The sequence below is a fragment of the Myodes glareolus genome, chromosome 5, assembly GCF_982192425.1.
Source record: "Myodes glareolus chromosome 5, mMyoGla1.1, whole genome shotgun sequence".
Taxonomy (NCBI): Eukaryota; Metazoa; Chordata; class Mammalia; order Rodentia; family Cricetidae; genus Myodes; species Myodes glareolus.
In genome coordinates this window covers 70,473,761-70,608,846 of record NC_142030.1, presented here as the reverse complement: position 1 = coordinate 70,608,846, position 135,086 = coordinate 70,473,761, and the positions used below count along the sequence as shown (strand labels likewise).

At 45.0% G+C, this 135,086-nt stretch overlaps 4 protein-coding genes and 2 long non-coding RNA genes across 12 annotated transcripts; 4 read left to right on the top strand and 2 right to left on the bottom strand.

Annotated features, from left to right (window-relative positions):
- Window positions 1-2,598: 2,598 nt before the first annotated feature.
- LOC125398346 (uncharacterized) lies at window positions 2,599-4,379 on the bottom strand. Its single transcript, XR_007231366.3, has 2 exons — window positions 3,117-4,379; window positions 2,599-2,834 (listed from the first exon to the last, which is right to left on the bottom strand). It is a non-coding gene; the product is annotated as an uncharacterized LOC125398346 (long non-coding RNA).
- A 14,191-nt stretch (window positions 4,380-18,570) lies between these two features.
- Window positions 18,571-19,425, bottom strand: LOC146894951 (uncharacterized). Its single transcript, XR_015001151.2, has 3 exons — window positions 19,245-19,425; window positions 19,048-19,110; window positions 18,571-18,949 (listed from the first exon to the last, which is right to left on the bottom strand). It is a non-coding gene; the product is annotated as an uncharacterized LOC146894951 (long non-coding RNA).
- Window positions 19,426-39,588: 20,163 nt separating this feature from the next.
- Window positions 39,589-44,544, top strand: Rgs16 (regulator of G protein signaling 16). Its single transcript, XM_048431095.3, has 5 exons — window positions 39,589-39,779; window positions 40,139-40,249; window positions 40,918-40,979; window positions 41,260-41,426; window positions 42,863-44,544. Exons 1-5 carry the CDS (start codon window positions 39,736-39,738, stop codon window positions 43,085-43,087), a joined length of 609 nt encoding a protein of 202 aa, XP_048287052.3. The 5' UTR covers window positions 39,589-39,735; the 3' UTR covers window positions 43,088-44,544.
- A 7,350-nt stretch (window positions 44,545-51,894) lies between these two features.
- On the top strand, window positions 51,895-65,390 carry LOC148122109 (2-5A-dependent ribonuclease-like). Of its 2 annotated transcripts, XM_087906413.1 has the most exons (8): window positions 51,914-52,046; window positions 52,889-53,049; window positions 53,970-55,566; window positions 56,266-56,351; window positions 58,650-58,855; window positions 59,661-59,793; window positions 61,707-61,909; window positions 63,189-65,390. In XM_087906413.1, the coding sequence occupies exons 3-8, from the start codon at window positions 54,096-54,098 to the stop codon at window positions 63,358-63,360; spliced, it is 2,271 nt and encodes a 756-aa protein (XP_087762539.1). In that variant the 5' UTR covers window positions 51,914-52,046; window positions 52,889-53,049; window positions 53,970-54,095; the 3' UTR covers window positions 63,361-65,390. The 2 variants fall into 2 exon arrangements, with proteins under 2 accessions (XP_087762540.1, XP_087762539.1); XM_087906414.1 differs by lacking the exon at window positions 52,889-53,049 and having other exon boundaries at window positions 51,895-52,046.
- A 10,812-nt stretch (window positions 65,391-76,202) lies between these two features.
- Window positions 76,203-89,413, top strand: LOC148122108 (2-5A-dependent ribonuclease-like). 3 transcript variants are annotated; one of them, XM_087906407.1, is made up of 7 exons: window positions 76,203-76,321; window positions 78,289-79,892; window positions 80,595-80,680; window positions 82,887-83,092; window positions 83,897-84,029; window positions 85,777-85,934; window positions 87,210-89,413. In XM_087906407.1, exons 2-7 carry the CDS (start codon window positions 78,416-78,418, stop codon window positions 87,379-87,381), a joined length of 2,232 nt encoding a protein of 743 aa, XP_087762533.1. In that variant the 5' UTR covers window positions 76,203-76,321; window positions 78,289-78,415; the 3' UTR covers window positions 87,382-89,413. The 3 variants fall into 3 exon arrangements, with proteins under 3 accessions (XP_087762533.1, XP_087762534.1, XP_087762532.1); XM_087906408.1 differs by lacking the exon at window positions 76,203-76,321 and adding an exon at window positions 77,228-77,367 and having other exon boundaries at window positions 87,250-89,413; XM_087906406.1 differs by lacking the exon at window positions 76,203-76,321 and adding an exon at window positions 77,228-77,367.
- LOC125391804 (2-5A-dependent ribonuclease) lies at window positions 77,228-125,537 on the top strand. 4 transcript variants are annotated; one of them, XM_087906409.1, is made up of 8 exons: window positions 110,104-110,229; window positions 111,102-111,262; window positions 112,197-113,797; window positions 114,477-114,562; window positions 116,750-116,955; window positions 117,760-117,892; window positions 119,641-119,774; window positions 121,122-125,537. In XM_087906409.1, exons 3-8 carry the CDS (start codon window positions 112,324-112,326, stop codon window positions 121,291-121,293), a joined length of 2,205 nt encoding a protein of 734 aa, XP_087762535.1. In that variant the 5' UTR covers window positions 110,104-110,229; window positions 111,102-111,262; window positions 112,197-112,323; the 3' UTR covers window positions 121,294-125,537. The 4 variants fall into 4 exon arrangements, with proteins under 4 accessions (XP_087762538.1, XP_087762535.1, XP_087762537.1 ...); XM_087906410.1 differs by having other exon boundaries at window positions 110,128-110,229; window positions 110,476-111,262; XM_087906412.1 differs by lacking the exons at window positions 110,104-110,229; window positions 111,102-111,262 and adding an exon at window positions 77,228-77,367.
- The last annotated feature ends 9,549 nt before the right edge of the window (window positions 125,538-135,086 follow it).

Below are 135,086 nucleotides of genomic sequence, written 5' to 3'. Positions count from 1 at the left end.
GCTGGTGATGGAAGTCTGTTCAGCTGGGGCCGTCTAAACGCGCAGTGGGCTCACATTGCTTATGGCTTGGAGCTTGCTTTGTGCAGTGGCGCACAGTGGCGTCCAGAGACGGAGGGTGTGGCATTAGTCACCAACTCTTTGTGCCTGGTGCTCAGGACCTGCTGAGGGGACAGAGGGAGGATGGGACACTGGCTCTGCCGGTAAAGGCTTAATTCTTCAGGTGGGGCGAAAAATGGAGCTACATCAGATTTTAATAATCCAAATAAATTGAAATGAAATTAAGATCAGACCAAAGAGGTCTGGCTTTAGTGGAAAGTTGATTTTTCTTCAGAGGTAAAAACTTTCCGAGCTAAATGACAAAGGGATGATTATGCCAACGGTGCCCTCAAACCCCATTGTGCAGATCAGGAATGATGGCAGGGCTGCTGTAGAGTAGAGCCCTCCCCAGGGGTACATGTGACGGCTTCCTCTTTTTCCTGTTTCCCTTTCTCCTTCTCTTATTGGCAGCTAAGGTCTCCATCTGCTGTCTCCAGGAGAGGGTGGGGGTGGGTGTTGGGGTGGGGGGGCAGAAGAAGAGATAAAGGAGGTAAAGGACAAGGTTCTCATGTCTGGTGTGGCTGCCGTTTAGCCTGGGCTGTGAGCTCTAAGCCCGAATGGACTCTGCTGCGTCCTTCTAGTTCCCTGGTGACCCTGCGTCTCTGGGGACACTCTTTACAGCACCACCAATGAGAGTGACTTCCACTCTAACTGTGCCTGCTTCTTCCTGGGCTATGCCCTGTGCTTTTTGGCCCCCTGCGGTCTGCCTTCTTCCACAGGTCACAGGATGACCCTGTGCTGGCCTTCACGGAAGGTGCTTACAACTGGTCCACTGGGAATACTTAGGCCTGACAAAGCAGGAAGTGGGCTTTGTCTGGCAGCCAGGCTCCTTAATCAGCATGACACAGACATCACTGACTTTCTAGGCTGAAATCAGACCCCCATCTCTGGGCCTCAGGCATCAGGGGCCCTTGCCAGGCTCTTCAAGGGACCATGGGACCTGCTCCCTGCTAGGGGTGAGGAGAGAGCTAGGCACCCTCTTCCTTTCTTCCTCCTCTTCCTTCTGGGGAGGGGCATGGTGGGACTAACAGCTCTCAACAGCTTCCTCCATAAAGCTTCACCGAGTCTCTCCTACCTGTGGTCTTCTGCTCTTTGGACAGGGTCTGGGACTCTCTCACCGGCTTTTCACTCCTTCCCTTAATGGTTACTTGGTTTCGAACGAGCTTTTGAATCTGAGTGCTCTTCTGAACGCTGACAGAAAGCTCTTGCACACATAAGGGACTTGGGGGCAACACCAGAAGTTTCCTAACACATGGTATCCGAGGGAAAAATAAGTCCTACATCTACTAAGTGAGAGTCATTGCCAGAGGCAAAGAAGGCACTTGAGAGAGAAGCTTCTGTGCGAAGCATGCTTAGCTGGGAGTGTTTTAGCCGGTAAACATGGAGCTGCTATAAGAAAACACCACAGGACAATGGACCCGGATGCCTGTTATGCCACCCCCCGTTTGGCCAAGTTCTAGGCCCTACTTCTGAGTTGCAATAGTAGAAAGAAATCATTTTATAAAAAGGCCCAAATCTCACCTGTCTGTGCCTCACCCCATAGCACAGAGCCCACATCCCAGGCCACAGTAGCTAGATGGGAAAGGCCACTTCTAAGAACTGCCTTTGCTAGGGTCACAGCTACATGCTCTTCTGAGGAGTTTGTATTTTGATGCTAAAATATCTGGAATAACAGAGTGGTGGTTCAGCTCTGATCAGTAAGTAATCAGCAGGAGAACAGTGTGGTGCGCAGCAAGCACAGTGTGGTGCGCAGCAAGCACAGTGTGTGTCGGTTAATGGAGCTTTCTCTTAAACAGAAACCATCAGAAATCAAGAATCAGCACTGTTCTCCTTTGCTTCTTGTTTAAATATGAAAGAGAACCAAGGCCAGTTTAGGGGGCAAAGGCAATTGCTGTGCAAACCTGGTGGCGAAGTTCCATCCCCGGAACCTGTATAAAGGTACAAGGAGAAAAACCATCCACAAGGTTGTTCTTTGGCTTCCAAATGCACAGCCTGGCCAGTGTGTCCCCCACACTAATCATGAGTTCTCACAATACGACAGTAATAAGTAACAACGAAAGAAACCCATGGGAAACCAATGCTGTTACAAAATCAATGTGTCATCCCTTCGTTGCTACTACATTAGACTCCCCAAGGGCTGAGACTGTATTCCTCAGTACTTACTCTAGTCCCTCAATGTTTACTGAAAGAGTGTTGAATCCACAGTGCTTAAGGGAGGCACCGCTTCACAGTTTAGATAGTTTAGGGTGGAGGCAAGAACTCGAAGACCTGGAACTCCTTGGCACATACAGGATGTTCCTTCCACTTTACAAGCATTGGCACCTGCCAGATGGATGTTGGTGGCTGCGTATTTACAAACCAGAAAAATAAAAGGAAAGAACTGGGGGTCAGAAGTTTAGCCGCATGGTTTAGATTCTTCTTCTAGCTGGATCCCTGCAATTGTTCTATGAGGCAACAGATTAGTTTGTAGGACTGTTGAAACAAAATACCACGGACAGCATGTCTGAGACAACAGAACTTTATTGTCTCATAATTTTGGAGGTAAAATTTTAAGATCAAGCTGCTTCTAGGCTGGTTTCCACTGAGGCATCCCTCCTGAACTTGCTGAGGGCCATTTGCTTGCTACTGGGAAGATGTACATCCCTGAGCTGCGGGCTTCAGTCATGTCCCTAACCCTCCTTCAGGCACCAGTGCCAGTCTTGTGGGCACCTGCAGGGGCTAGCTCTCTCCAGAGGTAGCTGATGGGCGAGCACAGGGGGTTTGGATCTAGACAATAGGCCAGAGACTCAATGCTGCCCCTGTACAGGCCCCTGGGGAGGGCTCTTGACTTCCAAGCATTGACTTTTATCTGCCATACTTAAAGTATGGAGTTACTTACATTCATCTGTTGCCAATGCTTATGAAGCGGAAAGTCCCCAAGAGCCAAGGAACTCCTGGAGTCCCCCTCCCCCCATCTCACAGTGACAGCTGTCATAATGGATTAGAGATGTGCCCTTGTTACATCACTTTAATGTCATCACCTCTTTAAGAGTCCTGTCTCCAGATTCTGAGGTCCTAGGGGTTAAGCGTCACCATTGTAAATTTAGGAGAAAGCCATTCAGGCCACTATCAGGTAGATGCTGTTGTTAGCCCTGAGAATGAAAGAGAACACGGAAGAACAGATAGGTTATCATAGGATATCCCCAAGATCACACAGGCTAGATTTGGCAGAACTGGGCTTTAGCATTCTGGTACTCGAAATCCAGAGTCAACATCCCAGTGAGAACAGGAGGAGCTGCAGCAAGTACATAGGTCCTGTGGGGAGCCTGGGGTGCTAGAGCTAAGCTGCTCGTGGGATGGGACAGATAAGGCTACACCAGTGTGGACTGACTTCTCTATCTTTTGGTCTCCCAGTGGGAAACAACCATGGTTGAAAGACCTGTTGCAAAGCCTGCCTGCGGGAGGATTGGCCAATTATGTGCCAGGCTGTTCTCTGGCAATGAGGGCAGATGCAGTCATTGAGTTTGTGCCTACCCTGCCCTTTGTACCATCTCCACTAGTCCACCAGCCTGTCTCCCACGGCACATCAAGGGCGCTTTTTAGGGAGGCTGAGTAACAACCCTGTCCACAACCTGAGGACATGCGGCTCATCTCCCTCATCTACTGTGGAAAGGCATGTTTGCAAACTAAAATGCTATTTCCATCTCTCAGGTGTTAATATTAGCCTTGTGGGCACACATAGGGGCTGGCTCTCCCCAGAGGCAGCTGGTGGGAAAGCAGAGAGGATTCTGATCCAGAGAGGCAGGAGACCGAATACTGATACCGTCTAGGACCCTGGGGGAAAGTACTTAGCCTCTCCTGGCCTTGCTTTTCTTATTATCAAAAGGGGGCCCAGTACATTTTCTGGCAGGGTAGCCACAAGAATTACGGGTAATTTCTTGAAATCACCTCGAGCAGGACCAGGTATTGGGGAGGTGCTTATAGAATTATACTTCTGAGTATTGGAGTTCCTGGTCCTTGTGTGCAGACATAGTAAGACTGGACCCCTTACACTTCCCTGGGATCTGAACCTGTCCTGAGGCAGCTGGCAGTTGGTCAGCTGAGGTGGATAATGGAACTGTGCCTGCAGAAAAATGCAGGACCTCTGCCAGCTTGGGACCAAGGCCTCTTCATTTAAGAGGGTACCGTGTTCTGCAAGTAAGGTACGCCGGACTGAACACTCTTCAATCCACCACCCCAAAGGCAAACAGATTAACTGGATGTTTGAGTTGGCAGAGCTAAAGAAAACAGCCTCCTTGCATCAGATCTACTGATCAGGCACGGACAGCATGCTCTTACCTAATGTATCCCAGCAGGAATCGAGCTATACCTTTGACTTGTAGCCTCTGTCTGGGGAACACAGGTGGCTGCCCACACTCTGAGCCCACGGTGTACACTGTTCTGGGATGAATGGGAATGGAGCCCCTTCCGACTCACACTCGCCCTGTGTAGGCTTGCTGGGATGTGAAAGGAAATGATTTCTAAAAATGAACATGTCAGGGGTTTTCCAGTAAGGGTATTGTTAGGCCGTTGGTAACCAGTGAGCAAGGATCATTAAAACCTGGCAACTCCTCAAGGAGTGATTGGTAGCATCTCCCAGGAGATGGCAAGGAAGTGGGGTGAGGGGCTAGGATGTGGGATCTCCAGCGAGGCTTCTGGGAGCTTGTGTATCATGAGCATGTTCACATCCCAGTATATATGGATCACGGAAATCTCTTTCTGCGGAGTTGAGGAGTGGCCCCTGGGGAGGTGACTAAGGCCAAGACTCAGAAGTCAACTTGCTCTCTGCAACCTTGGCCTTCGAGAAAGAGAGAGCGGACAGGCTCAGTGAGGATGCAACCCTGAAGCAATCAAGGGTGAATAGCCTAGCATACTCTCTCTTCAGGGGCTGCCATGTCTGAGATAAAGCAACCTGAAGGAAGAGAGGTGCGCGTGTGGGTATAGCAGAGCTGTGGAACCCTGTTCCTCTCACTGCTAAGCGGCCTTTTGCAGGCAGCTCTGTTGAGGGCCTTGTCTCGGGCAGCAGGAGCATTCTCACACAGAGGGCCTGCAGCCACCGAGACAAGCTCCCTTTGTTGAGGGAGCAGCTGTTGGCCACTTGCGCACTGGCCTGGGCTAATCCCTCTTTTGAGTAGGAGCTGGAAGGCTGGATTCTAAAATAAAGGAGATGGGAGAGGCACCATGCCAAGCTCAGTGCCTCCTATCTTGATCAGTAACTTCTTGAGGTGAGCCCAACGTATGTTTGTGGTATGCTATCTCTTTGCTTCACCTAAAATCCTACGACAGCCACACACGCCACACACGCCACCCACCCCCATCAAACATACCTTCCCTCCCCCTACACCGACTTAGCATTATGACAGCCGTCCATCCCTGAGGGCCTTTTTGTCTCGCTGGCACCTGCCCCTGTTCTCTGCAGTGTTTAGGGACAGAATGGAACATTTCCAGGCTGGAGAGAGGCCAGAGAAGGCATCTCAGACCATTAGATTGCCATCCCTGCCCATTTATAGGACAACAGCCTGTACTTATTGGCAGCTGGGCAAAGCCACCCCTGGGTGCCTGCTTGTGCGCACAGGTTGGGGGTGGTTGGAAGAGTCAGGAGATGTCCTCCGAAGCTGTAGAATTGCCTACACATCTGCCACCCATCCAGAGAGGAGAGAAACAAGTCAGAGGCACAGAAGTAACACTTCCTATAATCCCGTAGAGAGGCCATTGGGGGAGAGGAAGGGGCACGATGTCTCTGGTGTAGGGACACCAGGACAGACAACATCTCATTTAATCTTCTTTGCAACAGTTCTGATGCTTCCCGGGCTCAGAAGTGTTAACCGAGTTCCCTAGTGAGTGGCAGCTGGGATGGCAGACTCTGCCTCCCTGTCGGTGCCCTGGCTCCCAACATAGGCAGAGCCTTCCTGAGGAAAAGGTCCAGGCCTCTCTACAACAGTATTTTCTCTGTAAGAGGGCTGAGCGTGTACTAAAACTTTCAGCCATTGTCACTCTCTCTGCCTGGAGTGTGAAGTCTCTCAGGACCCGAGTCAAGGCTGATACTCCTTGGTTGGCAGTCCTGTTGCTCGGGACCTTGGTAGGTCACACGATTCCCGTTTTAGTTCTCCTGAAGATGAGCAGTAACCCTGGACAACCCTTCCAGCGCAAAGATGAGAGCCCTCACTCTCCGCCCGTGGGACTTGGACACTAGATGAATTTCCAAGCTGACCCTGCACTTTCCCTTCTAATCTTACTTCAAACACCTAACACAGTCGTTCTCAACCTGTGGGTCATGACCCCTGCGTCTGTCCCCCCCCCCCCCAAGACTCTGTCTCTGAAAATATTTACATCATGATTCATAACAGCAGCAAAATTACAGTTAGGAAGCAGCAGCAAAATACTTTTGTGGTTGGGGGTCACCACATTGAGGAACTGTATTAAAGTGTTGCAGCATTAGGAAGTCTGGGAACCTCTGCTCTTGCAAATTCCACTGCTCAGGCTGTGAGCACTGATCCGCCTCTGTCTTGGGAACAAGTGAGGCTCCTGCCTGAGCCTTGGACCTGTCTTGGGAGGGACTGTATAGACTCTGCAGAGACAATATGCGGATCCAGGAAGCCTGCCAGCCACAGAGCAGCAACAGCTGGCCTGCCTAGGGCATATTTGCCTGGTAATTCTAATTTTTATTTGAATGCCCATCTGCCCCAGCCCTGACATCACAGTGCAGCTGTGGTCTTGTTTTCCCTTCCTGTTGCATGCGCCCAGGGCATGGTCTTGCACTCACTTATGGGCAGTTAAATGGCTCTGTGGGTGGCCTCACCCTGGTTAGGCTGTGTATGGGGTAGATGTGGGTTTAATGGGCAAAGCAGGAGCAACCAGGAAGGCTCTGGCTCTGTGTCAAGGTACCTTAGGGGAGGGGCACCTGCCAGGGAAGTGTGGGAGCTTCTCATCTGATCTGAGGGAGGAGGCAATACCCTGGGAGCAGACTGCTCCCCAATCCCAGAGGGGAGTGTTTGGTAAGAAAGGGCTCAGCTCTGCAGATTAAAGGGCCACATGACTCTTCATCAAGACCAAAGCAGGGTTTGCAGGCCCAGTAGAGATCAAGAAGGTACGGTAAGCAGGCGTTCTAAGTGCTCGGCATTACCAGCAAAAATGAGTTCTTAGTTCAGAATAAGACTTGTGTGGGCCAGTCATGATAAGCTAAGTTTAGATAGGTCACCCAAAGGAAGTTCTTTATTTCCAGCCGTTATCACCTGCCAGAATAGAACCCGGCCCTCGATAAATTTAAAGAGGCCTGAATCTCAGTAGTTTACCCTGAGGCAATACCTGGTTGCAGGACCCACTGCCCAAGAACAGACTATTCAAAGGAAAACCCTAACATTCCAACCACTGTAGATAGGATCACCTACCAGCACACATTCACCTGGACACCCCTAGACAAATGTTAGCCAATCAGGGGTCCTGAACCTCAGAAACTCCTCACCCCCACCTTTATTACTATAAAATCCCAATTCTAATTGAGCTCGGGGATCTCCGGTTATTCCAATACTTTGGACATGCGGAGAGACCAAGTTTGCAAACTTGATTAAAATAAAGGCTCTTTGCTTTCACATACGGAACTCAGTTTCCTTGTTGGTTTTTGCGGGGACTTCGTGGATGTGGGCATAACAACTTGGAGGTATGAAGGTCTCCTCATGATTCTGATGGGCGGGGGAGCCAAGTCCCGCCCTCTGTTTTTCCTCTGCTCTTCCAATAGCGGTTTTGAATGGAAATCTTGATTGGGCTGCTTGCTCGCTGTGTGTTATTGAAAACTTCCAGGAATCTTTCTGAGACTCCATTTTCATTTGTTAAGCGGACTTAGTAACTCAGAAGTGTTTTTGTTCATGCTTGCCACCAAATGTCAGCGGCATGGCTGCAAGTAACAAAAGACTGGACATTTTACACCATGGAGCCCTCACGAGAACAACTAAAACCTTTACAGGAATATCACGCAGCTGTAAAAATGGATGCCAGCAATGCTCTATGCCCCTCTAGACGAAGTTTAGAAAGATAATGTATGAAAAAGAGAGAAATTTTCTTAACATTTAAATGCAATGAGACTGTACATACATACATACATATATAATTGGTTTGTTTGCTTTGAGACAAGGTTCCGCGATGTCGCCTGGAACTCAGTATGTAGACCACGCTGACTTCAAATTCACAGAGATCCACTGCTTCTGCCTCTAGGCTATCACGCCCGGCAACAATATAGTTTATGGACTTGATCTATGTGCAACAAACCTAAAGAGGGCAAGAAAATGGCAGGGGCTGGGTAGTGGGAGGCAGGGGAGAGCAGGAGACCAGGAGCTTCTCTCTAATTCCCCTCCACGTTCTAATGCTTGGGCATAGGTTCAAGTCTCTTTATCACATTGTTAAAACAAGTGGCTGAGAGAGAGAGAGAGAGAGAGAGAGAGAGAGAGAAAAGTAATAGTGAAGACTCAAGCATGATTATACGGATAGTATTAGGATAGTATTAAATGAAGCGAGGGTTATGAAGATTCACTCAGTTTTATGCACTGTGATAGTGACTGCAGGATTGCATCATACTACAGAAAATGCCTCCCATCCTCCCACAACAAAAATGCTTCCCATCCTCCTAGGGTCCGGAAGCTGGACAACCAGGAGTTCAAGAAATAACCCACCGGAAGTAGGGACTTTATCTTGGTCCCCACCAAGAAGAGATGGATAGAAAGTGAAGTCCAGATGGCCTTGCACTAAGCCTTACAAATTAGCACTGAACAAAACAAGAAACTAGATGGCAAAGACGAAGCCTAGAAACCCCAAAAGCCACCAGCAAGGGAGCGGTGGCACTCTAGAGTGTCTCTCCAAGGTGACTCAACTCATTGTAATATTAAAATGCATGCCCCTGGGTGGAGATTTAGGATGTTAATGAGATGTGTGATGCATGAAGCCATACCTAGAACTGCACATCGGAGGGCACACACAAGAAAGTCCTGTGCAGTTAAAGTGATTCAGCCATGTGATGTAAATCCTACCCGTGTGCGGCAGGGGCTGTCTGAACCACTAACCTTTTGGTCTCTGCTTTGGCTCGCTTCCCTTCTTAGAAATGTATGCTGTTCTAATAAACTGTCCCTGCTGCTCTCCACCCCTCTCTGCTCGATTTGTCGCTCCTGTGCCCAAGAACTCAGAGCCCCTCAGAGGTGCCCCTGGGACCCTGTTACTGATCAATATCATTATGTAACTGATTCTTCAGGGTAGACTCCCAAGACACTCATTCACATCCATTTCCTTCCTCTCTTGTTCTACTTCTGGCTCCTGAGACCACAGTTTCCTTTCCCACATCATAGAGTTCCATAGAGTGTAGCCGCAGTATCCAGACGCCTTCGGACATTAAGTGTCCCCTTAACTCATTTTCTATTTGCCCTGTGCTCAGCCGGGAGATAGAAAGAAAACATGGCTCTTGAGTCCGGAGATCCTTGAGTCCGTTTGGAAGCCCCTCAGAGGGTCTGGTACTGTCTGCCCCTGTGCAGTAGGAAGAACAGCTGTGTGGATATCCAGGACGCGGACAGAGCAGGTGATCTGAGGTTGCATCTGTGATCTAATGAATCTAAAGGATGACGGGTGAGGTTCTTCCCCGGGTGGCAGAGGAAGTTCCTTAGCTGCATACAGTTCAGACATGACCAGGCAAGCTGGCTGTGCCTCCCCCTCCCACCTGTGTGTCAGATGGATCAACGAGGAAGAGACACCAGAACAGGCCAGGAAGGGAGAAGGAGTCATTGGAAAACAGCTGTGGGAACTCAAGGGATGGGAAGTGGAGGGAGGGGCTTCTAAAACGTGTTACGTGTCAATCTAGGCACAGTGGTTTATACCCGTAGCCCTAGGACTTGGGAGGCAGGAGAAAGGGTTTTGAATTCAAGGACAGTCTCTGGGACTCCACAGTTCCAAGCCATCCTGACGCCTCAAATACCAGAAACAAACAACAATTTGTGCTTGGCTTTAGAAAAGCACCCCCTTTTCCTAAGGAATGACTTTGACCCCGAAACGAGATTCCGGTTAGGCCCGTGAGACAGACAGGAAGCCCGAGTGAACACGGCTAGTTAGTTTCAAAATAGAGATAACCATGAACACACACAACGTGCTGGGTACGGCGCTAAATTTCTGTATACCCAAGGAAAATGTACATTGAATAATACTCGTTTTCCAGACAAGAGACAGAACTGTGACAGCTTCTTAGGTCAGGTGTAGCTGGAGAGAGATAAACAGCGAAAATGTGGGTGAAGAATCCGGGGAGGGGGGCGGGGTCGAGGCAACCAGGGGCGGGGTCGAGGCAACCAGGGGCGGGGTCGAGGTAACTAGGGGCGGGGTCGAGGTAACCAGGGGTGGGGTAGAGGTAGCCATGACGGGGTAGAGGTAACCAGGGGCGGGGTCGAGGTAACCGGTGGAGGTGGGAGTTGCTCACTGGCACAGACAGGAAGTGCCACATCCTGTCTGGGGTCACACTGGCCCGTCTCGCTCGGAGGTGGGGTGGTGTCTGTGGATTTTGACCCTGAGACGTACGTGTGCTAACCTTGCCATCATTGAACTGTCACACTGCTGTCCCAGGGGCAGAGGGAGGGACACGATCTGTCTTACTGGTGTTTGACTGAGATAAAAGTCTCACCCTGAAGAGGTGAATTTCTGTGAGCGTTCATGTCCCGGTTGGGATTTGGCTAAGGGGAGGCTTTCGGGCCTCAGTCATCATCACTTGAGAGGGCAAAATTCTGTTCTAGTTGAAACGGGGACCTGTCACCTCCTCCTTCCCTATTGTTCTATATATTTGAAATTCCTGGGGGTATTTTTGCTTGTCTGTGAGTAGAGAAAGACCTTTTACCTGTAGAAGCTCTTAAAAAAAAAAAAAAGATGAGATGTATGAAAGTGATTATAAATAGGAAAGGTTACATAAGTATAAGCGATGTTTTCTTCCTGCTACCCATGGAGCGGCTGTAGGTGCCGGTCTCTGATCTCATCTCCCTGGGAGCCCGTCTCCCTTCATGGGGCCTGACCCAGATCGGATGCTCAGAATGGCATCTTATATAACACTCAGATAACTTGAATATAGCTCCCCTGCTCAGTCCATATTTGGTTGGGTTTTCCAACGAATTCTTAAAGTGTTTACCCTGTGCGTAGCTGATGATGTAAAGAACAACACAAGCCATGCCAGGTTTCCGTCTTCACTGCCTGGGCAGTTCAGTGGAGTAACTAAGAGGACAGTGGAAATCTTCCTGTGGAGTGAAGCTTTCGTTACATCCTCGATGCATAAAATGCAGAAGGGGCAGGCTCAGCTGAGACACATAGGGAGAAAAAGGGAGGGGAGGTGGGGAGAAGGATGAAGTCAAGGGTCCTGTTTGGCAGACCTCATCTTGTCTTCCCTCGGCCCTTCTAGGAGTCAAGAGCCCAGTTTAAAAAGCAATAGTTTCCAGACAGCTTACAGAAGGATGCCAGAGAATACTTTCCCAGTATTCTTGGGGCTAGGCAAAGAGTCTTAGGACACAAAAACACAAGGCAGGAGGAAAGAGTCAGTGTTAGACTATGTGAAACTTTGAAACTCCTGTCCACTTAGTGATAGCATTGAAATCGATAGAAAACCAGGCCAGGAAGTGATATTTGCAGCACACACATCTGGCAACACACTTCCATCTAGACCTCTTACAACATACCAGAAAAATAGACAAAAAGCAGCTTGCAACCTTGATCAAAAGATCTGAGCAAATGCTTCATAAAAGCATGTATCTATGTATTTAAATATGGCCAATGCGCCATACTTAAAAGTTGGTCCATAATAACAGAGAGATGCAGATCAAAGAGTTTGCCAACCTTTTGTTTGGTAAGCAGTGATGACAAAATTTGAAACAGTCTGTGTCCTTGCCAGTTCCAAGGGTCTCTGTATTAGTCAGCTTTTGCTACTTTACTAAATTTACTAAAATACTTAAAGCAACTAATATATAAAGAGACTTTTTTTGTTTGTTTTTTTTGTTTTTTGTTTTTTGTTTTTGTTTTTTTTTTTTGCTTGTGACCCTAAATGGTTCAGTTCAAGACTATGTGATTCCCTTCTTTGAACCTTGGTTGAGGGCAGCTCATCATGGCAGTAGTGTAGAGGAAAATCCACTTGCATCACAAGCCAGAAAATGAAGAATAGAAACTGAGAGGCCAGGGTCCATTCAGGACACATTATTAGTAACTCCAAGCCTCCAAAAGGACCACGCAGACACCAAGCCTTTGACACAATACCCTTCTGAGGATATTGATTCAAAAAGAGCAAGCCCCAAGTACATTTTCCTTCTTTGGTTACCCCCTGCCACCTTTTTTTCACATCCCCTTTCTTCCTACAAATTATTTTTATCTATTGCACTAAAGTCACAGGGATGCAGCCAGATTTCCACAGATGTCAATGGTTATGTAATTTTTTAAAGATAGCTTTACAGACCTCTTTTCTAAGTTTTCAAATGATGGTTAGTGTTTCTCTTCGCCAGGGAGCCCTCTCCCATTGGGCTGCACTTAGTACTCCCAGCAAGCCAGCAAGCCCTCATTTCTACCAGCCTGGCCATGGTGATTCTCTCCTACCCGTAAACAGCCACATTTGTGGAGTATGAATGACAACCCGAAGAGGAGCCAACCGTATTGGAACTCCAAGAAACTCTCTCAGGGACTAGGGGATATTTGGAAAAATCATCCAAAGTCGCTCAGGGAGATGGCTCTGTAAGTTCACTAGATCACACAGAGGGCCGGCAAGAGTGTGGACGGCCTCAAATTCGAGACAGAGGTGGTATGAGTGCAAAATGAGTCAAAGCGCTTCAGAAAGAGGCATGGACATTTCACTTAAAGCTAAATGTACCCTTACACTGTTGCCCAGCTACCCTGGCAATGCTTGGCTGCCAAAAGTTATGTATGCAAGGTTTGCTGCTGCATGCTTCATAGCAGCCAAGATATCAGACAAGCCTGGATACACATCAACAGAGGGGATGGGTGGATAAAGTGGTGTGTGGACACAGTGGAGTCGGAGTTAGCTGCATCACGAAGGATGGGTAGAGACAGTGTGGTGTGGACACAGTGGAGTCGGAGCTAGCCACAAAAGAACAGAATCATGCCATTTTCAGGAAAGCGGATGAAACCGGAGAGATCTTCATGTCAAGGGAAACAAGCCAGATTCAAAAAGATGAAGATTAACACCCCTCTTTCTCTCATATTCAGGACCTAGATTCAAATACTCACATAACACAAACTGCAGGGGAGTTATAAAAGGAGAGAAAAAGGCTCAGAAAGTGAGGAACAGTAGGGGGCAATGTGGGGGATGACGTGAAATACTGCACATTTTCTCCCACTTGTAGAATATGAGTAGATATAAATATAAACATACACAGGTGACATGAAAACCGAGGGGAACTGTACTTTGGGGGGAGGAAGCAAGGTCTGGGGGTGAGGCAAATGTGGACAAGGGGGTACATGTATGCAATGTCATAATGAAACCTGTTGTTTTACAAGCTAACTAAAAGTTAATGTTAAAAAGACACATATGCAAATACTTATAACGGCTTTGTTCACAGCTATTGAAATTGGAAGCAATGCAGGATAATACAATAAGCAAGACAATGATAAGCAAATTGCAGGCTATTCATGCTTGGAATACCGCTCTGCAGTACACAGGATGTGCTGCTGACAGACGGCTCGACGTGGATGGATACACAAAGCACTCAGAGTGAAAGAGGGTACGGCCCGAAAGATCATCTTCTGTGTGACTCTGCTGAGTGAGGTTCTAGGTCAGGGACACTACTCCATGTTTAGTTATAATCAGAAAAGTAGGTGCTTGACTCAGAGTGGAGGGTGCTGGCTGCAGGAAACTAAGTTGGGATACAAGGAACCAGTCAGCTGGGATGATGGGAATTCTCCATAAGTTATTAATGACACCATGACATGGGTGAATGCATTTGTCAGAATGCCTTGAACTGAACCTTTACAAACAATTATTAATGTTATGTATATGTATATATGTACATATATCTGCCAATGTATTTTGATTTCCATCATCCATCTCCCAACTCCCTCCCCTGTGGACCCTCCCACCTCCAGTTCCTTGTCTTTTCCCTCCCCAGTTAGTTCCCTTCTCCCTTCTCACACATATATTCTATTACTCTCTCTACTTCCCACTTCCCTTATGATCTTTTCCTTCCTTCTTAAGATCTCTCTTCTAGTTCATGACCCTTTCACATATTTAAACATACGCATACACTATATACACATGCATATGTAATTTTCTCTCAGAGAAAGCTGGAAACATTTGTTTTTCTCAGTCTATCTTATTTCACTTAATAAAATGATTTTTCGTTTGCACTGTGTTTCTGCAAACATTATGACTTGATTTTTCTTTATGGCTGCTTAAAATTCCACGGTGTATACATACTTCATTTTCTGTTGATGGGGATCTAGGTTGGTTCCACTTCCTGGCTGTTGTGAATAGAGCAGCCATATAACAATGAAGGTACATGTTGGATGTGAACATTTTGCTTGTGCAAGTTATAATCACAATATAAAAATATTAGACAGTGATTTTCTGGAATGGCAAAACATGGAAATGATTAAAGAAAGTAATAAGAAAGGGAAAATGGGGGTTGTAGTCTCCAGAGGTTGCAGAGGTTGCAGGGAGGGATAGGATGAGGCTGTAAGACTCTCCACAGTGCTGCTTCGGTGGCTGCACATTTATACGTGCTCGAAACACACAGAATGTTCACCATCAAGAGTGAGCAGATGTAAAACTGCATGCTATGGATGAGGATGCTGGGTCAGCGCAGGCTCTTCAGATGAAACAGGTGCCCCACTCTGCAGGGGTCTGCTGTGCACAGAGGGTGTGCACCAGTGAGGTCAGAGGACACATCCGAAGTCTCTAGACTTTCTGCCCAACTTTACTGTGAATCTAAAACTTCTCCAAACAAAACCAAACCAATTGAAAGAGTTGCTAGGCAAAGAATTAACTAGATTCCATTAATAAAAAAGTTTACTGAATGTATTTTGTGTTAATTTGTGTGTGTGCACATGTGGACGTGCCAGTGTGTATGTGTGGAAGTCAGGATAACCATTGGGAGCTGATTCTTTTTTCCAGCTTGTAGGTCTCAGGGATCAAACTCAGGTCATCAGGCTTGGCGGCAAACACCTTTACCCACGAAACTCTTTGCCAGTGCATTGGTTTCCGTTTTGAGGAAAGCAGAGCTGAAATCTTTCTTGCTCCTTTCTCTGTTAAACTACAGCTAACCAATAAAATAAGAAATGTCAGAATAAATGTCTCAATGTGCTGTCTAGTTTTATGTCAACTTGACACAAGTTATAGGCACTTCAAAGGAAGAAGCCTCAATTGAGAAAAATGTCACCTCGAGATCAGGCTGTGGGCAAGCCTTTAAGGGCATTTTCTTAACTAGTGACTGAAGGAGGAGGGCCCAGTCCATTGTGGGTGGTGCCAACCCTGGGTTGGTGTCCTGGGTCCTTTAAGAAAGCAGGTTTAGCAAGCCATGTGAACAAGTCAGTGAACAGCACCCCTCCACGGCCTCTGCATCAGCTCCTGCCTCCAGGATTCTGCCCTGCAGTGAGTTCCTGTCCTGACTTCCTTCAGTGATGAAAGCAATGAGGACGTGGAAGCCGGAAACCCAATAAACCCTTTCCTCCCCAGATGCTTTAGTCGTGGAGTTTCATCACAGCGGTAGTAACCCCCGCTGAGACGCTCAATGAACCTAGATAACATCTGTAACCACAACGTTACACGGAGACAGACAGCTGAGGAGGGAAATACCAAATGACTAACCAGAAAGAACACAAGCCAACCCTGGACCCGAAGTTGAGGCGGACAGGAAAGGGGCTAGCTCACTGACGAAACAAGTTCAGCCACCTGGAGAATTCCCCAAAGGCTCAGGTCCCAGAGGAGCGAGCAGGAGGGTGGAGGGGGTGAAGACTGTGAACTCAGGACTAGTAGAGGGTCTGCTTGGAAGGGCTCACTTCACCTTTACCCCTCAAGCCCATTCTCAGTTTGCCATTCTGAAAAATGGGATCCTTTGAAGTCATAGAGTCTGGGAAGTCCAAAACCAGGAAGCTCTGCACGATGATTCAGTTTTCTCATTCTGTATAGTACTTTCTTGGCCATATAAGGCACATGCTCAGCTCTTTGCTCAGATGGAAGAAGAGAGGGATGAAATGTTAAGCGAGGAGAAGACAGGCTAATGTTGCTAAACAGCACTTGGCCACTTCCACATTTCCCAGCACCGCATCCCTTGAAGCTTCTCACTGTAGATGCGTGTGTGAGGTGGTGTAGATCCTATTTTCTATTTTACTTAGAAGGAAAATTGAACCACAGAAAGGTCACATGGCCTGTCCATGGCCACATGGTATTATCTAACCAGAACAATGGCCCCATCCTTCTAGTCTGAGATCAGTATTCTTCCCCTGTGTGGTGATAATGGTACCATTCCTCAGAACCTACGTGGGCAGGCAGGGCTGGGGGTGGGAGAGGGGAAGAGAGAATATCTTTGGGATACGGTATGTATTCACCGTTTTGAATATGATGATTTCACTGATTTTACTTAGGTCAGAATTTATCTAATATCTACTGTACCCATGTACAATTTATTGCATTTTTCTGTAAAAATATTATAGGCATAAATGAGTGGCTGGGAGTTGCTACGATTGTCACATTCACATTTTTAGACTTTATGGAACGCCCGTGCATTAGGCTGAACCCAGAACGGCATCTGTTCCTGCAGATGTTCTTAAGGAAGAGACTGTCAGAGGAGGTCAGGGGACCTGTGTAAGATGGGACTCCAGGACATTATCTTTTGTGGCCTATGTGACAGATACTGTTAGTGTATCCGTTTCACTGCTAAAAAAGTTTCAGGCCAATAATAGCTGGTGTTTGAGGGAGCCGATAGCTAACACCCCCACTGCTTGGCCTCTAAGCCTTCGGCACAGGAATCAGACAGAGAGCGATGAACATGCCAGCTGATTACTCATAAAAGCTGTTTTGGAAGGCTTGGCTGAGAGTTAAATAGTAACACCAAATGGATCTGCTAATTCTCCTGAATTGAACTTGATGCTCAAATTGCAGGTTTCCCTCGGAGTTCCACTAAACTTGGAGGACAATGGGGATGGTGGGTTGGTGAGTGTGGACAGGACGTGACTAAGTCAGGGGAGAAAGCTGGGGAGAAGGGCCGCTGGTCGAACTTCAGGGCAGCTCTTTAAGATGAAAATGGAAGAACCAGGAAGAAGTGTACTCCTTCACCACTGTGCTAGGCTCAGAGCTGGAGTCACCACCAAAGTATTCAGCGTATGCATGGGTTTCTATGCTGCTTAACATGGTCAACTTGGCAAGACCGAGCATCACCAAGAGGCAAGTTTCCTTGAATACCTGTAAGAGATTAATTACCCTCTGGCCAAGCCCATGAAGGATTATCATTTTTAGGCTAATTGAGATTGGAAGTATCACCCTAAAGGGGTGGCACCATTCCCTAGGCTTGGGCTCTGAACTCCATAAAATAAAGGAACCTACCTGAGCATAAGCAAGCACTGCTCCCCGCTTCTTGCAGTGTGGCCACCAGCGCAAACTCTTGCCGTTTTGAGTTCCCTACCATGATGGACCGTGAGCGAAAATATGCCTGGCCTCCCTTAAGTCAATTTTGTCAGGGTATCAGATCACAGCAATAGGAAAAATAACCGAGACAACTTCATTTTCAAAGTTCTTTGTAGAGTATAACTTCCACGCACTGAATCCTAAATGAATGGATTAAGGAATGTTTGATTTCAAGGACCTCGGTGGTGAACTCTTTGTTAATAAGATGGTTTTCTTCCTTCATTTGGACACACTCACACTCCTACTCATCCTCAGGCCCCGAGCTTATCACCAGGAGGGAGAAGATGAAATCATGGCCCCGTCTTCGACTCTGTCTTCGGGGAATTCAACACTCAGGAGCTATGAGTTAAAGCCCTGGCTATGGTTTCTTCCTCAGCATGTAGTTCATGATATCTTCTGCACATTTTAAAGGTTTCTCTCTCTCTCTCTCTCTCTCTCTCTCTCTCTCTCTCTCTCTCTCTCTCTCTGTGTGTGTGTGTGTGTGTGTGTGTGTATACACTATACTTGTGCAGGTGCCCTTGCAGACTGGAAGAAGGCGCTGGATCCTTTTAAGCTGGAGTTACTGGCAATCGTTAGCCACTTAGTGAGGGCGCTGGGAACAGAATTGCCCTTTAGAAGAGCAATTAACCCTTTTAGCTGCTGCAGCAGCTCTCCAGGCCCCTACTGCACCTTTATCACCCACAAACAGCTTGACCTTCTGTGACCCCTACCCACATAACTCATACCCTTTCTCATCCCTTGCCTTTATTTAGTCCAATGCCTGGACTCTAATTCAATGAAGCAACAGTTTGCGTGTACCTGCTGCGATAGGACCAAGAGGTAGGGCTGCAGTGAAAAGTAGTACTAGATACTAAGCATCAAAAACCCTGCATTTGTTCATTTTAAATGTACTTTTGAGACGAGTTCCAGGCTGGCCTGGAACTTATTATAGCCTGGAATCCACAATCCTCTTGCTTTAACCTCTCAAGTGTTTGGATGGCAGACATGTCGTCACGCCCAGCCAAGGTTGGTATCCATATATCTAAATGCTGCCCATCCTTCAACATCCCCTTCCCGTGACACTTTCTCAAATCTCCATCCAGCTGTGTGCTTCCGTGCTCAACTGCTGGGGAGCTGGGGCTGTGCCTGCGGGGTCTTCAACTCCTCCTTTTAAGGTTCTCTTCCTTTGCAGAATCCTCTCAAGTTCCCAGTCCGGCCATGGCCTCTGCTACTTGCCTGCCGGGAAACAAGAATTGTAATTTTGAAAGATGGAGATCGGAGGCTCCTGAGCCTACAGGAGCAGCGAGGGAAGACGCCATAATCCTGTGACTCACCTCCATGGCTGACTGAGTCCCTGACAGGCAGACCTTTCATCCCCTCACTTAAGATGTCGCTGCCTAATATAAAATAAGCAGAAAATGACAAAAATCAGTGGGCAGCAAAGGCCACCACTTGCTTGGCTGTCCTTGTACCTTGCCCAGTTCCCTTCATGTCTAATCCCACTTGGCCTCAGTGGCAAAGAAGGGCCTACCTTCTGCCATGACTACAGGTCCTCCCAAGCCTCTCATTCTGCCTTCTTGCTGCAGGTTCTGCACTCCAAGCTTGAATGAACTCCAGCTACGGCTGCCCTCATCAGCTGGAGTGAAACCTAGGTCCTCAGCCGTTCCTGTCATTCGCTCATCTTCTCCCACAGTTCTCATCCTCAGTGGGTGACACTGTTCTGCCCCTGGGTGTAGAGCCAGATTTCATTTTGAGACAACTCTGGGGACTCCTTTGGGTTTACCAGGCTCAGGCTTGCCAAATGTCTCAGCAGACCAGGGAACATGGATAGATTTTTTTTTTTTTAATCCTGCTGCTTTAATGGGGGCAGAAAGTGTGTGTGAGGCCTTTGTATTATTAGGGAAAATTTGATATGGACATAAATCCAACTCAAATTAGCATTAACAGAAGGAGATTTTGGCCAGAATACTGGAGTACCCATACTGGATGGGGTTGCAGCCCAACAGGGATTAAAAACTGAGGAGAGTCCTAGTGAGCCCAGAGCCCTGCTCCTTCTCACCAGGGTTCTCTTTGCCCACCATTCACGCGACCTGTTTCTATTTTCATTCATATGATGAAAATTAGCCAGTAGCATCCTTGTTACATATCAGTCTTAACATAAAGAAGTTGAGAGGCAAACCATTCTCTCTGTCTCAGGTGACTGAGACTACTCAGCAGATTGGCACAGCTTCATTTGGATGTGCTCACTCAGTCAAGGAGAGGGGTCACACCGTCAGAGATATCCCTGTCTGCTGCAACCATGTGGGTGCAGGAGGGGAATAGGGGTATTTTTAGAGACACAATTCAAACTGGCCTGGAACTCACCGTAGCTGGAAACACATGAACTTCTAGCCTTAGCCTTTGCAGTGTGTGTGCCACTATGGCAAACCAAGATGGGCCTTCACATGTTCCCAAGTTCCCAGACCTTCTCAGGTTGTACAGATCCACAGGTACCTCTTTAAAGAATGGCCCCTCTGAGTGGGTGGCTTTAATCCTAGCATTCAGGAGGTAGAGGCAGGTGGAACTCTGTGAGTTCAAGGCCAGTCAGGGCTACACGGAGAATCTCTTTTCTCGAATGCCAGTCCCTGAAGAAAAGAAAAGAAAGCAATGGGCCCTCCCTCTTTGCATCCATCCATCTGTACATCACTGCTGGCACAGTACAGTAAATCCAATAAACATACGCTTATTAATGGGTGCATCTTCTATTCCTTTCTTTAGACCCTTAAGCACCAGAAGGACAGGCAGGACCTGCTTAGACATTTTTAACCCCAGTGCTTAGCCAGTGCCTGGGGTCAATGGATCATCCAGTGTCTGGTGAGAGGAAACAACACCCACGCCAGGGATTGTTCTGAGCCCCTTATGAATCAACTCATTCAATCTTTCAAATTACTCTGGAAGGTGGGACCATCTGAGGAGACCAAGATAAGTTCATGACTTCCCAGAATCAACTTGTGAGGGATACAGCTGGGACTCAAGATAGACCTCGTGAACACAAGTTCTACTCTGTTGTTCTTTCATCCATGACTGGTGAGTGCCTGTCTTGTCCTGCAGGCTTCCTCAAGAGAGCTGTGTGTGTGTGTGTGTGTGTGTGTGTGTCTGTCTGTCTGTCTGTCTGTCTGTGTGCATGTTTGTCTGTCTGAGTCTGTGTGAGTATATGTATCTGTCTGTGTGTGTGTGTGCTGGCATTGGGGTTATTTTCCTCCATTACTCTTCACCTTACGTTTCTGAGAAGTGCCTATCATTGAATCTGGAGCTTGCTGTTTGTGCTAGATTTTTCCTTTGAACCCGCAGGATTCTCTGTCCTATTTCTGTCCCTCAGAACTGAGTTACAGGCATCAGCCACCATGTCTGACTTCTTATGTGGGCACTGGGGTTATGAACTCAGGTCTTACGTTTGATGAGCAAGCCCTCGGCCCACTGAACCATCTCCCTGCCCTCCGCTGTGTGTCTGATTCTCAGAACAGGCAGCTCTGTTGACCCATCAGCTGTCAGCATCAGTTACCGAATTTGTCTTCTGGGAAAGAGAATTTTACACCACATACATCCATTTTTCTCTTCTAGACCGCCTACCCCTCCTATGTTCTGCTAATGAAGCTTTAATTTTAATGATTTGTAGGGATCCAGTTTGATTTAGGAGCTGCTATCGTGGCTGTGACCATTTTTTCTGCCCACCAGTTGGCCTTGGTACACACTCCAAACTTTATAGGACAATCACTAAGAGCTAGTCATCTTGTACTGGTCACAGATGACCCAGACCCCCGACCCCCGTCTCTGCCTTCTGAATGCCAGGATTAAAGGCGTATACTACCGCATTTGGTATCTCTTTTTCTTTTTTTGAAGACAAGATCTTTCTCTATAGCCAAGACTGAGCTAAAACTTGCTACGTAGCTCAGGCTGGCTCCTAGGATTAGAGGTGTGCACCACCATGCTTGGTTACCCCAATTGTTTCTTAGCTAATACCTAATGGCATGTCTGAGAAACCCAAATATATTCTAGTTGGCTCTAGTCGACTCTGGCTTGCTTAGTGGCAATCGCCCTTCCTCCTGCCTTGGGATGTGGGAATCTTCTTGTTTTGTTGCTGTTCAAACACACTTCAGTCCTCAAGTAACTAATAAATTGCATTTAATAGAACACCAGCCTGGACCTGCCTCAGTCTGATGTCCTGATGCCTCCTGCCTTTGGTGGCCTGCTTTCTCACCCTGTGTTTTTCTGAAATAATGGTTGCATAAATATTGTTTACTGTGAAGCCAAGTGATTCATTCTAATCATACATTAATTCTTACATTTAATAGACTTTTTCCTGTTTTCTTTTTCCTGGAGCCAATGATTGTCTCTTTTGTGTGCATTTGTTTGTCTATAACACCTAAGCTCTCTCCCATGTCCCAAGAATCTCCGAGCTTTTGCCCCACCTCCCCCGCTCCCCCTCCCCCGCTCCCATAGCTGACAGCCCATCTGGTGTGTATTTTCTGGATCAGACATCCATCTTGGGCTCTCTGACCCCATATTTGGAATTGGTTGACTTCTTGGTTAGCTGTCTAGTTTACTGTTCTTCCTCTGAGTTTCTGAGAATTCTTTCCTCTCTCATCTCTGCTTCCATCTCCCTCTCTGTCTTGGCTCATTGCCTCATTTCAACAGACCGTGGTCTCCAGAGTGGTTTCTGAGAAGGAATGCATGAGAGATAATTGCTTTTGAGATCTATCTATCTATCTATCTATCTATCTATCTATCTATCTATCTATCTATCTATTTATTTATTTTTATTTTTAAGAAGCAGGGCTGAGTTTCAACTCACTGAGTAGTCAAGGTTGACCTTGAGTTTCTGGTCCTTTTGCCACCACCTCTCCAAGTTCAGAGAGACATCACCCTTACTCCAGGGTTGTGTGGAATGGGTGATCTAACCCAGAAGTTTGTGCATGCTAGGTAGGCACTATCAGTGGACCTACAACCTCAGCTCTTTAAGATTTTTCTAAAAGTAACAACAAACAAACAAACAAACAGACCCACTTCATCCTCTGCTTTACTTGACTAGGTTGGTATAGGATCCTCACCAGAAGTCTGGCTGTTACTCTGCCTTGTCTTCTTGTCATCGTTCTTGATCATTCTTGATGTCATGCTGACTCCCACCCTTGTTTGTGGTCTGTCTCCTGGCTTCCAGATCTTCAGGATCTCCTCTGTATTTCAGGCTTCTAAATGTGCAATGATACAGTAAGTGTAGCATGTCTACATCCAGTAAGTGCACCTGATAGGCCTTGTCAGTCTGGTGTTTGACACTTTGGGGTCGTACATTTTGCTTTGATTCTTTGTTGCTGTCCTCTGCTCTGTTTTCTTTCACTTCACCTTCAGAATTCCTATTAAAAGGAGACTTCTTCTTTAAAAAAAATTCATTTATCAGCATTATTGTGTGTGCACATGATGTATTTGTGAGTGTGGGCATGTGCCATGGCCTGTGTGTGTGGGGTCACACAACACTTTTGGGGAGTCGATCCTCTCTTTTCACATTGGGTGTTGTCTTAGTTTGGGTTTATTATTGCTGTGAAGAGACACCATGACCACAGTAACTCTTATAAAAAAACATTTCATTGAGGATGGCTCACTTACAGTTTCAGAGGTTCAGTCCCTTATGATCATGAAGGGGAGCATGGCAGTGTGCAGGCAGCCTTGGTGCTGGAGCTGAGAGTGCTACATCTTACAGGCAACAGGAAGTTGACTGACTGTCACACTGAGGGAAACTTGAGAAAAAGAAACTTCAAAGCCCGCCCCTACAGTGACACACTTCCTCTAACAAGCCCACACCTCCTAATAGTGCCACTCCCTTTGGGGGACCACTTTATCTAAGTAGAGTTCAGTTTATTAATAAAATATAATTATCTTAAGATGCATTCTATAAAGAGAGTAAATTGCCTACAGATATTTAGTGACTAAGACACTGAGGGATATATACAAAGAGAGTGGTGGCATCTACAGGAAAGGGTTTTCACCGATGCAGAGGGGAAGGTCTCCTGTTGGTTCTGAGTCACAGTGCATGATCCATTGCTAATGTTGACTTGTTATTGATAGTTACTTCATTCACTAAAATCATTGCTTGGATATGTTCTTTACTTGTGGAAGAACCATGTTTTATATTCTGTTTCAGTAATGATGTTATGCCCAAGTCGGCAAAGTCTCCCAAAAGCCAACAAGGAGACCAAGTCCCGTATGTAAAAGCAAAGAGTCTTTATTTTATGCAAGTTTGCAAATTTGGTCTCTCTGCATGTCCAACATATTGGAATAAACCGAGAACCCCGAGCTCAGTTAGGGTTGGGTTTTTATAGTAGTAAAGGTTGCAATGAGGGTTTTCTAAGGTTCAGGACCCCTGATTGGCTGACATTTGTCTAAGGGTGTCCTGGTGAGTGTGTTCTGGCAGGTGATCCTATCTACAATGATTGGAATCTTAGGCATTTCCTTTGGATGGTCTGTTCTTGGGTGGTGCTCAGGTAATCTCAGTTTGTGGTTCTTCCTACAACCTGTTCTTGGGTGGTGCTCAGGTAATCTCAGTTTGTGGTTCTTCCTACAACCAGGTATTGCTTCAGGGTAAACTACTGAGACTCAGGCCTCTATTAAACTTATCGATGGCTGAGTCCTACTCTGGCAGGTGATAATGGTTAGAAGTAAGGAAACTCCTTTGGGTGATCTATTCATATTTAGCTTATCATGGCTGGCTCCTACAATGGTAGCTCATCTTGGGCTTTTTCCAATATGAAGTCTATTTTTCCATCATCTTTTAGCTCCATACAGAAAGTCCTCGTACCACTACTTTTGTTTCTTCTATCTTTTGGGGAAGTTTATAAATATAACATTCTTCAAAATTAAATTTATTAAAAAACGTATTATGAGCTACTTCGATTGTAAAATAAAATGGAATCCAATTGTAGTCTATGAAATCTGTAGTCTCAAACAGAGTATATCATTACACTATTTCTAGGATAGAGCAGCCCCAAGGCATTCACCTCAGAGTGGGTCTTACCAAGGTCTGGACCTTGGTTGTTCTGCAGTGTTTAAGAGAGAGACACCAAACTGTGTGCAAAGGGCGGAACTTTCAGACAGTTGGTTTTCCCACTTGGGAATGTTAAATTTCAGCCCCCCCCCCCCACCCAGGGTCTTCTCTGCCTTTTGGAAAGAGATTATCTTGGGGCTGGGGCAGGAAGGAATAAACAGCAACCAAAGAGGGAGCAGGTAGGACAGGTTTCTGGGGAGTGACCCCAGGGGATCAACAAGATCCTAGAGAGGAAAGATTGTGGGCAGGGTGGGGGCAATGGGGACACAAAGGACTGCAAAGGCTCCTCTGACCAGGAGAACCACCATAGTTATGACGCAGTAGAGAACGTCTGGCCCCAAAGCACTTACAGACTGACTGTCCGTGGAAAACTGAGAGAATGAACAATCAGACCAGAGGGTCACTCGTGCCTGCAACTGGATGTCTTGGCATCATGACCTCGGCGCCATTCATGGAGAAATATCCTGGGAAGAAGGTAAGTTTGGAACTAGCTGTCTGTAGAATGAGCGCTCTGACTGAGAAATTAAGATGAGCTTAGGAACATAAAACATAGTCATATGCTGAGACTTATAATGGATACACACACATTTCCATATAAACGAACACCAAGTGTATCAAATAGCAATGACATAGAAGTAATTCTCAGTCCTGAAGACGGGGGAGGGGTTCTGATAGGCCACAGTAAGCTCCCGAGCTGCCCACAGCTTCTACTCTCTTGGTCTGGCTTGTTCCCTCCCTGGAGGATTCTGTACAAGGTTCCCACTCCCTGAAGTCACACATGGGTCTGACCACCAAAAAGAGAACAGACGAAGCAGAAACTGCACAGTTTTCTGGAGAGGAGCTCAGGGGTTCCAGTCAGGAATCATCTGTGAGGGTACCCAAGTACACACGGACCAGATCTTTAGCTCCAGAAGTAGTGTGTGTGTGTGTGTGTGTGTGTGTCCTCCCCATCCCCAACCCCAAGACAGAGTTTCCCTACATAGCCCTGGCTGACCTGGAACTTGATATCACAGACCAGGCTGGCCTCAAACTCACAGAGGTCTTGCCTGCCTCTGCCTCCTGAGAAAGAAATTTTGAGAGCCGGTGAGAACTAGGTTCACTTCCGGTCTGCCTGGAGGTCCCTAGGCCGAGCCTCAGCAATTCTGGAGATTTAGTCAGGATCTTAGCTAAGTGTCTGAGTGTAAAACAAATGGAGTGGGCGCAAGTAGGCACACGGGAGGACGCTGACAGGACTGGACACGTTGCCGGGAAGCGGCTCACTCTCCCCTCCTCCACTGCCCTCAGAGCCTCCGTGCTGAGGCAATGTGTCACTGTGTTTTCATCAACTCCGCTAAATTGTGTCACGTTGAAGCAAAAGACAAATCTCCAGAGGTTTCCACGTTTGATTCACACCTACCACGGCAGCTGTCTGCTGCCAGGGGAAACACTGCTGTGTTGACTTCCAGCAGCAGCCGGGGACAGCATCGTCAGCCTTGTAGCCATCTGCTTGCTTTCTTGCTCCGACCTTAGACAAAGCGTGAAGGATGCTGTGCCAGCCCTCCTTGCTCAGCCTGGGCACTGCTGGGAAGGACACTCAGCCCCCGGGGAGGGCACTTGGCCGGTGATGATGGCCAATCTCAGAATAATACCGCAGGGAGAGTTAGCTCTCTTCACAGGTGCCTGCAGGTTGCATTCTAATAAGACCTTCTGCTGATCCCACAGTGCTTCAACAGACAGCTTAATTTAAATCTCACCACTGCCTCATGAAGTATGCAAATGACCCTATGCTATATTGCAAAGAGAGAAACTGAGTCTTAAGAGATGGTCTTGTTAGCCCATGATTAGCCAGTCATGGAAATATCCAGAAATCAGTATTCATTCTCTTCTCCCCATTGTCTCTGACCAAATTACTCATTTTAAAGTACTGATTATTACTGACTCTGCATGCAACATTGTTAATAAAAATGAAAAAGAAAAGATCCAATCCATGATAGAAATGTTTTAGAGAATATTTTTTTGTTTCAAACAGCATTTTCCCCACTTTATAAAATGATTTCCCCTAGGAATCCATTAATATTCTACTTCCATGGTCCACTTAACTGTTGGCTTATACATCTTCGTTTGCTAAGAAGGGGAGGAATGGCGAAGGCAGTGTCAAGCTGGGGTGCCCAGGGTCGGTGACAGCTGGCGACCAACGGTGGCGGGGAAACTGGAGAGTGTGGAACATTCAGTCATGGACTCCAGCAGCCGGGAGTCACATTCACTCTAGGGTGTGCCCCAGAGGACCTTTAGGGAGGTTTCCAGTGTGCAGGCTCAGCAGGTGGAGGTGGCTGCAGGACCCTTGGAGTCCAGCTGTCTGGGAGGCTGAACCGCTGCAGTAGTAGATGTTGGAGCTGACTGGCTGGAATACCATAGAGTCTTCGGCCATAAATCCAGACCAGTGGACTGTTGTTCCCGCTTCCTGTGTGTCATGGTCAGACTTCTGGAGGAGGAGGTGGGGACACTTCTGTGCTGAAGCTTGGCCTTCTTTTCCTGTTAGCCCCTCAGGGAGGGAGCCTATGCTTAGAGCATTAGAAACTGGGGTTGGTGCGATGAAACACCATGGCCAAAAGTAATTTGAGAGGGGCGGTCATTTGGCTTATACTTCCACATCACTATTCATCATCGAGTCAGGACAGTCAGGACAGGGGCTCAATCAGGGCAGAAACCTGGAGGCGGGAGCTGATGCAGAGGCCATGGAGGGGTGCTGCTCACTGGCTTGCTCATCATGACTTGCTCAGCCTGCTGTATTATAGAACCCCAGACCACCGGCCCAGGGGTGGCATTACCACAGTAGACTGGGCCCTCCCCGTCAGTCACTAATGAACAAAACACTCTCCAGGCTTGCCTACAGCTCCATCTTATGAAGGCATTTTCTTAACTGAGGTTCCCTCCTCTCACATGACCTTATCTTGTGTAAGGTGACAGAAAACTAGCTAGCACAGTCGGTATTTCAGCTTTGCCTGTTAGTTCAGAGAGCCTGGGCCACTTCCTTTGTCTTCCAAAGCCCTAGGTCCTGCAGCACAAAGTGGAGGGCGTGGAGGCAGTGTGGTGTCTTGAAGGACTTGCATCCAATAAGTGCTCAAAATCAGTAGCTACTGTTTTTATTGGATGAGAAGCTGCAATTCAACCCAGGGAAGGGAAAGGACCGCATTAGACAAAAGAGCTTGTGTCCGTACATATGCTGAGGATGGGTGTAGTCTGGTACAAAGTGAACGAGCCGCATGTGGTGGCCCACGGTCATAATCTCAGTATTTGGAAGGCTGAAGGTGACGGATCAGGAGTTTGAGGTTGGTCTGAGATTTATAGGAAGATTCCTCCTCAGAAAATAAGCAGGGCTGGGAGCTGGCTCAGTGGGTAAAGTGCTTGCCGTGCGGCGTGAGGGCCTGAGTTTGAATCCCAGAACCCGCCCAAAGCAATATTGTTCATGTCTATTGCTATTGTCTGTGTTTTAGCAAATGGGGAGGCAGAGGCAGGAGACTGTCTGGAAGTGCATAGGCCAGCTGGCCTGGTATATGCAGTGTCGAAAAAAAGGGACTCTGCTTCAAATAAGGTAGATAGTAAGGTCTAACATCCAAGATTGTCCTCTGACTTCCACAAGCACACCCAAACACAGGCAGACACACACACTCACACACACACACACACACACACACACACACACACACACACACACTCTACGCACACACTGAATGAATGAATGAATGAACGAATGAATGTAGAGTGCATGTTTTTCAGTATCATCTGTCCCCTGGCCCTGGTCTGCATACTCAGGGAACTGGGAATTCCTGCTGTGTGTCTGCCCAGCAGATTTTCAACTTTGCCTCAGCAGCATGGGCTGCAATGAGGCACACCTCTCTGGGCCTTTGAATGAGGAGGTGGTAGCTTAAAGAGGAGGGAGGGCAGGTGGAGGATCCAGTTTGTGGACGTGGTGGCTACCACATCCAGTTTCTAGGGGCGGCAGAGTCTGTGGGTTGCCCGGGGAGTTCTGTGTGGCTAAGGAGGAGGCTTAGGTGTCTAGCCCAAAGCCGCACCTGCTGGGTCTCATCAAAGTGATTTTTTAGGGGTTTTCAACTGCCTCTCTTTGTTCTCGTCAGTTTCCGGAAACACCCTGAAAATCTTGTGGGGTACCCAAAATTAGTATATATTTCTCTTTGAGTTCGAGACAGGCCTTTCTCCCTTTACCCATAGAAAGTCCGTCCGTGTCCTCCTCAGAGCAGCTCCTTCAGCGGGTCTCGAGCTCTACCTCCTTTATGGCATACATCACTACATCCATCATATCATGATATTTGTGATCGCCCCACTCTTCCTCGGCCCCATCTTCACTGTGAGAATGTGGGTCAGTGGAGGGGGATATTCTGGCAGGGCCTGCCGCTGCTTGGCAGAGCTGTGTGCGAGGCCTATGGGAGCTGTAGCTAGTGGCCTCGGCTGCGGATCCTGGCTAGGTCATGGGGAGATGGTGGGGCTCTGTGTATCTCAGCTCCCGTTAGTATAGTGGGGTAAGAGTATTCCCCATGCACTGCACTTATGAGAATCAAAGGCACCACATACCCAAGGAGGCTGGGCACCATACTCATGCCTGGTTGGATTAGTTGACAGTCAGGTCAGGGAATGATTTTCTGTTCTCTCTACGGCCTAACCCTCCAAAGCACACATTTAAGTAGCGATCTTTTCCCTAGGAGTCAGGTTGAAAGTTTGTTGGTCAGGGAACTTAGGATCCGTTGGGTCCGCTCCTCAAGGTGGTTCTCCATTTTTCCAGTGTATTCATCTGTCTTTATTTACTTAAGTAGTTTGTATCTGATCCTCAACCTAAAGCCAAACACCTTCTAAAGAACTGAGTTTGGGACCTCTCACCCCTACCCTGTCCTGGGGCCTCTTGTATTCTCATTCTTCCAGCAGGGCTGCTACTGCTTCCAGGAAGAGCTGGTCCTTCTGAGAGCTGGGTCCCCCGAGGCACAAGACTATCAGGGGAGAGCATCTCAGTCAGCAGGGCCTCTGACTGGCAGCCAAGTCAAACAGGCATCCTGGATGATGATGGCCCTTTTCTGGAAGGAATGTGGATACTTTTTCCATGGCCTGGCTCTTCCGGAGCACAGGGCCACATGAGCCAACTGCTGAGTCCTGCTCCAAGTCCACAGGGCCACCGAGCCCTGGGCTGTGAGCTGAGGATGTCCGCTGCTCTATTTTAAGATCCCCAGCCGTGTTTCCCAGCAGTTGTCTCTTGGTTAGAGAAAAGGAAAGGCCGTGGAGGCAAGGGTTGACAGACAATGCGGTCCAAGCTGCCGGAGTATACTACTTCCAGCTGAGTGGAAATTCCCATCCTTCATGGAAGAAAGTAGCTCCCTCCCCCCACAACACCTCGACACACTCACACTGACTCAGAATTTTTCATTGGGCAGGACAAAGTCTTTCTCATTTTAATAACAAAATTAAAGTTGACACATAGGTTTATTTCTCAGAGTACTTTCAACCATTCTCTCCCCCATTATTTTTTGGCGGAAACAGTTATTATTAGTTCCTGTTTACTAATGAAAAAAAAAAAAGAGGCACAGGGAGCTTAGTGATTGTTCCTGGTCACACAGGCAGTTAACCAGGGAGCTATCACAGAGTGTAGATTTCCTGTGTTTTAGAGCGCATTACTTCATTCACAACTTATTCAGTGAAGAGCCGTCTACTATCCTGCCCGTGAGCGAAGCAAGGAAGAGCTGGTGCATGGTAACCCTGGCGGAGTCACGGTCCTCTGGCTGTTTCTCAGCCTCATGGGAGGAAATAATCTGGGGATGGTTTCTAAGCCCATAATTACTGGAAAATAGACACTGTTAAGGAAGGAGAGACAGGTAAATTGCGTTGCCTGGGGGCAATGAAAAGTCTTCCACCAGCTTCTTATTAGAGAGAATCTCAAGCATACAGAAAAGTTGAAGACAGATGGTTGTGACGTCTATCACTCAGACTCCACAACGCCCCTCCCCCACTATGTCCATATTGGTCTTTTTTTTTTTTCTCAAAATATAGAAAAGCAGATATAGACTTACAACAATGTAGACATGGAGCGGAAGCATTTGAAATGAAGTAAGAGAAAGCACTGATTGGAAAAGCTGAAGACCTGAGTTTGAATCTTCACGTCAGAACGCCGGACGTGGTAGTGGTATACATCTGTAATCCCATGGTTCCTACGGAGAGACTGGAGGCTGAGATGGGAGAACCCCTGGAAGCTCCTAGGGGTAGCTAACCTGGTGGACACAGTGACAAAGGACAAAGACACACTGCCTCGAACAAGGTGGGAACTGAGAAACAACACAAGAAGTTGTCTCCATACATGCACCACAACAAGCACACACACACACACACACACACACACACACCAAGCAGAATTCACTCCAGGTGGTGGCAAGGCTCTGTGCAAATCCGAATAGCTGGACGACCTCAAGGGACCTGGGATGTGAAGGCAGCTGGAAGAAGAAGTAGGAATGACTGGTGGACTAGGTTGTGAAGGAATTGTTTGTTCTGACAATGGAGTTTCCGTGTGGCTCTAGGGAGGTGGAAAAGACCGGAGACCTTGAAAAGAGAGGCAACATGTTGGTGACAGAGTGGGTTGGATGGGAAAGATGGAGAAGGAGGGGATTAAAGAGCCTGGAGGCAGGGGCAGCTCAGGTAAAGGCAAAGAGCCCAGAGGCCAGCAGGGAGCTGGTAGAAAGTAGTGGTAGTGGTGGGGTGAATGTAAATACCTCGCTCACTCCTGTTTCCTGCTCTCCTCCTTTCCTCCCTTCCTTCTCTCCCTCATTCTTTCTCTCACTCCCTTCTCTTTTCTTTCATTATTTTGAATTCACTATATAGCCAAGGACGGCCTTAAACTTCCCTTGTCCCCACCTTCAGAACATGGGGCTTACAAGCGCGGGCCACTACAGCCAAGATGGCTTTCAAAAGCTGCCCACCAGAGGCACTAATGTCAGGAATTACTGCTACTGATCCAGTGGCGTGGGATGTGGGATGCGGTGTCTAAGACCCTGAATTGGCTTCAGCTAGGTTAAGTGTGAAGACTTCTAATTTTCAGGTGGGAACACAGGCTCTGAACTCCGGTAGAGGTCAACATAGCCATGGGACTCGCCAGCACGTGAGCTGTCTGTGCTGGAAACAACAGCAATGGACTCTGGTGGAGGCTGGAGTAGGAGGGAAGATGATGGTCCAGCTCACAGTCCTGGGCCGTGTCCACCCAGAGGGCACAGACAGAAGACGAGAACAGAGCAGACCTAATGCTCAGGCCACAATGAGCACCGAGATGAGCCCTTGCCTGTGAGATTCCAGACTCTTGGCGAGGGTTTCAGAGGGACGTAACATGTTTAGAGGGATGGATGTTTTAGAATGATGACCAGGGTTGCCCCAGGGCTAAAAGCTCCTGGGAGGAACAGGGTTGTCCTTCTGTATATCGCACTTAGGAATTTGAAAGCCCCTTTCTTCAGCTCCCACAGGCCCTTCTGGGAAGTGAAGGCCAGTTAGAATTATATGTGAAAGGAAACATTTATTGCAGGAGTCTTTCTGGAACTCAGGGCAAGGAAGAACTTTCTGGAACAATAAGAGAAAGGGGTTGGGCAGTCTTCAGAGTGAATAGCTGACCAAAATGAGAGTGGAGTTATATGGTCTGGGATCACTCATAGCTTGGTCCTTCTGTTTGTCCCTCAATTAACCGCCCTGTGCCTCAGTTTCCCCTCCTGTCAACCATGCTCACTGTACCTTCTCCAGTGGTTGGGGCAGGATTTTGTGGGGCTATGAGAAGCAGGCATGAAGAACTCAGACACAGCACTCACCATTGTTCTGCCTGTAGCCAGACAGTTTGAGAAGACAAGGGATTCTGGATCCAGAAGGTTCCCTGGTGGCCTGGGAGCATCTGAGTCAGCTGCTTGCTGGTGGGTGGGTGGGGAAGAGAGGCTCAGTCACACAGCTCGCCGCGTGTTGCCCCTGCTCAGACGTGTGGGGCCCATTATGGAAAGCTCATTTCTTTCTCTGAGCATCATGGACCCCCCGCCGTGTTCCTCCCTCTGTCCACCTGGGCCTGTTTCTGGGACAGCTGCTGTGGTCAGGGGCGGAGGGCCTGGGCGCTCGTGAAAAGACCACCTGTTCCTGTTGCTCACTCCCGCCCTTCCCCTCCCCAGCTACCAGACCCAGCCTCCCAGCTGCTCACACATCAATCCACGTTTTCCCTCCCTCTGCTCAGGTGCCGTGGGCGCATCGAGAGAGGCACGTTTGCTTACAGCTGGTCTCCGCATTACGACTAGTGAAGGGGCTGTGTGGAGCCTCTGTTTTCTTGTGAAACCTGCGCCTCTGGACCAGCCCTTCTCATGTCCACATCCCACTGGCCCTGTCACCAAGGGCGCTCACAGAGGGTGGCACAAAAGGTCCCTAACTCCTAGGGCATGGCAAAGTCCTCCGGTGCCTCTGGCATTATGTGAGAAAATGCCATTGATGTTCACGTGCCGGGCCTTGCTGTTCGTGGGGTCCTCATGCCTCAGCCGAGGTTTAGGAGTACTTTAGGATAATGTGGAGACACGACCATAGTGGCAACCGGGGCCTAGCCCCAAGCTACTCTGATATCAGCACGGAATAGTTCTGGGTTTGGGCCTTTGGGGCACATGTGGGGTCCAGTCTTGGCGGAGTCTGGAGTACTGATGTGTGATAGCCTGGTGGTGCTACTGAAATCCTCCTACTAAACACAGAGCTGCCTGGGACCCTCATGCAGGCATCTCGGAAGTGCCTGACGCCCACCCCCCACCGCCCAGGACCTGAAAGAAGCGAGATGTGCTGTGAGTTTTGTACTAGGGGCATCGAGGGACAAGGAGAGCCCATTCAGGTTCCAGGTGTTCTTGATATCCTGTTTTTAACCTCGGCTCTGCTGTCTGCTCCTCTTCCAGACTTGGCTCCGTTTGCTGGGCTCCAGGAGACTCCAAAAGCTACAGTGGCGGTTCATGTTAGGGGCAGGCATAGCATTGAATTTCACTGCATAATCTAGTCCTTCTGGGACCTGTTTCCAGAAAATTGCCTGGCGTGAGTTCAGCAGAGAATGCTTGCAACTCAAAGACCCTGGGGAGGCAGGGTTGAGAGCGATTCTCCAAGGGTATTCCATTCTCTGCGCCTGTGGGATTTGTTCCTTTGTTTATTCATAGATTTGGTATTTACTGAGTGTATATTGTGTTGGATATCATACAGGGCATCAAGATTCAGGGTTCGAAGCCTCTCTGTGATCATCTTAGGCCTGCCTAAGAAAGCGCCTGTATCTTAGGGGCAGCTTCCAGCCAAGAAGACCAAAGTGTTCTTGAAACTGGGGATTGTCTAATTTGCAGTTTCTGGGCTGGCCATAAGCAATTAATCATGGGAAATTCCTCCGTAAGTCCTGCTACCCAAAAGGAATTTGAGAGCTGAACAGTGTTCCCTTCTCACTCACTCTGGATCTCTGTTGTGCCATTGACACAACCATGGAATGGACTGCTGGCCATTTTCTCGGGGAGCATTGCACCCTGCTTGGAGTTCATGTTGGTGGAGGGTGATGAAGGGGCGGTGTTGGCAATCTTCTTCTACTCCAGCCTCAGGGAGGCAGGGGTTAGGCTCCTTCAAGGCTTGGTTCCTGCCTGACACAATGCATGGCCTCACCCAGAATCTGAAGGCCTCAGCCGTTCTGAGATGAAACAAAGCTCTGCTCCCCGTCTTAGATCCAGCGATCTAATCCCTGCTTCTTGGTCGCTGGAAAATGCCAGGTCTCAGATTTTCCCTTTTTTAAGACTCTTTCATTCTGAATGACTTCTCGGGGTCTTGGAAAATGTCTACCCGAGGAAAATGTAGAGTTCTCTAAAGTTCATCTCTGAGTCTTGGTGAAGGGAAGAGGGACGTTTGTGACAGGGAAGAGGAAAGGTGTGGGGAGCCACAATGACGAGGAGGAAGGTGTTTAGAAACTCTTAGGTAATTCTCCCAGTTTGTAAAGGGCGGTATTAGGATTAAGTGGGGTTGCAGATGCAACTTGACTTGGCCTCCCAGGGAATGCAGCACTACAACGGCAGGGTGGTGGGCAGGCGTGTTTGCATGGGGTGCGCAAGCATGGGGAGAGGACAGAAAACCTGGTCCCTGTAGTCAGCGGGAATTCAGGAGGCTGGAGGCAGGAGGCTGGTCCACTGTGGTGTTAGGAAGACAGCATAGTTTGGCAGACAAGCTCAAATGTGCTCGACCATAAACACCACGCTAGGTAGTTATGAGGACTCATACCGACATGCCAGAACCCAGGAAGCATAACCACAGAGAGATGGGCTCCTTCTAGCAGTGGCCAGGGTCCTGGAGGGCAGGGAGGACTCAATGTATCCCTGTCCCGAGGACTTTGGAAGCTAAAGGTCTGACTACGGAACACTAACCCTGGACACCCTCCCAAGTGGAGCGAGAATCTTCTAGGAGTAAATAGGGGGATGGGAAAGTGTGGGCTGGGAAGGATTGTCGGGGACTTCAGGGTTCAGAGATTAATAGAGGGACGGAGGATTAAGCAGGGAATGGGGCTTTCCACAGCCACACTCGGGAATTGTCGACACAAGGGACCAGGAAGAGAGGAAGCAGAAAAAGTCCAGAGTTAGTGATGACACTTCAGCTTAGGGCAAGGGCCGAAAAGCGGAAAATGTGAGCGGTGAGGAGGGAAAGGAGCAAGCAAATAAGCGGGGGCGGGCAGGGAGAGGATACAGGAGACAGAATCACGGGACAGAAGGATGAGTCCAACATCCTAATTCCTCCAGGGGTGGACTTTTGTTTCCTAATGCGAACCTGGGTTTTAGCTAGACTGGCTGGCCAACAAGCCCCAGGGACCCATCTGTCTCTGTCAGTATAACCCTGCACCCCTCCCTTGCCAGCCCTGGGATTACAGCCATGTGGCCAGCACCTGGCTTTTTAGGTAGGCCTTAGGGACCCAAACTCAGGTCTTCATGTTTGTGAAGCAGGCACTTTACCCACCAACCCATTTTCCTAGCTCCTAAATTACAAAACCCTGATGGTAAGGGAAGCGTCTAACAAGTTGTTGTTCCCCACTGACTTGAGAATACAGTAAATGCTAAATAATTTTTTATGGGGAGACTGATTTTTCAATTTAGAGGATCCAGGGCACTGTGGGGATCTCGTGTGTGTGTGTGTGTGTGTGTGTGTGTGTGTGTGTGTGTGTTAGGAGATTACAGTCATTCACTACCACACCATTTACAATAGAAAAAGCTCCTCTCTGGACTTCTGGTACCACAGAAAGGGTAGTATTGGGCACCACAGGGGCTGATGGAAATAAAGGAGGGCAGAGCTGAACCCCGTGGGATAGTTAATCTTGACCTCAGCTTTGCCCAGATTGCTGATCCCAGCTGACCCAGGCCACAAAACTGTTGTCTCCACGGCCTCCATTAAAGGGATGGCAGCTGTGTTAGACATGCTGGGCAAAAAAAATGAGGTCAGGTTTTGTCAAAGCCAGAGCAATTCACAAGTGAATTCAACCGGCTAGATTCACAGCAACTGTGGAGTCAGCCGCATTTCTGAAATCACAGATAGGAACTGACCTGCTGGGAAGAGAATTTGGGATACATTGTGAACTTCAAAAAGTTTCTGCCTGGAAACTGGAGAGGTAACCATGGCAACTGGGAGGCAGGTTGAACTCTGAGGAGGGCTCTCCATCTTCAGCAGGGAGCTGTGTGTGCTCAGATCTGCCTGTCTCCGCGTTGCGCATCACTCCCTTTGTCTGGGCTTGCTTTGTCAACTAGAACATGCTAGTTCAGGAGTCTGGAGACAGCCCTGGCTTCAGCTCTTTCCAGTCTGGATCATTTAATGAAGGGCACCTCGGGCACTGCTGTTTTGTTGCCTGCCTGCAAAATGGAAATTAAAAGCCTCCCGTGGCCTATTCACAGGGAATGCAGAAGGGGCCGGGAGTATGGGAGGAGTCTGCAGAAATCAGTATTATTGTCACGTGGCTCTGTCTGGGCTGATTCAAATCCGGGCAAGAATGCAGGTGAGACTAGGGTTTGATTCATCCGTAACCAGTTTCTCCCCCTTTGTCACACGGATCACGGCTGTGCCATGGATAACACATCTACGCCTGGCAGCGGTGAGATACAAGTCTGTCTGAGGAGCACAAGGAGCTCCGAGCAAAGCGAGACCCTGAACTCAGCTGAGCACCCCTACCTCAAAACTAGGAGGTGCTCCTGGCAGGCTGGATGGTGGGCCACACCATGTGGACTGAAGGCCTGAGACCCCCATCTGCTCTACAGGGCACACTGTCTTCTCCCACGCTGCCTACACGCCACAGCGGCCCAGCACCTGTCTAGCCCTGGGGCTGTGAGGTAGGAAGTCCGCAAGAGCTGAGGCTGACGAGATGAGCCTGTGGATGTGGTGTTGACTACTTCTGAACTAGAAGTGTGACTGGAAGGACTGCCGGGCCCTATCTGCCTTGGTTCCCCATTGAGTATGTGGTAGCTTGGGAAAGGCTTCAAACAGCCCAGAGTACACTATATTGACTAACCTCTCAAGGACCCAAGGACAGAGTCTTTTCGACCAATTGTCCCACATTGTGTCTAACTTTGGACTCTATGGTCTTAACCCCCTCAACACTACTAGCTCATAGACCTCCCCTCCCGCCTTCCCTCTCCTCCCCCCCTTTCACTTTTTTCAGCTCTCTCAGGTTAGAACATCTTTGTCTCTTTCTTCTCATCTATCTATTTTTTTCCCCTTATCCTTCTTCTGGGGACCAAATCCAAGGTCTTGTGCATGCTAGGCAATGCTTCACCACTGAGCTGCATCTCCAGGCCACTCCCCCACTCCTCCCTTGCGCTTTTACATCACGGAGCACAGGGCAGGCCTTGCTGAAGACTGTAACTCTGGAGATGACCCCTATGAGATGGAAATCTGTATTCTTTTTTTTTTCTCTTTGGTTATGGAACTTTTATTTTCATTTAAGCTTATAAAAATATAGCTAGAAATATACTTCTGAATTATAAAGTTTTAAAAAAAAATTCATTTAAACTTTTCCCCCCCAAATTCCTACTCGCTTCCCTCCTCCCACTCCCCTCCCTCTTTCTCCAAAAAGCCTCCCTCCTCACCCCCTCCAAGCCTAAGAGAGGACAGTGCACTCCACCTTGTGGAAAGTCCAAGGCCTTCCCTATTACATCTAGGTTAAGCAAGGTTTACATCCATAGGGAAGAGGATACCTAAAAGCCGGTACATGCAGTAGAGACAATTCCCAGTGTCACTATCAGTGGCCCCTCAGTCTGGAAATCTGTATTCTAAAACACCATTTTCCTGACTGTCTAGAATTCCGGCCTAAGTAAAACTGAAACACGATATAGAGAGCCGATCACGTGCTAAGTCTTGCTCCAACCACCTTACATGCTGATGTGAGTACTTTGGCACAGCACCCAGGTCTCCTTCTCCTGGCTGTGGCCACCATCTGTGGCATGCTTTTGATTGTTGTTCTTGACAGAGGAGGCACCTGGCGCCAGGTCAGGCCATCTCGGTCCAGCAGCATCCAATAAATGGTTAAGGTTAGGGCCTGCTATTTGGCTTCGGAAGTAGACATCTGGAAAGGTCCAACACAAGCCCAGAACATCCTTGAAGACCCTCTGGGGGTCTCCTGAAATGGTATGACATCACTCCCATTGTCCTCACTGCCTGTCCTCCCTCCCAGTTCGGATCTCCCCCCACAATACGTGCCATTGCTGAAGAATGTTTCCTGGGGAAGTCCAGGCAACAGAAACCTTCCTGAGTCCCCACAGCACCTCATGCAATAAATGTAGTGCTGTCTAAACCCTAGACACAAAGGGAAGCATTTGGAAAGATGAAGTGTGCCTAAGGTCTCTCATCAGGATACGAGAGAACCAGGATTTGAAACCCCACAAATATCTACCCTTAACCTCAGCTGCTGTCTCGTAGATGGGACCTCAGAGGGAACCGAGGGACAACTGGGAAGACTGGCGCCTTTATGGGAGAATGAGAAACAGCTCATATTTATTAGCATTAGCTCAGAGATGAGGGCACTGAATGGAAGCGGCTTAGCCTCAGGATCCCTCGCCAGTTACAGAGCTGTTTCTGCTTGCTTTTTGCTTTCAAATATAAATTCAGGCACTAATATTTACCCTATAACTATAGAACTCAGAGCAATTAAACCTTTTTAGCATCGTTGCAAAGGTTTCTGTTATAATTGTGTTAAATAAATGTTTTCCTTTATGCCTGCTGTTCCCAACCCTGATCTTGGCCAAGTCTCTCGCTTTCCGATCCTTTGATCCTTCATCTGCTAAATGGAGGTGATGGCGGTGGGCTGAACAGCTCACTTAGCTCCTGTCAACTTTGGAACACATAGAATGGTGCCTGCTCGGTATAACGGTGATGTACTTTTTCTTGTGATGCACCCTGTGCTCCAGTCCCCTGTTACCCTAGAAACTCAGTCTCTCCTGTGATCTCTTAAAGTGCCACCGGGACCCGCCACCCCCACAAAACCTTTCTGACACTTCTGAATCGTTTTTTCCTGCTTTTACTAGAGGTCGACGGCTTTTTTCCGCCCTGGCAATCTGTGGGTGTGCGTCTCGTCTTCACAAGTCTTCCTCCTCTCCTGGCACCATAAGTCTCAGACCTCAGGGGTAGGGACAGCCCCGTGCGCTGGGAAGGAGGCCCTGGGGGCTGCCAGTCGCGCCCCGCCCTGTCAGGCTCCCCGCCCCGCCTCCTCCCTCGCAAGACTCGGCACCAGTTTCTTATTGGCCAGCGACTCCCGGCCCCGCCCCGCCTCTCGGGGATAAAGATCCTTGGTGGCCGTGATCCCGGCGCGTGCATTTCTACGGACCCCATCTGCGCAGTCCGGTACTTGCAACAGCCTCGCTTTTTCCTCTTCGTCCTCCAGTGGCCTACGGAGCCAACCACTATCCTCCCCACGACTTGCTGTCCTGCGCCCGCAACCATGTGCCGCACCCTGGCTACCTTCCCCAACTCCTGCCTGGAGAGGTAAGAAGAGTGAGTTTGTTTAGCTATCCCGAAGAGAAAGTCCTGAATCTACCGACCGGCAGGCTTGGAAAGTTGGGTAGAGGGGTCAGCGGGAAGCGACTGCAGCACCTTAAAGCCCCCAAAGTGTTAAGACCTATCAGGGCACAACTCGAGCGCTGCTGTTGTAGCCTAGACTTTGAAGACGCTAGTGAGGAAAGCTTCTAGGGCTTTGGGGAATGGTCGGGTGTACTCAAGTTTCTGAAACTGAACTACGGGTGGTGGAGTGAGTTCTTGTGGGACTCCTCCGCCATCCCCATCACAAACTTCTCTGTGCTGGCAGAGCAAACAGAATCCTTACGTGCTCATGGTTTGTCTTTCAGAGCCAAAGAGTTCAAGACGCGTCTGGGGATCTTTCTCCATAAATCGGAGCTGAGCTCCGATACTGGAGGTGTTAACAAGTTCGAGTGGGCCAGTAAACATAGCAAAGAGAGGTAAGTCCTGTTTTTGCCAGCCCTGGGGTTCTAGATGGGGAGGAAACCTGAGAGGGAAAATAAGAGGAGACAGGCTAGTGGGCCTAAGCCACCCTCCCTGGAAATTTTAGAGAGACCGCTGCTGTACTGTGGCTTCCCAGTTCCATGGAGCAGTTGGTGGAGGCCGGGTTTTGCGGACGGCAGAAGCTGCCTGCAGGCAGGACATGCTCTCCTGTTTACAGGACTTTAATCTGGAGATGCCATTGCGTTTGACCACAGGGCTAAGACAGGGTCTGCTTCCATTTAGAGAGCACCTTGCCCGAAAGCCCCCCATCCTCCTTTTAACTGAACACCAGCAGTACAGGTGGTGTGCTAGGCTCTGGGGTTGTAGGGAGAATTTCTGCAAAGCTCCAGCTTCGTTGGAGAGGTGTGCAAATCAAAGCCAAGAATCTGGGGAGTAGAATCATTTTTGGCTACAGAAGAGGGAGCCTTAGGGATACTGGCTGAGAACTAAAGGTCCCCTGGCATCAGCCGCTGGATGCCCAGTTGCTTATTACATAACATTGCTACTCTGACGGCATATGAGTTTGAGGGGTTGGTTTTGATATTCGTCAGCTTCTGCCTAGGATGCCTTTCTTGACTTAAAAAATTAATTTAAAAATCTCTGCTCTTTCCCCTTCTCTTGGCAGAAGCTTCTCGGAAGATGTTCTGGGATGGAGAGAGTCCTTTGATCTGTTGCTGAGCAGCAAGAGTAAGTGGGACCCTGTTGTCTGTCTGTGGAAGGCACGTGTGTGCTCACGTGCTTGGAGCTTGTCCCAGGGATGCTGAAAACCACGGGCAAAATAATAGTAGTAGTAATAATAATCCCGGTCCCCCAGTGTGTCAGCCTCCATTCGGAACACAAAGGCAGAGCCTTGTTCAGGAAAATTACTTTCTAAAAATAGAGCCATTAGCGGCAATTGCTGGCTTGTCTTCCTTCATTCCCAGCTGCCCCCTAATCTGACCTGTCTCCTTTCTCTCCTCACCACCAGATGGAGTGGCTGCCTTCCATGCTTTCCTAAAGACTGAGTTCAGCGAGGAGAATCTGGAGTTCTGGCTGGCCTGCGAGGAGTTCAAGAAGATCCGATCAGCCACCAAACTGGCCACCAGGGCTCACCGCATCTTTGACGAGTACATTTGCAGCGAAGCCCCTAAAGAGGTCAGTGTCCTGGCACTGGCCGTGACTCCCCCAGACTATGCCTGCCTCTTCCCAACTGAGAATCAGGGCCAGTGAGGGAAGGGTTAGGTTTTGCAATACAGCAGCCCTCTTGGTTACAGAGGGGTAGGGTAGGACCTCAATGACCAGACACTAGCTCTGTGACTCATAGTGGCACAGGACAAGACAGCATGTTTTTGCCTTCTCTATATACCTATATTTGTAAATTAGTTATTTTTGGGAACCTCAGCACATCAATTGGAGGAACAAGAACTTTGGGCAACACTCTGGCTTACCTCCCTCTCCACTTTGGGGACAGTTTTTTTTTTTTTTTTTTTTCAAAAGCAATTCAGCCTTCCCTCCTGGAGGTATCGGCACAGTAGCAGTGGCGCCACCTGGTGGGCATACCTGAGCAATGCCAAGTTTTTGTATCTTGTTTTCTGGCTGCTTCTATATTTCCCATCAAGCTATAGAGATTTCTCAAGTATCGCTTATATGCAAGGCTCTTCTATGATCTCAGAGGATATAGCAATGAGCAGAACAAATTTCTAATGGAATTATATTCTAATGAGAGAAGATGTCAGTTAACCAATTCAGTAAGCCGGGTTGGGTATGGACAGTGCACACGATGGGAGTTAGGAAGTGGCTGAAACAGCACACAAAGCAGGGGGTGTAAGGATCAAGAGAGGGAAGGACATCCTGCCACAGGGAAGAGCAGGGAGACAGGAAGTAGGACATGAGGTCATGCATATAGCTGGTGGCCAGATGTGCTCAGCCTAGCTTTTTTTTTTTAATGACACGGGGAGGAAGCTGTGGTGTTCCCTGACTGAGTGGGCTCAGTATAGCAGCTGCGAGGTTAGCAGAGGGGAGGAAAAAGCAGGTAGGAATTACTGCATAAATCAGCGCGGGGGTGGGGGAGGTGGCTTGGAGCAGGACTCTGGCAGGAGAGAACACCTGGCTTCTGGCTTTTGCGTGACACAACCTCATGCTAATCCTGAGAGCTCAGAGGACCAACCCCTGGGTCTGATATGAACTGTCCCGAAACTGGTGGGGTTAGAGAGATGGCTCCGTGGTTAAGAGCCCTTGCTGCTCTTATAGAGGATGTAGGCCACCCCACACTAGACCTCCAGAACTCCTATATCCCATCACGAGCATGGCAGCTCACAACTCCTTTAACTCCAGTTCTGGGGATCCAACCCTCTCTTCAGGTCTCCAGAGGCTTCTGCACACGTGTGTACACACACTTAAGCAGGCACAAATACATAAAAATAAATTTTTAAAAAGATTTAAGAAGGGAGACTCCCTCTTTATTTAGTGTCTGGTATTCTTTCCATGATTCTTGCCGGTTGGCCTCTCGGCCCCGCCCCTCCGAACCGCTCGCTCACTGCTCCCTCACCGCTCACCGCTCGCTCACGTTGTGCGTGCCTTGCTTCCCACAGGTGAACATAGACCATGAGACCCGCGAGCTGACAAGGATAAATCTTCAGGCCCCCACTGCCAGTTGCTTCGCCGTGGCTCAGGGGAAGACTCGCACCCTGATGGAGAAGGACTCCTATCCGCGCTTCCTCAAGTCACCTGCTTACCGGGACCTGGCCGCCCAAACCTCAGCCGCCTCCTCCACCTCTGTATCCAGCAGCAGCCCAGCTGAGCCTTCACACACTTGAGCCTCCACAGCAGCAAAGAAACCAGCAGGAAGAGAGGTGGAGTCAGCCGTCCCTGAAGCAGCTGCCCTGTATGGGAGGCCGGTTCTGCCCGACAAGTGCCAGAGGACAGTGAAGGGACGCGCCTTCCTGCGTCCTGGGCGTGAAATACTCCCTCTCCCCAGATACTGCGGTGGGCTCAGTGTGGGAGAGGCTCCTCACTTTCAGGACCTGTGGCTGAGGGCTGACAAGCGGGCTGTGTGGGAAGGTGGAACAGCAGTTTGTTCTTCCCATCAGGGCCCAGAGGCATGCTGGGCCGGTTGGGAACTTTGAGAGCAGGAGCTGGAGAGAATATGAATGGGGAACCTCCCTCTTTTGTGCTTGCCTTCCCAGAGATACCCAGGGCCCCCTAGCTTAGGCTTCTTAACATTCCTGTGTTCATTCTTGCAGTCTCATGGGAGTCAATGAGTCAGGATGATTCTTGCCCCAAATGAGATTTTTATACCTCAAAAAAACTGGCCTGTGAGCCCCTTTCTGGGTCAGTAACGAGCCCTGGAAAAGAAGCCACTTTGCTCATGTGACCCTAGACTAGGTGCTCTCGGTGGCAGCAGGGTCCACCTGTGAACAGGGCTAACTGGGAGGCCTTACTGAGGCCTTGGGAGATGAGGTCGGAGAGGAGGGAAGTGGGTGGAAGAGCCTTCAGACACGGGGTTAGCACTTAGGTCCAGCAACTGAGTGAGGGAGAAAGGGCCATAGAAAATTCATCCGTGGGAGGAGCCTAAAAGTCTCACTGAAATCAAATCAGTTCTCTTTGTGGCTATCAGCCTGGGAACAAGAGATGTGCCCTCTGGTGGAAGGGGAGCCTGTGTTTCTTTCCTGTCGACAGGAGATGCCCACTGTAGTTACGGGAGAGGTAGGTCAGGGACCAAGATAGCTCTGGAAGGGAAGCTGGAAGGGTGGCCAGGGAGTATCAGGGACTGCTTGGAAGGGTGGGAGCTGGGGAAAACCAACCTGACTACCACCTCTGGGTCTTACTGACTGAACAAACGGTCTAAGTTGGGACTTCCCGCACCAGAGACCAAACTGGCAGTGGAGATCCAGGTTGCCAACATTGTTCTCTCTGCACTTGAAGCTTCTCCAGAAGAACAGTATTTAAGTATAATATATTGTTACATTGTGTTGTGCTGATTGTCTCAGCTAATATTGTCGCTGTTGTTATTTATTGTGGCTTGTTGGCCTCCACTGGAGAAACTCAGCTGGAGCTGTTGCCTGGCTGTGCCTCCTCCCCACCTGACTCTACCTCTGCAAGCCTTGGGAACCACTGAGGGCTGTGGGGGAGGGGGACACCCCACTGTTTTAATATTTATTTATTGTTAACCAAGGGAGCTGGGTTCCTTTATCAGCGGTGTATACAATCCCCGTTTTTCTGTTTGAGAGTGTCATGTTCTTGTAAGAAATGAAAATAAAACGCAAGTATACCATCCTGTTTCCAAGGACTGTGTGGTTGAGAAGGTGGTCCAGGGAAGTGGGGAGGGCCTGTGGCGTCAGAGGCCTCTGGGGATTCTGTAGGTTGGGGGTACAACAGGATGGGGCAGGTGGTTGGAGGCATGCAAGGGTTGAGCTTTGGGGGGCAGTCTACAAGGACCAGCCAGGTTCTGTCCCTTCTGCCCATTGCCGTCTGGGTCAGCTCGTCCCTAAAACTTTGCTCTCTGTTTCCTGCTTGTCACTAACGAAAAGATGATCTTGCCTGGCACACAACAGTGAATGCCTGTGTGCCAGCTCTTAGGAGAACGAGGCAAGAGAATTGTGTTTGAGAATAACCTAAATTACGTAGTGAGATCCCGATTCGAAAGAAGACACAAGTATTTTTATGAGGTAAAATTATAGTTAACGGTTTATACACAGATCCTGATAAGCTGTTGACTTTCATTCCTCCCTTAAGTCCTCAGGATGATCAGAGCTTCAAGTACTTGGGGACAGAGACCTCTTAGAATTATACCCTACACCTAGATCCAGGGTGCTTGGGTGATGGCAGGAGGGTTTCTGACATTGAGGGCCTAGGCAGGGATATGGGAACAGCCGGACAGTGGTGGCGCATGCCTTTAATACCAACGCTCGGGAGGCAGAGGCAGGCAAATCTCTATGAGTTCGAGGCCAGCCTGGTCTACAAAGCAAGTTCCAGGACCGCCAGGGCTACACAGAGTAACCCTGTCTCAGAAAACAAACAAACAAATGACAAATAAATAGCTAAAATATGGGCACAAACACTCAGGCAGGCCTTGATGTCATATGGTCCAAACAATAACTCTACAAGTTCCCGGAGGGAGGAGCGTGTGTATGGTGCAGGTGGTGAGCTCTTTCTTACACTGTGGGGGCAGAACAACCATGACCAAGGATGGAACAAGACAGAAGCCCTCAAAACTGTGGAGCGCGTGTGTGCACACGTGTGTGTGTATGTGTGTGTATGCATGTGTGTGTATGTGTGTGGTGCTCACTCTGCACACGTGCATGCCACCAACACGCGTGTGGAGGTCAGAGGACAATTTACATGAGTTGGTTCTTTCTCGACTTCTACCATTTGGGTTCTGGGGGTTGAACCAGCTTTGGCAGCACGCACCTTTACCTGTTGGGACATTTTGCTAGTCACGAGGCCCGGTGTCTCCGTTTCCTACTGCTGTAGATGTTTGCCCAAATAAAAACGTGGGGATTCCTTAACACTGCTAAGGGTCTTCACCTCCCTTTGCCAGACTACAGACTCCCGACTCACGCATGTCTTTGTCCCCAGTTTTCCATATATTTTGTCCGCTGCTCGGAGCATTCCAAGATCTCAGATGAGGAAATGTACAATGGTAGGCACTGATTAGGCCGGCATGTCACAGAGAACATGACGTCCCCTCAAAACCCAGGCCGGAACAGAATGGTGCTTCCATGGCTGAGGGAGAGCAGCTCATAGTTTACACTTTGCTGCCCCCCTATGGCCATGAATGGCTTTTTCTTAGGTTCTGACTTCTACAGTTAATACATATTTAATGTGTTCATGTGTGTGGTTGTGTGCCATGAATGCAGGCGCCTGAAGAGACCAGAGGAGTATGATCCTTGGAGCTGTGATTACAGGGGGCTGTGAGCACCTAGTGGGTGCTGAGAACCGGACTTGGGTCCTCTGGAAGAGCAGATGTACTCTTAACTGCTGAGCTACCTCTCCGGCCTGAACTTCCACTGTTTTATAACGTTTTGCTTTTTCCTGGGAATTCTATATAATGGCTAGAATTTGTTTGATTTTTTGGTTCATTTTGGCAGACACATGGCATTTTGATGAAATTGGAATTATTAACACAGTGTGTGTAGGAGTTAAGCCAAGATTTCCTTAGTTCTTTCAGGGCTACAAATTAACTTCTCAATCTGGACGGTCTTAGGAAAGAGATCGTTCAGGTGTACAGAGACTACGAAATGCCGATTCAAGGTAGTTTGATGAGAGTCGGGTGCTCGCAATTGGTCCAGGGATCCAAACCGCTTTGGAGAAGAAAGGAAAACCTGAAGTTAAACATCTGGGGTGCAGTCCTAAGGGTGAGAAGTGCGAGGGGCTGGGGGCTATGCCACAGGGCAGCTGTCCTCAAAGCTTGCTGCCTCTTCCCAAGTCAGAACTCTCGCGTGTACCAGCAGCTAGGAGATGCTGCCCACTCCAGGGGAGGGGCTTCACAGGCCAGTTAGACCTTCTAGGAAACACTCTGAGAGACCCGCCCAGAGCTTGTTTCTTTGCTAAGACCAGATCCGATCAAGGTGACAGCTGAGACTAATATCACAGCCACAAGCTCGGGCACTGACTTCAACTTCAAGTAAAGCAAGGATGTGTGAATTTAAAAAAAAAAAAATTACAACCAGTTCTCATTTAAGGGGGAGTTCTCCCTTTTTGTTAATCCCCACCCCCACCCCACCATCCTCAGGGCGGCCTCACTGAAACCGCGATGCCATGCTCAGAGCTGCAGGGCTGACTTGAATCTCATGCCTGCAGCCCACTAACCAGTGAATTGCTCAGTTTCATAGACCCTCACTTTGTATTATAAAACGTGACTACAGACAGTATTGGCTTCAAAGAGCTTTTGTGACAACGGAAAAAGTATGAAAAGTGTGTATCAGAGGGCAATCTTTTCTGTCCCAACACTTATCCTTCCCAAAGGGGGGCAGCTGGTGCCAAGTGCCTCTCAGGCTCACGTGATGTGGCAGCTGATAAATTATTGTGTTTTCCCCACAAGGGTCTCTTTAACTCTCTGCCCTGGTCTTGATCCAGGGTTGAGTTTTCTATCCAATGGTCGTTTTCCTCTGTTATTCACGGAATCTCTTATTCATGTATTAACCATTCAGAGTTCTATTATGTGCATGCTTTCTATTATAAGTGGCCTCAAATAATTTTAGAATTAAGGTTTGTAAATCATGAACAATAATAATAATAAAAATGTAACAAACCAGTGTGCCAGCGTGCTCACCTCTTACAAACCAGTTAGACCTGCAACCGCTCTGGGATCTCGTCTGGGATTTTAAAACTCTTCTCTGTCTTGAAAAAAACAAAACAAACAAACAAAACCCAAAACAAAACAAAGCGAAAAATCTCTTCTCTGGAAGGAAGATGATACTAAGTTTTCCAAAGTGACCTGCTCAGACTGGCTGGCTTCTTTTGCAAATGGAACTTACTCTCCAACGTATCAATAGTGCCTCAGTTATAAATGAGAGAAAACGCAGACGTGAGCAAAACAGCCCTGGCAGCCCTCTGCGCAGTGGCAGTATATAATGCTTTCTCAGAAGGTCAGCAGTAATTGGAGAAGTCATCTCGTGACTGTGGGGAGACAAGGCAAAAACAAGGGAACTGGTAAAGTGGACCAAACACCAGACAGGCAAGATACTCGGCACCACAAAAGTAGCCGAACGTCGCCCTCTGCTGGCTGACCTGAGTGACTGCTGTCAGTCTAGCTCTTCTTTGTTCCGTCTAGTTCCTAGAAAACAATGGTGAAGGCAACCATTACGAAATTTCTCCCGCTTCCGAAGAGCAACCAGTTGCTCATGGATCTTAATTTCCTTGTGTACCCCAGATCACAACCCAAACCTGTTAGGATCATGTATTCAAGCCTTGGATTTCCTCTGGGTTCTTCCTGCGCTGTTCACACGGGCAACCTTCCTGGGTGCTCGCGGCTGCGGTGGGAGGAGTCAGCATTCTCCAGGATCTCTGTCAGGTCCTCTGCTCAGGACAGACTAACACGACTTGCCTCCTGTATGTCCTGCCCTGCTCTGGGCCAACATTGCCTGGATTATTCTAACTGTCTCTGTTAAAGGAAACACTTTAGCTACTCTATTTAGCAATGCTCGGCTGAGTCATAAATGAAAACCAGAACAGTTTTAGAACTCCAACCCAAAGCCATGGCCATACAGCTGGTTAGCTTTTGTCAGTTAGATACAAACTGGAGTCACCTGGAAGACAGAACCTCCACTGAGGAGCTGCCTCAGGCAGGTTGGCTTGTTAGCAAGGCTGTGGGGGCGATTTCTTGATTAATGGCCAATGTGGCTGGTGCCACCTCTAAGCAAGTGGTTCTTGGTTGTACAGGGAAAATAAACTGAGCAGGCCATGGGGAGCAAGCCAGTAAACATCATTCCCCACGGTCTCTGCTTCAGTTCCTGCCTCCACATTCCTGCCTTGATTTCTGTCCTGGTTTCCCCTGATGATGGAGTATATAATACAACCCCTGTTAGTTCCCACTGCTGTGACCAGCCTGCCTAGGCCACTGAGGTGGTTACCTCACCACCTGCCGCTAGGTGCTTTTCCACTCTCAGTTAAGCAACATGCCACTTTAAAATGTCGTCAGTCACAGCTCTTGTCTCTCTTGCCTGGTCTGTCTGTCTGTCTGTATGTATGTATGTCAGTCTGTCTGCCTTTCTCGTGTTCCCACTCCAAGCAAACCTTTTTCTCTTTTACTCTCTCCCTTCACAATAGACCCCCTGCACTGCCTCTGTTCCCTTAGGAGCATACCTTGGCAGGCTCCCCCCTGTAAGGTGTTGGGTTCAGGGGGGTTGCGCAAAGATGAGAACACCACCAAGTCTAATAAACCAGAAGCAAACTTTATTCCAGAAACCAGATTCCAGGAATATCAGGAACAAACTTAAAAATAAAAAACCACCTCTGGGCACAGAAGCTTATCAGCTAGCTGAGACCACAGCCAGAGATGGTGTTTGTTAGGCTGTGGCAAAAGGCCGGTTTCTGAACCCATCTTTTTATAGTAGGGGCACCAAGCATTAGGTCTGAACAAAGGAATTTTTACGGTCTTGGACCTACCTGCGGGCCAGTCAACAGAGACCGTAAGTGGGGGAGTAGGTTCTAACGTCAATGGGTGGCTAGGCAGCTATCATGAAATATGTTCCAGAGGAGATTAGAGCAAAGGTCACTAATTGCAAGAAAACAGGTGTCTTTAGCAATTAGTCAGAAAAGGGACTTCTAGTAATACCAGAAGGTCAATAAATTAGAATTAATTGGTTCTTAGGCTGGGAGCTTAGAAGAGAGCAGAAACCTTTTCACACTGTCTCAAGGTAAAACTCAGATACAGACTGCCATACTTTACAACCTCCATTATCAGAGCTCATTAGTTAGACGGTGTTTGTACCTTGTCCTCTGTCTCCTGGTACCTCCAGGCAGTGTATACTGGTACCCCATGCCTCCCCTTAGATGGTGCCAGTTTCCCATAATGGAGACAGTGCCTAACCCAGAGGTCAAGTATCTCTGTCTCCTAAAGGTTTACTCAGTTCATATCTGTCATTTATCAAGGATGGCCAGGACACTACGCGCAATTTGCAGAGAGAAGCTCCGGCCTTGTAAATAGACCAGCCAGCTGTAAAATGAAATGGCCTAAGCTGATGGAGGCTTTGTAAGTGTCTGAGAAAATAGCTCACTGTGGATGACTGTTCCTGGATCTGCCGAGAAAGCTGCTGATAGTCTGTTCTCATTCTCGTTTATATTTCTTTATTTCTACATTCTTATTTCTTAAATCTACATTTTTATTTTCTTATTCTCGGACTCTTCATAAGGTCCCACTGTGCTGCATTTTTTTTTTTTTTATCCTTTCGACCCATAAGGCAAAGAAACCCTTTCTCTCCAGGCTGATTTGTGCTGTTCCCACAGCAACAGAGGAAGCTAGGGTTGTCACCCATGCACGGAAAATGGAAGCGAGGCATAGAGACAGCATGCTTCTTTACGGTTCGGTCTGCAAGACAGCCACCTGAAACTGAAGTCTGGCTGCAGGCATTGGCTGAGACCCAGCTAGTGGTTACAAAAGTCCGGGCATAAGCTTTCTGTAGCTATGAATGAAGTTTGGTTGTGGTTTATTACTCGAGAACAGAGGCACCTGAAGTCCAAACAGAGTTTAACATCTCCAGGTCGCCAATTGGGGTGGCCATCTTGCTCTGGACGGAATCCAAAGTCCTTACAAGGCCTGGCGTGACTTGAAACTCAACGTCCCTTGTCCTCCTATTCCTTTCTGCACTGGCCTCTAAGCTGTTCCTTGGTTATACCAGAAATTGTTCCTGCCTACAGTTCCTTCTGAGGCATTCGTGTAGTGTGTGCTTCTGTCTCTTCCCCAAGTCTTTGTTCAAATGTCACCTTCTGAACAAAGGTCCATTCTTTTCCAACTGCTCTGTGGAGATCCCCCATCCTGCTATTTAGTGTGTGTGTGTTCGCGTGTGCGTGCACGAGCATGCGCGTGCGAGCATGTGTGTGCGCAAGCATGTCTGTGTGTGTGTGTGTGTGTGTGTGTGTGTGTGTGTGTAATTCTTTAGACAACATCCACCTCTCATTGGCCTAGAACGTAGTAAGTGGACTACGTTGGTTGGTCCTGGCCCTGAGAACCTGCCTGTCTGTGCCTCCCCAGCAGTGGGGTTGTAACTGGGCCACCCTGACCCATTCTTTATCACCCAGGTATTGAGAATTGCACCCCTTCATCTCCTTTCTTTTCAGTCTGAGTTCTGGGCATTGAGTTCAGGTCTTGTGCTTGCAAGGCAAATGCTCTGCTGACTGCCCTGTGTCTCCAGGACTTGTGTTCCGGTACTCTAAAACCTCCCATGTCTGCCTTAGTTTTCCCTGTGGGTTTTTCCACCATGAGGTACATTACACGATTGAACTCATTTTGTTCCCTGTCTGACTTCAACGAGAATGAAGTTGTGTCCCCTGTGATGTAGTCCAGTCTTCAGAGCACAGAAAACTACGCTTTCCTTATCTGTAAAATGGGGTGAAGACCATTAGCTATCGCAATATATACTTTTATAAGTTAGTATCTGTGAAGTGTTCAGAACAGTTCCTGAAGTACACTCAAGAGCTATGCAAATGTTTTCTGCACACGTGGAAGCGGAGAACCCAGAGCACACAGCTGTCTTCTGACCTCCCCACCCGGCCCAGACACACATCCTATACATAAACACGATATTCATTCCTACTACCTGTAAGATTGCTTACAGATTCCTCTGTTCCATTAAGGAACAAGCTCCATCCACGCGGAGCTTCAGGTTTGTGATGAGCCGCAGCATCTCAAGTGCTTCCAGTCGTCACTGGCAACAGACGCTCTTCCTGCCCTGCTCCAGCTGGGTGCAGAGTGGGTTAGGTGTTTATTTTCTTCTTTTCCTTCAAGAACCCAGGACGTGTGGTAACAGAGAAGATATAAGAGTGATGGGTGAAGTTGGGTCCTATGACCTCAAAGCCGAGCGCCCTGATGCCTATCAAGTCTGTCCTGCCTGCTCAGGGTAGAGTCTTTGTTTTCTTTTATGGGGAGAAAGATTGCTGGGCTGTGTCTGGGCTGCCCCTGTGTGCACACCTTCTGTTCTTCCGTTTTCTCACTCCTCTCTTGACTCCGCCCTGCTGACTCAGTGACATGCCACAAGGAAATGTTCATCTAGGGGATGGTCTTAAAGGATTGCTGCTGCCTAGAGAACAGATCGCTGGGGAGTCTGACTTTGGAAGGTAAGGTGGGCTGGAGGAGAGTCAGCAGGGCCTGAGGGGTCCTGATTTGCCTAATCTCTTGGGGTGGGGTGGGTTGGGGGTGGGGATGGAAAAACCTGGAGGATTTGGGCAGCAGCCCTGTGATCCTGAGCCCTCCCTCCTGAGGTTGTCACTGTCCACACTGTTTATTTATGATCCCTGCTTCTGGGGCATTCCTGGAAGGAGGGGGCAAAAAATGGAAGTGAAAGCCGACTTTGTGTGCTGCAGGCTCCACTCCAGGCTGGGCTTTCCTCCTCTGCTCCTTACTTCACACCAGCCCACCTCACAGCCAGATTAGTAGGGTCTGGAGGCATAGGAGCTTTGATCAGTGACTTCGGGTCTTGGCAGTCAGAGTACACGACATGTGTAGATCTCAGAGAGGGAGGCGTTGTGCCGTTTGTAGCAGACACAGCTGTTTAGATGTTCAGGTTAACAAGGGCTGACGGAGGACTGAACTGGATCCAACACTAGAGCCTAATGAGGCCACTGGTCTAAATGATGCTGGTCAGGAGAGAGGATTTCACACACACACACACACATACACATGCACGCACGCACGCACACACAGTGAGAGAGTGAGAGAGAGAGGGGGGGGCATAATATATACTTTGTCATTCATTCAGTGCCCAGTACCTACTACACTTCCCAACTCACTGTAACCTATGTCCCTGTTTATTGTTGTCCGCTATTGAGGAAACAATATTGTAAGTCAGTGGTTTAGGAGTGTGCAATAAGGAAGTAAAAGCCAAAAGTTGCACACCCAGTATCACAAAGCTGAGCCTATGATTCACATTTTTCCACGACTACTCAATAAACACGCACAGGGCTGTGAGGAGGACGGGCGTGGGGAGCACAGCAGCGCCTGGGGGATGACCACCCTCACCTGGGAGGAAGAAACTCAGATGGACAGAGACAAAGAAATACACTTTTCTTCTTAAGGGAGCTTGCTCGCGCTCCCCCAGCCCCAGGAGCCGCCGCTTGTGAGGTAAGAACGTTTATAGAATATTGAAGAAAGCAGGCAGTTTTCAGAGGAGTCATGAAGTGTTAGGACGTCTATCGTAAGAAATCTGTGTGAGGAAAACAAGATGAAATGAGCTAAATTTTCCACCACTTCATTCAGAATTGTATTAAACTGTTTAATTTCTATAATGTCATTTTAAATATTAAGATATTCAAGATTAGAAAATTAAAATAAGCCTGTAAGTTCTGAGTCACTTAGCATAGTCTTACCCAGCCTGAAAATAAATCTGTATGCATGAAAAAAAGAAATCATAAGAAAGGAAAGGCCATGGACTGGTCCTAGGTATGGTGGAGGAGAAAGTTTATTGTAGATAAAAGGGACAGTATATGTAGAGGCAGGGACAGCTGGGAGTCCAGTGTGGACATGACCAGACTGAGCTGGATCATGTGGGGAGAGTTGGAGGGGAAGGAAGAGGAAAGAGAGGGGACCTAGGGCAGCAGCCAGAAAGCTAAATGTACAAGAGGGGCAGGAAAACCAAACATCTGGCTTAGGTGAGAAAGAACCCCTGCAGGAAGGACAGCCCAGACCACGGGCTAGAGTTCAAGGTAGAGGGCAGGGTCTGCCAGCCACACCCTGTAACAGGTAGTGACTGAGGAATGCTGGGAGAACCTGGCTGCCAGGTCCTCTTTGATAAGTTAAGTAGACACCTCAGCTCATTGTCCCAGGTTTGAAACTAAACACTATACACATATGCTAAATATTGGTAGCAGTTGCTTTGGGGGCCCGGGACTGTGGAGTAATAATTTTACCATCTTAAATTTACACATATTCACAATAGTCTACACCTTCAAAATTTCTAATTTAGCAAGTAAATGTGTTTAGTAAAGTCTTCTTATGGGTAAAGCTGAGTTCTGAGTCAAAGTCACCTCTTCTCTTGTCTACAGAGGAGACTTCAGAAGAGAGAACACATAACCCAATTCCTACCCCAGGACTCTCATAGTGTCCCAAAGATACAAGTGTTCATTTGTCAAGGAAAAGGCTGAAAACGCTAGGCATTAGAATTGACTACCATGGAGACCGCAGATCATAACACTCCCCAGGATGGAGCCACGCCCTCAAGCAGTCAGAGGACCACTGATGAAGACAGTCTTTTGCTGATTAAAGCTGTTGAAGAGGGAAATGTTGACAGAATCCAGCAATTGCTGGACAGAGGGGCTGACGTCAATGTCTGTGAAGACATCGGGGGCTGGACACCTTTGCACAATGCAGTGCAGCTTGGCAGGGTAGACATTGTAGATGTCCTGCTTCATCATGGTGCTGACCCTCATAGGAGAAAGAAGAATGGGGCCACTCCCTTCATCATCGCTGGGATCGGTGGAGACGAGAGACTGCTCCGGAGATTCTTCTCTAAAGGAGCAGATGTCAATGAGTGTGACAGCAATGGCTTCACGGCTTTCATGGAAGCTGCCGAGTATGGTAGAGTGGAAGCCTTAAGATTCCTTTTTGGTAAGGGAGCCGATGTGAATTTGAGACGGGAGACAACAGAGGACAAAAGGCGACTGAAGAAAGGAGGGGCCACAGCTCTCATGAGTGCTGCTGAAAAAGGCCACACAGAAGCCTTGAGTATTCTCCTCAATGACATGGGGGCAAAGGTCGATGCCCGGGACAACATGGGCAGAAATGCCTTGATCCGTACTCTGATGAAATCCAAATGTAAAAACGTGGAGGAGATTACTCGCCTTCTGCTGCACCACGGGGCCGATGCCAATGCAAGAGGAGAAGGGGGGAAGACACCCCTGATGGCAGCAGTGGAAAGGACACACAAAGGCTTGGTGGAGATGCTCCTGAGTCAGGAGGGCATAAACATTGACGACACGGATAATGAGGGCAGGACAGCCCTGCAATTTGCTGTTGAACTCAAAGAGAAGGAAATCGTCCAGTTGCTATGTGCTAAGGGAGCTAATACTAAGTATGGGGATCTTCTTGGGATCGCCAGGCGGAATTACGACACTGACATTATAGAGATTCTTCTCCTTTATGGAGCTGATGATCAAAGTGTCCTTCTTGCTGATGACTGGTCGCCTCACAGTTTACGCTGGGGAGAAGCCTTGAGAAGACTCCACAGAGCGCATCGACCCATGATTGGCAAACTCAAGATCTTTCTAGATAATGATTTTAAAATTGCTAGCACTTCTGAAGGAGGCATCTACCTGGGGTTCTATGACAATCGAGAGGCGGCTGTGAAGGTCTTCCGTGAGGACAGCACACGTGCACGCAATGAAATCTCCTGTCTGCAGGGCTGCCGAAACCACAGTAACTTTGTGACTTTCTATGGAAGTGAGACCAACGATGCCTGTTTATATGTGTGTATGTCCCTGTGTGAGTGGACATTGGAAGAGTTTCTGGGTGGACAGAGAGTGGAAACCGTGGCGAACGGGGAAGACAAGTTTTCGGTTCTAAAGTCTGTTTTTGAGGCGGTTCAAAGACTACACTTGCAGGGATTCGCTCATCAGGATCTGCAGCCCCAAAATATCTTAATAGGTGAGGTCTTGTGGTGGTCTTTTATGTGTGGCTGTAACAGAACGTGGCAGACTAAGAGATTGGTAAAAAATGAAGATTTATTTCTGATCATCATGGAGACAGCATGCGTCACCTCTTGAGGGCTGACTTCCTGACTTACTCACCTTTAGATCTCATTCTCAACTTCTATCATTCTTTTATGCCTCTTTCTGGGGACTCAGTGGACTCTTCTGAAAGGAAGAAGAGCCCTAAGGGGACAGGGAACAGTGACTCAGAACCAGCTTGTTTCTGACACACAAGGGTAATCTGAAGACCAGAGCAGCTTGGGGCTGGTGGGCTTAACTGAATGGAAAGCAATGCCAAGACGTTCCTAGACTCAGAACCTTGTTCGTTCACTGTTGGTTAGCTGTTAGTTACCCATAGAATGTATCCTTAACTATGGCCAGCTGCCCAATGGACACTGTGCTATGCCCCAGGAGCTGTGAAAGTGGACAGCTGGTGAACTTCACCCTCATCTTTCCCTACTGTCTGTCCTGTAAAAAATAAAAATATGTGTACTGCTCTTGACAGATACCTACTAGATCAAATGAGGCTGGACATGAGTAAATCATATTATTGATCTTCAGAGATGACAGACTGCATATCATGCTACATATTTATTTGAATGATTTATCACACCACAGAGAATGTTTTTTATTCACCTCTGAAACTTTCCCTTAGATGACAAGAAAGCTATTCGCCTGGCAGATTTTGATCAGAGCGTACAGTTAATGGGAGATCCACGGGCGGTCAAAAGAGACTTGGAGGTAATTTTTCTGGTCTAGTTAACTTTTTCTTTCCTCTGCTTCCTTATTTGTTTATTACCCCATTTCCTAGGGCCAGGCAAAAAAACTTCCTGTTTTAACCCAGATGGGCAGATTTCCCATGGTCCCTCCACGGTGTCCACTGTCCTCACTCCCTTTCCCACAGCGGCATTTCTGTGTCTTTCCTCAGGAGAACTTTCTCCGGGCAGAGGGGAAGGTGAAATAGCTGAGTTGGCGCTGAGTCGCCTTTCACTGTGGCCCCATTCTTTATCTGTGCTTCCTTCTTCCTCCAGCAGCTAAATAAGTAACTAACCTGAGGGGGCCTCTTCTTCAGAGACTTCTAGGAGGCATATCTGAATACCTCACAGGTTCCTTCTGGAAATACTTTTTTTTTTTTTTTTTTTTTTTGTCTAAGGGTAAAGCAAATGAGATTTTCCCCCAACTCTATTCAAACTTACCTGCTGAGAACCAAACAAAGTCAGACAGTTCTGGGGTGTTGGAGTTAGCCTTCAGCTCCAAGGGGATAGAGCTCAGCAGAAAAGACTAAACAGCTCCATCATAGGGAATTGGTTCCAGAAAATGACAGCTCATGTGCCAGGGACAGATCCTCATCCCACTGCTTGGGGTCCCACAACAGAACAAGCTACACAATTGTCACACATAAGCAGAGAGTCAAGGTCAGTCCCTAGCAATTGCAGGCTCCCTAGCAATCGGTCAAAGGTCCATGAACTCTCATGAGCTCCAGTTATCTGTCTCTGTGGGTTTACCCATAATGATCCTGCCCGTCTCCATCTCATATAATCCCTCCTCCTTCTCTTCATCTGCACACCTAAAATTGGGCCCAGTGCCTGGCTGTGGACATCTGCTTCTACTTCCGACAGTCACTGGACAAAGGTTTTATGATGACAATTAAGGTAGCCACCAATCTGACCACAGGAGAAGGCCAGTACAAGCACTCTCTTCACCACCGCCAGGAGCTCTAACTGGGGTCATCTCAGGTGACCCGCAGGAGCCATCCCTGCACCAGGCCTCTCTCCATCCCATCCTGGCCCCCTCTATCAAGGTACCTCCCTCGTGTCTTTTCTCTGTACCTTCCCCAAGTTGACTGTCACAGTTTCTCATGTTCCCATCCTCTCCACTATACCCTCCCCATCCCAGTTTACCCAGGAGATCTCAACTATTTCCTCTTCCCACGGTGATCCTTGCATCCCTCTTAGGATTCTCCTTGTTCCCTAGCTTCTCCAGGACTGTGGATAGTAGCCGGGGTATCTTTTGCTTTACATCTACTGTCCACTTAAGAGCGTGTGCACACTGTGTTTGTCCTTCTGGGTCTCGGTCACCTCACTCACGATGATTTTTTCAGTTCCATCCATTTGCCTACAAATTTCATGATGTCATTTTTTTCTGCTGAATAATACTCCATTGTGTAAATGGACCACATTTTCTTCATCCATTCTTCAGTTGAGGGGCATCTAGGTTGTCTCCAGGTTCTGGCTATTATGAATAATGCTCTTATGAACATAGCTGAGCAAGTGTCCTTGTGCATCCTCCCTACCTTGACTTGTTCATGTTTTGTCAGAACATTCAAGACCTAGGCAGAACCCTGCTGCCAACAAGTCTATCACAGCAGCTCTGGACCAGGATGGTCTTTCAGGAACCTAAAGTGTGGGCCATGTGTGGCCTGGAGAGCTCTTTGTGCACAGGGCTTTGCCTTTCTCACCTAGAATCCTACAGATTCGGAGTCCAGTTGCTAACATGACATCACGGACCACAGGAATATAGCCCAGAGGTTCCTTAAATTGCCTCCCATCTTTCATTTCCACACATCTGGACTGACTACTTACACATCACTGTGAGAACCTGAAGGAAGAAGGGTTTGTTTGAGTTCACAGTCTCAGAGGTTTCAGCTCAGGCTGGATGTGAGGGATTGATAGACCAGCTCATCCTGGACAGGAAGCAAAGCTCAGCCACAACTGCAAGGGACCAGGTCAAGGCATAGCCACCAAGACAATCCCCCACTGCACCACTCCTTCCAAACACGTTCCATCTTCCAATGCCCCATTACTTCCACCTGAGTCTACTGGAAGTTTGAATCCCTCAGGGGCCTTTAGGTCAGAGCCCTCATGATCGTGATCTTCTCTGTGAATGCCATCATAGACACACCTAGGGATTTCCCTTACTAGTCCTCTAGGCAGATCGGTGGTCAATGAAACTGACAACAACAATACTATCAAATCTTTCAAGTTTACCCAAAGAGGTTACCACATTGAAATTTTGGCTTGATTTATGGCTTCTGTGCAGGCCCTCGGACGGCTGGTCCTCTATGTAGTAATGAAAGGTGAGATCCCCTTTAAGACACTGACGGCTGAAAATAATGAAAAGGTGGCAGAAATGTCTCCAGACGAGGAGACTGAGGACCTCATTCGTTGCCTGTTTTCCCCTGGAGAAAATGTCAAGAACTGTCTGAAGGACCTGCTTGGCCATCCTTTCTTTTGGACCTGGGAGAAGTAAGTAGACCTCGGGTATGAGTGACAGCAGTGGTTCTCAACGTTCCCCATGCTGCGACCCTTCCACACAGTTCCTCATGGTGGGGTGTGAAGGCGGATGTTTCTCTCCCGTCTGCCAGTTCTCAAATAACCACTCTAATTCTAAATGCTTAGTTTTCAGACCTGGCTTGTTACTAGCTCTTACACTTAAATTAACCCTAATTCTTATCTGTCTTTAGCCACATGGCTTGGTATCTTCCTCAGCACGATATTCTCATCTTGCTTCTTTGTATTTGCCAACAACTCTCTGACTCTACCATTCCTCTTCCCAGAATTCTCCATGTCAGGATGCCTTGTCCAATCTCTCTCTGCCCAGCTATCGACCAATCAATTTTATTATTAGCAATGAGCACAGTTCACAGCAGTGGTGACCCCCCAACCATATAGTTATTTTTGTTTCTACTTCATAACTGTGATTTTCTACTGTTACGATTGTAATGTAAATATCTTCTATGCAAGATGTCTGATCTGTGCCCCTGTGATAGGGTCATTTGACCATAAATGGATTGTGAGCCGCAGGTTGAGAACCACTGTGGTATGAGCAACTGTCAGGGCTGGGCATCCGCAGGCCCAGGCTTTCGTCTCACCTTGGCATTGTAGGCAGTGAGTCCTTGGGAGGGGCAACAACTTACTGGATTCTGGTTGTAACTGTTAAGGAACAGGTGGGAAGCAATGGGGTGGCCTCTCCCATCATATAAAATTTTATTAAAAATCAAAGCTCATCAGTTTCATCTTTTTGAAAAAAAGATCTTTCTATCACTCTCAGGCGCTACAGAATACTTCGGGATGTGGGGAATGAATCTGACATCAAAGCACAAGAAGATGAAAGCGAGATTCTCAAGCTACTAAACTTTCAGACACCTGAGCCTTCCAGAAGTTTCTATAAGTGGAGAGATGAGGTATGAACACTTTCTTGGTCCAGGAATGAGGGTATATGTAACAATTTCTGCTGCCTTTTCTAAGTTGTTTTCTATGCCAGTCTTTTGCTACCAGGAAGTGAGTGGGATCATTTTCTTCTCTTCAAATGAGCCCTCTTGTCTCTTTTGAGTCTCTATTTCTTCCTTCAGAGTCAGGAGCCCTAAGACACTGTCATTAAGTTCTGCTTTAGGATGGTCTTAATGCAGCCCATTGCTCATCCCCTCAAGTCTGGCTAGAAGTTCTATTATCATAAGAACAACGGACTAAATAGAGACCAAGCCAAGGGGGTTCTCCACCATGATTCCATAGCCTAGACACACGGGACACCTCTTCTGCCTGTGAGTAGCCCCTGTTCCATTGAGAAAACACAATGTGAAAAAAAGATAACCTTTGAAATTCTTCCTCTTCAAGGCATATTCTGATAAAATTGAATTTGGGGGAACTCTATAAAATTAATCACCATCTCAATCTTTATCACAAACTTTAATTAGCATAAATTCACAGACATTTCTCAAATCCAATTATGTTTTAAGCCAACATCACAGTTTGGACACCATAAAGCAGAATAAAGCATGTTCCCATGAGATGTGGGTATCGATGCTGTGTGGTACAGCTCATGTACAATGCACCCGGGGAGAATCCATGATCTTCAGGTCTTTGAGACCAGCAGCTTCTCTATTTCAGGCCTCTGCTTTTCTCTGTATATTTGCTTCTGATTCTCATTTTGCTTTCTTTCCTTCCCTTGTCTCCCCTCATAATTGCTAATTTAATATATGTTTTCCTTCCCAGTCTGCAAGTCCCATGGGGCGGAGACAGCCACTGTGTGCTGGCTCTGAGTATGAGTACGTGTGCTGTGACTCTGCTCAGTGCATGCATATGAGATACAGCTCAAACTTTAAGTGTTTAGAGATGGACCAGCTTGAAAGTAGACACATTTCATATAAGTATATGATATACCTTGAGCATATCCCCTCATGCCCTTCTGCCCTGCTCATAACCCTCCCCTTTCCTTAGTCCCTGATGCTCTCGACATTTCTGCTTTATTTTCCTGTCAAATTTACATACATGGATCTATGTATCTTAGCATAATCCTATTTTATTTATCGGAGAGTGACTTAATTTGCCTACTTTGACTATCTCTACTGCATCAGGGTTCATGCAAACGACAGAAGTTTTTTCTTTTTATGGCTGAAAAAAATTCCATTGTGTTGGGCTGGAGAGATGGCTCAGTGGTTAAGAGCATTGCTTGCTCTTCCAAAGGTCCTGAATTCAATTCCCAGCAATGACATGGTGGCTCACAACCATCTGTAATGAGGCCTGGTGCCCTCTTCTGGTCTGCAGACATACACACAGACAGACTATTGTATACATAATAAATAAATTAATTAATTAAAAATTCCATTGTGCACATAAGCCACATTTTCTGTAACATTCTGCCATTGAGGGACCCCTAAGTTGGCTCCACATCTTGGCTACTGTGAGCAGTTCTGTGATATCTCTGTGATATGTTGACTGAGAGTCCTTTGGATGAATACCCAGCAGAGTTGTAGCTCCTCTTTTGGTAGGATGTAGCTTTAGGTTTTTGAGAATTCTCAGTACTGATTTCCACAGTGGCTACGCTTGTCAGTACTTCCATAGAGGGCTTTAGTAGGCATAATTTCTTGGGAACTGGCCAGTACAGCCTTCTTCAAACACGACATACATGGCACATGACACAACTGCCCCGCATGGCACAGTGGGTTGTGGGTGTCATGTACTTTCATTTGTTTCTATTTGCTTCATTCATTGGTAGAGGGCATTTATTCAAATTTGTACTTGACCTTTTGTTATTAAGACACTATCAGGTTTTGTTTTATCTTGTTATCATACCTTGGGGTAATGTTTTGTTTTTTAGATTGACCAATATGTTATGGAAAGAATGGATGATTTCTATAATAAGAAAAAATCTTATCAGAAGACTAAGAAAAATCCTTATCAGAAGACTAAGAAAAATTCTTATCAGAAGACTAAGAAAAATCCTTATCAGAATACTGTAGGCGATCTACTGAAGTTCATTCGGAATATGGGAGAGCACATAAATGAGAACAAAAACAAGGAGTAAGTGCTACCTTCCCTCTTGTGCGTCATCCATGCAGGAGAACAATTAGAAAATGCAGTTCTAAGTCTGTCCCTATAGAAAGAATAACTCTTACTTTGATAAAGAAAAGCAAGTGGGAGGGTGGGGCTGTGGCACCTGTCTTTAATAGCACAACTCAGGAGGCAGAGGTTGATGGATCTCCATGAGGTCAGCCAGGCCTATACAGAAAGTTCCAGGACAGCCAGAAATGCATAGTAAGACCTTGACAGAGAAGAAGGAGTTGGGTAAAAAGAATGAGGAGAAGGAGAAAAAACAATTATTTTCTGTTTTAAAAAGGAATCTCTCTGAGTCCCTGGGGCTTTACAACCAGTTACAGACATGCCCAGCAGGGTCTCATCCTCCTTTTTAGCTTTGTTGAGTTCTACTGAACAGAAGTGGCTTTCTGTGTGAACAGAACAGAAGACAGGGCCACTGTATAAAGCAACTGTAGAGTCCAAACGTTGAGCACATCCAAACAATAGTTATCAGAAATGTCAGCTGTACACACAGACACACACATACACACACAGTACAGTTCAGAATGTTTTTTATTATTATGTAGAGGTTGTATATAAAGAATTATAGAATTGTATTAGCATTTTCCTTAATTATTACTGTTTTTTGAATTCCATACATAAGTATTGTATTGACATCATTTCCACCCTTCCCTCCCCTCCCAACTCTTCCTGTGCTCCCCAGTGCCCTCTCAGATTCATGACCTCATCTTTGATTGCTGCAGCTTACATACATCTGTATAGATAAACACAACCTTCTGAGTCCACGTAGCATTGCTCATTTGTGTCTTTGTTTAGTGCTTCTTACATGGGTTGGAACCTCTCAGAGGGGTCTTGCTCCTGGAAAAGGCTGATTCTTGCTCTCTCACCAGCCATTAATTACCTGTATCAACTATTTATCTCAGAGTAGGGTCTTGTGACATCTGCCTCCCCTTCCCACTTTTTCTATGGCTTTTAGTTTTTTGCCCACAAACTCACAGAGGCCCACGTGCCTCTGCATCCTGAGTGTTGGGATTAAACAGGTGTGCCACCATCACCTGGCTATTACTACTATTTTTATGATTGAACAAACAAGCTCATAAAATTTAAATTGCACAGTTATTAAAAAGTGAGGAAGCATCTTAATTCATCAAATCACAAAGTCCCTATTGTTCCTGCTATAGAAACAAGAACAACTGTCAGGGCATACTCTAAGAAGGATAAAGAGCTTAGGGCCAGTTGGCTAACTATTTGTGTTTTATTTCAGTATAAAGGAAAGAATCGGAGACCCTTCTCGTTATTTTCAGGAGACATTTCCAGATCTTGCCATTTATGTCTACAAGAAACTAAAGGACACAGAATACAGAAAACATTTTCCTCAGACTCAATCAAGCCTCAGTGTGCCTGAGGCAACAGGACGAGAGGACCTACAGAGCTGAGTCTTGTTAGTTCAAGGAACTGATTTTTAATGTGTATAGTTTCTGGGAAGTTGAATATCTCTGATCTGTCAAGCAATCTGATTGCTTGTGAGGCCTGAGTTAGGGAGCCTGTGTGTCAGTTTCTGATACAGTAAGCTCCCAACAGTTACAAAATCAATGTACCACAAACTACGATACTGCCTTTTGGTGGATAGAATTGGGAAAGACGTCTGTTAAGATTTCATTTTTAAAAAAGTGAGAGATGGAGGGAAAGAGAGAGGGGTGGGCACACATGTCACATGTGGAAGGTCTGAGTACAGCTTTGTGAAGTTGGTTCTCTCCTTCTACCATTTATTGCATTTCTGTGACTGATTTGACATTGTGAAGCTTTTGTGGCAAGCACCACTATCCACTTGAGCCAGGTGACCAGTATGATTCCTACTATATTAATTGCACCAAAGGAATGAGTGTCAAGATTCCTGTGGCTGTGTGTTTTATATTTATCTTATTTAATTCTTCCAATGATCTTGCAAAACAGAATTTATCATCTCCATTTAAGTACTGAGGCTTGGAGTGTCAGAGTGCCTTGCCCAAGGTCATACAACCGGTCAGAACAGTGTCCAAAAAGACGTGCATCACATGTGGGGGTTTTAGAAACAATCAATGCCTCTTCTGGTTGAAACTTTTCTTTAAAATTTATTTATTTATTAAAAATTTACACCTCCTCCGCGCCTCCCTTTTTTCTCCCCCTCCCCACCTTCCCCTCCTTCTCTAGTCCTAACAGTAGTCAGGGTTCCCTGCCCCATGGGAAGTCCAAGGTCCTTCCTCCTCCATCCAGGTCTATAAAGGTGAGCATCCAAATAAACCAGGCTCCCACAAAGTCAGTCCATGAAGTAAAATCAAAACCCAGTGCCATTGTCCTTGGCTTCTCTCTGGTTGAAACTCAGAAGGAATATGCCAACACATGCAAAGAGCTCCAGGAGGCTTGGTTAGTCATTCAACATTTGGTACCTAGCTAAATGAATTCCATTCTTTCTTGAAGCACCTTCTCTGTTTTCTCATGATCTCAAGGTCATAGTTCTCACTTGGAGTCTTTTGTTAGTGTCATAGCTGGGGCATTGGCACTCCTGGCATTGAGTAAGGATGAACCAGGGATACCCTCAAGCATTCTGTGATGCATGAAGTAGCTCCCCCTCACAGTACCACACTGTGCAGACTAAATATCAGTGGGTGCTGAGGTTGAGAAAGGCCATCTGAAGGGACTGGTACACGTTTGAACTGACCCTGGATGTAGGGCTGTGAAGGACTTGCACCTCCCAAAAGAATGACTTGGGTGTGTTTTCTCGATGCTGGATCTGAAATGGAGCGGTTCCTTCTGGTGTCACCTCCCTTCCTTCCCTGCTCCATGATGCAATGCTCTATTTATGGTGCTGTCCCCAGCTCCCTGACACATTGTCATCTCAGTGTATGCTTAGTAAAAAAATTCCACTCCATTATGTAATATTTGATGAATCTTCACTGAGTAATCACCGAACCATTCTTGTACAAGAATGACGATGATAAATTGCATAGACTTTAAAATTTATAATTTATACCTACATATTTTAAAATCTAATTTGGTTTGAAAATTGTACTGTAAGGTAAGCACTGTGATCTTTGTTTGATAACGAGGAAACTAAGGTTAGAAATATTTTTTCTGTACTCTGGGCATGTAGCATGAGATGTCACTGCCTTGATTTGGACAGATTTTCCTCTGTGATGTCTAGTGTTCTTTCCACCTACCATTGTGGTGGCTAAGATGGAGCTTTGGAATGGGAATTAAATGGTGTCTTAGATTCTTTCCAAAAAGGAGGTCCCTGGAAATGACTAGATGGCTGTCACTATCAAGAGTTATGGTTCTCTGGAAGAGACAAACTAAGAGATTAAAACGTTGTTGAGCAAAGTGATCTCTTCAGATTTTAAACTTGAGTTTTGTTATCTGACTTGGATAGATCAACCAAAATGTCCGCGTGTGAATCATACCCAATAAAAAATTGAATTATTTTGTTAAATTCGACTTTCTGTGAGTCACTTGTATCTACAATAAAAAGATGAATCAAGCAATCCTTGGGTAATTTAAAAGCTATATCTATATATATCTATATCTATCTATCTATCTATCTATCTATCTATCTATCTATCTATCTATCTGTGGGAACCGCAGCCCCGAGTTACATATCCCTGCCCCCATTTGAGGTGCTTATCTGCAAAGAAAACATAATAAATTCCCTCTGCTCCTGGAGTTGGGGAAGGAATTTTGAGTGCATGGTGACCATTCCTTGATCCGTGCTGGGGTCAGGTTACAGTCCCTTTGCAGCCCCCTCCTCATTTGGTGCCTTGGTAGAAAAGTTAGCCCCAGCATAACAATAAAACGCTGTTCCACCTCAACCCCGTGCTCTGTGCATTCATTCAACCTGGACACCCTCCGCTGAGATTCTTGGTTCCAGCCCGTGCTGGTGCTGTATCTATCTATCTATCTATCTATCTATCTATCTATCTATCTATCTATCTATCTATCTTTTTAAAGTGTGTGTACATATACACTTTGAGAGGATTGGTCATAGAAAGAAAGGAGAACCACTACATATGAGTAAATAAGCAGTGGACACTCCTTGTCCCACCCAGCTATTGGTTATCACCCTGTTGTGTGAAGCCATGTACTTACGACTTATCAGCTTGAGGGCTTTTAAGAAATTGAGTGGAAGAAATTTCTAAGCCTCACCTCCTGAGTATGTTAAGGAAAAACTACCTTTTCTATTTTGTGTACTGTAAATGAAGAAACTAAAAAGACCACACACAAAAACTATACATGGAGGGCTGGGTGGTGGCGGCACATGCCTTTAATCTCAACACTTGCGAGGCAGAGGCAGGCGGATCTCCATGGGTTTGTGGCCAGCCTGGTCTACAAGAGCTAGTTCAAGGATAGGCTTCAAAACCACAGAGAAACCTTGTCTCGAAAAAACCAAATAAAAACAAATAAACAACAAACAAAACTATACATAGAGAGATAAAAAGAGAAACATGCCTCAAGTGTGGGTGCAATACATAATTCTAAAGTCCACACATACCCTGGCTCTGAGGAAAATGGAGTGGGCTTCCTTTTCATAAGAGAAATATGCTTTCAGCAATCATTTTTTATGCTTAAGGAAAGAAAAAATACTCATGGAACAATAGAATTTTAAATATTTTTTATATAAAACTGGGATGTTTTGTGTTAGTGAAACATCCTTGTTATGAGCAGGCCCTGTACAGGTAAGGGAGACGTCCTGCTAAGAACAGGCCCTGAACAGGTAAGAGCAACCTCACCTGCAGTGAACTGAAGCTCTCACAGAATTCCCTACACTGCCAGCAGTAAAGGAAAAAATCTTTAGAAATGGTCAATGTTTGACTTAAAAAATTTTTTGACATAATAATTACATCATCTCCCTCTTCCCTTTTCTCCTTTCAACCCTTCCTTGCTCTCAAATTCAAGACCTCTTTTTCCCATTTTCATAAAACATGCACACATACTTTTCCTAAACACATAAACACATCCTGCTCAGCCTGTAGGATGTAGTTTTCTGTGTGTGTTTTCAGGAATGACCGTTTAGTGCTGGATAACCAACTGTGTGCTCCTCTCGGGGGAAGACCATATCTCCTGCTCTCTGCATCGCTTTGTTGCTTGTAGATGTAGATCTCTCTGTAGGGTTGAGACCTCGTGGGTTTTCCCCCTCTTAGTCAGCATGTCCCCTGGTGCCGCGCCTGCATGGGCTGGAACTAAAACTGAGCAAAGGACGTCAGGATTTAACACGCATACACCTCTCTAGCTGCTGGTAAAAGAAGCCCTTTATTGAACAGCACCATGGAGGATTTTATACCTAACACAGTCAGGTGGGCCAACAGGTGACGATCCCATTGCCTGATCCTCAATCAAGTCTAGGGCAACACGTGCTCAGAAAGCAGGGCTGTCAAACAAGTCTGCTATAGCTTTCAGAAGCTCAAATCAGAAGGGGAGAAAAAGGTCACTAGTGGGGGAGAGCAGCTGCAGGCCAGGGCTCCAAAGGGTCCCAACACCTTGGTGTCATTCTTGTTCAGCTCATGATTGGGCAGTCATGTTGGTGACAGAAGCAGTACTCTGAAAATCCTTTGACTACCACTCTAATACCACAACCAGGAGAAGAAACAACAGGAGGAAAAGATCCAACTCCAAACTACTCAGTAAAATGCCTGCAAACAGAGTGCTGACACATTCAAAGATTATCACCTTCACCAAGATGGACTAATCCCTGAAATGCAGAGATGGTTCAATATATGCAAGTCAATACGTGTAATAAACCATATAAATGAATTTAACGACAAAAATCACAAGGTTGATGTGTACATTGCCCCCCCTCATGTATGCATAATTAAAATTAGAAATAAAATATTTAGGGTCAAGGTTGTGACCTTCACAGGAGCAGGTATAAGTAAGCTACCTCCAAGGGAGTAGGCCCAAGTGAGCAACCTCCATGGGAGGGAGGCCCAAGTGAGGAACCTCCATGGGAACAGACACAGATGACTTCTGGGATTGCTGAGTGACCTCTTAAGCACGGAGTGACTTCTGGGGTGACTGGAACCATGGCCCTGGCTCCACTACAAGGAGCAATGATCTGAGCCTTGGATCCACTGGCACCTGGAAGAGTGATCACCAGAGACACAGGCCCAACCATATCAATCAGAGGAAAAGATGAGTAAACAAGGTAAGAACACACTCAGTACCACAAAGAACTATGTAACTCCAATAAAAACTACAGACCCTATAACAGTAAGACTTGAACAGCCAAATACAGATGAAGCAGAAGAAAATACCCTAAAAATAACTTTAGGAGAATGTTTGAGGCCCTTAAAGGGGAAATGAAAAAATACCTCAAAGAAATAGAGGAAAAGGCAAACAAAAAATTAGAAGAAATCAACAAATCCCTTAAAAAAAAAACAAAGAAAAAGCAATCAAACAGATGAAAGAAACTATTTAAGACTTAAAAACCGAAATAGAGACAATAAAGAAAACACAAACTGAGGGAATTCTGGAAATAGAAAATATGAGAAAATGATCAGGAACCACAAATGTAAGCATAAACAGCAGAATACAAGAGATGGAAGAGAGAATCTCAAGCGTTGAAGATAATATAGAGGAAATAGATCCATCGGCCAAAGAAAGCATTAAATTCAACAAAAGCTTAACCCAAAATATCCAAGAAATATGGGACACCATAAAAGACCAAACCTAAGAATAATAAGGGTCAAAGAAGGAGAAGTCCAACTCAAAAGCACAGAAAATATATTCAACAAAATCATAGAAGAAAACTTTCCCAACCTAAAGAAATATATGCATATAAAGATAAAAGAAGCTTACAGAACACCAAAAAGACTGGATCAAAAAAGTTCCCTCACCACATAATAACCAAAACACTAAACGTATAGAATAAAGAAAGAATATTAAGAGTTGCTCAGGATAAAGGCCAAGTAATATAAAAAAGCAGACCTATCAGACTTATACCTGACTTTCAATAGAAGCAATGAAAGACAGAAAGTCATGGTCAACCATTATACAGACATTAAAGTACACGGATGTCAATCCAAATTGCTATACGCAGCAAAGCTTTCAATCACCATAGATGGACAAAACAAGATATTCCATGACAGAATCATATTTATCCAATACCTAGCTACAAATACAGCCCTCCACAAAGTGCTAGAAGGAAAACTCCAACCCAAGCAACCTGACAACATCCACTAAAACACAGACAATAGATGATCTCACAGCAACAAATCACAAAGAAGGAAAAAACACACACAATATCATCACTAACCAAGAAAACTAAAGTGACAGGAACTAGCAATCTCTGGTCATTAATATCCTTTAATATAAATGGACTCAACTCACCTATAAAAAAACACAGGCTAACAGACTGGATAAGAAAAACAGAATCCATCCTTCTACTACATTCAAACACACCAGAACCTCAAAGACAGACATCTCCTTAGAGTAAGCGGTTAGAAAAAGGTTTTCTAAAAAAACGAACCTAAGAAACAAGCTCATGTAGCTATCCTAATATCTAACAAAATAGACTTCAAACTAAAATCAATCAAGAGACTAAGAAAGACATTTCATATTTGTCACAGGAAAAATCCATCAAGAGGAAGTCTCAATACTGAACATCTATGCCCCAAATATAAGGACACCCTCATATGTAAAATAAACACTACTAAAGCTTAAATCACACATTAAACCTCAAACACTAATAGTGGGAGACTTCAACACCCCACTCTCAACACTGGATAGGTCAGTCAGACAGAAAATTAACAGAGAAATAAGGGAACTAACAGATGTTATGACTCAAGTGGACTTAATAGACATTTATAGAATATTTTTTCAAGCATAAAAGAATATATTTTCTTCTCAGAACCTCATGAAACCTTCTGAAAAAATGGCCACATACTAGGTAGTAAAGCAAACTTCAACAGAAACAAAAACATTGGAATAACCCCATGTACCTTATCGATCACCATGGCTTAAAACCAGAATTCAACAGCAACAGTAATTCCAGAAAGCCCACAAATACATGGAAATTAAACAGTGCTAACCCAAATCATCAATGGGTCAAGGAAAAAATAAAGAAAGAAATTAAAGACTTCCTAAAATTCAATGAAAATGACCACACAACATACCCAAATTTATGGAATACAATGAAAGCAGTGTTAAGAGGAAAGTTCATAGCACTAAATGCCTACAAAAGAAGCTGAAAAAAATCCCTCACACCTGAAAACAGAACACCTGAAAACTCTAGAACAAAAAGATGCAAACTCACCCAAGAGGACTAGACTGCAGGAAATAATCAAAGAGAGAGCTGAAATCAACAAAATAGAAACAAATAAAACAGTACAAAGATTCAATGAGACAAAGAGTTGGTTCTTTGACAAAATCAACACAATAGAAAAAAGCATTATCAAAACTACCCAAAAGGCAGAGAGAGAGAACATCCAAATTTACAAAACAGAAATGAAAAGGGGGACATAACAGCAGACATGGAAGAAATTCAGAAAATCAATAGATCATATTTTGAAAACCTGTTCTTCACAAAATTGGAAAACTTAAAGGAAATGGAAAAAATTCTGGATAAATATCACTTACCAAAATGAAATCAAGACCAGATAAGTCAATTAAATAGTCCTATAACTGCTAAAGAAAGAGAAACAGTCATCAAAAGTCTCCAAATCAAAAAAAGCCTAGGACCAGATGGTTTCAGCTCAGAACTCTACATGATTTTCTTTGTGTGTGTGTTTGTTTTTGTTTTTTGAGACAAGCTTTCTTTGTAGTTTTGGAGTCTATTCTGGAACTAGCTCTTGTAGACCAGGCTGGCCTCGAACTCACAGAGATCTGCCTGCTTCTGCCTTCCGAGTCCTGGGCCTACAAGATTTTCAAACAAGAACTAATACCAATACTCTTCAAATTGTTTCACACAATAGAAACAGAAGGAACATTGCCAAACTCTTTTTATGAGAATATAATTACCCTCATACCCAAACCACACAAAGACATTATTAAGAAAGAGAATTACAGGCCAATCTCACTCATGAATACTCAATAAAATACTGGCAAATCAATTTCAAGATTGGGGAAAGATCTTCAGCAACCCCACATTGGGAAGGGGCTGATCTTCAAAATATACAAAGAACGGAAGAAATTGGTCATCAAAAGAACAAATAATCTGAAAAAAAATGGGTGTGGACCTAAACAGAGAACTCTCAACAGATGCATATAAAATGCATATAAAAAGACACTTAAGGAAATACTCAAAATCCTTAGCCATCAGAGAAATGCAAATCAAAACAACTCTGAGATTCCATCTTATACCTGTAAGAATGGCCAAGATCAAAAATAGTGATGAGAGCTTATGCTGGAGAGGATGTGGGGCAAAGGGAACACTCCTGCATTGCTGGTGGGAGTGCAAACTGGTTCAGCCATTTTGGAAATCACTATGGTGATTTCTCACAAAATTAAGAAACAATCTATCTCAAAACCCAACAATACCACTTTTGGGTATATACCTAAAGGATGTTCAATCATACCAAAAGGACATGTGCTCAATGATATTCATAGCAGCATTATTTATAATAGCCAGAACCTTGAAACAACCTAAATGCCTCTTTATCGAAGAATGGATAAAGAGGATGTGGTACTTTTACACAATGGAGTACTACACAGCAGAAAAAATAATGACATCTTGAAATTTGCAGCAAATGGATAGATCTAGAAAACACCATATTGAGTGAGGTAACCCAGAACCAGAAAGACAAACATAATATGTACTCATTTATAAGTGACTTTTAGACATAAAGTGAAGAAAAATCAGCCTATAATTCACAATCCCATAGAACCTAGGCAACAAATAGGAGCATACATGGATCTAATTTACATGGGAAGTAGAAAAATAGAATATCTCTTGAGTAAATTGGGAGCGTGGGGATCATAGGAGAGGATAGAAGGGGAGGGGAGACGAAGGGAAGGAAGTGGAGAAAAATATATAGCTTAATAAAAACAATAAAAAAGATTCTAAATTTTAAAATATTTATCTATATAGACTCTGAGGCCTAGAAAGTTTAAATGAACCAGTTAAATATAAAGAAGTAGCAAGTAGCTGGAGTGGTTGGCTGTTGCTGCCCAGCAAGCCAGTCCAGACACTTGCGCATTACTGACTGGGGAATGTCAGTATCTAGCATGTCCACTCTACACCTCTGTCGTCTACCTGAGAGCCCAGAAGGCCTTGGGTAAGCTAAGTGCGTGTATGGAAGTGAGCTCCAGGTCACGCCCTGGAGTCGATGTTCCTTTTGGTCAAAGGAAGGATCAAGATAACAACAGTTGTAACATCTTGAGTGTGGGAAGTAGGTCCGGGGTTGTGGGGCGCGGTGGTATGTCCTTGCATTTGCTGGAGATATGTCTTTGCATTTCCTGGATTTATGTCCTTACATTTGCTGGAGATGTGTCCTTACATTTGCTGGAGATGTGTCCTTACATTTGCCTTGGCCTGGTGCTTTCTCTCCGTATCTCCAGTCCAGGTTTCCCCTGATGATGGCGTAAACAACCCCGGCTAGTTCCCACTGCTGTGACCAGCCTACCTAGGCCACTGAAGTTACCTCACCACCTGCTGCCAGGTGCTTTTTTCCATTCCCAGACATGCAACAGGCACACCTCTTAAAAATGTTAACAGGTGGTGGTGGTGCATTCCTTTAATCCCAGCACTCGGGAGGTAAAGGAAGGCAGATCTCTGGGACTTCGAGGCCAGCCCGTCTACAGCATTAGTCCAGAACAGGCTCCAAAGCTGTACAGAGAAACCCTGTCTTGAAACACACACACACACACAGACACACACACACACACCCAAACCCAAAAATCAGAAACACACAAGCAAAAAAAAAAAAAAGTTGTCAGCCACAGCTCTGTCTCTTGTCCCTCTGTCCCTCTTGCCTGGTCTCCCTGTCTGTCTGTCTGCCTCACTCACGCCCCCTCTCCTAGAAGGCCTTTCACTCTTCCACTCTCCCCCTTCCCCAATAACTCCCTGCACTACCTCTGGTCCCCTGCGAGCATACCTTGGCGGGTCCTCTGTAAGGTACCCAACTTTGCTGCGTTTTTTTTTTTATCCTTTCGACCCATAAGACAAATAAACCCTTTCTCTCTAAGATGATTGGATCAGTGTCTTTCCACAGCAACAGAGGAAGCTAGGATTGTCACCCATGCCCGGAAAATGGAAGCGAGGCATAGTGACAGCATGCTTCTTTATGGCTCGGTCTGCAAGACAGCCATCTGAAACAGAAGCCTGGCTGCAGGCATTGGCTGAGACCCAGCTAGCAGTTACAGAGGTCTGGGCATAAGCTTTCTGTAGCTATGAATTAAGTTTGGTTGTGGTTTATTACTCGAGAACAGGGGCACCCGAGTCCAAACAGAGTTTAGCGTCTCCGGACTCACCAGTTTTGAAGGCCTCCTTGCTCTGGATAGAGTCCAAAGTCCTTATCATTAAGTATTTTCTGATGTGACAAACCTCTCTGCTGATGCAATAATCCAAATCAAACCGGATCAGACCAAATTAGAAGATGCCCAGGTTTAATGGGTGTCAGCACTCCTGGGATGCCTTCACCCCCAGGAAAAACACAGAGAGGGGGAAAGGAGAATTGGAATGACCACCAGAGAGGGAAAAGGGGAGACCATGTATTCATTGTCTGGGGGGCAGTTTAAATATTCTGCGGCAGTGGTCTTGACCCTCCATGGGGAGGGGTCACCATTTGGCAGGCTTTCTCAGAGGAGGAGTTTGGACTGAGGCAACTCCCAGGGGAGGGAGCTTTGAAATAAAACCTTCCACTCAACATTTTAAAATGGATGCCAAGGGGCTGGGGTGAAGCCCCCAATCAAACACTTAAAGGGCCTATAAGGCCATACATGACGTGAAATTCCGCTTCCCGTTTCCTCTTACTCCTGCTGCACTGACCTCTACGCTGCTTCTTGATTATACCAGAAATTGTTCCTGTTGGGGTCAGGGTGGGTCACACAAAGATGGGAACAGACCACCAAAGTCTAATAAACCAGAAGCAAACTTTATTCCAGAAACCAGATCCCAAGAAAAAAAAATAAAAATTAAATAAAAAATCTCCATGGGGCACAACAAGCTTATCAGCTAGCTTGGAGACCACAGCCAGAGATGAATTTTGTAAGGCTGAGGCAAAGGTCAGTTTTTGAACCCACCTTTTTATAGTAGGGGCTCCAAGCATTAGGTCTGAACAAGGGAATTTTCACAACCACAAGGTAAAATTCAGATACAGATTGCCTTGCTTTACAATCTCCATTAACAGAGTTTCTCAGTTAAACTGTGTTGTACTTAATCTATTGTCTTCCGTCTTCCTTTCAGGCAGTGTTGACTGAAGCCCTGTGCTCTCCCCTTTGATGCTGCCAGTTTCTCATAGCCGGAAAATGTGTTACCCAGAGGTCATACACCTAAAGTAAACTCAGCTCATATCCGTGTTAATCAAGGATGGCCGGGTTAGGTTCTCAGTTTGCAGAGAGATGCTTTGGGCTTGTAAATAGAGCTATGGGCTGTAAAGCAGAGCAACCCACTGTTAATAGTTAATCTCTAGATGTTGAGAAAGCTGCTGACAGTCTGTTCTCCTTCCTCTAGCCTTACACTTTAAATTTCTCTATTTCTACATTCCTATTTCTGAAATCTACATTTTTATATTGTTATTCTTGGACCCTTCAGTTCCTGCCTCAGGGCCTTTGTACCTACAGCTCCGTCTGAGGCATTCATGTAGTGTGTTCTTCTGTCTCTTCCCCAAGTCTTTGTTCAAATGTCACTTTCTGCACAAGGGTCCATTCTTTTCCAATTGCTCTATGGAGATCCCCACCCTGGTATTTAGTGTGTGCGATCGTGCGTGTGTAGGCCAGTAGATAATCTCAGGTGTCATTCTTTAGACGCGGTAAACCTCCTATTGGCCTAGAATGCAGCGAGTGGACCATGTTGATTGGTCCTAGCCCCGAGAACCTGCCTGTCTGTGCCTCCCCAGCAGTGGGGTTGTAACTGGACCACTCTGACCCATTCTTTATCACCCAGGTTCTGGGGATTGTACCCCTTCTTCTCCTTTCTTTTCAGTCTGAGTTCTGGGCATTGAGTTCAGGTCTTGTGCTTGCAAGGCAAATGTTCTGCTGACTGCCCTGTGTCTCCAGGACTCGTGTTCTGGAGAATTGAGGTTGTGACCCTGTGCTGTAGTCCAGTCTCCAGAGCACAGCAGGATATGTTTTCCTTCTCTGTAAAATGGGATGACAAACAGTAGCTTCCAGAAGATTTGCTTCTCTGAGTTAGTATCTGTGAAGTGCTCAGAACAGTTCCTGAAGTACACACAGGAGCTATGCAAATGTTTTCTGTAATTAGCATACCAACCAGCATCACCACCACTAACATCTCAAACACCACCCTCACTACCACCGCAACAACGCCTCAATCCTCACCATCACCACCACCACCTCAATCACCACCACCATCACCACCATCAGAATCCTTGTTACTATTTATTATCTGTCCAGATAGTAAAATAGGATGCACAAAGACAGATGTGAAACAGCAGGATGTATTGAGGCTCTAGAAGACAGAGGCTGTGAAGTGTATAGAGGAAGGGACTATCTGGAACGCCATCTCACCTGGACATTGTCTTCTACGATATTAGAAAACCAACTTATTTACGGAGCTGGATAAAGGGCTCACCAGGTAAAGGTGCTTGCCAGACAAGACTTGTAACCTGATTTGGAGCTCAGGAACCCATGCGCATGTGGAAGCGGAGAACCCAGATCACACAGTTGTCTTCTGACCTCCCACAGCCTGCCCAGACACACATCCTATACATACACACGATATTCATTCCTACTACCTGTAAGATTGCTTACGGTTCCTCTGTTCCATTAAGGAACAAGCTCCATCCACGTGGAGCTTCAGGTTTGTGGATGAGCCGCTGCATCTCAAGTGCTTCCAGTTGTCCCTGGCAACAGACGTTCTTCCTGCCCTGCTCCAGCTGGGTGCAGAGTGGGTTAGGTGTTTATTTTCTTCTTTCCCTCCAAGAACCCAGGACGTGTGGTAACAGAGAAGATACAAGTGTGATGGGTGAAGTTGGGTCCTATGACCTCAAAGCCGAGCGCCCTGATGCCTATCAAGTCTGTCCTGCCTGCTCAGGGTAGAGTCTTTGTTTTCTTTTATGGGGAGAAAGATTGCTGGGCTGTGTCTGGGCTGCCCCTGTGTGCACACCTTCTGTTCTTCCGTTTTCTCACTCCTCTCTTGGCTCCGCCCTGCTGACTCAGTGACATGCCACAAGGAAATGTTCATCTAGGGGATGGTCTTAAAGGATTGCTGCTGCCTAGAGAACAGATCGCTGGGGAGTCTGACTTTGGAAGGTAAGGTGGGCTGGAGGAGAGTCAGCAGGGCCTGAGGGGTCCTGGTTTGCCTAATCTCTTGGGGTGGGGTGGGGTGGGGGTGGGGATGGAAAAGCCTGGAGGATTTGGGCAGCAGCCCTGTGATCCTGAGCCCTCCCTCCTGAGGTTGTCACTGTCCACACTGTTTATTTATGATCCCTGCTTCTGGGGCATTCCTGGAAGGAGGGGGCAGAAAATGAAAGTGAAAGCCGACTTTGTGTGCTGCAGGCTCCACTCCAGGCTGGGCTTTCTTCCTCTGCTCCTTACTTCGCACCAGCCCACCTCACAGCCAGTTTAGTCGGGTCTGGAGGCATAAGAGCTTTGATCAGTGACTTCGGGTCTTGGCAGTCAGAGTACACGGCATGTGTAGATCTCAGAGAGGGAGGCGTTGTGCCGTTTGTAGCAGACACAGCTGTTTAGATGTTCAGGTTAACAAGGGCTGACGGAGGACTGAACTGGATCCAACACTAGAGCCTAACTAGGCCACTGGCCTAAATGATGCTGGTCAGGAGAGAGGATTTCACACACACACACACACACACACACACACACACACACACACACACGCATGCACGCACGCACACACGCACACACAGTGAGAGAGTGAGAGAGAGAGAGAGAGAGAGAGAGAGAGAGGCATAATATATACTCTGCCATTCATTCAGTGCCCAGTACCTACTACACTCCCCAACTCACTGTAACCTATGTCCCTGTTTATTGTTATCTTCCGTTGAGGAAACAATATTGTAAGTCAGCGGTTTAGGAGTGTGCAATAAGGAAGTGAAAGTCAAAAGTTGCACACCCGGAAACCCAAAAGCTGAACCCATTAGTCACATTTTTGCACTACTACTCAATAAACACGCACAGGGCTGTGAGGAGGAAGGGCGTGGAGAGCACAGCAGTGCCTGTGGGATGACCACCCTCACCTGGGAGGAAGAAACTCAGATGGACAGAGACAAAGAAATACACTTTTCTTCTTAAGGGAGCTTGCTCGCGCTCCCCCAGCCCCAGGAGCCGCCACTTGTGAGGTAAGAACGTTGAAGAAAGCAGACAGTTTTCAGAGGAGTCATGAAGTGTTAGGACGTCTATCGTAAGAAATCTGTGTGAGGAAAACAAGATGAAATGAGCTAAATTTTCCACCACTTCATTCAGAATTGTATTAAACTGTTTAATTTCTATAATGCTATTTCAAATATTAAAATATTTAAGATTAGAAAATGGAAATAAGCATGTAAGTTCTGAGTCACTTAGCATAGCCTTACCTAGCCTGAAAATAAGTCTGTATGCATGAAAAAAAAGGAAATAATAAGGAAAAGAAAGGTCATGTCTGTTCTTAGGTATGGTGGAAGAGAAAGTTTATTGTAAATTAAAGGGAGAGTGTAGGTAAAGGTAGGGGCATCTGTGAGAGTCCAGAGTGGGCATGACCAGACTGAGCTGGATCCTGTGGGGGAGACATAGATAGGAAGGAAGAGAGGAGAGAGGGGGACCAGGGCAGCAGCCAGGAGGCTTAAGGTACAAAAGTGGCCCATAAACCAAATGTCTGGCTTATGTAAGAAAGAGCCCCTGGGGGAAGGACAGCTCAGTCCACGGGCTAGAGTTCAAGGTAGAGAGCAGGGTCTGCCAACCACACCCTGTAACAGGTAGTGACTGAGGAATGCTGGGAGAACCTGGCTGCCAGGTCCTCTTTGATAAGTTAAGTAGGCACCTCAGCTCATTGTCCCAGGTTTGAAACTAAACACTAGACACATATGCTAAATATTGGTAGAAGTTGCTTTGGGGGCCTGGGACTATGGAGTAATAATTTCCTCATTTTAAATTTACATATATTCACAATAGTCTATAACTTGGAAATTTCTAATTAAGCAAGTAAATGTGTTTAGCAAAGGCTTCCTATGTGTAAAGCTGAGCTCTGAGTCAGATGAATAAGTCACCTCTTCTCTTGTCTACAGAGGAGACCTCAGAAGAGAGAATACATAAGACCAGTTCTTACCCCAAGACTCTCATAGTGTCCCAAAGATACAAGTGTTCATTTCTCAAGGAAAAGGCTGAAAACGCTAGGCATTAGAATTGACTACCATGGAGACCGCAGATCATAACACTCCCCAGGATGGAGCCACGTCCACAAGCAGTCAGAGGACCACTGATGAAGACAGTCTTTTGCTGATTAAAGCTGTTAAAGAGAAAAATGTTGACAGAATCAAGCAATTGCTGGACAGAGGGGCTGACGTCAATGTCTGTGAAGACATCTGGGGCTGGACACCTTTGCACAATGCAGTGCAGCTTGGCAGGGAAGACATTGTAGATGTCCTGCTTCGTCGTGGTGCTGACCCTCATAGGAGGAAGAAGAATGGGGCCACTCCCTTCATCATCGCTGGGATCCGTGGAGACGTGAGACTGCTCCGGAGATTTCTCTCTGAAGGCGCAGATGTCAATGAGTGTGACGTCAATGGCTTCACGGCTTTCATGGAAGCTGCCGAGAATGGTAGAGTGGAAGCCTTAAGATTCCTTTTTGATAAGGGAGCCGATGTGAATTTGAGACGGGAGACAACAGAGGACAAAAGGCGACTGAAGAAAGGAGGGGCCACAGCTCTCATGAGTGCCGCTGAAAAAGGCCACACAGAAGCCTTGAGTATTCTCCTCAATGACATGGGGGCAAAGGTCGATGCCCGGGACAACATGGGCAGAAATGCCTTGATCCGTACTCTGATGAAATCCAAATGGAAAAACGTGGAGGAGATTACTCGCCTTCTACTGGACCATGGGGCCGATGCCAATGCAAGAGGAGAAGGGGGGAAGACACCCCTGATGGCAGCAGTGGAAAGGACACACAAAGGCTTGGTGGAGATGCTCCTGAGTCAGGAGGGCATAAACATTGACGACAGAGATAATGAGGGCAAGACGGCCCTGCAATTTGCTGTTGAACTCAAAGAGATGGAAATTGTCCAGTTGCTATGTGCTAACGGAGCCAGTACTAAGTATGGGGATCTTCTTGGGATCGCCAGGCGGAATCACGACACTGACATTATAGAGATTCTTCTCCTTTATGGAGCTGATGATCAAAGTTTCCCTCCTACTGATGACTGGTCGCCTCACAGTTCATGCTGGGGACAAGCCTTGAGAAGACTCCACAGAGCGCATCGACCCATGATTGGCAAACTCAAGATCTTTCTAGATAATGATTTTAAAATTGCTAGCACTTCTGAAGGGGGCATCTACCTGGGGTTCTATGACAATCGAGAGGCGGCTGTGAAGGTCTTCCGTGAGGACAGCACACGTGCAAGCAATGAAATCTCCTGTCTGCAGGGCTGCCGTGACCACAGTAACTTTGTGACTTTCTATGGAAGTGAGACCAACGATGCCTGTTTATATGTGTGTATGTCCCTGTGTGAGCGGACATTGGAAGAGTTCCTGAGTGGACACAGAGAGGAACACCTGGAGAGCGAAGAAGATAAGTTTTCCCGCACTGTTCTAATGTCTGTTTTTGAGGCGGTTCAAAGACTACACTTGCAGGGATTCGCTCATCAGGATCTGCAGCCCCAAAATATCTTAATAGGTGAGGCCTTGTGGTGTTCTTTTATGTGTGGCTGTAACAGAACATGGCAGATTAAGAGACTGGTAAAGAATGGAGATTTATTTCTGATCATCATGGAGACAACATGAGTCACCTCTTGAGGGCTAACTCCCTGACTTACTCACCTTTAGATCTCATTCTCAACATCTATCATTCTTTCATTCCTCTTTCTGGGGACTCAGTGGACTCTTTTAAAAGAAAGAAGAGCCCTAAGGGGACAGGGAACAGTGACTCAGAACCAGCTTGTTTCTGACCCATGAGGGTGGTCTGAAGACCAGAGCAGCTTGGGGCTGGTGGGCTTAACTGAATGGAAAGCAATGCCAAGACATTCCTAGACTCAGAACCTTGTTCGTTTGCTGTTGGTTAGCTGTTAGTTACCCATAGAATGTATCCTTTACTATGGCCAGCTGCCCCATGGACACTGTGCTGTGTCCCAGAAGCTGTGAAAGTGGACAGCTGGTAAACTTCACCCTCATCTTTCCCTACTGTCTGTCCTGTAAAAAATAAAAATATGTGTACTGTTTTTGACAGATACCTAATAGATCAAATGAGGCTGAACAGGAGTAAATCGTATTATTATTGATCTTCAGAGATGACAGACTGCATATCATGTTACATATTTATTTGAATGATTTATCACACCACAGAGAATGCTTTTTATTCACCTCTGAAACTTTCCCTTAGATGACAAGAAAGCTATTCGCCTGGCAGATTTTGATCAGAGCGTCCAGTGCATGGGAGATCCACAAGTGGTCAAGAGAGACTTGGAGGTAATTTTTCTGGTCTAGTTAACTTTTTCTTTCCTCTGCTTCCTTATTTGTTTATTACCCCACTTCCTAGGGCCAGGTAAGGAACTTCCTATTTTAACCCAGAATTTCAGATTTCCCATGGCTTCCCTCCACGGTGTCCACTGTCTTCACTTCCTTGCTCACAGCGGTATTTCTGTGTCTTTCCTCAGGAGAACTTTCTCCGGGCAGAGGAGAAGGTGAAATAGCTGAGGTAGTGCTGAGCCGCCTTTCACTGTGGCCCCTTTCTTTATCTGTGTTTCCTTCTTCCTCCAGCAGCTAAATAAGTAACTAACCTGAGGGGGCCTCTTCTTTAGAGACTTCCAGAAGGCATTTCTGAATACCTCACAGGTTCCTTCTGGAAATATTTTTCTGCCTAAGGCTAAAGCAAATAAGATTTCTACCAAACTCTATTCAAACGTACCTGCTGAGTACCAAAGAAAGCCGGATACAGAGGTTCCAGACAGTTGTGGGGTGTTGGAGTCAGCCTTCAGCTCCAAGGGGATAGAGCACAGCAGAAGCCTCAAGACTAAAACAGCTTCATCATAGGACATAGGTTCCAAAAAAAGCCAGCTCATGAGCCAGGGACAGATCCTCATCCCACTGCTAGGGGCCCCACAACAGAACAAGCTACATAACTGTCACGCATGCAGAGGGTCTAGGTCAGTTCCATGAAGGCTCCTTAGCAATCAGTCTAAGGTCCATGAACTCCCCATAATGATGCTGACACCCCATAATGATTCTGACACCCCAGCTTATATAATGCCCCCTGCCTCTCTTCAACTGCACTCCTAGAGCTCAGCCCCTCCCTTTCCTGACTGTAGACATATATATCTGTTTCCATCAGTCATTGGACAAAGGTTTTATGATGACAGTTAGGGTAGTCCTCAGTCTGACCAGAAGAAGGCCAGTTCAGGCACCCTCTCCACCAATGCCAGGAGCTCTAGCTGGGGTCATCTCCATGGACCCCGGGAGCCTTCCCTGTAACAGGACTCTCTCAATGCCAATCTCACCCGCTCTATCAAGGTACCTCCCTCGTGTCTTTTCTCTCCATCCCTTCCCCGACTTGACCGTCACAATCCCTCATGTTCCCATCTTCCCCACTATACCCCCCCATCCAAGTTTATCCAGGACTGTGGATGGTAGCCGGAGTATGTTTTGCTTTACATCTACTGTCCACTTAAGAGCACGTGCACACTGTGTTTATCCTTCTGGGTCTCGGTCACCTCACTCACGATGATTTTTTCAGTTTCATCCATTTGCCTACAAATTTCATGATTTCATTGTATTTTAACCACTGAATAATACTCCATTGTGTAAATGGACCACATTTTCTTCATCTATTCTTCGGTTGAGGGGCATCTAGGTTGTTTCCAGGTTCTGGCTATTATGAATAATGCTCTTATGAACATAGCTGAGCAAGTGTCCTTGTGCATCCTCCCTTCCTTGACTTATCTACATTCTGTCAGAACTTTCAAGACCTAGGTAGAATCCTGCTGTCAACAAGTCTATCACAGCAGCTCTGGACCAGGATGGTCTTTCAGGAACCTAAAGTGTGGGCCATGTGTGGCCTGGAGAGCTCTTTGTGCACAGGGCTTTGCCTTTCTCACCTAGAATCCTACAGATTCGGAGTCCAGTTGCTAACATGACATCACGGACCACAGGAATATAGCCCAGAGGTTCCTTAAAATGCCTCCCATCTTTCATTTCCACACATCTGGACTGACTACTTACACATCACTGTGAGAACCTGAAGGAAGAAGGGTTTGTTTGAGTTCACAGTCTCAGAGGTTTCAGCTCAGGCTGGATGTGAGGGATTGATAGACCAGCTCATCCTGGACAGGAAGCAAAGCTCAGCCACAACTGCAAGGGACCAGGTCAAGGCATAGCCACCAAGACAATCCCCCACTGCACCACTCCTTCCAAACACGTTCCATCTTCCAATGCCCCATTACTTCCACCTGAATCTACTGAAAGTTTGAATCCCTCAGAGGCCTTTAGGTCAGAGCCCTCATGATCGTAATCTTCTCTGTGAATGCCATCATAGACACACCTAGGGATTCCCCTTACTAGTCCTCTAGGCAGATCGCTGGTCAATGAAACTGACAATAACAATACTATCAAATCTTTCAAGTTTACCCAAATAGGTTACCACATTGAAATTTTGGCTTGATTTATGGCTTCCGTGCAGGCCCTTGGTCGGCTGGTCCTCTATGTAGTAATGAAAGGTGAGATCCCCTTTAAGACACTGAAGGCTGAAAATAATGAAAAGGTGGCAGAAATGTCTCCAGACGAGGAGACTGAGGACCTCATTCGTTGCCTGTTTTCCCCTGGAGAAAATGTCAAGAACTGTCTGAAGGACCTGCTTGGCCATCCTTTCTTTTGGACCTGGGAGAAGTAAGTAGACCTCGGGTATGAGTGACAGCAGTGGTTCTCAACGCTCCCCATGCTGCGACCCTTTAATACAGTTCCTCATGGTGGGGTGTGAAGGCGGATGTTTCTCTCCCGTCTGCCAGTTCTCAAATAACCACTCTAATTCTAAATGCTTAGTTTTCAGACCTGGCTTGTTACTAGCTAACTCTTACACTTCAATTAACCCTAATTCTTATCTATCTTTAGCCACATGGCTTGGTATGTTCCTCAGCACGATATTCTCATCTTGCTTCTCTGTGTTTGCCAACGACATTCTGACTCTACCATTCCTCTTCCCAGAATTCTCCATGTCAGGCTGCCTTGACCAATCTCTTTCTGCACAGCTATCGACCAATCAGCTTTGTTATTAGCAATGAGCATAGTTCACAGCAGTGGTGACCCCCCAACCATAGAGTCATTTTTTTCTACTTCATAACTGTAATTTTCTACTGTTATGATTGTAATGTAAATATCTGCTATGCAGGATGTCTGATCTGTGCCCCTGTGACAGTGTCATTTGACCATAAATGGATCGTGAGCCACAGGTTGAAAACCATTGTGGTATGAGCAGCTGTCAGGGCTGGGAATCCGCAGGCCCAGGCTTTTCTCTCACATTGGCATTGTAGGCAGCGAGTCCTTGAGGGGCAACAACCTCCTCGATTCTGGTTGTAACTACCGAAGAACAGGTGGGAAGCAATGGGGTGGACTCTCCCATCATATAAAATTTATTAAAAATCAAAGCTCATCAGTTTCATCTTTTTGAAAAATAGATCTTTCTATCACTCTCAGCCGCTACAGAACACTTCGGGATGTGGGGAATGAATCTGACATCAAAACACGAAAAAATAAAAGTGAGATTCTCAAACTACTGAACTTTCAGACACCTGAGCCTTCCAGAAGTTTCTATCGGTGGAAATATGAGGTATGAACACTTTCTTGGTCTAGGAATGAGGGTATATGTAACAATTTATGCTGCCTTTTCTAAGTTGTTTTTTATACCAGTGTGTTGTTACCAGGAAGTGAGTGGGATCATTTTCTTCTCTTCAAATGAGCCTTCTTGACTCTTTTGAGTCTCTGTTTCTTCCTTCAGAGTCAGGAGCCCTAAGACACTGTCATTAAGTTCTGCCTTAAGATGGTCTTAACCCAGCCCATTGCTCATTCCCTCAAGTCTGGCTAGAAGTTCTATTGTCATCAGAATAGCTGACTCAATAGAGACTAAGCCAACGGGGTTCTCCACCATGACTCCATAGCCTAGACACATTGGACACCTCTGCTGCCTGTGAGCATCCACTGTTCCAAGGACCACATTGTGTTGAGAAAACACAATGTGAAAAAAGATACCCTTTCAAATTCTTCCTCTTCAAGGCATATTCTGCTAAAATTGAATTTAGGGGAACTCTATAAAATTAATCACCATCTCAATCTTTATCACAAACTTTCATTACTCTAAATTTACAGAGATTTCTAAAATCCATTTATGTTTGGGCCAACATCACAGTCTGGACACCATAAAGCAGAATAAAGCATGTTCCTGTGAGGTGCACATATCTGCAGAGATGATGCTGTGTGGTGCAACTCATGTACAATGCACCCTGGGAGAATCCATGATCTTCAGGTCTTTGAGACCAGCAGCTTCTCTATTTCAGGCCTCTGCTTTTCTCTGTATATTTGCTTCTGATTCTCATTTTGCTTTCTTTCCTTCCCTTGTCTCCCCTCATAATTGCTAATTTAATATATGTTTTCCTTCCCAGTCTGCAAGTCCCATGGGGCGGAGACAGCCACTGTGTGCTGGCTCTGAGTATGAGTACGTGTGCTGTGACTCTGCTCAGTGCATGCATATGAGATACAGCTCAAACTTTAAGTGTTTAGAGATGGACCAGCTTGAAAGTAGACACATTTCATATAAGTATATGATATACCTTGAGCATATCCCCTCATGCCCTTCTGCCCTGCTCATAACCCTCCCCTTTCCTTAGTCCCTGATGCTCTCGACATTTCTGCTTTATTTTCCTGTCAAATTTACATACATGGATCTATGTATCTAAGCAAAATTCCATTTTATTTATCGGAGAGGGACTTAATTTGCCTACTTTGACTATCTCTACTGCATCAGCTTTCATGCAAATGACAGAAGTTTTTTCTTTTTATGGTTGAAAAAATTCCATTGTGCACATAAACCACATTTTCTGTAACATTCTGCCATTGAGGGACCCCTAAGTTGGCTCCACATCTTGGCTACTGTGTGCAGTTCTGTGATATCTCTGTGATATGTTGACTGAGAGTCCTTTGGATGAATACCCAGCAGAGCTGTAGCTCCTCTTTTGGTAGGGTGTAGTTCTAGGTTTTTGAGAATTCTCAGTACTGATTTCCACAGTGGCTAGGCTTGTCAGTACTTCCACAGAGGGCTTTAGTAGGCATAATTTCTTGGGAACTGGCCAGTACAGACAAAAATGAAATCAGTCACTTATAGTGCCTCCTTCAAACATGACACAACTGCCCCGCATGGCACAGTGGGTGGTGGGTGTCATGTACTTTCATTTGTTCTATTTGCTTCGTTCACTGGTAGAGGACATTTATTCAAATTTGTACTTGACCTTTTGTTATTAAGACACTATCAGGTTTTGTTTTTTCTTGTTATCATACCTTGGGGGTAATGTTTTGTTTTTTAGATTGACCAATATGTTATGGAAAGAATGGATAATTTCTGTCCAGATCAGAAAAATCCTTATCAGAATACTAAGAAAAATCCTTATTGGAATACTGTAGGCGATCTACTGAAGTTCATTCGGAATATAGGAGAGCACATCAATGAGGACCGAAACAAGGAGTAAGTGCTGCCTTCCCTCTTGTGCGTCATTCATGCAGGAGAACAATTAGAAAACGCAGTTGTAAGTCTGTCCCTACGGAAAGAAGAACTCTTACTTTGATAAAGAAAAGCAAGTGGGAGGGCGGGGCTGTGGCACCTGTCTTTAATAGCACAACTCAGGAGGCAGAGGTGGATGGATCTCCATGAGGTCAGCCAGGCCTACACAGAAAGTTCCGGGCCAGCTAGAAATGCATAGTAAGACCTTGACAAAGAAGAAGGAGATGGGTAAAAAGAATGAGGAGAAGGAGAAAAAGCAATTATTTTCTGTTTTAAAAAGGAATCTCTCTGAGTCCCTGGGGTTTTACAACCAATTACAGACATGCCCAGTAGGGTCTCATCCTCCTTTTTAGCTTTGCTGAGTTCTACTGAACAGAAGTGGTTTTCTGTGTGAACAGAACAGAAGACAGGGCCACCGTATAAAGCAACTGTAGAGTCCTAAGGTTGAGCACATCTCCACATTAGTTATCAGAAATGTCAGCTGCACACACACACACACACACACAGTACAGTTCAGAATGTTTTCCTTTTTATTATTTAGAGGTTGTGTATAAAGAATTGTAGAATTGTATTAGCATTTTCCTTAATTATTACTGTTTTTTGAATTTCATACACAAGTACTGTATTGACATCATTTCCACCCTTCCCTCCCCTCCCAACTCTTCCTGTGCTCCCCCAGTGCCCTCTCAGATTCATGACCTCATATTTGAATGCTGCAGCTTACATACATCTGTATAGATAAACACAACCTTCTGAGTCCACGTAGCGTTGCTCATTTGTGTCTTTGTTTAGTGCTTCTAACGTGGGCTGGAACCTCTCAGGGGTTCTTGTTCCTAGAAAAGGCTGATTCTTGTTCTCTCACCAGCTATTAATTACCTGTATCAACTATTTATCTTGGGGTAGGGTCTTGTGATATCTGCCTCCCCTTTCCACTTTTTCCACGGTTTTTGGGTTTTCGCCCACAAACTCACAGAGACCCACGTGCCTCTGCATCCTGAGTGTTGGGATTAAACAGGAATACCACCATCACCTGGCTATTACTACTATTTTTATGAATGAACAAACAAGCTCATAAAATTTAAATTGCATAGTTATTAAAAAGTGAGGAAGCATCTTAATTCATCAGATCACAAAGTCCCTATTGTTCCTGCTATAGAATCAAGCACAGCTGTCAGGGCATACTCTAAGAAGGATAAAGAGCTTAGGGCCAGTTGGCTAACTATTTGTGTTTTATTTCAGTATAAAGGAAAGAATTGGAGACCCTTCTCGTTATTTTCAGGAGACATTTCCAGATCTTCCCATTTATGTCTACAAGAAACTAAAGGACACAAAATACAGAAAACATTTTCCTCAGACTCAATCAAGCCTCAGTGTGCCCGAGGCAGCAGGACGAGAGGACCTACAGAGCTGAGTCTTGTTAGTTCCAGGAACTGATTTTTAATGTGTATAGTTTCTGGGAAGTTGAATATCTCTGATCTGTCAAGCAATCTGCTTGCTTGTGAGGCCTGAGTTAGGGAGCCTGTGTGTCAGTTTCTGATACAGTAAGCTCCCAACAGTTACAAAATCAATGTACCACAAACTACGATACTGCCTTTTGGTGGATAGAATTGGGAAAGACGTCTGTTAAGATTTCATTTTTAAAAAAGTGAGAGATGGAGGGAAAGAGAGAGGGGTGGGCACACATGTCACATGTGGAAGGTCTGAGTACAGCTTTGTGAAGTTGGTTCTCTCCTTCTACCATTTATTGCATTTCTGTGACTGATTTGACATTGTGAAGCTTTTGTGGCAAGCACCACTATCCACTTGAGCCAGGTGACCAGTATGATTCCTACTATATTAATTGCACCAAAGGAATGAGTGTCAAGATTCCTGTGGCTGTGTGTTTTATATTTATCTCATTTAATTCTTCCAATGATCTTGCAAAAACAGAATTTATCATCTCCATTTAAGAACTGAGGCTTGGAGTGTCAGGGTGCCTTGTCCAAGGTCATACAACCTGTTAGAACAGTGTCCAAAAAGACGTGATGTTATTGGTGCATCACATGTGGGGGTTTAGAAACAATCAATGCCTCTTCTGGTTGAAACTTTCTTTAAAATTTATTTATTTATTAAAAATTTCCACCTCCTCCCCGCCTCCCTTTTCCCTCCCCCTCCCCACCTTTCCCTTCCTCTCTAGTCCTAAGAGCAGTCAGGGTTCCCTGCCCCGTGGGAAGTCCAAGGTCCTCCCCCCTCCATCCAGGTCTAGGAAGGTGACCATCCAAACAAACCAGGCTCCCACAAAGTCAGTCAATGCAGTAGAATCAAAACCCAGTGCCATTGTCCTTGGCTTCTCTCTGGTTGAAACTCAGAAGGAATATGCCAACACATGCAAGGAGCTCCAGGAGGCTTGGTTAGTCATTCAGCATTTGCTACCTAACTAAATGAATTCCATTCCTTTCTGAAAGCACCTTCTCTGGTTTCTCATGATCTCAAGGTCTCACTTGGAGTCTTTTGTTAGTGCCATAGCTGGGGGCATTGACACTGCTGGCATTGAGTAAGGATGAACCAGGGATGCCTTTAAGCATTTTGCGATGCATGGAGTAGCTCCCCCCTCACAAGGCCACACTGTGTAGACTAAAAATCAGTAGTGCTGAGGTTGAGAAAGGCCATCTGAAGGGACTGGGACATGTTTGAGCTGGCCCTGAATGTAGGGCTATGAAGAACATGCACCTCCTAAAAGAATGACTTGGGTTTGTCTTCTAGATACTGGATCTGAAATGGAGCGGTTCCTTCTGGTGTCCCTTTCCTCCCTTCCCTGCTCCATGGTGCAATGCTCTATTTATGGTGCTGTCCCCAGCTCCCTGACACATTGTCACCTCAGTGTATGCTTAGTAAAAAATTTTACTCCATTATGTAATATTTGATGAATCTTCACTGAGTAATCACCGAACCATTCTTGTACATGAATGATGATGATAAATTGCATAGACTTTAGAATTTATAATTTATACCTACATATTTTAAAATCTAATTTGGTTTGAAAATAGTACTGTAGGGTAAGCACTGTGATCTTTGTTTGATAACGAGGAAACTAAGGTTAGAAATATTTTTCTGTACTCTGGGCATGTAGCATGAGATGTCACTGCCTTGATTTGGACAGATTTTCCTCTGTGATGTCTAGTGTTCTTTCCACCTACCATTGTGGTGGTTAAGATGGAGCTTTGGAATGGGAATTAAATGGTGTCTTAGATTCTTTCCAAAAAGGAAGTCCCTGGAAATGACTAGATGACTGTCACTGCCAAGAGTTATGGTTCTCTGGAAGAGACAAACTAATAGGTTAAAAGGTTGTTGAGCAAAGTGATCTCTTCAGATTTTAAATTTGAGCTTTGTTATATGACTTGGATATGTCAATCAAATTGTCCGTGTGTGAATCATACCCAATAAAAAATTGAATTATTTTGTTATGTTCGACTTTCTGTGAGTCACTTGTATCTACAATAAACAGATGAATCAAGCAATCCTTGGGTAATTTAAAAACTATATCTATATCTATCTATTTATATATATCTATATCTATCTATCTATCTATCTATCTAGTTTTTTAAAGTGTGTGTATATATACACTTTGAGAGGATTGGTCATAGAAGGAAAGGAGAACCACTACAAATGAGTAAATAAGCAGTGGACACTCCTTGTCCCACCCAGCTATCGGTTGTCACCCTGTTGTGTGAAGCCATGTACTTACGACTTATCAGCTTGAGGGCTTTTAAGAAATTGAGTGGAAGAAATTTCAAGCCTCACCTCCTGAGTATGTTAAGGAAAAACTACCTTTTCTATCTTGTGTACTGTAAATGAAGAAACTGAAAAGACCACACACAAAAACTATACATAGAGGGCCGGGCGGTGGTGGCACATGCCTTTAATCCCAGCACTTGCGAGGCAGAGGCAGGCGGATCTCCATGAGTTTGTGGCCAGCCTGGTCTACAAGAGCTAGTTCAAGGATAGGCTCCAAAACCACAGAGAAACCTTGTCTCGAAAAAACCAAATAAAAACAAATAAACAACAAACAAAACTATACATAGAGAGATAAAAAGAGAAACATGCCTCAAGTGTGGGTGCAATACATAATTCTAAAGTCCACACATACCCTGGCTCTGAGGAAAATGGAGTGGGCTTCCTTTTCATAAGAGAAATATGCTTTCAGCAATCATTTTTTTATGCTTAAGGAAAGAAAAAATACTCATGGAACAATAGAATTTTAAATATTTTTTATATAAAACTGGGATGTTTTGTGTTAGTGAAACATCCTTGTTATGAGCAGGCCCTGTACAGGTAAGGGAGACGTCCTGCTAAGAACAGGCCCTGTACAGGTAAGGGAGACGTCCTGCTAAGAACAGGCCCTGTACAGGTAAGGGAGACGTCCTGCTAAGAATAGGCCCTGAACAGGTAAGAGCAACCTCACCTGCAGTGAACTGAAGCTCTCACAGAATTTCCCACACTGCCAGCAGCAAAGGAAAAGATCTTTAGAAATTGTCAATGTTTGACTTAAAAATTTTTTTGACATTATAACTACATCATCTCCCTCTTCCCTTTTCTCTTTTCAACCCTTCCTTGCTCTCAAATTCAAGACCTCTTTATCCCATTTTCATAAAACATGCACACATACTTTTCCTAAATACATAAACACATCCTGCTCAGCCTGTAGGATGTAGATTTCTGTATGTGTTTTTAGGACTGACAGTTTGGTGGTGGATAACCAACTGTGTGCTCCTCCTTGGGGAAGACCATGTTTCCTGCTCTCTGCATTTCTTTGCTGTTTGTAGATGTAGATCTCTCTGTAGGGTTGAGACCTTATGGGTTTTCCCCCTCTTAGTCAGCATGTCCCTTGGTGCCGCGCCTGCATGGGCTGGAACTAAAACCGAGCAAAGGACATCAGGATTTAACACGCATACACCTCTCTAGTTGCTGGTAAAAGAAGCCCTTTATTGAACAGCACCATGGAGTGCTGTGGGAGTTCCTTCAGCTCCTTCAGCCAATCGCCGCTGAGTTACCAGCCCATTGGGGCGTGGTCTCTCTCCCTTTAAAAAAAAGCAGCGGCTGTCCTCCACTCTGTCTTTGTCTTCCGGCTCCGTTTCCGGCCCCTGGACTCCTTTCCTGTTCGCGCGGAGGGGCTGTTGTCTGGGACGGTAATCTGTAAGTTTTTCCCCTTTGAATAAATAACCATTCTATTAATCATAATTCCAAACTGGTGTGGGATTGTCTGTGACTTACGCCTTCAATGGAGGATTTTATACCTAACACAGTCAGGTGGGCCAACAGGTGAAGATCCCATTGCCTGATCCTCAATCAGGGCAAGGGCAACACGTGCTCAGGAAGCAGGGCTGGCAAACAAGTCTGATGTAGCTTTCAGAAGCTCAAATCAGAAGGGGAGAAAAAGGTCACAAGTGGGGGAGAGCTGGAGGCCAGGGCTCCAAAGGGTCCCAACACCTTGGTGTCATTCTTATTCAGCTCATGATTGGGCAGTCACGTTGGTGACAGAAGCAGTACTCTGAAAATCCTTTGACTACCACTCTAATACCACAACCAGGAGAAGAAACAACAGGAGGAAAAGATCCCCTATGAATGCCAACTCCAAACTACTCAGTAAAATGCCTGCAGAGTGCCGACACATTCAAAGATAATCACCTTCACCAAGAAGGACTAATCCCTGAAATGCAGAGATGGTTCAACATATGCAAGTCAATACGTGTAATAAACCACATAAATGAATTTAACGACAAAAAAATCACAAGGTTGATGTGTACATTGCCCCCCCTATGTATGCATAATTAAAATTAGAAATAAAATCTTTAGGACCAAGGTTGTGACCCTCACAGGAGCAGGTATGAGCAAGCTACCTCCAAGGGAGCAGGCCCAAGTGAGCAGCCTCCATGGGAGGGAGGCCCAAGTGAGGAACCTCCATGGGAACAGACACAGATGACTTCTGGGATTGCTGAGTGACCTCTTAAGCATGGAGTGACTTCTGGGGTGACTGGAACCATGGCCCTGGCTCCACTACAAGGAGCAATGATCTGAACCTTGGATCCACTGGCACCTGGAAGAGTGATCACCAGAGACCTGTGTCTCCCAACCATATCAATCAGAGGAAAAGATGGGTAAGCAAGGTAAGAACACACTCAGTACCACAAAGAACTATGTGACTCCAATAAAAACTACAGACCCTATAACAGTAAGACTTGAAGAGTCAAATACAGATGAAGCAGAAGAAAATACCCTAAAATTAACTTTAAGAGAATGTTTGAGACCATTACAGGGGAAATGAAAAAATACCTCAAAGAAATAGAGGAAAAGACTAACAAAAAATTAGAAGAAATCAACAAATCCCTTAAAAAAAAAAACAAGAAAAAGCAATCAAGCAGATGAAAGAAACTATTTAAGACTTAAAAACTGAAATAGAGACAATAAAGAAAACACAAACTGAGGGAATTCTGGAAAAAGAAAATATGAGAAAATGATCAGGAACCACAAATGTAAACATAAACAGCAGAATACAAGAAAATCTCAAGAGTTGAAGATAAGATAGAGGAAATGGATCCATCGGCCAAATAAAACATTAAATCTAACAAAAGCTTAACCCAAATTATCCAGGAAATATAAGACACCATGAAAAGACCAAACCTAAGAATAATAACGATGGAAGAAGGAGAAGTCCAACTCAAAAGCACAGAAAATATACTCAACAAAATCATAGAAGAAAACTTTCCCAACCTAAAGAAATATATGCATATAAAGATACAAGAAGCTTACAGAATACCAAAAAGACTAGATCAAAAAAAGTTCCCTCACCACGTAATAATCAAAACACTAAACATATAGAATAAAGAAAGAATATTAAGAGCTGCACAGGAAAAAGGCCAAGTAACATATAAAGGCAGACCTATCAGACTTATACCTGACTTTCAATGGAAACAATGAAAGCCAGAAGGTCGTGGTCAACCATTATACAGACATTAAAGTACATGGATGCCAACCCAGACTACTATACATAGCAAAGCTTTCAATCACTATAGACGGACAAAACAAGATATTCCATGACAGAACCATATTTAACCAATACCTAGCTGAAAAACACAGTCCTACACAAAGTACTAGAAGGAAAACTCCAACCCAAGGAACCTGGCAACATCCACAAAAACACAGACAATAGATGATCTCACAGCAACAAATCACAAAGAAGGAAAAAAAACCACACACACACACACACACACACACACACACACACACACACACAATATCATCACCAACCAAGAAAACTAAAATAACAGGAACTAGCAATCTCTGGTCATTAATATCCTTTAATATAAATGGACTCAACTCACCTATAAAAAGACACAGGCTAACAGACTGGATAAGAAAAGAGAATCCATCTTTCTACTACATTCAAACACACCACAACCTCAAAGGCAGACATTGCCTCAGAATAAACAGTTAGAAAAAGTTTTTCTAAAAAAAATGAACCTAAGAAACAAGCTCATGTAGCTATCCTAATATCTAACAAAACAGACTTTAAACTAAAATCAATCAAGAGACAAAAAAAAGACATTTCATATTTGTCACAGGAAAAATCCATCAAGAGGAAATATCAATACTAAACATCTATGCCCCAAATATAAGGGCACCCTCATACGTAAAAGAAACACTACTAAAGCTTAAATCAAACATTAAACCTCAAACACTAATAGTGGGAGACTTTAACACCCCACTCTCACCACTGGACAGGTCTGTCAGACAGAAAATTAACAGAGAAATAAGGGAACTAACAGATGTTATGACTCAAATGCACTTAACAGACATCTACAGAATATTCTTTTCAAACATAAAAGAATATATTTTCTTCTCAGAATCTCATGAAACTTTCTGAAAAATAGAAAAAGCAATATCAAAACTACCCAAGAGGCAGAGAGAGAACATCCAAATTTACAAAACAGAAATGAAAAGGGGGACATAACAGCAGACATGGAGGAAGTTCAGAAAATCAATAGATCATATTTTGAAAACCTGTTCTTCACAAAATTGGAAAACTTAAAGGAAATGGAAAAAATTCTGGACAAATATCACTTACCAAAATGAAATCAAGACCAGATAAGTCAATTAAATAGTCCTATAACTGATAAAGAAATAGAGACAGTCATCAAAAGTCTCCAAATCAAAAAAAGCCCAGAACCAGATGGTTGCAGCTCAGAATTCTACAAGATTTTCTTTGTGTGTGTGTGTGTGTGTGTGTGTGTGTGTGTGTGTGTGTGTGTGTGTTTTGTTTTGTTTTTTTTTGAGACAAGCTTTCTTTGTAATTTTGGAGCCTATTCTGGAACTAGCTCTTGTAGACCAGGCTGGCCTCGAACTCACAGAGATCTGCCTGCTTCTGCCTCCCAAGTGCTGGGTCTACAAGACCAATACCAATATTGGTATTGAACAATACCAATATTGGTATTGAACAATACCAATATTGGTATTGAACAAGAACTAATACCAATATTCTTCAAATTGTTTCACACAATAGAAACAGAAGGAACATTGCCAAACTCTTTTTATGAAGATATAATTACCCTCATACCCAAACCACACAAATACATTACTAAAAAAGAGAATTACAGGCCAATCTCACTCATGAATATTGATGCAAAAATACTCAATAAAATGCTGGCAAATCAAATCCAAGAACACATCAGAAAAATCATTCACCATGGTCAAATCGACTTCATCCCAGAGATACAGGGATGGTTCAACATATGAAAATCTGTCAATGTATTCCATCATATAAACAAATGAAAAGAAAAACATATGCTAAAAAAAGCCTTCAACAAAATACAACATTCCTTCATGATAAAGGTCTTGGAGAGCGCAGGATAAAAGGAACATACCTAAACATAATAAAGCAATAAACAGCAAGCCAACTACAAACATCAAACTAAATGAAGAGAAACTCAAAGCGATCCCACTGAAGTCAGGAACAAGACAAGGTTGTCACTGTCTCCATATCTATTCAGTAAAGTTCTTAAGGTTCTAGCTAGAGCAATAAGACAGCAAAAGGAGATCAAGGGGATACAAATCAGAAAAGAAGAAGTCAAACTATCACTATTGCTGATGATATGATAGTTTACAGAAGTGACCCCCAAAATTCTACTACTGAACTTCTACAACTCATAAATATCTTCAATAATGTAGCAGAATGCATGATTAACTAAAAAAAAATCAGTAGCCCTCCTTTATAAGATAATAAATGGACTGAGAAAGAAATCAGAGACACATCACCCTTCACAGTAGCCACAAATAGCATAAAATATCTTGGAGTAGCTATAACCAAACAAGTAGAAGACCTGGATGACAAAAACTTTAAATCTCTGAGGTAAGAAATTGAATAAAATACCAGAAAATGAAAAGATCTCCCATGCTCTTGAGTAGGTGGAATTAACATAGAAAAGGTGGCAATCTTACCAAAATCAATCTACAGATTGAATACAATGTCCATCAAAATCTCAGCAAAATTCTTCACAGAACTCAAAAGAACAATACTGAACATCATATGGAAAAGCAAAAAAAAAACCAAAAACCAGGATAGTCAAAACAATAAAGAAACATCTGCCCTGCCTTCAAACTCTACTACAGAGCTACAGTACTGAAAAAGCCTGGATTTTGCATAGAAACAGACAGGAGGACCAATGCAACCAAATTGAAGACCCGAATATCAATCCACACACCTATGGAACCTCTTGAAACTGAGAAGCTTCTGTAAAGCAAAGGACACCGTCAACAAAACAAAATGGCAGCCTAAAGAATGGGGAAAGATCTTCAGCAACCCCACAATGGAAAGGGGCTGATCTCCAAAATATACAAGGAACTGGAGAAATTGGTCATCAAAAGAACAAATAATCTAAAAAAAAAAAAATGGGTGCGAACCTAAACAGAGAACTCTCAACAGATGCATATAAAATGCCTGAAAGACACTTAAGGAAATACTCAACATCCTTAGCCATCAGAGAAATATAAATCAAAACAACTCTGAGATTCCATCTTATACCTATAAAAATGTCCAAGGTTAAAAATAATGATGACAGCTTATGCTGGAGAGGATGTGGGGCAAAGGGAACACTTTTGCCTTGCTGGTGGGAGTGCAAACTGGTTCAGCCATTTTGGAAATCACTATGGTGATTTCTCATAAAATTAAGAAACAATCTATCTCAAGACCCAACAATACCACTTTTGGGTATATACCTAAAGGATGCTCACTCATACCAAAAGGACATGTGCTCAATGATATTCATAGCAGCATTATTTATAATAGCCAGAACCTTGAAACAACCTAAATGCCTCTTGATCGAAGAATGGATAAAGAAGACGTGGTACATTTACACAATGGAGTACTACACAGCATAAAAAAAACTAATGACATCTTGAAATTTGCAGCAAATGGATAGATCTAGAAAACATCATATTGAGTGAGGTAACCCAGAACCAGAAAGACAAATATAATATGTACTCATTAATAAGTGACTTTTAGACATAAAGTGAAGAAAAATCAGCCTATAATTCACAATCCCATAGAACCTAGGCAACAAAGAGGACCATACATGGATCTAATTTACATGGGAAGTAGAAAAATAGAATATCTCTTGAGTAAATTGGGGATCATGGGAGAGGATAGAAGGGGAGGGAAGACGAAGGGACAGAAGTGGAGAAAAATATATAGCTCAATAAAAATAATAAAAAAGATTCTAAATTTTAAAATATTTATCTATATAGACTCTGAGGCCTAGAAAGTTTAAATGAACCAGTTAAATATAAAGAGGTAGCAAGTAGCTGGAGTGGTTGGCTGTTGCTGCCCAGCAAGCTAGTCCAGACACTCGCGCATTACTGACTGGGGAATGTCAGTATCTAGCATGTCCACTCTACACCTCTGTCGTCTACCTGAGAGTCCAGAAGGCCTTGGGTAAGCTAAGTGCGTGTATGGCAGTGAGCTCCAGGTCAAGCCCTGGAGTCGATGTTCCTTTTGGTCAAGGGAAGGATCAAGGTAACAGCAGTTGTAACATCTTGAGTGTGGGAAGTAGGTCCGGGGTTGCGGGGCGCGGTGGTATGTCCTTGCATTTGCTGGATTTATGTCCTTACATTTGCTGGATTTATGTCCTTACATTTGCTGGAGATGTGTCCTTACATTTGCTGGAGATATGTCCTTATTTGCTGGAGATGTGTCCTTACATTTGCTGGAGATATGTCCTTACAATTGCTGGAGATATGTCCTTGCATTTCCTGGATTTATGTCCTTACATTTCCTGGATTTATGTCCTTACATTTGCTGGAGATGTGTCCTTACGTTTGCTGGAGATATGTCCTTACATTTGCCTTGGCCTGGTGCCTTCTCTCGGTATCTCCAGCCCAGGCTTCCCACTCTCTCCTGGGCCTGCTCTCTACTCTTGGTAAACATTCTTCTTCAAAGTGTAAACCCCACCCAGAGACTCGTTTCCCCTGATGATGGCGTATATAATACAACCCCTGCTAGTTCCCACTGCTGTGACCAGCCTGCCTAGGCCACAGAGGTTACCTCACCACCTGCTGCCAGGTGCTTTTTTCCATTGCCAGACATGCAACAGGCACACCTCTTAAAAATGTTATCAGGTGGTGGTGGTGCATTCCTTTAATCCCAGCACTCGGGAGGTAAAGGAAGGCAGATCTCTGGGACTTCGAGGCCAGCCCGTCTACAGCATTAGTCCAGAACAGGCTCCAAAGCTGTACAGAGAAACCCTGTCTTGAAACACACACACACACACACAGACACACACACACACACCCCCAAAAAAAACCCCAGAAACACACAAGCAAAAAAAAAAAAAGTTGTCAGCCACAGCTCTGTCTCTTGTCCCTCTGTCCCTCTTGCCTGGTCTCCCTGTCTGTCTGTCTGCCTCACTCACGCCCCCACTCCTAGAAGGCCTTTCACTCTTCCACTCTCCCCCTTCCCCAATAACTCCCTGCACTACCTCTGGTCCCCTGCGAGCATACCTTGGCGGGTCCTCTGTAAGGTACCAACTTTGCTGCATTTTTTTTTATTCTTTCGACCCATAAGTCAAATAAACCCTTTCTCTCTAAGATGATTGGATCAGTGTCTTTCCACAGCAACTGAGGAAGCTAGGATTGTCACCCATGCCCGGAAAATGGAAGCGAGGCATAGAGACAGCATGCTTCTTTATGGCTCGGTCTGCAAGACAGCCACCTGAAACTGAGGTCTGGCTGCACGCATTGGCTGAGACCCAGCTAGCGGTTACAAAAGTCCGGGCATAAGCTTTCTGTAGCTATGAATGAAGTTTGGTTGTGGTTTATTACTCGAGAACAGGGGCACCCGAGTCCAAACAGAGTTTAACGTCTCCTGACTCACCAGTTTTGGTGGCCTCCTTGCTCTGGATAGAGTCCAAAGTCCTTATCTGCTACGGACCAGCTCAAGGGAGCCACTCAGACCGTAAGGGAATCAGGGCGAAGGCACAGGAGAAATCAGGATACGGCGAGGAAAAGTGACACACAGACACTCTCAATGTTTTTGAGACATGCTGGTGCGATTTACTTACTTCAGTGCAGGATTATATATTATTACAAAACAAAGGACTTGGCAAAGGCATACATCATCAGATCATAAAATAGAAAAGAACGGCATAAAACAGTTTTTTAAAGAGAATCTTTAAAGATGCTTTGGCATGAGTACAAGGACTTTTGCTTTCTTACATTTGTAAAGTTACCCCTTTTTTTTTCTTGTTATTAGAGAGACCATTATTTTTGAGTTAGCCCAACTTTATCAGCTTGTACCAGGTGGCTGACTTGGGCTCAGCTAAGTGACCTTGTGTGTCTGGGTGAGAAAGAAGAAGGCTACTATCTTCCTGGAAAACTTTCTGAGACTCATTTTGTACCATTAATCTCAACTCCTTTCCCTTCCCAACTCTTAGGGTCAGATGCTATAATTAGCCTAGGTTTTTTGGCCATAAGGAAGGTTGCATAGGCCTCCTGTTAAGTTGTACATAAATGCCTAATGCTGTTTCCCTGTAGAAGGCGTCTAAGGTTTTTTTCTGCTAAGATTAACTCCTTTTATTCTACATCATCAAGGAATCGTCCTAATGATGATTTTGGCAATTCCCAGAACTGGCTACTTTTTTAAGGCTTTAATTAATAGTGGAGCAGAATCCAAAAATGTCCTCAGCAGTCTTGTTTATATCCACAACTGCCTGGAATAGTCTGATCTGTTAGCAATATGTAAGGATCACAAAGAACACACAGACAAGGGAAAAGACACACATATGGCTCCAAGGACAGCCAGGTCGAGTCAGTACTAATGGCGACTCAGGTAGCATTACACCACAACTGGTTGCCAAGGGACCGCCTGGAACACACAGCTCCTTGAAGCACCAATCCCAATCCTGCCGGCAATATTTGCCCATCCAGTCAGCATTTCTGCTACACTGGCGAGACAGCCGTGGATGTAGCAGGTCCCCGTTTTTTATTTTTAAAATGTAACTCGAACACATCCTGTTTTACTTGGGCCACTGAATTGAAAAGACATTTAAGGAGACAGGGAAACAGGAAAACCAGCAACAGTATTAATAAAATCATTATTTTAATGAGGACAAAATACTGTATCCAATTTAATGGATTTAAAGCCTTAATTTCTGACTCAATTTTATTAACCAAATCTTGTAAACTTTTTATTTGTAAATGAGCTTGGCTAATAGCAGAAATATCTTTCTGTAATGTAGTTAAATATTATTATTTTGCTAGATACCTTGTAAATGTGTTTTTAACGTGTCCCATGGCTCTGAATAATTATAATTTAGTGGTGTGACACAGATTGCTTTAAAGCTTTCATGACAATGTGTGGATAGAGTAGTTTTTAAATTAGCAATGTCCTGTCCAAGAACAAGGACCACTTTTTTTGATACATTAACTTTTGCTTTCAATTTATTGTCAATTGCTGCCTGTCTCAGTAATGTAGATGTAATGTTTTTATTTAATGTATTTACATAATGAGCAATATGAATCTCTTGAATTAAAGCTGTTGTAGCTATAGCAAAAGTTATGTCTAAAATAAATGTAGCCACAAACCTCCTAGGTTGTACCAGATAACAAAAGGTGGGCGTCTCTAACAACAAGCAAAACATTTAAATCTTTTGGTTTAGCTGAAGTAATGCAATTAGTAAGTTTACAGGAATGACAAACAACTTGATAGGACTTACTTTGGTAATATTAACAAAAGCAGGCTGAGCTAATAACAATGCATTAGGATAAGAAACACATGTCCTGAGTCCTATGGGCTCAGACTTAATATGATTAGGTTTTTTGTCCAGAAACACATATATAGGTCAGAATGTTTTTTAGTAACATTTTTTTCTTTAGCAAACCATGTAGGCTCCACAAAGCCTGGAGAAAACCATCTTTGTAAGGGCTCTCCTATTTTTACGTATTTATAGTGATGAAATTTTTCCTGATAAGTGTTTATATGATTTTTATAAAAATATTGTTGACTTGAAGATATAGAATAATCCCAATTTTTATAAGAGGAATCTTTAGGCTGATATTTAGTGGCTGCATTTGGAAAGCCACAAGTTAGCCATGTAGGGAACTTATTAATAGCTGAATCCCAAAATCGATCTTTTTTTTTTGATATTTTTGAATACATGGTTTAGTAGGCATAGATGAGACCTGCTCATTTTTCTAAGGTCTGCATCTGAATTTTTTAAATCCATCTCTTACCAACATTTTTCTTATCTGGGCTGTCAGTAAGAAAAGTTTTATAGCCTGAACTCAAGCAAATTTTTTGGTACCTTTTCAGAGAGTGTAATGCAAATAGGCAAGGAATCAGAACGTCCCTCAAAGGTTAGTAACGAGGACGAACTAATTTTTGCGTCAGAGTCCTGAGCACCTCCCAGTCTCCTAGTATCATTAGTTAAAATCCTGATGGGTTTTTGATCTAGCCAACCAACAGGTTGTAAAACTGGGGGATTAGGAACATAGGCCCAATAAGCCATTCCCTGTACTGTAGGGGGAGCAGATATCAAAGCTAAAAAGGCAAGAAAGTACAGGCTAGGTTTTAGGGGTTATCCCTGCTGAATAAGCAGACTTTTAGCTTCCTTGACAAGGCATTTAATTTTTGTCCAGGTGATTTTTGGAGCCTGTGACGCAGTTGCTCTCATTTTTCTCATTTGACACGTCAGATATCTCGTCTGTCTCTGTAGCTTCCTCTTTTTTTGCTGCCTCTCCTGGCGTCGGCTGGACGAGCCTGTCTGGTATCCAGATGGGGGAGTCGGCATCCTGTGGAAATACATAAGCATACCCTCGCCCCGATGTTATTAGAACGTCTGGTCCCTTCCATTGACCAGACAGAGATCTTTCCGTAGAACTTTGGCAGGACAGAGTTAAACTCACAGGTCCAATGTACCATTGCAGGTGTCAATCCTTTATTATTAGTATTTAAATGATTTAATACAAATAAGGTATGTGATAATAAATGATGAGGAGCAAAATATTTATGTGCTCTCTGAAAGTTTTTAATCTGTAATTTTAATGTTTGATGTGCTCTTTTAATAATTACTTGGCCCTGAGGGCTATATGGGATGTCTGTAGTATGTACAATGTGTCATTGTGCACAAAAAGTCTCAAAAGCTTTAGAAACATAAGTAGGACCATTATCTGTAAAGGTGTCTATAAAGAAGTTATTATTATAATTAGTTAATAATTGTTAACATTATTATGGAAAACATCCTGCTAAGAAATTTTTTCTGTCCCTTTGAGAGTAAGGGGTGAGGGTCCTATATTTCCCCAATCCTCCTGGTCCTAAGGGTCAGCTCAATCATAAGCTAGCTTTGTTAACTTTGGGCAAATTGTTTCTTATAATTACAGATTTTTAATACATCTCTTTTGACTTAGCATTTTAACCAGGGATAATTGGGCGATGTATTCTTTTAACTGCTTCCAGCTGACTTTGGGGCGACGTTGTCGAGGGTTAACAAAGGTGAAATGCTAGTAAAGAAGAGAAAATTTTAGAAACATTGGACTTTGTTGAAGAGCCAGGGGGCATTCACATCGGCTAGACTGGTCCATATCAGTTTTTAGCAAGTCCATGGTCCACAGTCATTTAGAGCAGGTTGTAGGCAGCAATTAATGTTTGTTTGTGTCTGCCAACCAAGGAGAAACCTGTAGAGACAAATTTATACTAGGAACAGAAGTTAATACATTTAAAACTTTTAGGCCCATTATTTGTCTTTATCTGTAAAGGCATTCCTATGATTTGAAAACATAAAGTGAGATATTGAATAACACCCTTAATAGCTTCTCCTGTGTGTGCTGAGGCAACTATGGAAAAGTATCAACAGTCATATGCATATAGCATAACCTTCCAAAGGAGAGTACATGTGTTACATCCATTTGTCAGATTTTTAGAGGGAGTAGACCCCGTGGATTTATTTCAGTGCTGGGTGGATGTTGATGAGTAAGATTACCTGTCAAGCAATCTGCTCGAGAGAGATGAAATTTTTGTTATAGTGCTTTAGCATTGACATGAAAAGCTTTATGAAAAGCTCTCGCCTTCTCCAAGGTAGAACTTATTATATATATGAATATATATATTTTATTTTAGTCCATTGATCAATTATATTATTTCCTTCATTCAAAGGTCCTGGCAGAGCTGTATGGACTTTTATATGTTGAATGTAAAAACAATTTCTTCTCTGCCAAATTAAATGTTGCGATTGTTGAAATAAAAGGCACATAGGGCTGGGACTTTTAATAGGTACAGCTACTTCTAAAATTCTGAGGGTATTAACATCTGTAGAATCTGATATTAGATTAAATGTTGTCTTAGATTCGTCTGTAAATACATTTGGGGCCATGGAAATAGGCTGTGATAATGTTATTTCAGAAAATATTACAGGATGCTCCTTAAAATAACATCTAAATTAATTTATATCATCTAACAACTTTTGAAAATCCTTTAAGATCTTTAAATTATTTTTTCTCAATTTTACCTTTTGTAGAATAATTTGCTTCTCACAAATTCATGCTCCTAGATAATTTATGATTTTATCCTTTTTGTATCTATTTTCTTGCGGACTTTGAAACACTGGGTATGCTGATTGTAGCTCAGTTCTCACCTCTTTTCAAACGCTTAGATAAAATGTGCTTTTGGAGCTGCCCTGACCTCCTCCCACATAAGGTGGAGGGGTGGAGGGTGTTATGGGGCAAAGCGTCAGTGCTTTTAAACCTCCTTTCTCCTTTTTTCTCATCCTTTTTCTCAGTTTTGCCTTTTCAAATTTGCTTACAATTGCTTGTAGTTGCTTATCTGACTCTTTTAACTCAGAAAGGTCCGGGTATAACTCTCCCCATTCCTGATGATTCCTTTTACTGCTTGTCTTTTCTGACTTTTTTGATCTTTCCTCTTGCAACATTTTCAGCGCTGCCTGTCCATTTTCTACTGCTTTACTGTAATATAGATCTTCCAGACAGCCTCTAATTAACTTCCAAATTGACTTGACCCCTCCCTTAAGGATCCAAACTGCCCTTGCTCTCATTTATTCCTCAAAACTTTATTAGGTAAATTAACATAAAGTAGCAGTAATAGTTGAGCAATTCTTTGTCCCTGGTTTCACCATGACCTTAATGTCATTTTCTATGTCTGCATCTATGACACCTGACACAACCTTAGAATTCTTTTGATAGTTGAAACTTTTTCTTATAAGTCCCACAGTTTGTGGCAACAATGTTACTTTCACTGATGTGGGTACTAAGGCAATGCCATCCTATTTAGAAGGAATCATATCCTTTGAGCTAGCCAAATCAAGGCCAGCATTACCTGGTGTTGCTCTAGGCAACTCATGTATGGTAAACTCTGGAGCCTCAGGATTTAAATTCCTGGCTCTGATTTCTTGACTGATTTTTTCTTTCCCTTAAGGATCCCTTGCTTAAATGCAAAGTCTAGGTCTCTCCCCTCCTTTCCCACAATGACATCGAGAGACTTCCTGAAACGGCGAGCCAGGGTGCAATGGCAAAAAATTTCTTTTAAGTATTTTGTCTTATCTTCCAGATTCTTTAAACATAGCAGCTCATTAAGAGCCTAAAAAAATTGAGTGCAATTGATTAGCACCCATATTTAATTGATATTTTTTTTTTTTTAACTTTCGTTTTGTCGACTTGCGAAACTGCTTTTTACTCATTCCTTATTTATGGAATGGGCAATAAAACTCCCGCTTTGATAGTGGCTGCTCCCCCTTCATTTCCAGGGAAAAGTAATTAACCCCCGCTTTGCCGCGGTTGCCTTCTCTCTATTTATAAAGAGAGCTCTTAATGAATTATGCTTTAACAGCAGACGCTTTCCTTTTATTTATAGGAAAAGCAATTAATCATTCCTACTTTAGTCGTAGGATTCCCATTTATTTGAGAACTATTTTCCCCTGCTTTGGTCACAGGATCCCCAGCTTACCTGAGGACTATTTCCCCTGCTGTTTGTTCATGGTCTGGACCAGGTACTGACAGCAGGTGTTGCACTGGGGGTCATCTTACCCAGTGGTCAGCATCGTTGTTATCCAGGTGGAGACATCATGGTGTCGTATAATCTTCTTTGGAGACCTTGGGTCACTGTTAGGATCTCAGAGTCTCCGTCTAATATAAGCCTTTTAACCTTTATTTTAAATGCCATTTTGTGTAGATTTTTAAAGTATTTAGGGCTATCCAGGTATCTCTGATTAGGCAAACTTTATTATTTTTATTAACTTATATTTTTAACAAACCAATAATATATACCATATCTTTGTTAAAGTAAACCTGTAAATTAATCATTTTTAGTAAAGACAATGAGGCTAAAACCTAATCATAAACAATATGAAACGTTTTATAAGTATTTGTATTGTATTTTTAAGACATAAAAATTCTCAAAAATTATATGAGTCAGAACATTTGAATATTTTACTGCAAAAAATAACTGTCAAGATATTAGAAAGTCTTTACTTAGAAAAAAGACGAATCTTAAATATAATTTCTTTGCTGAATGTGGAGAAAGCATTATTTTAGCATAAACAATTAATCAGTGATTATATTAAAGAAAACAATATATACCCAAATCAATATATGCTCAGGAAGTTTTTGGCAAGATATGGCAAAATCATATGATGTTCATAGGACAGAATTTTTGAGACCCTTACTCTGTTGAGTATACTCACCTCATATATTTTTTACTGTCATAAAGCTACACAAGCATGCATAAAAGAAATAACCATGACCTTTTCACAAGATAAATCCTTTTTAAACCAGAATTGACCATTAAACATTCAGATATAAGAAATTACAGCAAACTTCTTTTAGCCTCTTATTACCTTTTATAACATTTTATATACCTTTTGTAATTTTTAGGTTTGACTCCTTTCTTAATATTTGTTTCATTAATTAAGCCAGACACTTTTAGACAAACCCCTTTTATTATTTTTATTTATTATTATCATTATTTTAGCCCTTTTGCCCTTGGTGGTTTTTAGATAATATAGAAGCCTAATGTATCTTTAACATTTGTTTTTAAATTAATGTTTTTTAAAGTCACAAGTTGATATAATTTAAAACTTTTTATAAGCAGTATTAGGACAGGAAAGAGTTAGGAGAAGAAACTGCTGGCCAGCGGAAGAAACCTTGAGTGTTATCACAGTGAAAAATTTAACTCAGAAAAGAGAAGCATAGAAAATGTCCTTTAGCTGCTAGTGCCTTTTTAAAATTCCATATTAACTTTTCTCTGATCATAATTTTAGACTTTTTATTTTATATTTGCCTGGTTTTTATTTCTATTTTTATGTTTATTTTTATTCTTATCTAAGAGCGTTCCATCCTTATGGAACTTAGATTTACATTCATTCTTCCAGTGCTTTCCCTTTTTGCATCGGGGACAAAGTCCAGGAGTTCCCCTTTGCCCTGCTCCTTTTTGCCCTGCTCCCCTGGGCCTCCTGCAGTCTTTCTGCATGTGCCCAGGTTTCCCACAATTATAACAAGTGAGAGATGAGGTGTCTCTTACACCTCCTTCATATGTCTTTTCAATATTGACGCTGAATTTCCAACCCTTCATTGCTGCAGCATAAGCCATTCCTTGGACTAATGCTGATAAGGCATCTCTCATAGATTGCCCCATGGTTCCTCAGGATTACTTACACTGTGACCGGCAAATCTTCCGGCGGGACTGCAGCTCCCTGGTAAGAGCCGTTCCTGAAAACTAATAAAAGGAAAAGAAAGAAAAGAGAAAGATTACCTGTCCTTCAAGTCCCTGTTCGGGCGCCACCTGCTACGGAACAGCTCAAGGGAGCCACTCAGACCGTAAGGGAATCAGGGCGAAGGCACAGGAGAAATCAGGATACGGCGAGGAAAAGTGACACACAGACACTCTCAATGTTTTTGAGACATGCTGGTGCGATTTACTTACTTCAGTGCAGGATTATATATTATTACAAAACAAAGGACTTGGCAAAGGCATACATCATCAGATCATAAAATAGAAAAGAACGGCATAAAACAGTTTTTTAAAGAGAATCTTTAAAGATGCTTTGGCATGAGTACAAGGACTTTTGCTTTCTTACATTTGTAAAGTTACCCCTTTTTTTTTCTTGTTATTAGAGAGACCATTATTTTTGAGTTAGCCCAACTTTATCAGCTTGTACCAGGTGGCTGACTTGGGCTCAGCTAAGTGACCTTGTGTGTCTGGGTGAGAAAGAAGAAGGCTACTATCTTCCTGGAAAACTTTCTGAGACTCATTTTGTACCATTAATCTCAACTCCTTTCCCTTCCCAACTCTTAGGGTCAGATGCTATAATTAGCCTAGGTTTTTTGGCCATAAGGAAGGTTGCATAGGCCTCCTGTTAAGTTGTACATAAATGCCTAATGCTGTTTCCCTGTAGAAGGCGTCTAAGGTTTTTTTCTGCTAAGATTAACTCCTTTTATTCTACATCATCAAGGAATCGTCCTAATGATGATTTTGGCAATTCCCAGAACTGGCTACTTTTTTAAGGCTTTAATTAATAGTGGAGCAGAATCCAAAAATGTCCTCAGCAGTCTTGTTTATATCCACAACTGCCTGGAATAGTCTGATCTGTTAGCAATATGTAAGGATCACAAAGAACACACAGACAAGGGAAAAGACACACATATGGCTCCAAGGACAGCCAGGTCGAGTCAGTACTAATGGCGACTCAGGTAGCATTACACCACAACTGGTTGCCAAGGGACCGCCTGGAACACACAGCTCCTTGAAGCACCAATCCCAATCCTGCCGGCAATATTTGCCCATCCAGTCAGCATTTCTGCTACACTGGCGAGACAGCCGTGGATGTAGCACTTATCATTAAGTATTTTCTGATGTGACAAACCTCTCTGCTGATGCAATAATCCAAATCAAACCGGATCAGACCAAATTAGAAGATGCCCAGGTTTAATGGGTGTCAGCACTCCCGGGATGCCTTCACCCCCAGGAAAAACACAGAGAGGGGGAAAGGAGAATTGGAATGACCACCAGAGAGGGAAAAGGGGAGACCATGTATTCATTCTCTGGGGGGCAGTTTAAATATTCTGCGGCAGTGGTCTTGACCCTCCATGGGGAGGGGTCGCCATTTGGCAGGCTTTCTCAGAGGAGGAGTTTGGACTGAGGCAACTCCCAGGGGAGGGAGCTTTGAAATGGAACCTTCCACTCAACATTTTAAAATGGATGCCAAGGGGCTGGGGTGAAGCCCCCAATCAAACACTTAAAGGGCCTATAAGGCCATACATGACGTGAAATTCTGCTTCCCGTTTCCTCTTACTCCTGCCGCACTGGCCTCTAAGCTGCTTCTTGATTATACCAGAAATTGTTCCTGTTGGGGTCAGGGTGGGTCACACAAAGATGGGAACAGACTACCAAAGTCTAATAAACCAGAAGCAAACTTTATTCCAGAAACCAGATCCCAAGAAAAAATTAAAAATTAAATAAAAAATCTCCATGGGGCACAACAAGCTTATCAGCTAGCTTGTTGAGACCACAGCCAGAGATGAATTTTGTAAGGCTGAGGCAAAGGCCACCTTTTTATAGTAGGGGCTCCAAGCATTAGGTCTGAACAAGGGAATTTTCACAACCACAAGGTAAAATTCAGATACAGATTGCCTTGCTTTACAATCTCCATTAACAGAGTTTCTCAGTTAAACTGTGTTGTACTTTATCTATTGTCTTCCTTCTTCCTTTCAGGCAGTGTTGACTGAAGCCCTGTGCTCTCCCCTTTGATGCTGCCAGTTTCTCATAGCCGGAAAATGTGTTACCCAGAGGTCATACGCCTAAAGTAAACTCAGCTCATATCCGTGTTAACCAAGGATGGCCGGGTTAGGTTCTCAGTTTGCAGAGAGATGCTTTGGGCTTGTAAATAGAGCTATGGGCTGTAAAGCAGAGCAACCCACTGTTAATAGTTAATCTCTAGACGTTGAGAAAGCTGCTGACAGTCTGTTCTCCTTCCTCTAGCCTTACACTTTAAATTTCTCTATTTCTACATTCCTATTTCTGAAATCTACATTTTTATATTGTTATTCTTGGACCCTTCAGTTCCTGCCTCAGGGCCTTTGTACCTACAGTTCCGTCTGAGGCATTCATGTAGTGTGTTCTTCTGTCTCTTCCCCAAGTCTTTGTCCAAATGTCACCTTCTGCACAAGGGTCCATTCTTTTCCAATTGCTCTATGGAGATCCCCACCCTGTATTTAGTGTGTGTGCTCATGCGTGTTTAGGCCAGTAGATAATCTCAGGTGTCATTCTTTAGACACGGTAAACCTCCTATTGGCCTAGAATGCAGCAAGTGGACCATGTTGATTGGCCCTGAGAACCTGCCTGTCTGTGCCTCCCCAGCAGTGGGGTTGTAACTGGACCACTCTGACCCATTCTTTATCACCCAGGTTCTGGGGATTGTACCCCTTCTTCTCCTTTCTTTTCAGTCTGAGTTCTGGGCATTGAGTTCAGGTCTTGTGCTTGCAAGGCAAATGCTCTGCTGACTGCCCTGTGTCTCCAGGACTCGTGTTCTGGAGAATTGAGGTTGTGACCCTGTGCTGTAGTCCAGTCTCCAGAGCACAGCAAGCTATGTTTTCCTTATCTGTAAAATGGGATGAAAAACGTAGCTTCCAGAAGATTTGGTTCTCTGAGTTAGTATCTGTGAAGTGCTCAGAACAGTTCCTGAAGTACACGCAGGAGCTATGCAAATGTTTTCTGTAATTAGCATACCAACCAGCATCACCACCACTAACATCTCAAACACCACCCCCACTACCACCGCAACAACACCTCAATCCTCACCATCACCACCACCACCTCAGTCACCACCACCATCACCACCATCAGAATCCTTGTTACTATTTATTATCTGTCCAGATAGTAAAATAGGATGCACAAAGACAGATGTGAAGCAGCAGGATGTATCGAGGCTCTAGAAGACAGAGGCTGTGAAGTGTATAGAGGAAGGGACTATCTGGAACGCCATCTCACCTGGACATTGTATTCTACGATATTAGAAAACCAACTTATTTACAGAGCTGGATAAAGGGCTCACCAGGTAAAGGTGCTTGCCAGACAAGACTTGTAACCTGATTTGGAGCTCAGGAACCCATGCGCATGTGGAAGCGGAGAACCCAGATCACACAGTTGTCTTCTGACCTCCCACAGCCTGCCCAGACACACATCCTATACATACACACGATATTCATCCCTACTACCTGTAAGATTGCTTACGGTTCCTCTGTTCCATTAAGGAACAAGCTCCATCCACGCGGAGCTTCAGGTTTGTGGATGAGCCGCTGCATCTCAAGTGCTTCCAGTTGTCCCTGGCAACAGATGTTCTTCCTGCCCTGCTCCAGCTGGCTGCATAATGGGTTAGGTGTTTATTTTCTTGTTTCCCTCCAAGAACCCAGGACGTGTGGTAACAGAGAAGATACAAGAGTGATGGGTGAAGTTGGGTCCTATGACCTCAAAGCTGAGTGCCCTGATGCCTATCAAGTCTGTCCTGCCTGCTCAGGGTAGAGTCTTTGTTTTCTTTTATGGGGAGAAAGATTGCTGGGCTGTGTCTGGGCTGCCCCTGTGTGCACACCTTCTGTTCTTCCGTTTTCTCACTCCTCTCTTGGCTCCGCCCTGCTGACTCAGTGACATGCCACAAGGAAATGTTCATCTAGGGGATGGTCTTAAAGGATTGCTGCTGCCTAGAGAACAGATCGCTGGGGAGTCTGACTTTGGAAGGTAAGGTGGGCTGGAGGAGAGTCAGCAGGGCCTGAGGGGTCCTGGTTTGCCTAATCTCTTGGGGTGGGGTGGGTTGGGGGTGGGGATGGAAAAACCTGGAGGATTTGGGCAGCAGCCCTGTGATCCTGAGCCCTCCCTCCTGAGGTTGTCACTGTCCACACTGTTTATTTATGGTCCCTGCTTCTGGGGCAGTCCTGGAAGGAGGAGGCAGAAAATGAAAGTGAAAGCCGACTTTGTGTGCTGCAGGCTCCACTCCAGGCTGGGCTTTCTTCCTCTGCTCCTTACTTCACACCAGCCCACCTCACAGCCAGTTTAGTCGGGACTGGAGGCATAAGAGCTTTGATCAGTGACTTCGGGAATTGGCAGTCAGAGTACACTGCATGTGTAGATCTCAGAGAGGGAGGCGTTGTGCCGTTTGTAGCAGACACAGCTGTTTAGATGTTCAGGTTAACAAGGTCTGACGGAGGACTGAACTGGATCCAATACTAGAGCCTAATGAGGCCACTGGCCTAAATGATGCTGGTCAGGAGAGAGGATTTCACACACACACACACACACACACACACACACACACACACGCACACGCACACATGCACACACAGTGAGAGAGAGAGAGAGAGAGAGAGAGAGAGAGAGAGAGAGGCATAATATATACTCTGCCATTCATTCAGTGCCCAGTACCTACTACACTCCCTAACTCACTGTAACCTATGTCCCTGTTTATTGTTGTCTTCCGTTGAGGAAACAATATTGTAAGTCAGCGGTTTAGGAGTGTGCAATCGGAAGTGAAAGTCAAAAGTTGCACACCCGGAAACCCAAAAGCTGAGCCCATTAGTCACATTTTTGCACCACTACTCAATAAACACGCACAGGGCTGTGAGGAGGACGGGCGTGGGGAGCACAGCAGCGCCTGGGGGATGACCACCCTCACCTGGGAGGAAGAAACTCAGATGGACAGAGACAAAGAAATACACTTTTCTTCTTAAGGGAGCTTGCTCGCGCTCCCCCAGCCCCAGGAGCCGCCGCTTGTGAGGTAAGAACGTTTATAGAATATTGAAGAAAGCAGGCAGTTTTCAGAGGAGTCATGAAGTGTTAGGACGTCTATCGTAAGAAATCTGTGTGAGGAAATCAAGATGAAATGAGCTAAATTTTCCACCACTTCATTCAGAATTGTATTAAATTGTTTAATTTCTATAATGTCATTTTAAATATTAAGGTATTCAAGATTAGAAAATTAAAATAAGCATGTAAGTTCTGAGTCACTTAGCATAGCCTTACCCAGCCTGAAAATAAGTCTGTATGCATGAAAAAAAAAAGGAAATAATAAGGAAAAGAAAGGTCATGTTTGGTCTTAGGTATGGTGGAAGAGAAAGTTTATTGTAAATTAAAGGGAGAGTGTAGGTAAAGGTAGGGGCATCTGTGAGAGTCCAGAGTGGGCATGACCAGACTGAGCTGGATCCTGTGGGGGAGACATAGATAGGAAGGAAGAGAGGAGAGAGGGGGACCAGGGCAGCAGCCAGGAGGCTTAAGGTACAAAAGTGGCCCATAAACCAAATGTCTGGCTTATGTAAGAAAGAGCCCCTGGGGGAAGGACAGCTCAGTCCACGGGCTAGAGTTCAAGGTAGAGAGCAGGGTCTGCCAGCCACACCCTGTAACAGGTAGTGACTGAGGAATGCTGGGAGAACCTGGCTGCCAGGTCCTCTTTGATAAGTTAAGTAGACACCTCAGCTTATTGTCCCAGGTTTGAAACTAAACACTATACACATATGCTAAATATTGGTAGCAGTAGCTTTGGCGGCCTGGGACTATGGAGTAATAATTTCCTCATTTTAAATTTACATATATTCACGATAGTCTATAACTTGGAAATTTCTAATTAAGCAAGTAAATGTGTTTAGCAAAGGCTTCCTATGGGTAAAGCTGAGCTCTGAGTCAGATGAATAAGTCACCTCTTCTCTTGTCTACAGAGGAGACCTCAGAAGAGAGAACACATAAGCCCAGTTCTTACCCCAAGACTCTCATAGTATCCCAAAGATACAAGTGTTCATTTCTCAAGGAAAAGGCTGAAAACGCTAGGCATTAGAATTGACTACCATGGAGACCGCAGATCATAACACTCCCCAGGATGGAGCCACGCCCTGCAGTCAGAGGACCACTGATGAAGACAGTCTTTTGCTGATTAAAGCTGTTGAAGAGGAAAATGTTGATAGAATCCAGCAATTGCTGGACAGAGGAGCTGACGTCAATGCCTGTGAAGACATCGGGGGCTGGACACCTTTGCACAATGCAGTGCAGCTTGGCAGGGTAGACATTGTAGATGTCTTGCTTCATCATGGTGCTGACCCTCATAGGAGGAAGAAGAATGGGGCCACTCCCTTCATCATCGCTGGGATATGTGGAGACGAGAGACTGCTCCAGAGATTCCTCTCTGAAGGCGCAGATGTCAATGAGTGTGACGACAATGGCTTCACGGCTTTCATGGAAGCTGCCGAGAAAGGTAGAGTGGAAGCCTTAAGATTCCTTTTTGATAAGGGAGCCGATGTGAATTTGAGACGGGAGACAACAGAGGACAAAAGGCGACTGAAGAAAGGAGGGGCCACAGCTCTCATGAGTGCTGCTGAAAATGGCCACACAGAAGCCTTGAGTGTTCTCCTCAATGACATGGGGGCAGAGGTCGATGCCCGGGACAACATGGGCAGAAATGCCTTGATCCGTACTCTGCAGGAACCCGATTGTGAAAACGTGGAGGAGATTACTCGCCTTCTGCTGGACCACGGGGCTGATGCCAATGTGAGAGGAGAAGGGGGGAAGACACCCCTGATGGCAGCAGTAGAAAGGAAACACAAAGGCTTGGTGGAGATGCTCCTGAGTCAGGAGGGCATAAACATTGACGACAGAGATAATGAGGGCAAGACGGCCCTGCAATTTGCTGTTGAACTCAAACAGAAGAGAATCGTCCAGTTGCTATGTGCTAATGGAGCCAGTACCAGGTGTGGGGATCTTGTTGGGATAGCCAGGCGGAATTATGACACTTCCATTATGGAGATTCTTCGCCTTTATGAAGCTAATGATCAAAGTGTCCCTCCTGCTGGTGACTGGTCGCCTCACAGTTTACGCTGGGGAGAAGCCTTGAGAAGACTCCGCAGAGCGCATCGACCCATGATTGGCAAACTCAAGATCTTTCTAGATAATGATTTTAAAATTGCTAGCACTTCTGAAGGAGGCATTTACCTGGGGTTCTATGACAATCGAGAGGCGGTTGTGAAGGTCTTCCGTGAGGACAGCACACGTGCACGCAATGAAATCTCCTGTCTGCAGGGCTGCCGTGGCCACAGTAACTTTGTGACTTTTTATGGAAGCGAGATCAGCAAGGCCTGTTTATATGTGTGTATGTCCCTGTGTGAGCGGACATTGGAAGAGTTCCTGGGTGGACACAGAGAGGAACCCGTGGAGAACGGGGAAGATAAGTTTTCCCGCACTGTTCTAAAGTCTGTTTTTGAGGCGGTTCAAAGACTACACTTGCAGGGATTTGCTCATCAGGATCTGCAGCCCAAAAATATTTTAATAGGTGAGGCCTTGTGGTGGTCTTTTATGTGTGGCTGTAACAGAATGTGGCAGACTAAGAGACTGGTAAAGAATGAGATTTATTTCTGATCATCATGGAGACAGCATGAGTCACCTCTTGAGGGCTGACTCCCTGACTTACTCACCTTTAGATCTCATTCCCAACTGCTATCATTCTTTCATTCCTCTTTCTGGGGACTCAGTGCAGTCTTCTAGAAGGAAGAAAAGCCCCAAGAGAAACCATCTCATTTCTGACCTATGAGGGCAATCTAAACATCAGAGCAGCTTGGGGCTGGTGGGCTTAACTGAATGGAAAGCAATGCCAAGACATTCCTAGACTCAGAGCCTTGTTCGTTCGCTGTTGGTTAGCTGTTAGTTACCCATAGAATGTATCCTTAACTATGGCCAGCTGCCCCATGGACACTGTGCTGTGCCCCAGGAGCTGTGAAAGTGGACAGCTGGTGAACTTCACCCTCATCTTTCCCTACTGTCTGTCCTGTAAAAAATAAAATTATGTGTACTGTTTTTGACAGATACCTAATAGATCAAATGAGGCTGGACATGAGTAAATCATATTATTGATCTTCAGAGATGACAGACTGCATATCATGTTATATATTCATTTGAATGATTTATCACACCACAGAGAATGCTTTTTATTCACCTCTGAAACTTTCCCTTAGATGACAAGAAAGCTATTCGCCTGGCAGATTTTGATCAGAGTGTCCAGTGCATGGGAGATCCACAAGTGGTCAAGAGAGACTTGGAGGTAATTTTTCTGGCCTAGTTAACTTTTTCTTTCCTCTGCTTCCTTATTTGTTAATTACCCCACTTCCTAGGGCCAGGTAAGGAACTTCCTATTTTAACCCAGAATTTCAGACTTCCCATGGCTTCCCTCCACGGTGTCCACTGTCCTCACTTCCTTGCTCACAGCGGTATTTCTGTGTCTTTCCTCAGGAGAACTTTCTCTGGGCAGAGGAGAAGGTGAAATAGCTGAGGTGGTGCTGAGCCGCCTTTCACTGTGGCTCCTTTCTTTATCTGTGTTTCCTTCTTCCTCAAGCAGCTAAATAAGTAACTAACCTGAGGGGGCCTCTTCTTCAGAGACTTCCAGAAGGCATTTCTGAATACCTCACAGGTTCCTTCTGGAAATATTTTTCTGCCTAAGGCTAAAGCAAATAAGATTTCTACCAAACTCTATTCAAACGTACCTGCTGAGTACCAAAGAAAGCCGGATACAGAGGTTCCAGACAGTTGTGGGGTGTTGGAGTCAGCCTTCAGCTCCAAGGGGATAGAGCACAGCAGAAGCCTCAAGACTAAAACAGCTTCGTCATAGAACATAGGTTCCAAAAAAAGCCAGCTCATGAGCCAGGGACAGATCCTCATCCCACTGCTAGGGGCCCCACAACAGAACAAGCTACATAACTGTCACACATGCAGAGGGTCTAGGTCAGTTCCGTGAAGGCTCCTTAGCAAACAGTCTAAGGTCCATGAACTCCCCATAATGATTCTGACACCCCAGCTTATATAATGCCCCCTCCCTCTCTTCAACTGCACTCCTAGAGCTCAGCCCCTCCCTTTCCTGACTGTAGACATATATATCTGTTTCCATCAGTCATTGGACAAAGGTTTTATGATGACAGTTAGGGTAGTCCTCAGTCTGACCAGAAGAAGGCCAGTTCAGGCACCCTCTCCACCAATGCCAGGAGCTCTAGCTGGGGTCATCTCCATGGACCCCGGGAGCCTTCCCTGTAACAGGACTCTCTCAATGCCAATCTCACCCGCTCTATCAAGGTACCTCCCTTGTGTCTTTTCTCTCCATCCCTTCCCCGACTTGACCGTCACAATCCCTCATGTTCCCATCTTCCCCACTATACCCCCCCATCCAAGTTTATCCAGGACTGTGGATGGTAGCCGGAGTATGTTTTGCTTTACATCTACTGTCCACTTAAGAGCACGTGCACACTGTGTTTATCCTTCTGGGTCTCGGTCACCTCACTCACGATGATTTTTTCAGTTCCATCCATTTGCCTTCAGATTTCATGATTTCATTGTATTTTAACCACTGAATAATACTCCATTGTGTAAATGGACCACATTTTCTTCATCTATTCTTCGGTTGAGGGGCATCTAGGTTGTCTCCAGGTTCTGGCTATTATGAATAATGCTCTTATGAACATAGCTGAACAAGTGTCCTTGTGCATCCTCCCTTCCTTGACTTATCTACATTCTGTCAAAACTTTCAAGACCTAGGTAGAATCCTGCTGTCAACAAGTCTATCACAGCAGCTCTGGACCAGGATGGTCTTTCAGGAACCTAAAGTGTGGGCCATGTGTGGCCTGGAGAGCTCTTTGTGCACAGGGCTTTGCCTTTCTCACCTAGAATCCTACAGATTCGGAGTCCAGTTGCTAACATGACATCACGGACCACAGGAATATAGCCCAGAGGTTCCTTAAAATGCCTCCCATCTTTCATTTCCACACATCTGGACTGACTACTTACACATCACTGTGAGAACCTGAAGGAAGAAGGGTTTGTTTGAGTTCACAGTCTCAGAGGTTTCAGCTCAGGCTGGATGTGAGGGATTGATAGACCAGCTCATCCTGGACAGGAAGCAAAGCTCAGCCACAACTGCAAGGGACCAGGTCAAGGCATAGCCACCAAGACAATCCCCCACTGCACCACTCCTTCCAAACACGTTCCATCTTCCAATGCCCCATTACTTCCACCTGAGTCTACTGAAAGTTTGAATCCCTCAGGGGCCTTTAGGTCAGAGCCCTCATGATCGTGATCTTCTCTGTGAATGCCATCACAGACACACCTAGGGATTCCCCTTACTAATCCTCTAGGCAGATCGGTGGTCAATGAAACTGACAACAACAATACTATCAAATCTTTCAAGTTTACCCAAATAGGTTATCACATTGAAATTTTGGCTTGATTTATGGCTTCCGTGCAGGCCCTCGGACGGCTGGTCCTCTATGTAGTAATGAAAGGTGAGATCCCCTTTAAGACACTGACGGCTGAAAATAATGAAAAGGTGGCAGAAATGTCTCCAGACGAGGAGACTGAGGACCTCATTCGTTGCCTGTTTTCCCCTGGAGAAAATGTCAAGAACTGTCTGAAGGACCTGCTTGGCCATCCTTTCTTTTGGACCTGGGAGAAGTAAGTAGACCTCGGGTATGAGTGACAGCAGTGGTTATCAACGTTCCCCATGCTGCGACCCTTCCACACAGTTCGTCATGGTGTGGTGTGAAGGTGGATGTTTTTCTCCCGTCTGCCAGTTCTCAAATAACCACTCTAATTCTAAATGCTTAGTTTTCAGACCTGGCTTGTTACTAGCTCTTACTCTTAAATTAACCCTAATTCTTATCTATCTTTAGCCACATGGCTTGGTATCTTCCTCAGCACGATATTCTCATCTTGCTTCTCTGTATTTGCCAACAACTCTCTGACTCTACCATTCCTCATCCCAGAATTCTCTATGTCAGGCTGCCTTGCCCAATCTCTTTCTGCCCAGCTATCGACCAATCAGCTTTGTTATTAGCAATGAGCATAGTTCACAACAGTGGTGACCCCCCAACCATACAGTCATTTTTGTTTCTACTTCATAACTGTAATTTTCTACTGTTATGATTCTAATGTAAATGTCTGCTATGCAGGATGTCTGATCTGTGCCCCTGTGACAGAGTCATTTGACTATAAATGGATCGTGAGTCACAGGTTGAAAACCACTGTGGTATGAGCAGCTGTCAGGGCTGGGCATCTGTAGGCTCAGGCTTTTCTCTCACATTGGCATTGTAGGCAGTGGGTCCTTGGGAGGGGCAACAACCTACTGGATTCTGGTTGTAACTACCGAGGAACAGGTGGGAAGCAATGGGATGGCCTCTCCCATCATATAAAATTTATTAAAAATCAAAGCTCATCAGTTTCGTCTTTTTGAAAAATAGATCTTTCTATCACTCTCAGCCGCTACAGAACACTTCGGGATGTGGGGAATGAATCTGACATCAAAACACGAAAAAATAAAAGTGAGATTCTCAAACTACTGAACTTTCAGACACCTGAGCCTTCCAGAAGTTTCTATCACTGGAAATACAAGGTATGAACACTTTCTTGGTCTAGGAATGAGGGTATATGTAACAATTTATGCTGCCTTTTCTAAGTTGTTTTTTACACCAGTGTGTTGTTATCAGGAAGTGAGTGGGATCATTTTCTTCTCTTCAAATGAGCCTTCTTGACTCTTTTGAGTCTCTGTTTCTTCCTTCAGAGTCAGGAGCCCTAAGACACTGTCATTAAGTTCTGCCTTAAGATGGTCTTAACCCAGCCCATTGCTCATTCCCTCAAGTCTGGCTAGAAGTTCTATTGTCATCAGAATAACTGACTCAATAGAGACTAAGCCAACGGGGTTCTCCACCATGACTCCATAGCCTAGACACATTGGACACCTCTGCTGCCTGTGAGCAGCCCCTGTTCCAAGGACCACACTGTGTTGAGAAAACACAATGTGAAAAAAGATAACCTTTCAAATTCTTCCTCTTCAAGGCATATTCTGCTAAAATTGAATTTAGGGGAACTCTATAAAATTAATCACCATCTCAATCTTTATCACAAACTTTCATTACTCGAAATTTACAGGCATTTCTAAAATCCATTTATGTTTGGGCCAACATCACAGTCTGGACACCATAAAGCAGAATAAAGCATGTTCCTGTGAGGTGCACATATCTGCAGAGATGATGCTGTGTGGTGCAGCTCATGTTCAATGCACCCTGGGAGAATCCATGATCTTCAGGTCTTTGAGACCAGCAGCTTCTCTATTTCAGGCCTCTGCTCTTCTCTCTATATTTGCTTCTGATTCTCATTTTGTTTTCTTTCCTTCCCTTGTCTCCATTCATAATTTCTAATTTAATATATGTTTTCCTTCCCAGTCTGCAAGTCCCATGGGGCGTAGACAGCCACTGTGTGCTAGTTCTGAGTATGGAGTACATGTGCTGTGACTCTGCTCAGTGCATGCATATGAGATACAACTCAAACGTTAAATGTTTAGAGATGGACCAGCTTGAAAGTAGAGACATTTTATATAAGTATATGATAAACCTTGAGCATATCCCCTCATGCCCTTCTGCCCTGCTCATAACCCTCCCCTTTCCTTAGTCCCTGATGCTCTCGACATTTCTGCTTTATTTTCCTGTCAAATTTACATACATGGATCTATGTATCTAAGCAAAATTCCATTTTATTTATCGGAGAGGGACTTAATTTGCCTACTTTGACTATCTCTACTGCATCAGCTTTCATGCAAATGACAGAAGTTTTTTCTTTTTATGGTTGAAAAAATTCCATTGTGCACATAAACCACATTTTCTGTAACATTCTGCCACTGAGGGACCCCTAAGTTGGCTCCACACCTTGGCTACTGTGAGCAGTTCTGTGATATCTCTGTGATATGCTGACTGAGAGTCCTTTGGATGAATACCCAGCAGAGCTGTAGCTCCTCTTTTGGTAGGGTGTAGTTCTAGGTTTTTGAGAATTCTCAGTACTGATTTCCACAGTGGCTAGGCTTGTCAGTACTTCCACAGAGGGCTTTAGTAGGCATAATTTCTTGGGAACTGGCCAGTACAGACAAAAATGAAATCAGTCACTTATAGTGCCTCCTTCAAACACGACATAGCTGCCCCGCATGGCACAGTGGGTGGTGGGTGTCATGTACTTTCATTTGTTCTATTTGCTTCGTTCACTGGTAGAGGGCATTCATTCAAATTTGTACTTGACCTTTTGTTATTTAGACACTATCAGGTTTTGTTTTTTCTTGTTATCATACCTTGGGGGTAATGTTTTGTTTTTTAGATTGACCAACATGTTATGGACAGAATGGATTATTTCTATCAAGATAAGAAAAATCCTTATCGGAATACTGTAGGCGATCTACTGAAGTTCATTCGGAATATAGGAGAGCACATCAATGAGAACAAAAACAAGGAGTAAGTGGTGCCTTCATTCTTGTGCGTCATCCATGCAGGAGAACAATTAGAAAACGCAGTTGTAAGTCTGTCCCTATGAAAAGAAGAACTCTTACTTTGATAAAGAAAAGCAAGTGGGAGGGCGGGGCTGTGACACCTGTCTTTAATAGCACAACTCAGGAGGCAGAGGTGGATGGATCTCCATGAGGTCAGCCAGGCCTACACAGAAAGTTCCGGGCCAGCCAGAAATGCATAGTAAGACCTTGACAGAGAAGAAGGAGTTGGGTAAAAAGAATGAGGAGAAGGAGAAAAAGCAATTATTTTCTGTTTTAAAAAGGAATCTCTCTGAGTCCCTGGTGTTTTATAACCAGTTACAGACATGCCCAGTAGGGTCTCATCCTCCTTTTTAGCTCTGCTGAGTTCTACTGAACAGAAGTGGTTTTCTGTGTGAATAGAACAGAAGACGGGGCCACCGTATTAAGCAACTGTAGAGTCCAAAGGTTGAGCACATCTCCACATTAGTTATAAGAAATGTCAGCTGTACACACAGACACACACACACAGTACAATTTAGAATGTTTTTATTTTTATTATTTAGAGGTTGTATATAAAGAATTGTGGAATTGAATTACCATTTTCCTTAATTATTACTGTTTTTTAAATTTCATACATAAGTACTGTATTGACATCATTTCCACCCTTCCCTCCCCTCCCAACTCTTCCTGTGCTCCCCCAGTGCCCTCTCAGATTCATGACCTCATCTTTGATTGCTGCAGCTTACATACATCTGTATAGATAAACACAACCTTCTGAGTCCACGTAGCGTTGCTCATTTGTGTCTTTGTTTAGTGCTTCTTACGTGGGCTGGAACCTCTCAGAGGGGTCTTGCTCCTGGAAAAGGCTAATTTTCGCTCTCTCACCAGCCATTAATTTCCTGTATCAACTATTTATCTCGGGGTAGGGTCTTGTGAGTTCTGCCTCCCCTTCCCATTTTTGTATGGTTTTGGTTTTTCTGTTTTTTTAAGAAAAGATTTTTCTGTGTAACATCCCTGACTGTCCTAGAAGTAGTTCTTGTAGACCAGGCTGCCCACAAAGTTCACAGAGACCCACGTGCCTCTGCATCCTGAGTGTTGGGATTAAACAAGTGTGCCACCATCACCTGGCTATTACTACCATTTTTATGAATGAACAAACAAGCTCATAAAATTTAAATTGCATAGTTATTAAAGAGTTAGGAAGCATCTTAATTCATCAGATTACAATGTTTTTATTGTTCCCTTTATAGAAACAAGAACAACTGTCAGGGCATACTCTAAGAAGGAGAAAGAGCTTAGAGCCAGTTGGCTAACTGTCTGTGTTTTATTTCAGTATGAAGGAAAGAATCGGAGAACCTTCTCGTTATTTTCAGGAGACATTTCCAGATCTTGTCATTTATGTCTATAAGAAACTAAAGGACACAGAATACAGAAAACATTTTCCTCAGACTCAACCAAGCCTCAGTGTGCCCGAAGCAGCAGTACCAGTGGACCTACAGAGCTGAGTCTTACAAAGTCAATTAACTGATTTTTAATGTGCATAGTTCCTGGGAAGCTGAATATCCATGATCTGTTAAGCAATCTGGTTGCTTATGAGGCCTGAGTCAGGGAGCCAGTGTGTCAGTTTCTGATACAGTAAGTTTCACGCAATCACAAAAGCTTTGGACCACAAAACTATGCTACTCCATTCTGGTGGATAGACTCGGGATAGACTTCTGTTAAGATTTCATTTTTAAAAAAGTGCGTGTATGTGTTTTGTGTGTGTGAGAGAGGGAGGTGGGGAAGGAGGGGTGGGCACACATGTCACATGTGGAAGAAGACCTGAGTACAGCTTTATGGAGTTGGTTCTCCCCTTCTACCATTCATTGCGTTTTGGGCATTAAATTGACATTGAGGCTTTTGGGGTAAGCACCGCTATCCACTTGAGCCATGTGACCAGCATGATTCCTGGTATATTAATTACACCAAAAGAATGAGTGTCTGGTGCGGGAGAATTATCTGTATTCTGTCAATCATATTTTAATAAAACGCTGATTGGCCAGGCAGGCAGTATAGGCGGGAAAGCCAGACAGGAAGTAGGGGTGGAGCAAAGAGACTGGGAGTATTCTGGAAGCAGAAGCTCTCTCAGCCATTCCTGTACAGACCACCGAAGAGGCAACATGTAAGCTGTCACACCGAGAAAGGTACTGAGCCCATGTGGCTAACATAGATCAGAATAATGGGTTAAGATAAGTTATAAGAACTAATAAGTAGCCTGACTTAATGGGCCAATCAGTTTTATAACTTATAGAGATCTCTGTGTGGTTGATTTTCCTTTGGGGCTTGCCAGCTGTTGAGCACTGGGCGGGACAGATACCCCGACAAGCCGGCCCCCGTCATGTTACATATGGCGCCAACATGTGGATAACAGAATCCACAGAAAGCTTGAGAAAGCTTGGGAAAGAATAGAGTAAAGCTTGTTTTCTTGATAGCAGCAATTTCTTGGGTCTACTTTGCTTGCTAGAGGCAGGCAAGGCTCTCATCTAAGAGAGGTTTCCTGACTCAGCTTTAGCTGCAAAACCCTGCAGGTCATTAAGAGGTCCTGCCACGAAACACTTAAACGGTGTTGGTGAAAAGTGGAACACATGCTTTTCGGTTTTCAGTCGTAGCAGGAAAAAAACTGCGCTGTTTTACAATGCCGGCTTTCTGGGCTGTCCTGACAGGGTAATCTCTGACTCTTTCAGGCAGACAGTCTGACTGAGTGTGGTCTGTGAGCAGAATGCTGCAGCTTGCTTGCTGGCAAGGACCTTGAAACGCCATAGAGTTGTGGCAATGAACACAGCTCTGGCTGGTATCTCAGCCATGAGACTGGAGAGCTGGGGAGTGGGTTGGATCTAGCCGTCAAAGCCACTGCTCTCCATATTGCTTAGTAAATTAAAGGCTCATGTGGTCAGAAAAAGAGAGATATACAGTAAAGAGAGATTCAAAGAGGAAGAAAACCTCTAAATATTTTACAGTGTGTTAAAAATATATGCAGGCTAAAAGTTAAAGTTCTTAATGTAAAAAAAAGGAAGAAAGAGAGTAGTTGGGTGTGGTGGTACACACCTTAAATCCCAATGCCTGGGAGGCAGAGGCATATTGACCTCTGTGACTTCAAGGGACAGAGGTAGAGATTGACCTCTGTGACTTCAAGGTGTGGTAGTGCACACCTTTAATCCCAATGCCTGGGAGGCAGGGACAGACAGATCTCTGTGAGTTCAAGGTGTGGTAGCATACACCTTTAATCCCAGCACTGGGGAGGCAGAGACAGGAGGATCTCTGAGTTCAAGGACAGTCTGGTCTACAGAGTTATTCTAGGACAAAGATATACAGAGAGCCTGTCTCAAAAAGTAAAAGTAAAAATAAAAGAAATAGAAGTAAAATAAAGCCGCATAAAGATGGAAAATACACAGAGAATCTTGATATTGTGTGTTATTATGCTCTCTTTTAATTGTTTGAATGCTGAGGATGGAGCAACAGTCACCAAAAGACATTTGTTTATAAATGCTGCTGAACTAACCCAAGATAGACATTTTGAAAATACCTTGGCTTCAAAACTGAAGTCAAAAGGTATGTTACTTTGGAGAAGAGATTCTGCTTTTGTTTCCACAGAAAATGAGAGGCTATGGATTTATTCAGAGTTAAGAAAAATCATCTTTGACCAAGGGAGGCCACCTGAGAAATCGACAGGAACAGATGGCCCAGATGACAGAGTTCTACATCCAGAACTGATTCAAGACTGCAGCCTGAGATGATCAAGACTCCCAGGATACTTCAGTCAGGACTTGATTATAACTCTAAATTTTCTTTAGGTCCCCATAAGATCATCAGCGCCCCCAACCAGCAGGAAGTAGCCTGAAATACTACGCCCACGTTCCCAACAAATGGATTATGGGTATTTTCCTTTGTTTAAAAAAAAAAGAGGGAAATGGTGCGGGAGAATTATCTGTATTCTGTTAATCATATTTTAATAAAACACTGATTGGCCAGGCAGGCAGTATAGGCGGGAAAGCCAGACAGGAAGTAGGGGTGGAGCAAAGAGACTGGGAGTATTCTGGAAGCAGAAGCTCTCTCAGCCATTCCTGTACAGACCACCGAAGAGGCAACATGTAAGCTGTCACACCGAGAAAGGTACTGAGCCCATGTGGCTAACATAGATCAGAATAATGGGTTAAGATAAGTTATAAGAACTAATAAGTAGCCTGACCTAATGGGCCAATCAGCTTTATAACTTATAGAGATCTCTGTGTGGTTGATTTTCCTTTGGGGCTTGCCAGCTGTTGAGCACTGGGCGGGACAGATACCCCGACAAGCCGGCCCCCCTCATGTTACAAGTGTCAAGACCCTTGTGGCTGTATGTTTTATATTTATCTCATTTAATTTTTCCAATGATCTTGCAAAACAGAATTTATTGTCTCCATTTAAGAACTGAGGATCAGAGCGTCATACAACCTGTCAGATAAACAAACAAAGTCATACAAACTGTCATACAACAGCGCTCAAAAAGACATGATGTTATTGTCACATCACACATGGGGGCCTTAGAAACAATCAGCATCTCTCCTGGGTGAAACTCAGAAGGAATATGCCAACACATGCAGAGGGCTCCAGGAGGCTTGGTTAGTCATTCAGCATTTGGTACCTAGCTAAATGAATTCCATTCTTTCTGGAAGCACCTTCTCTGGTTTCTCATGATCTTAAGGTCATAGTTCTCACTTGGAGTCTTTTGTTAGTGTCATAACTGGGGGCATTGGCACTGCTGGCATTAGTAAGGATGAACCAGGGATGTCCTCAAGCATTCTGTGATGCATGAAGTAGCTCCCCCTCACAATACCACACTGTGCAGACTAAATATCAGTGGGTGTTGAGGTTGAGAAAGGCCATCTGAAGGGGCTGGGGCACGTTTGAGCTGGCCCTGGGTCTAAGTCTGTGAAGAACATGAAACACCTCCCAGAAGAATGACTTGGGTGTGTTTTCTAGATGCTAGATCTGAAATGGAGCGACTCCTGGTGTCCATTTGGGAGTCCTCATCTTCCCTCCCTTCCCTGCTCCATGGTGCAATGCTCTATTTATGGTGCTGTCCCCAGCTCCCTGACACATTGTCACCTCAGTGTATGCTTAGTAAAAATGTTTACTCTATTATGTAATGTTTGACCAGTCTTCACTGAGTAATCACGGAACCATTCTCATACATGAATGATGAGGATAAATTGCATGGACTTTGGAATTTATAATCTACACCTACATATTTTTAAATTTAATTTTGTTTTGAAAACAGTACTATAAGGTAAGCACTGTGATCTTTGTTTTGATAATGAAGAAACTAAGGGTAGAAATATCTTTCTGTACTCTGGGCAAGTAGCATGAGATGTCACTGCCTTGATTTGGACAGATTTTCCGCTGTGACATCTAGTGTTCTTAAGATGAAACTTTGGAATGGGAATTAAAGGGTATCTTATATTCTTTCCAAAAAGGAGGTCCCTGGAAATGACTAGATGGCTGTCACTGCCAAGAGTTATTGTCCTCTGGAAGAGACAAACTATCGGCTTAAAAAGTTTTTGAGCAGATTGATTTCTTTAAGTTTCAAAATTGAGATTTGTTATCTGACTTGGATATGCCAATCAAAATGTACATATGTGAAGCATACTCAGTTAAAAAATTGAATCATTTCATTAAGTTCAACTTTCTGAGTGACTTGTGGTGTCTACAATAAAACAGATGAATCAAGCAATCCTTGGTTACTTTAAAAACAATATAGATAGATAGATAGATAGATAGATAGATAGATAGATAGATAGATAGACAGACAGATAGATAGACAGACTTTGAGAAGATTAGCCATAGAAAGAAAGGAGAAACACTACTGATGAGTAAATAAGCAGCGGACACTCCTCGTCCAACCCAGCTATCAGTTGTCACCCTATTTTTAATTTTGTTATGTAAAGCTACTTACTTACAAGTTTTCAACTTGTCCACTTTCAAGAACTTTAGTGGGTAAAATTTCTGAGCCTCATCTCCTGAGTATGTGAGGAAACAACTACCTTTTCTATCTTGTGTACTATAAATGAAGAAACTAAAACGACCTCTCACAAAAACTGTACATGGAGGGCTGGGCAGTTGATGTAGGAGGGTCTTCTGTCCATTTGCTACTTTCATTGATCAAATAAAGAAACTGCCTTGGCCTTTTGATAGGCCAGCCCTTAGGTGGGTGGAGTAGACAGAGCAGAATTCTGGGAGAAAGAAAGCAGAGTGAGGCAGACACCATGAAGCTCTGGCCCAAAATGGACATAGGTTAGAATCTTCCTGATAAGCCATGACCCTGTGGTGATACACAGATTGCTAGATATGGGTTAAAGCAAGATGTGAGAGTTAGATAAGAAGAGGCTAGATATAATGGGCCAGGCAGTGTTTAAATGAATACAATTTGTGTGTTGTTATTTTGGGGTATAAGCTAGCTAGCCAGGCAGCTGGGAGCTGGGCTGCGGGAAGCGGCCCGCTGCTCCCTTTACAGGCAGTGGTGACACATGCCTTTAATCCCAGTACTCGAGAGGCAGAGAGGCAAGCAGATCTCTGTGAGTTTGAGGCCAGCCTGGTCTACAAGAACTAGTTCCAGGACAGGCTCCAAATCTTCAGAGAAACCCTGCCTTCAGAAAACAAAACAAACAAAAAACTATACATAGAGAGATGAAAAGAGAAACACGCATAAAGTGTGGGTGTAATACGTAATTCTAACGTCCACACATACCCTGGCTCTGAGGAAAATGGTATAGGCTTCATTTTCATAAGAGAAATGTTATCCTTTTAGCAATCATTTTTTATGTTTAAAAAAAGAAAAAATACTCATGGAACAATAGAATTTTAAATATTCTTTATATAAAACTGGGATGTTTTGTGTTGGTGAAACATCCTTGTTAGGAGCAGGCCCTGTACAGGTAAGGGAGACGTCCTTGTAAGAACAAGCCCTTGTACAGGTAAGGGAGACGTCCTGCTAAGAGCAGGCCCTGTACAGGTAAGAGCGACCTCACTGTAGTGACCTGACGCTCTACAGAGGTCACACAGCTTTTACAGAACTTCTCACATTGCCAGCAGCAAAGAAAAAAATCTTTTGAAATGGTCAATGTTGTTGATTCACAATTTTTTTTGAGATTATAACTACATCATCTCTCTCTTTCCTTTTCTCCCTTCAAACTGATGGAGGAGGGTTATCTATTGTGTTATTTTCATTGGTCAATAAAGAGACTGCCTTGGCCCCTTTGATAGGACAGAAAATTAGGTAGGCGGAGTAAACAGAACAGAATGCTGGGAAGAGGGCTATGAGGCAGACGCCATGGAGCCAGCCACCAGGTCAGACATGCTGAATCTTTTCCGGTAAGCCACTACCTCGTGGTGCTACCACGAGATTATTAGAAATGGGTTAATATCAAGATATGAGAGTTAGTTAGTAACTAACTCTCTAGAGATAATGGGCCAGGCAGTGCTTAAATGAATACAATTTGTGTGTTGTTATTTCTGGGACTAAGCTAGCCGTGCGGGAGCCGGGCAGGATGAAAAGCAGGCCTGCCCGCAGCCCCTCACTACATCAAACCGTTCCATCCACCCCTCCTTGCTCTCAAATTCGTGACCTCTTTTTCTCATTTTCATACACACATACATACACACAAATATTTCCTAAATACATAAACACACCCTGCTCAGTCTGTAGAACGTAGTTTTATGTATGTGTTTTCAGGACTGACCGTTTGGTGCTGGAAAAACAACTGTGTGCTCCTCCTTGGGGAAGACCATGTCTCCTGCTCTCTGCATTGCTTTGCTGTTTGTAGATGTAGATCTCTCTGTAGGGTTGAGACCTCATGAACCTTCCCCCTAACTCAGCATGTCCCCTGTCGTCATTCTTGTTCAGCTCAACTTTAGGCAGTCATGTTGGTGACAAAAGCAGCACTCTGAAAATCCTTCGATTATCACTCTAATACCACAACCAGGAGAAGAAACAACAGGAAGAAAAGATCCCCGATGAATGCCAACTCCAAACTACTCAGTAAAATGCCTGCAAACAGAGTGCAGGCATTCATTCAAAGATTATCACCTTCACCAAGATGGACTAATCTCTGAAATGCACACATTCAAAGATTATCACCTTCACCAAGAAGGACTAATCCCTGAAATGCAGAGATGGTTCAACATATGCAAGTCAATATGTGTAATAAACCACATAAATGAACTTACTTAAAGACAAAAATCTCAATAGACACAGAAAAGGTCTTTGACAAAATCCAAAATGCCTGCATGATAGACTCCATGTAGGGACTACAGGAGACATATCTCAGTATAATAAAAAGCTATGTATGAGAAACCCTTAACCAACATCGTCCTAAATGGAGAAAGCTGGAAGCCATCCCAGTGAAATCAGAAATGAGACAGGGCTGTTCACTATCCCCACACCTCTTCCATATTGTGCTCAAAGCACTAGCTGGACCAGTAAGTCAAGTGATGGAAATTAAGGGGATGCAGATAGAAAAAGGAGTTAAGCTATCCTGTTTACAGCTGACATAATATACATGAGTCTACCAGAAACCACCTAGAAACAATAAACAAAACCAGGGTATATTTAAGGAAGGCACTTTGTCCTCTACAAATGTGGAAAGGACCACCTGGAGAGATGGCTCAGTGGGTCAGAGTGCTTGGTGTGCAAGCATGGGGATTTGAGTTCAATTCCCAGAGTTCATGTGTGAGGCAGATACGTAGGGCACATGTCTGTAATCCCAACACTCCTACCAAGAAATGGGAGGAAGAGACAGGAGAATCACCAGAGGCTTTTGAGACAGCTGATCTTGTATTCAAAGCTAAAATAAAACAAAGGCCTTGTCTGAAAGGAGGTGGACTCTCTCTCTCTCTCTCTCTCTCTCTCTCTCTTACACACACATACACACACACACACACACACACACACACACACACACACTTCATTCTTTATTTCCATTCTCTGAGATATTAGGATAGACATTGAGGAAAACATTTTCATTCGGTTGTCACCACCAGACATTTCACTGGGCATGTAGCCCACATTAGTGAATGTGTTAAGCAAGATGTGATCGGCCTTGCCACACAGAGGTCCCAGTACGTGTTAAGAACATGCTGGAAAAACAACCTAGAAGAGCGGGCAAAAGTAATAAAGCTACCACCTTCCGATCTGTGTTTTCTAGCGCCCAGAGCCTTTGTATGTGATATCCAGAGATGTCCACGATGATGTCAGAAGATGCTGTCGTTCCCATTACGTCCAAGAGGCAACTGATGCTCAGAAAGTGTTGCTAGGATGCCATCATTTGCAGATGTAGCCAACAGAAATGTCAGAATGGGCATCCGAGTTGGAAAGGTCTTATAGGGTAGTGGTCTTTCTGGAATAGCAAATGTGCACATTGAGGCAGGTGGGACTGGTCACGATCACTGTTCAGATGTGTGAGAATTTTCTCAGACCTTCTCCCCTGGGGAGACAGGAACAAATGCCTATCCACCCCAGAAAGGGCAAAAATAACAGGTTTCAAAAATAATCTCACCCAAGTCTAGTCCCATGAATTAATGAGTTTATTGGGATAAATACCAGAGCATGGGTGAGAGGCTACTTACAGAATTATGGGTGTCTAAAGGCAACTGTATTGCCAAAAATAAGAAATAAAAAATTAGTCCCACCCCATCATCGGTAATGGCTCACAAAGGCTGGCAGGTCCAGAGAAGGGTCTCCTGCTCCCAGTAAACTTTTATTGTTTATATGGCCACAGGAGAAGGCTCCTAAATTTTACAACTTTCTGAATCTTTAAAGTCTTCCTCCTCCTTTCAATACAGAGGAAATAACTGCAGCCTGGGGGTCAAGGTCACCACTGCCTTTCTTAGCATGTGTGAGTGCACACATTCATGTGAGTGTGCCTGTACATGTGTGCAGGTCAGAGGGCCGTCTAGGACGTTGGGCTTTACCATCTACATTGTTTGATAGAGTTTTTTGTTGATGTCTGTGTACCCCAGGCTAGCTGGTCTCCAAGCTTGTAGAAATTCTCCTGTCTCTGTTACCATCCTGACATAGGAGTTATGGGCATACAACCACGTATTAAATGATGTTGAACTCAAGAATCTGAACTCAGGACCTCACACTTATGTAGAGCACCAAGGACTCCCCATATTGAACCATATCTCCAGCCTAGTCGTTTCTGTTCCAAATAGATGTTATGGGCTTAAGTCTTAGGGTGGGAACCTCCTCATGAGTTCTATGACCTAACTCGTACAAAGGAAGAGAGAAATGCCTTTCCCCTCTCCTTGCCAGAAGGGCACAGAGAACAGAGACAATTACCATACACCACAAGGAGGCTGTAATGGCCAACAAGTTCAACCTGGACTGTCAACCTCTAGAACTGAAAGGAACGTAGTCTGTTCCAGCCACCCAGTCTAAGGTGTTCTTATGACCGCCACTTAAATATGTACTCTGGTTTCTCCTCAGGTTGTATGAACATTCTATCTTTTTACCAAACTGACAAGGTCAACCACTTGGCACACAGCAGACCAGTCCCTCATGTTAATAAACTTCCTCTTTTCGGTCACAGGAAACAAATATTACAGGAAAGAAAAAAAAATGATGCAACCTCTCGTCTCTGTGAAATGTGCTTGAGTTTCAGGTCACCTTATGGTCTATACGCTCAGATTACGGCCATGAGAGGCTCTGACAAGGGGGTAGAACTGGGTGGGAAGAAACAAGGTGATTGGGTTGTCTGAGACTCTAGTAAATTACGAGCAGATCGGATGTAAACCGTCTTTATTTCTATTCTCAGGGCAACCAAAACTAACCCCATCCCTAGGCTAGTCATCATATTGGCTTTTCACACTGAACCATGAGTCCCAAGGGGCTTTAAAATCTACAGTGTGCGAGCACCCACCTACAAGAAATGTGGAGATTTTCCCCCCCTTTTCATTTCCTCAAAAGGCTCTCTTGTCTTCGAGTATCAAGAATTGCCCTCTTCTCCCTTGTACATGTTTTATGGCACTGAGGAAATCTGTGTTTCATTTACCTTTGCAAACAGGGATCCAGTGACAATGACTCACACAGGTTTGCTTCTGGTATGTGGGGGCCTCAGTGGCGGGGCAGTCCAGGAAGGAGAGACTATGTCATGAGTCATCTACAGAACAGGGCTACCCTGCCCTCGGTGTTCAAATACTAGATATATCACAGGGCGAAAATCAGGTCCTGATCCCTGACCTCACACAACCTGGCTAGGCGTGGGCAAGGCGCTAATAAAGGCACAGCTGAGAGACATGCTGGTAAAGATATGGTTTGCTAGGTGGGAATAGTGTACAGGAAGAAAATATAACCAGGGTGGAGAGGGGTTGGGTCGTCAGGGCAGGTGAAGGTTAATATGAGCTGCAGCAGAGGGAGCTAATTAAGTGAAAACCTGAAGGAAGCAAGAAAATAAGATGCAGAGACATTGGAGGGATCAAGGAGCAGAAATAAAGTTCAGAATTCACAGGTCCTGGGCCACGCTCACACCTGATCTGCTCATGGAATATAAAAGCGTGGTTATCACACACAAAGGCCGTTCAAGAGAGGCCCACAGCGGCGAGGAAGGGAAACCAGTGAGCTTGCGAGATAAGAAGCCCTTGGCAGACTGTGGGCAAGAGTGTGTCTAATAAAAAGATGGATGCATTTGAATTTCAAGAGAATCACTCAGGCTTCACTGACTGCAGCGGGCAGATGTGAAAACAGAAATGTCCCTTAGAGTCGTTAGATGGTTCACGCAGAGTTTGTTTGTTAATGCCGACGGACATGGTTTCAAGCAGTCAGACTATTGATATGTTTGGCAGGACATGTCCGTAGGACTTCCCTTCGTCAGGAAAGAGGGCTGCAGGAGGGATGGGGAGTGTGGGTCAGCTGTGGGCATGCTGGCCTCAGGGATGGGAGGAAGAGGACTGAGGAGAAACTTTATGGAAAGGAGTTTGGAGGAGTATGTCCAGAGGAAAGACCAGGATATCCATTTGGGATATGCTCAGTGTGATTTTCCTAGCAGACGATGAAAGGCAAAGGCCATTGTGACGTCTCAAGAGTTTGGAGACAGGCTGGTTGGGGACACGCGTCAGCTATGAGTAAAAGCCTGTGCCAATGAGAGGATGAATATAGGTAGGACCCAAAACAAGAAGGCAGCAAGTCATTTTGTCCCTTCTGCTTGCACTCCTAGGCCTCCCTATGTGGCTGCAGAGGAGGTAGGGATGAGTTTCTAGTGGCTGACTGACCAGGGACCCAGTTCAAACGTGGCAGTTCTACTACTTAAAGTAAGAAGAGAGAGCTGGGTGGTGGTGGGGGTACACCTTTAACCCCAGCACTTGGGAAGCAGGCGGATCCCTGTGAGTTTGAGGCCAGCCTGGTGTACAGAGTGAGTTCCAGGACAGCCAGGGCTGTATGTGTGTGTGTGTGTGGGGGGGGACCTGAGGGACAATGAGCAATGGCTTCCAGCCCAGAGTTCTACTGTGCATCTAATGAAAAGAAGGAGCAGGAGGCCAAGAGGGAGTGGCAAGAAACAGAAGAACAGGAGAAAGATGCTGATGACTGAGCTCTGGGACCAGAGATGGAAGGTCTGAAGGCAACAGAAAATTAAACCAGATGTAATGAGCTGCAGGCAGGTGTGATATATTTTATTCTCTCTAGACAAAGGCACATGACCTTGGTCCCAAGGACATTTCTACAGAGTCACACAAAAGTGGCATCTTGCCACAACTGGTTACATAATCAGTTACCTAACAGTTGCATTTTTTGCATACTCATGACTCCCCAGATATCATTAGCTGCCACCTGATGAAGTGGCGCGGTGCGATTGGTAATTAATGATCCGCCAAACTAGATTAATATAAAATATACAGCATTAATAAACAGAAGGAAGACTTACACCAGAACTCCAATGGTCCATCCTAGAAGCCAAGCAAGAGAGTGGGAGGGGGGGAAGCACACCCGCCAGGTTTATAGGTAAACTTTTGCCTTCGGGCAACACGCCCCACAGACAGAATGTGATTGGCTGAACTCCCCTATCAACCTGAACTAAATCGTTCTGGATTATCTACACTGGTCGTATGTTGTCTAAACCCATATGTGGTTCTTATAGCCATGATTCCTTTCAGGTGCTTTGTGGATGCATGGAAACGGCCCTTAGAAGGTTCTCCATCCTGGGAGAGGGTCAGGACCACTCCCACAGAGTATTTAGGGTCCCACCAGAACAAGGAACACGTGGTTTTGGGTTTGCGTGTGCACTCCCTCTGTCTTCCCCCTGCTATGCTCCCGGCCACCTGGGACTGCCATGTATTAAACACAGGCATTTGATTTGGCTTCATCTGGTTTGATTGGAATTCTTTGCACCAGTGGAGAGGCTTTTCTTAACAGATACTGTGCAAAAAATCTTTGGGTTTCATCTGAGAGCTACAGGGGAAGTTCCGGAAGGGTCTTCGGCATGGAAGTGATACACTCACATTCGCTTTTAGGCAAAGATCACAGGGAGGAGATGGGAGGAGGTGGGGAGCCGTGCCTCAGGTGACTTCCCTTGAGTTCACAGAGTAGGAAGCATCCCACTCCTAAGAGGATCACACATCTGGGTTTAGTCGAAAAATGACTTCTCTTCATTCCTTCTGTAATGGCCTCATTGACAACCACCTCGTGGGCACCACTTCCATGCCAGATCTGAAAGACATGACTTCTGACATTAAATAATAATAAAAAAGGGGGCTGTGCTTCATAAAGAGAAGAACCTCAGACCCAAGCACCACAGACTTGAAGATTAAGGAAAGCAGCAGAAGACTACAGCTGTAAGCTGGAGAAGAAGCGCTTATCAGGGAGCCGTAAGGAACAACTGAACCATCCAGTATGATACAAGCTTGGTGGCATCATCTCTAGACAATGTGGTGATGGCAGCTGGGGGTCTGCTATTAGGAAGTTTATCACACATACTGACCAACAGGGCAAGTGATAGAGTGAGTCTTAACAAATATGGAGAGCCTACTAATAACCCCGGAGCCCCCCAGCCCTCTAACCATCCTTTACCGCCGGGTGAATGGGAAGGAAGGGCTGCATTTTATCTTGTACCATGCCTTGGGTCAAGTGGTTCTTATCCAACCAGATCAGGCCTCAGAATTTCCTGTTGGTCCGAGTTCTGAGTTCCAGAGCTTTACTGGGAGTTGACAGCTCGCCTTCTCACGCAGGGGTGAGTGCAGTCTCCCGGGAGTTCCCTCAACAGCTAGCATGTCATCACTGATAAGATGAAAGCAGATAATGCCAGGAGGGAATGAGGGAGGGTGAGGTCTGCTTCCTGTCATCACGCTGTAATAGTGATAGGACTGTACAGGCATACCTAGGTGTGTTTGGGGAGCCCACTGCCTTCCCTCCTGGCTAAACACAAGCTAGTTTTCCAGGTCGGTAATTAGTCTCCAAGTTCTAGCTGGATTTTAAAATTGTTATATAAGCCATATAGAGCTTTTGAAGGTGCTGAACATGCCATAAAATCTCAACCTCCTTTTTAAGGTCTCTCCGATCTCCATCTGCCTGCCTGGCAGCTTGTCACACCTGCTAGGTACTACTACTGCTCTGGAAGCCGTAAACCTATTTTTCTCCAGCAATATTGCCTTTACCACCCAGACTTTGAGTCCAACCCTACCACTCCCCAAGCCCAGAGTTCCGCACCATCTTTCTCAAGAGAAAAACCACTGCAGGAGAGTTTTCCAGGACAGGACATTAGTGCCAAATATAGAGTAGGGGTTCTCTGAGGTGTAGCAATGCCTGTTTTATTCTGATAGCCTTTCTGTGCTTTTGAGGAGCCAGTAAACAGAGAGATACTGGCCTCTGGATATCCCTACAGCCCTTATTTTGGGATGCCTCCTGTCCCCACAAAGGGGACGAGGCGATTTATCCTCATAGCCAGCAGTGAGTGCCAGAGGGAAGATAATTTGTTCAGATTTAAGTTTCGTCCATGAAACTATCAAGATCTTATTAACTTTCCTTGTCTTTTCTTGGGTGGTGCCGGTATGAACCAAACTAATAGACCATTCGTTTTCTTGACGTCCTAACTGGCTCATTTATTTCTTATTTTTATTTGCGTTTTTTTTTTTAAAAAAACAGACTTTGATAATAATATGCCCTCTGTCCTGAGCACATTTCCCTTCTCTCAGGACAGTAAATAGTCTTGCCTACATCTTAAATGTCTTATTCAACAACTGGGCCAACAAAACAGAGAAAAGGGACATACTGTTTTTTTGAAAAATAATTTCTAAT

Coding starts and splice junctions, on each gene's coding strand:
- LOC148122109 (XM_087906414.1), top strand. CDS start 54,096: ATGGAGACCGCAGATCATAACACTCCCCAGGATGGAGCCACGCCCTCA. Junction 55,567..56,265: donor GCCCCAAAATATCTTAATAG/GTGAGGTCTTGT, acceptor ACTTTCCCTTAG/ATGACAAGAAAGCTATTCGC. Junction 58,856..59,660: donor TTCTTTTGGACCTGGGAGAA/GTAAGTAGACCT, acceptor TATCACTCTCAG/GCGCTACAGAATACTTCGGG.
- Rgs16 (XM_048431095.3), top strand. CDS start 39,736: ATGTGCCGCACCCTGGCTACCTTCCCCAACTCCTGCCTGGAGAG. Junction 39,780..40,138: donor CCCAACTCCTGCCTGGAGAG/GTAAGAAGAGTG, acceptor TTTGTCTTTCAG/AGCCAAAGAGTTCAAGACGC. Junction 40,980..41,259: donor TCTGTTGCTGAGCAGCAAGA/GTAAGTGGGACC, acceptor CCTCACCACCAG/ATGGAGTGGCTGCCTTCCAT.
- LOC148122108 (XM_087906407.1), top strand. CDS start 78,416: ATGGAGACCGCAGATCATAACACTCCCCAGGATGGAGCCACGTCCACA. Junction 83,093..83,896: donor TTCTTTTGGACCTGGGAGAA/GTAAGTAGACCT, acceptor TATCACTCTCAG/CCGCTACAGAACACTTCGGG. Junction 84,030..85,776: donor TCTATCGGTGGAAATATGAG/GTATGAACACTT, acceptor TTTGTTTTTTAG/ATTGACCAATATGTTATGGA.
- LOC125391804 (XM_087906412.1), top strand. CDS start 112,324: ATGGAGACCGCAGATCATAACACTCCCCAGGATGGAGCCACGCCCTGC. Junction 113,798..114,476: donor GCCCAAAAATATTTTAATAG/GTGAGGCCTTGT, acceptor ACTTTCCCTTAG/ATGACAAGAAAGCTATTCGC. Junction 117,893..119,640: donor TCTATCACTGGAAATACAAG/GTATGAACACTT, acceptor TTTGTTTTTTAG/ATTGACCAACATGTTATGGA.